Genomic DNA, 144,179 nt, shown 5'->3' with positions numbered 1-144,179 from the left:
AAAACTTATTCAATTACAATAATTCATAAACATTAGTCATTGTATTAGTCCACGTATACATTGGTGGCCACTCCCCGTGGTCACATTTCAGATACACGTTTAAGCAAAACCTAGTAATACAGTTTCTATGAAGCATTATTGCACACTATTTCATAAACATCTCATGTTAATATAGACTATATAAGCTACACTCTCTCAGTCCCTCCTCTGATGACGATCGTCATCACACAAACCTTTCCCTTTCAACCTTTCACTTTTAATTTTTCACCTTGCGCATAATGCGCATTTCAACATCTTGACCTTTGTGTGAACTCTCCCAAATTTCATTAAACATTTTCTCCCTTTCACTTTCTTCGTTTCTTCTGTTTCTCTTTGTCCAATTTCTTTTAATTTTGTCATTAGTTTTGCATGCTCCCCATAAATCTAATAAACAGACCAGGACAATTAATAGACCCCCTAATATTTTTGCAAGAACCCCATTCCAAATATTGCTAAACCAGCTCCCTACCCTGGCAATTCCTTTTCCGACTTTCTCCCACACTCCAGGTTCCTTCAGTTCCTTCAAATCTGCACTATCTCTAGTTAGGTTAGTAAGCATACCTCTAATCTTCTTACTATTATCTGGAATAAATGAGCAGCAACAACGCTCGTTGAGCATCTTACAGACTCCGCTGCTCTTTGCTAAAATAATGTCTAAAGCAAGCCGATTTGGAAGAGTCATAACTCTTTCCGCAGCAAGTTCAGTATCCATCAGGAGTATAGCCCCTGTAAAATTTGTCAGCATGTTATCCACAATAGTAGACAACTTTTGAATCTTTATGGAGTTTAAAATAACCCCTACTGAAGGAATTATGGCTCCAAATATGTCAAAACGACAGCAGCCGCTGTCTCTCGTTTTTCTCTAGCATGTTGGAATTCAGACATTTTAGGTATTTGCTTTAAGTCATTAATCTGGTAAATCTTTGGGAAAACTATCCCCAAATAACATGTCCCATACCATCCCTTAGGGAGACGGTAATAAGCATTTAGTCCAGAATTATATTAGATCCCAGGGATCGCTGGATCCTGTCCATTTAACATGAATGTCCATTTACTCTGAAACAAAAACACATGCCTGCATTCACTCGTCCCCACAAATAAAGTGTCATGATCAGATTTTGGCCTATATATACAAAGCCTTCCTACATGTAATGCATCTATAGCTAGTTTGCCTTGTGTCTTTATTGCAGTGTAAGCATAATCATTTGCATATGTGTGTTTCTCTAGTCATTTTTCTAATTTCTCTTTCAATGCTTTGCGTCTATCATCAGTGTGATCTAAAAAGCTTTTCTCTACAGGTGTTAATAAGCAGGTCAGATTGTTGCAGTGTGCATAAGCTGTCCCAAATGTCAGTGTTGGTTCAAAGAAACCTCTAACTAATTTTATACTATGCTCCTTAGCTAATTTGTTCAAAAACTCAATCACAGGCACAAAAGAAAACACCACATCTAAATTAGAATAAAAATATTGCACATGCTCCTGGTCATAGAATCTTGTTAGTAGCAAACTACAGCTTATCCCATATGTTAACGGCAAGCTATGATAGGTGACCCCTTCTTGTACTGATGAAGGAATCTTTGTGCACACATAACAATTTCTTGCAACCATTGTATCAACATACTCATTCAGTAAGCGATAGAAAACATTAGTGGAAAGTTCCCCCTTTGAATTAGTTCCCTCATGCAACTGTTTTGTATCTTGCTCGAACGTTTCCCATGGTGTTAGTGTTGCAGTCTCAGATTTTGAAGCATTGTTAGACGGCATTCCCACAATCACACCCACAATTATTATTGCACACACAATACCTAAGATAACGCTTAACCAACTACACACTTTACCCTTCTTACTACTACCTTTATTGTAAGCCATGGTCTGTAAAGAATGAGATAGCAGAATAAATCAAACAAACAATCAACTTGAGGACGATTTAAAAGCGCTTTTTTATATTTTTTTTATTTTCTTGATGCAAAAGTCTCTTTTTCTCTCTGCGGGTATTCACAGCGTTTCACTCACCCCAGGACCCTTTTGTCAAATCAGGTTTAGCAGCTTGTCATAATTGGGTTTCAAAGTCAAATCATGTTATCAGTGTCACATCCGGTAATTTATTAGTCTCTTTTCCCAGCTTTTCAGCTTTCAATAAAAATTTTTTTTAACACAGTCTCTTCCTCAAAGTGATTTCAGGTACCGTAGTATTGTCCTGGTACTTCTCGATCAAAACAGAACGCTAAGAATTCTTGTTGCCATTCAGATGTCGTTGCATATGCCCATTCAGGACCTGCGTACCTTCTATTTGGGACTCTGGCCAGTTATCACCCTTATGCGTCTTCTTCCTGCTTGGCTTTTCAGGACGCTGAACAGTACCCTCCTCTCGTGCTATGGTGTTTTCTCTTTACGGACCTGCAACTGGCTCGGGAGATACCGGTGTGCTTTGACCTCCCTCTACTATTTCCCCTTCTTCTTCTGGATCTGTAACGGGTTCAAGCTCTAACCCGTATCCGTCTACTTCTGGGAGAACCACTCCTTGGCTTAGTTCTCCTGCTGCCTCTACTGAGATAGGCTCACCATCAGCTCTCTCAAACTTGTTTACTGTTTGAGGGACTAGGCCGTCCTCAGTGGGCTCTCCTGCAGTCTCAGTTCCCCTTTGACTGTTCTCCGGCCCTGAGACTTCCTTTTCTGGAATTACTGACCCCCGCCCACGCTGCTGCTAGCGTGTTCGAGGCCCTCCTCCACCCGCAGGCATCCTCCTGCGCCTCATCCCTGGTGTCTAGTGGGCTTCTGGTAAGCGTCGCTAGGCCCGTGTGCACTGTGCCGTTTTCGCCGTATCTGTGAGTGTATTTCGTTTTTCTGCGCCTTGCCTCCTTGCGCTCTTGCCCCCATTCGTGCCTTTTCGGATTGCTGTATTCCGCTTGTGCATTGTGCCGTTTACCGTATTTGTGACTGTATTCCGTACTTTGTGATTTGCCTTTTATGCCTTGTGCTTTTCTTCATATTTGTGATTTTTTCTGCTTTTTTCGCCCCTTGGGTGCTCCCCCTTGCCGCTTTCCCCTTGCCGCTGCCTCCCTGCGGCCCGCCCACCTCGTGCCCCCATTTGCCGCTCCCTCCCGCCTCCCAGCTGCTCCTCCCTCCCCCCCCCCTTCTTAATGGCTGGCGCTGCGCGTCGAGGGTGAGCCACCTCTGACCTGTTTTCGGTCAAGAGCTTGCCCCCCCACGTCCGCAGCACCACCTTGCTGTCTCCGTGTCCCTGACCCCCGCCCACGCTGCTGCTAGCGTGTTCGAGGCCCTCCTCCACCCGCAGGCATCCTCCTGCGCCTCATCCCTGGTGTCTAATGGGCTTCTGGTAAGCGTCGCTAGACCCGTGTGCACTGTGCCGTTTTCGCCATATCTGTGAGTGTATTTGGTTTTTCTGCGCCTTGCCTCCTTGCGCTCTTGCCCCCATTTGTGTCTTTCCAGATTGCTGCATTCCGCTTGTGCATTGTGCCATTTACCGTATTTGTGACTGTATTCCGTATTTTGTGATTTGCCTTTTGTGCCTTGTGCTTTTCTTCATATTTGTGCCTTTTTCCGCTTTTTTCGCCCCTTGGGCGCTCCCCCTTGCCGCTGCCTCCCTGTGGCCCCGCCCCCCTCGCACCCCCATCCGCCGCTCCCTCCCGCCTCCCAGCTGCTCCTCCCTCCCCCCTCCCTTCTTAATGGCTGGCGCTGCGCGTACGCGCTGCGGCGCGCCAGAGGCAAGCCCGTCTGCGCCCGTCCGCGCCTGGACCGCGCCCAGCGCCAACCCCCCCTGGTCCGCACGGTCACTACTCGGCCAGCAAACTCTTCGCCCTCAACCCCGGTCCCTCCACAGCTTGCTTCCAGGCCACACCGAAGCACACCAAAGGTCCCTTCTCCTGCCGCGCCTGCAACTTCACCTGCAACAGAACCAGGAAGCCTGCAACAACCAACACCAACCACTTCCACTGCATACTCCTCAACACATGCTCCGCACGAAAGCACGCCATCGAGCTCTGGGACCTGCTCGACACCACCGACCCAGACGGTGCCTTCCTGACCGAAACCTGGTGGAACGACTCCTCAGCCCCTGACATCGCCATAGCCATCCCTGACGGCTACAAGATCACCAGAAGAGATCGCACCAACGGAATCGGAGGAGGAATAGCCATCGCCCACAAATCCACCCTCAAAATCCACACCCACACGGACGACACCCTCAAGACAGCTGAACACCTGCACTTCCAGATCCACACTGATCCCAACACCACCCTCAGGGGAACGCTCATCTACCGACCCCCAGGACCACGAGCCCCCTTCAGCGACACCATTGCTGACCTCACGAGCACCCACGCCCTCGCCTCTACGGACTACATCCTCCTCAGAGACCTCAATTTCCGTCTGCAGAACAACAACAACGCCAACACAGGATCGCTGACCGACAACCTCTCCAACCTCGGACTCAGACAACTGGTCAACACACCCACCCACATCGCCGGCCACACGCTCGATCCTATCTTCTCCGCAAGCAACCACGTCACCTTCAGCCACACCATCGAACTCCACTGGACCGACCACCACTGCGTCCACTTCACATTCAAGAAACACATTGAACACCACCGCACCCCACTACCTCCTCACCACCGCTGGAGCAAAGTCACCGAAGACCAACTGACCAGCACCCTCACCCAGAACCCGCCTACCGACCCCACCAACCCGGACACCGCCGCCATCAACCTACTAAGGTGGATCTATGACTGCGCCAACACCCTCGCACCACTCAAGAGGCCCACCGTCAACCAAGAAAAGAAAAAAGCCACCTGATTCACTGACGAACTCATCACCTCCAAACACACCTGCCAGAAACTAAAGAAAAAATGGCTCCACGAACGCACTCCTAACAGCCTGGCAACCCACAAGGAAGCCACCCGCAAGCACCACCAACTTGTCCGACTCGCCAAGCGTTCCCACTTCACAGAACGCCTAAACAACAACGCACACGACAGCAAAGAACTCTTCTGCATCGTGAAAGAGCTCTCCAACCCCAGCGCCAACGTCAACGACATCCCCCATCCCAAGAACTCTGCGACGCCCTGTCCACCTTCTTCCATCAGAAGATCGCCGACATCCACGACAGCCTCAACACCACGCCTCCGCCAGACCCCACCCCCGACAACTCCTCCTACGCCAACCTCCTTACTGCCTGGACCCACGTAGACGACGCCGAAACCTGCAAGAGCATGAACTCCATCCACTCAGGATCCCCTTCAGACCCATGCCCACACCACGTATACAACAAAGCCGACTCTACCATCGCCCCCCAACTTCGAAAGGTCATCAACTTATCCTTCTAAACCGCGACTTTCCCAGACAGCTGGAAGCACGCCGAAATTCACGCCCTCTTCAAGAAACCCAAGGCAGACCCCAACGACCACAAAAACTTCCGCCCGATCTCCTTCCTCCCCTTGCCGGTGAAGGTCATCGAGAAGATCGTCAATGCTCAGGTCACCCACCACCTCGAGGACAACTCCATCCTGGACCCCTCCCAGTCCGGCTTCAGACGCAACCACAGGACCGAGACTGCTCTCCTCGCCGCCACAGATGACATCAGACAACAAATGGACAACGGCGAAACATCTGCCCTCATCCTCATGGACCTTTCCGCAGCCTTCGACATGGTCTGCCACCGCACCCTACTAACACGCCTCTACGAAGCCGGAATACAAGAAAGAGCCCTCAACTGGATCTCCTTTTTTCTCTCCGGCAGAACCCAGAGAGTCCGACTCACACCCTTCCGCTTCGAAGCCACCAACATCATCTGCGGCGTACCCCAAGGCTCCTCTCTAAGCCCGACGCTGTTCAATGTCTACATGGCCCCCCTCGCACAACTGGCCCGTCAGCACAACCTCAGCATTCTTTCCTACGCCGATGACACCCAGCTCATCCTCTCCCTCACTAAAGACCCTCACACCGCCAAAGCCAACCTCCACAAGTGAATGAAGTCCATTGCCGAGTGGATGAGAAATAGCCGCCTGAAGTTGAACTCCGACAAGACGGAGGTCCTCATCCTAGGACGCATCCCCTCGGCCTGGGATGACTCCTGGTGGCCCACCGCGCTGGGACCCCCTCCAACGCCAGCCAACCACGCACGTAACCTTGGCTTCTTCCTCGACTCCGCCCTCACCATGTCCAAGCAGGTTAACGCAGTTTCCTCCTCCTGCTACAACACCCTCCGCATGCTCCGTAGAATCTACAAATGGATCCCAACGGAAAACAGAAAAACGGTGACCCAGGCCCTCATCAGCAGTAGACTAGACTACGGCAACGCACTCTACACAGGAATCCCAGAAAAGGACATCCGACGACTCCAACGCATCCAAAACGCCTCCGCCCGACTGGTCCTCGACGTACCCCGCCGATGCTACATCTCCCACCACCTGAAAGACCTCCACTGGCTCCCCGTGGACAAGAGGATCACCTTCAAGCTCCTCACCCACGCTCACAAGGCACTCTACAACGCCGGACCCACCTACCTGAACAACAGACTCAACTTCTACGTCCCCTCCCGCCAACTCCGCTCTGCCAACCTCTCCCTCGCCATCGTCCCCCACTTCCAACGCAAGACCTCCGGCGGCAGATCCTTCTCCTACCTCGCCGCCAAGACCTGGAACACCCTCCCGACCCCCCTGCAGCAGACCCAGGACCTTCTCACCTTCAGGAGACTCCTCAAGACCTGGCTCTTCGACCAATAGCAGCACCCCCCTCCCAGCCCTCAGCGCCTTGAAACCCTAACGGGTACGTAGCCCGCTTTACAAATATCTTGGCTGATTGATTGATTGATTACAGTGGGTAGTTTGCCCACTGTACCATCCTGGGGAGTACAAAGCCACAGTCTCACAAGTCTTTGCCGTGGGTGGTTTGCCCACTGTACCATCCTGTAGAGTGCAAAGCCACAGTCTCTCAAGTCTCTACAGTGGGTGGGTTGCCCACTGTACCATCCTGGGGAGTGCCAAGCCACAGTCTCTCAAGTGGATGCAGGTCTCCACTGGTTCTGGAGGGGGACTGGTGCCCAGAGTGCTTCATCCTGTGAAGGACAGACAGAGTGGATGCAGGTCTCCACTGGTTCTGGACGGGGACTGGTGCCCAGAGTGCATCACGCTCCCCGTGACCGTCCCAGTTCCGTCACTGTCCCAGCTGCACATGGGCTAATGATGCTTGATTTGGCGGTCTTTGCCCTGTTCAGCGGTCTTCACCATGGCGGTCTTTGCCCTGTTCCGCGGTGCTTGACTTTGTTGTCTCTGACCTGTTCAGCGGTGCTTTGCCATGGCGGTCTTTGGCCTGTTCAGCAGTGCTTTGCCCTGTTCAGCGGTCTTCACCATGGCGGTCTTTGCCCTGTTCAGCGGTGCTTGCCTCTGCTGTCTCTGACCTGTTCAGCAGTGCTTTGCCCTGTTCAGCGGTCTTCACCATGGCGGTCTTTGCCCTGTTCAGCGGTGCTTGCCTTTGCTGTCTCTGACCTGTTCAGCGGTGCTTTGCCCTGTTCAGCGGTCTTCACCATGGCGGTCTTTGCCCTGTTCAGCGGTGCTTGCCTTTGCTGTCTCTGACCTGTTCAGCGGTGCTTTGCCCTGTTCAGCGGTCTTCACCATGGCGGTCTTTGCCCTGTTCAGCGGTGCTTGCCTTTGCTGTGTCTGACATGTGCAGCGTTGTGTGGCATTACGGTCCCTTAGTGCCCAGCGGGGCTGTGGCTGCCGGGGCCCTCCAGGTCACTGACGCTGGCGGTGGTCTCCAGACCAGTGACGATACTGGTGCCCTCCAGGGCACTGACTCTGGCGGTGGTCTCCAGACCAGTGACGATACTGCTGCCCTCCAGGGCACTGACTCTGGCGGTGGTCTCCGGACCAGTGACGACAGTGCTGGCGGTGGCGTCCCGGCCAGCGGGGAGGATGGTGGCCTTTTCCGCTGTGCTGCTCTTCCCAGACTTTGGAGACTTCTTCTGTCCCTTCACCACCTTAGTAGGAGTCACAGCTGACTCTGCACTCCCCCCGGGACCCTTGTGAGCTGTTTTTCCGGCAGGAGTCTTCACCCTCTCCCGTCGGCCACTTTCCAACTGAAGGTGCTTTACAGGGGGTGGACTGGCAGTACTTTGCCTCCGTGTCACACTGGCTGCCCTGGTGGCCGGTGCACTCCACACACCTTTAACATGCACCGCTGGTACCGGACCTATTTTGGCTGAGGTGCTACCTATGAATTGGAGGGGTGGGGGTGGTGGTAAAGAGGTCAAGGTTGCTGAGGAAGAGTTTCTGACGAACACTGGGATGGGTAGCTGGAGGGGGTCTGCAAGTGGAGGAAGAGGAGGTGGTTGTAGGAGGTGTAACTTTAGGTGATTTGGGTGCAGGTGCAGGTACTGGAGGCTGTTGTGAGGTGGATGGATGTTGGTTGTGTGGGTGCCCCCGTTTGTGTACTTTGGGAGGGGGCGTCACAGACACACTGGGAGTGGACACAGGGGACGTGTAAATGGTAGTGGGGGTGGTGAGTGCAGGTGAGCGGGGTTGGGTGCTGGGTGTTCTGGTGCGAGTCCTAGTGCCTGTAGATGTAGTGCATGCAGGTGAGAGTGTAGACGACACTGGGAGGGAGGAGGAAGACGACGAGGAGGGGGACACAGTGGAGGCAGTGGATGTTGCAGTGTCTGTATGTGGGTGATCCTTGTGTGAGTGCCTGTGGGTTGTGTGGTGCTTATGTTTGCCTGAGCTACTTTTGTGTGTTGAGGTGTGTGCATGCTTGTCTGATGGTGTGCTTGGGATAGGCTGGGGTACAGGGGACTGGGTCTGGGTGGAGGAAGTTGGAGGGGGGAGGCTAGACACAGGGACAATGGCTGCCATCAGTGCTGAGGCCAGAGATTGCAGGGTTCAATGAAGGGCAGCCTGACCAGAATGAATGCCCTCCAGGAATGCATTACCGTGTTGCAACTCCCTTTCTACACCCTGGATGGCATTCACAATGGTAGACTGCCCAACAGTGAGTGGCCTGAGGAGGTCAATGGCCTCCTCACTGAGGGCAGCAGGGGTGACTGGGGCAGGGGCTGAGGTGCCTGGGGCGAAGGTGATGCCGACCCTCCTGGGTGAGCGGGCACGGAGCGAAAGCTGAGGGACGGGGACTGGGAGGGCGGTGCTGGTAGGGGGAGTGGCGGCTGTACCTGTAGAAGTGGGGGGCACAAATGGTGCCGCCACCACAAGGGAGCTCCCATCGGCGGACGAGTCTGTGTCGCTGTTTGGTGATCCGGTGATTGACATGAAGCTCCCTTCGCCCTCTGTCCCACTGGTGTATTCAGAGTCTGTGGTGTGGCCCTCCATGGCCATGTGGGATGCAGCTCCCTCGTGCTCCGGTGCCACTGTAACGCCGCCTGATGATGCTGATGCACAAAAGAACAGGGAGAGCACAAAAGGGGGGGGGGGGGGATGACAGAAGAAAGACAGGTTGAGTGCATGGCTTTCCGCTACAGTTGGCGGACAATACAGACACAGCAGCCCCCTGCACTACGCTGTGTTCTTGGCCTCTACAGATGCAATTCCTGGGATCTGGCCTACATGGCTATGGTGGACATCTGCACACATAGATGACACAGGGGCATGTATACCTGTACTTGGCACTCTACAGAGATGGGGTGGAGTGCCACATGGCCTGCATTACGGAGGTGCCTAGCCTACGGAACTCGCCCTGGCCTAGGGAAAACCACAGCCCTCCTCCCCCACCCAGACCCCTCCACTGCACGTAAAGTCCGCTGAATGATGTTGTACTCACCCCCTTGTGTCTGCTGTGATGCCCTCAAGCACCCATCCAACTCAGGGTATGCCACCGCCAGGATCCGGAACATCAGGGGGGTCATGGTGCAACGGGCACCCCTCCCACGTTGGGAGGCCATCCCCAGCCGAGCCTCCGCCGTCTTCTTGCTCCAGCGGCGAATGTCCTCCCATCTTTTACGGCAGTGGGTGCCCCGTCTCTGGTGGACCCCCAGGGTCCGGACGTCCTTGGCGATGGCACACCAAATGTCCTTCTTCTGGTGGGCGCTGACCTACATAACATGTACAGGGGAAGAAGAGAAGTCATTACCAACTGCACTGTCGAAGTGAGTGGCCCCCATCCCTACCCTTGGCATGTGGCACATGCATTCACAGTCCTTCATGGTCGCTGAACTCTGCCCCCTTCCTATTGACATCCAGCCCTCTCCACCCAGCATAGCCCATACAACGTGCTCCCTGTGTACTTACCTGTTGGTCTGGAGGACCTTAGACTAGCGTGTACTGGGGGAGCTTCTCCAACTCCTGAGCAGTGAAGGCAGGGGCCCTTTCCCCAGACGCAGCAGCCATTGTCTCTTCCAGACCGAGGTCACAGCAGCAGTTGCAGTGTAGGTCCTGTCGAAGATCAGGTATCGAGTGATTGAACAGATAGAAAATGGCAGTCACGTCCGTTGCGGTGACATCCGCGGCGGTGAGCATCATCACCGCCGGCGCACTTCATCATTGGCTCCTGGGACCCATAGGGTCCAATGTTAACCAATGCAGCATTGCGCCGCGGTCTACGACTGCCTACCGCGACGGTGTACAACGCCAGCGCAGATACCTCACATCCCATTGTCCCACTTTAGAGGTCAGGCAGCCGCCATTTCAGGGGCCCACATGGCTTCATTTACTACTGCGTCACACATACCTAGGCCTACACTCAACACACATACAGGAAGAGTTTTGTATTTGGTGTCGTGTTCTGTGTAGCTGTGGGTACATACCTGGGAATTTGTTGACTCTGTGGTCGCTGTTGTCCTTCTTAGGCACCGTCAGCTGGGACATTTGAGGAGATGGCGGAATCCTCCGGTGTACCGACCGCTGGTGGACCTGTTAACAATGGAGGAGCGACATTTGATCATCACCTACAGGTTTGACCGTGCCACAATCCAGGAACTGTGTACCCAGTTGGAGCCAGACCTGATCTCACCAATCCGCCATCCCACAGGAATACCCCCTGAAGTGCAGGTGCTATCAGTGCTCCATTTCCTTGCAAGTGGATCATTTCAAACAACAGTGGCCATGGCATCAGGGATGTCCCAGCCTATGTTTTCCAACGTGATGTCCAGAGTGTTGTCTGCCCTGCTTAAACACGTAAGGAACTACATCGTTTTCCCTCAGGTGGAGGATTTGGCTACAGTGAAAGGTGACTTCTATGCCCTGGTACATATCCCCAACATCATAGGTGCTATTGATGGCACCCATGTAGCTCTGGTTCCCCCCCCTAAAGGAGTGAACAGGTGTTCAGGGTCCGGAAGAGTTATCATTCGATGAATGTACATATGGTATGTTTGGCAGACCAGTACATCTCCCAGGTAAATGCTATGCTCCCTGGCTCAGTGCATAACGCCTACATCCTGCGGAATAGCAGCATCCCGTATGTGATGGGTCAACTCCAGAGGCACCGGGTGTGGCTATTAGGGGACTCTGATTACCCCAACCTGTCCTGGCTATTGACCCCAGTGAGGAATCCCAGGACCAGGGCAGAGGAATGCTACAATGAGGCCCATGGGAGGACTAGGAGGGTGATCGAACGCACCTTCGGCCTCCTGAAGGCCAGGTTCAGGTGCCTCCATATGACAGGTGGTTCACTATTCTACTCACCAAGGAAGGTGTGCCAGATCATCATCGCCTGCTCGATGCTTCACAATCTTGCTTTGCGAAGCCAGGTGCCTTTTCTGCAGGAGGATGGTCCAGATGACGGTGTTGTGGCAGCTGTGGAGCCTGTGGACCGTGATGAGGAGGAAGCTGAGGAAGAAGACATAGACAACAGGGAGTCAGTCATACAGCAATATTTCCAGTGACACACAGGTGAGAACAATTTTTTTACTATTACATTCACTTTCACACTTCTACCTCTATCCTGTCTGTCAATTAGTAGCAGTATTTGGTAACTGAGTTGTACATTTCCATTACGGTTTCACAGGTGGGGTTACCAACGTGTATCATCTTCTTGCATTCTTCATGGACTTGTGATGTGTGACATAGGTATGTTGGCATTACAATTGAAAATCATTTTGTCACTGTCATTGCTAATAACCTTTTCACAATCACAGACTGACTCCGGATTGTTTTGTGGTTCAAGGGTGTTTATTGAAGTGCTAATTATTGGAGGGGGTGGCAAAATGATGATGGGTGATGGTGGAGGAATGTCCATGGCAGAGTCCAGTCTATTAGTCTCACAGGAGCACTGCCCATATGGGCATAGAAAGTGGAGCTGGGGCAGTTCCAATCTGGACAGGATAACAAAGTGAGACAGTGGGAGGACAATCAGGGTGGTCTCATTTCCTGGCGGGGGTCTTGCCATCTTGCTCTGTCCCATTCCTGGATCTCAGGGACCGCTTGCGGGGTGGTTGTCCGTCTGCAGGGGGTGGGGTGCTGGTGTGGTGCTCCTGTGGCAGGGCTCCCTGTCCACTAGCGCCGGCGGAGTTGGTGGGCAGTTTATCGTCCATGCTAGTGTCAGGGGCCCCTTGGAGTGCCACGGTGTCCCTCATGGTCTTTTGTATGTCCTTCAGCACCCCTACGATGGTGCCCAGGGCGGAGCTGATGGTTCTGAGCTCCTCCCTGAACCCTAAATACTGTTCGTCCTGCAGGCGCTGGGTCTCCTGAAACTTGGCCAGGACCGTAGCCATCGTCTCCTGGGAGTGGTGGTATGCTCCCATGATGGAGGAGAGGGCCTCGTGGAGAGTGGGTTCCCTTGGCCTGTCCGCCCCCTGCAGCACAGCAGCCCTCCCAGTTCCCCTGTGTTCCTGTGCCTCCATCCCCTGGACCGTGTGCCCACTACCACTGCCCCCAGGTCCCTATTGTTGTTGGGGAGCTGGGTTACCCTGTGTTCCCTGTAGTGGTGGACACACCGCTGATTGACGTGTCCTGGGTACGGAGGTATGGGCCCGCTGGGCGGGTGCTGTGCTGGTGTTACCAGAGGGTGGAAGGTCAGTGTTGGGCTGTGCCTGTGCAAGGGGAACCGTCTGTCCTGAGGCCCACAATGGCCCGGACTGGTCATCTGGATCCAGTTGGCCAGAGCTGCTGTTGTCACTGTGGGCCTCTTCTGTGGTTGGAGTGGAGATGTCTGGACCCTCCTGTGTGGTGACGTTATGTAGTGGTCCTGCAGGGGTATAAGAGCATGATTATTGCATGTGTGTGTGTCATGGTATGCAATGGGTGGGTGTGCGTGTACCCCAGTGCAAGCATTCCTGTTTGGGGGCTTGTATGATGATGGTTGGGGGGTTGTTATGGGTATGTGCAGTGAGCATGCTTTAGTGCTGGGTGTCCATGCTTAGTTGTGTCATGCAGGGCTTGGTGTTGGGATGTGTGGTTTGTGTTATTAGTACATTAATGAGGAGATGGAGGGATAGGGGAGGGGTGAGGGTGGGGGTGTGTGATAGCATGCAGGTAGGGTGGGGGATATAATAGTTAAGATTTGACTTACCAGTGTCCATTCCTCCACCGACTCCTCCGAGGCCCTCTGGATGCATGTTGGTCAAGACCTGCTCCTCCCATGTTGTTAATTGTGGGGGAGAAGGTGGGTGTCCGCCGCCAGTACGCTGAATCGCGATGTTGTGCCTGGAGACCACTGAATGCACCTTCCCCCGTAGGTCGTTCCACCTCTTCCGGATGTCCTCCCAATTTCTTGGATGCTGTCCACAGCGTTGACCCTGTCGACGATTCTTCGCCATAGCTCCATCTACCTGGTTATGGAGGTGTGCTGCACCTGTGCTCCAAATAGCTGTGGCTCTACCAGTAGGATTTCCTCCACCATGACCCTGAGCTCCTCCTCGGAAAACCTGGGATGTCTTTGGCGTGACATGGGGTGGTGTAGGTGATGTATGGGGTGGTGTATGTGTTGATGAGTGTGGTGATGTATGGTGGTGTGGGGTGTTTTCAGCGTGGATGTTGTATGGGTGATGGTGTTGTGTGCCTCTGTGTGGTGGGGTTGTCTATTGCTGTAGTCTCTCTCTGGCCTTCGTCTCTAATTTTTGGTCGTAGGGGTTTGTGGGTGATGTGGGTGTGTGTTTTATATTGTGTTGGTTGTGTGGTAGTGGTGTTTGTATGCGTTTCAGGTGTGTGTATTTGATTTGTCCAATGTGGCGGTGTTTTGGAGATGTGTGTGTATTTTGAGCACGGCGGTGTGTACCACCAATGGAATACCGCGGTTGAAAGACCGCTGCGTGGATTCGTGGGTCATGATAGCATGGGCGTGTTTCTGTTGGCGTGACGGTGGAGGTTTTGTTTTCGCCAGTTTATCACTGACCTTTGGTGTGGCAGACTTGTGTGGGTGTCTGACTTTCGGTGGATTCCGAGATGTGGGTCTTAATAGCTGTGGCGGAATTCCGCGGCCGAGGCGGTGTATTGGCGGTCTTCTGCACAGCGGTAAGCGCCTTTTACCACCAATGTTGTAATGACCCGCAAAGTCTTGTGACTTAACGTGAGCATTGTATTTTACCACGGCAATTTCAAGAGGTAACTGAATCGCATGCAACAAATCCTTAATCTGTTCACCATTTTTAACTGGAGAACCAGAAGAGGTCATGAAACCCCTCTGTGACCACAATTGGCCAAAATCATGTACAATTCCAAATCTGTATCTGCTGTCCGTATGGATTGTGACTTTTAAATTTTCAGCTGCGTTGCATGCTTTAGTAAGGGCAATTAATTCAGCCACTTGTGCGGAATACACTCTTTCGAGCCAGGAAGCCTCTGTAATACCAGTGATTGTACATACAGCATAACCGGCTCTCAGTATTCCGACTGAGTCTCTCAAGCAGGATCCATCGACAAACATTATGCAGTCATTTTCTTTTAACTGCGTATCTTGAATGTCAGGTCTGGGTTTGGTACATAGTTCTGTTACCTCAAGACAGTCATGCTCCACTTCCTCTGCATTATTAATCTCAGTGTTTTCAACAGGAAGTAGAGTTGCCGGGTTCAACACAGTACATCTCTTTAAGGAGACATTAGGTGACCCCAAAATAATTGGTTCATATTGGGTAAGTCGGGCATTTATCATGTGCTGGGTTTTAGTTCGAGTCAACAGAATTTCAATTGAATGTGGACCCATTACTGTTAAGGGATGTCCCATCACTATGCCTTCACACTGTATAAGGCTCTGACCAACTGCTGCAACTGCGCACAAACAACCCGGTAAGGCTGCTGCGACTGGGTCCAAGGTAGCTGAAAAATATGCTACAGGGCGGTTTGCACCTCCATGGACCTGTGTCAAGACAGACAAAGAACAAGCATCATGTTCATGACAAAACAGTAGAAAAGGCTTAGTGTAATCAGACATACCTAAGGCTGGTGCTCTGCACATGCACTCTCTCAATTCCATGAATGATTCAATACAGAGTTATAGTATACGGGTCATCCTTCGTTTCCTTGCCTGTCAGCTTTATCAATGGCTTAGAGATAATCGAAAAGTTGGGTATCCACTGGCGACAGTAGCCCACCATTCCCAAAAACATCCTGACATCTCTCTTTGTAGTCGGGGGGTTCATCTGCAGTATGGCTGTCACCCTTACTTTTGATATTCTCCTGGATCTCTTCTCAATCAAGTGTCATAAGTATTTCACCTCTTTCTGACAGTACTGTAACTTCTTTGGGGACACTTTATGTCCATTCTTTCCCAAGTGATTCAATAAGGCAATTGTGTCATACCTGCTGTCGTCTTTTGTCCTGCACGCAATCAACAAGTCGTCAATGTACTGCACCAAAGTTGAACTAAAAGGCAGTTCTAATGACCCCAAAATCCTTCTTCTATATCTGATTGAAGATGGAAGGTGACTCAGAAAACCCTTGAGGAATTCTGCACCAACTGTACACCTTGTCCAGGAATTTGAAACTGAATAATAATTGGCTATCCTCATGAAGAGGCACTGAAAAGAATGCTTGTGAACCATTCTGCATCACACGGAACCTGGAACATGATTACTGCTGGATTCGCCACTATAGGGCAACATTTTACCACAATCTCGTTTATTTTCCTCAAATCCTGCACAATTCAAACCTTCCCATAAGGCTTTTTCAGACCCATTATTGGTGAATTACATAGGCTGCTCAATACCTCCTTCAAAACCCCCTGCTTTACAAAATCTGCAATTATTTGTGACACCTGAATAAGGATATCTTGTGCCATGTGGTAGTGCGGCACCTGAGAAAACACTGCATTCAGCTTAACTTGTACTTTAACCGGTTCAACTCCTTTTATCAGTCCCACTTCCTTTCCTGTTAGGTCCCACACTTTCTCTTTCACTGTTCCCTGTAATTCAGCTGGTAAGTCAGTCACTGTAAGCATCGGGAATAAAGTTATCAAAGGTCAATCTTCATTCGCGGTCTCCGTCTCTAACTCTGAGAATTGACCATCATCCCCTTCATCATCACTGTTCGTCTGCACCTCAATTCCCTCATTAGAACAGGTAATCGAACATTTAGTTTTAGTTTTACACAGTAAGTCTCTTCCCAGTAGGGACACGGGACTCGAATCACAGACTACAAACTTATGCAGCCCCTGGAAGTTTCCAATCTCGACTTGAACTGGGTCGGTAATCGGATTTGTCAAGTACTGGTTTGCCACTCCTACCACTCTTATGGAACCTCTGCACTTCTGACTGTAGAGCGTGTAGCTCCTGTATCAACTAAGAACGAAACCTTGTGACCCATCACCTTTCCCGCTACATAAGGTCCCCTCTGATCTACTTCTCGGGACGCTGCAAGCCTGCACTCCTCACTGTCTGAACTATCATCCGACCATTCATTCCATCTTCACCATGCAATGGGAATTGCTGCACTGTGTTATTTTGACTCATCACTTGGCCTGTGACCTGCTGAAGAAGCATCACCTGTTGCTGTCCCATTGGAGCTAATGGTAATTGCATTTGCTGTCTAGGTACCATGGGAACCTGCTGTTGTACCTGCTGCATTTGTGCTGGTTGAACACGAGGCATTTGTATTTGCTGCATGGGCTGTAACCCCTGCATCTGAACCATGTTATTTTGGAAGTTCTGATATTGGCCTCTCATTTTTGGACTTCTCACATTTTGAAATGTACCGACATCAGTGCTTTGAGGAACGACACCATCATGCACTGCATTCGGACATTCCTGCTTCCAATTCCCCACGCCCCCGCACGCGTGACATGGTGACATCTTTTTCATCCCTTGAACGTCATTTTGAACCACAACAGTATTCAAATCTGGACCGCGATTCACAAAACCTCGACCTCAGCCTCTCGGTTGGGTCTGAAACACACCATTCTCTTGCGGTTGCTGTTGTATCGTCTGCTGAATCCCATTTCCTTGCATACCTGCATGTGCTGCTTTAATCTGCATCACCATCACTTTCTCCTTCAACTTTCTCTGCTTCAGCTCAATCTCATCGCTACAGTATTTTGCATACTGCAACACCTCATCAATCGGCTTCGCTTGCCAACAGATTAAATTATTCTTAATCATCTGGCTAACCTCTGGTCTCAGCCCTTCAACGAATCTAAACACAAGATGGTTCATGTCTTTTGGCTGAATAGTCTCAGTGCCAATGTAATGTTTGAATGCTTTCAACAATCTTTCATAGTAAGCATGAATAGACTCTTTAACCTCCTGTGAGGTTCGATTGATTTTCTGCCAATCAGTCACTTACGGCGACACCTTTTGCTTAAAAAACTCAATCACTTTATAATAGTTCTTCATCACCTCCTCAGATGGTGCTCCAGTCACCTTATCCCTTGTTGGCTCCTGTGTTGGCCAGTCCACACCTCTCTTGCACTCAAGCCATAAGTCAGGTGGAACAATGATCTCAAACAAGGTATTTAAGTCTTCCCAGAGACATTTAGCAAGCTTTACAAACCTGTCCGTCTGCTGGTACCATTCTATTGGTTTCTCCCTCAACCTAGGGTAATCATTGGTGAATGACAAAATGTCTCCCCTAGTCCACGGTACATGGACTAGAACTCCTCACGCTGTTTCCCTCATTGGTAATATCTTTACTGTCCCGGTATCTGGCGAGGCCTTAGACGGACTTGATCCCGGACTGTCGCTTTTCTCCTTATTTATTTTTTTTGCCCATCTGCCTTCCCACTTTTCTAAGGCTCCCCAGATCTGTGCACTTTGCAGTATTTCTTTAAGATGCGCTTTTATTCCAGCTGACCTCATGTGGTCGAAATCTTTAGAGTCAAAGTCTAATCTGTAGCTTCTCTTCAAATGTTTAGTATTCTCAATGTCAATATTGTATTTGTCTGCCAGGTTCACCAACCTCTGATGCACCTTGCCCACTTCTTTGGTAATCTTAGGACACAGATACCTTAACTCTGCTTCTGTGTACGATTCTAATCTGTTTACCCCTATTGTTCCTTCCACTAGTTCAGCAGCTTCCACACCCAGTCTCACAAAGTTTAAGTAATCATCTCTATCTGATCTTTCTGCAGTCACTGTAACAGGCTGTGAAGTTTTGCTATTTCCTAACCACTCATTTAGTTGTTGCACGGAAAAGCCTTGCAACGAGATACTTCCTGACTGCATCAATGGTGCTTGCAATGCATCCGCAATCATTGTCTGTGGGGCTAACACACTTGACCCTACTTGTCTCATTGCCTCCAAAGGAGCCCAAATTGGACTATGGTCTAACAGAGACCTGAGGTGTTTGGCTGTTTGCGATCTTGGTGATATTGATCGGGGGGTCCCTGTGAACCCATCCCTCATTATTTCCCGGGTCCCTACCCCTTGATCACATGTAACGGGTTTAACCTGCGCATATAGTGGTACAGGTGGACCACCAGTAATTGACTCACTGTAGCTGGTGCAGGTACTAACGGAGATCCTGCTGCTGGACTATAACTCGGAACCAGCTGTTGCTGCAGCTGGGGCAGCAATTGCGGAGTTGGCTCATGCTGCACTAACCTCGATTTAGTATATATCGGATCAGGTGGCACTATCAGACTCGTAGTCATCTCTAGTACTGGGACGTCTGGATAGATTCTCTCTATCTGCGGTGGAGATTGCAACTGTATCTGCATGTCTGGCGCAGTGGGTACACTTACACCGTTTTGTGTCAACGTCGTATCACTAGTCTGCACTGTATCTGCAACTCCCTTATCCTGCGTCTGGTTCCCAGGACCCGCACTAGTGCTTGGGGCGTTGGCGTCTATTGCATAAGGTGGCGGGCGATCATGCAATAACTGATTAAGAAACTCTTCATCATCTGAGGATTCTTCATCTATCCAAGACTTCTTAGTCTCTTTAGGCTTATTAGAGTCCTTATCTGTCTTACAGGTGGCTTTCTTTCCCTGTGTCTCGTCTCCCTGTGTTAATGCTGGGAACAATTTGAGTCCGTCAACTATTCCTCTTCTCCATATTTTGCTCTCATTGTCCCATCTAGCCTCCGCTAGAGTCTTCTCTGCCCTTTTCATTCTCCTTTCGAATTTCTGCTGTCTTTGTCGTATGGCCATTAAATCCCAGACTGCTAATGCCTCATACTGGGCTGGCCTCAGAGGTGGCTTTTGTACACTTAACATCCACCTCAAATTCTCTAAAATTCTCGTATTGAACGTTCTGTGTTCCGGAAACACTAAACATCCCTCCTTCTCTGTTAATTTGCACCACTGTTTCATCCATAAGCAAGGCGCAACACCCTTTTCCTCCATTATTATATAAGTTGGAGTACCCTCAGGCGGTGTAGGCTCCCCTTCACTCACCATAATGAATGTGTCTCCTTTCAGAACGCTCCTAAAAGCTTTGATAAAATTCATCTTTGCGTCCTTTTTTTTTATTTGTATTTAATCAAGAAGTGACTTTAATTCCCAGGACACTCTTCACCCACCTTTTCTCAACCTATTGCCTCTCACGGATGGCAGCCAATCTGTGCGAGACCCCTCTCGACAACTGACCTATCCCAGCGCGGCACCACCGACGTCACACTCGCACACACTGCAGCTGACAAAGTCTTGCGGCTTCTTCCTCACACTGGATCCACACCAAACTAATGCAATATACTGCGAGCACTCTTAACAACAACAACTCAAATTTGCCGGTTTACTACAGGAAGGGTAACACATTCGCTTCAGAACTTTACAGAGATTTCACTTGAAGCCTCAGCCGCTACTCTCCCCTTCTCAGTTCCCGCACCTGCAAGCAGAATTTGACCCACAAATCCTACTCTCGACTTGTCAATGGTTTGTCCTAGTGCACTTTAGAACTTGCCAAATCTCCATCGAAGGTTTCATACACACAATTGACTCAAACTCGACTTGTCAACCACGCCTGATTGACCTATTAAACCGCACAAATTACAACATAACACTTGTCAATATACTTCTGAGTCTTAGACCACGACTGGTCCATACATTAACAACCAACCACATGGATAATTTTTAAGCACTAAGCACCACACTCATATGAAGTACACCGACTTCCCTACTCTCATACTGCGGAGTACGCCTACTCCTCCTAAAACAACATTACCTGGCCTAAATATACACAAACTTCACAAATCACATGCAAAATGCATAGGCTGAGCAAGCGCAAATTCTACACCACACATGCTAAGACGCTGAGAACATTCCCAACTCACTTAGGCAGGCTCCGAGATCCCGGGAAAGTCATGGAAATTTAGAAACACATCATACCTCCAATTTGCATTATCTCAGAAAAACAATTTAAACGTTAATTCTCCGTCCTAGGGCCCCAAAGGGCCAAACCATCGCTCTGCTACCAGAACTGCTAACGCGTCCCTTTATGATAATTTATTACACATTAGGACTCGTTTTAGATCAATGAATCTTTTGACCCAGTTGAGAGACACCTTAGGATGAGATAGCTAATCAATATATCAATCAATACATCAATAATGTCATCAATATTTATTACCACAATGCATTTCACTTTAGTCGAAGACATTAATCGACTTAAGACGCTACCATGACCTTGCAGTCATGAATAACCACACCAGTTTAGTAGAATTTTAAGAAGTTTATTCCCTATTGTTTACAATTCTAAGAGTAGATGTGTTAATCCCAATACTAAAACACTCAATAACATTGTCATAATTTGGCAACTTGAATAAGACTTAAACAACGCAAAGAACGCAATTATTAGAATATAGCACAGCATCAACATAGGTCAACTTTAGCAGAGTGTCATGAAACGCGTCAGTTTAACAAAGTATAGATTCAGTCATTTGACTATTTGCGTCAGTGTAGTGAACCCCTGTCCTAACCATCGATTAGCATTAGCATGTTGGGCTTCATGCAAAACAATTTAGAACACCAATTTGGAAAACATCTAACTGTGGTCTCTGTCAAAAGTAAGCAGTTGGTACCTAGAAAGGAAAAGCAAAGAGACAAATCACAATTTCATTGTCATAGTTACCCTCCAAGGTTTGGGTCAGCAATCAGATTCAGTCTTCGTCTTCAGGAAATCAGTTGATTCGCCATCAGTCAAATCTCAGCTCTCAGGAGGAAAAGGGACACTTCCCTCATAAGGAGGTAAAGTGTAAATTGGGCAATCTAAGGAAGAGGATGGTTCTAAGTAAAATCAGCAAAGTCACTAGGCAAAGTGACAAAGTCTCTGGATCAAATCGACAGCATTTCCCTAACCAATCTAAATGGCTCCCCGTGTCATGGGTTTTTATCCCTTTTTCGTTGTACATTCCCCTAAAATCAAATTGGCTAAGGGGTTGCACATAGCTCATCAAATTTGTCACCCCACAACATTTCACAGACATTTTATTGGTCCATATGATTGACGTCTTCAGAGGTAGCACGTCCGGTATGATTTCATCCTTCTGTAATTTTTTGCACATCTTTTGGTCAGTAGCTCCATCGTCTGTACTGGTTTGAATGACCTTGTACATTATACTAATCTACACTGTTGCATTTTAGCTAACACTTTCCTACAAGCAATATGAATTTCATGAGAACGGATCTACTATGGTTACATTCAGCTTCTAGTTTGAAGAAAACAAGAGGTCATGTCCTTTTGCGAGTCAGCACACTGCACATTCAGAAAAAACACCCTTAATATGAGAGCCAGGCAGCTAGGCTTCGGCTCATGCTAACTTAAGGCCTACAAAGTGAATTAGCACAATTTCAATAACGTAATCATTAATAATTAGTATAAAACTTATTTAATTACAATAATTCATAAACATTAGTCATTGTATTAGTCCACGTATACATTGGCGGCCACTCCCCGTGGTCACATTTCAGATTCACATTTAAGCAAAACCTAGTAATACAGTTTCTATGCAGCATTATTGCACACTATTTCATAAACATATCATGTTAATATAGATTATATAAGCTACGCTCTCTCAAAGTGATGCAAATACAGTTTTGGTGGCTCAGTTTGGATGATTAAGTTACTTCATGGGTCCGGAATTGTGACTCTGTAAAGAAAGGGAAAAATGACATAAAGTGGGTGTATGGACATCTGTTGATCAAATCTTTAACCCAAGTAAACCATGGCATAGTGTGTGGTCCTATGAATGAATTGAGAAGTGAATTTAAGTATGCCCTAGTAGTGGTGGATGTGTTTACAAAGTGGTTACGTGTAAACTTTTTGAGGGAAATCACTACTGTGATTACTATTCAAAGTTCTAAATATACCTTTTTGGAAGAGGGGGCTCCTTCCTATTGACAACAGACAATGGTATGCAACTGACTTCAAGCGAGATACAGAAATAATGATCCTTTCTTGGGATCACACATCATCACACAGCATTGTATAACCCGCAGGCCAATGGTATAGCTGAGCCAGCCAATCAGTTGGTAAAGGGGACTATTCAATTGTCGTGCTGGTGTGTGTAATATTGATGACATGACATATGACATGGTGTGGGCCTACAGGACAACTGTACATGAAGTGACTCAGAGGCCCCTTTTTGAGTTAATGCATTGTAGGTGTTCAGGTTCCAAATTGGTTCCATCATGGTTGAAAGAATGGGTAAAGAATGGTGGAAATGTAGATAAGCCTGGCAAGCACGACTATGGGACTGTGAATGCCACAATAAGGACAGGCGATTGGGTGAAAAATAGATCTGAACGAGGGAAGAAAGGTTTGTCATAATTTGTAGGTCCCTTTAAAGTGAAACAGGTCCGTCATGTGGTACTAGACAGTGAGGAATGGTGGAATTGCAGGAGGCTGGCCTTATATCAACAAGGTGGGGAATGCAAGAAGGAAAAGGAAGAAGGGTGCAGTGCGTACATAATGATTAAGGATGAGGATTTGTATTCAGGTTGTATTCTTATGAATGCCCTCCGTGAGGCCTGGGGTGATTCTATAGTAAGGAAGAGGAGGAAAATCATCCGGGATGTTTTTCATAGAAACCACAGACCACCAACGTATTTACAAGACTATGTGAGTTGAATTCTTGTTTCCTTGTAATGCTTTTCTTATTTCTCATGTTTTGTATTATTAGCATGTTGCTGTGCCTCTTCTTTATGTTTTAGAGTTGTATTCTATGATGTATATTTTGTTTTTGTTACTAGATATGTATTTTTATAGAAATTCAAAAGATGTGTTATAAAGCACTGTAGTTGCTTTAGAAACATTAGAATCTGTGTACAATCCTAAATAGAGTGTTGGGGTGGTAACGTTCCAGCTGGTGACATCTGTTGCCTGGCGAGCTGGGAGGGAACCACACTTGTGTTGTGATACTGAATAAATTCTACTGTCTCTGCGATTCGAGTACCCGTGATTACTTTAAAACAAGTGCGTACGGCCAAGTCTAAGTCCCTGGTTCAAAGAACATGACATGTCCTGAAGAGATCCCCCAGGATGAGTGGGTGCATATTGGAATTGCTATTGCAGTATGAGTACTTAAAACTACATTTTTCCTCCACAGGGCACTTGAAAGCCTTAGTTAATAAGAGCAGGACACAACTGCACATATGATGTGTCAGCAACAAAGGAAGTGCTCCATGTTTTAGTGTAAAACTGTGTTTGCAGACCAGAAAGGAAACCGCAGCTGATTGTGCCTTAGAGTTATTTCCCCCAGAGCTGGCTGAGCTCGGACAAAGAACCCCCGACAATAGTCGCGGTACAAACAGGGCTATTTAGTGACGATAACTAGGCACAGTTTTACGATTACATTGCAACATCTGAGCTTCCTAATGTATGGTTTAGTGATGATTTGTCCAATTTACCTAAAACATTTGTTTCTAGTAAACACTGTTTTTGGTGATACTGATTGATGCAAAGAAGAATATGCGGAGGTAATGTTTTGATTACTTACACGTAATTCCATTACTCCAAGTCCGCTCCTCCTGGATACAGTCAGAACATTCTTCCCTCTCTCCCGGACTGCTGCTGGGTCAAACCTTGCATGTTTGCCTGGTAACAATATGGGATCCCTCTGTGTAGGTGCCTGGTTCTTATTATGTACTACTCGGGCCAGTGTTTTTGGTGAATCACCTCATCTAGTAATGACTGTAACAAGAAAGAATGGATGTAAAGTTATGGATTTATTGGTGAACTACTGAAACATATGGGCGGCAGATGATTACATCCAGTGGTACTACCGCACCTTCTGATTGTGGTGACATTAATACTACCTCAGGTTATTATTCTATCAGTTGGCAATCATTTCTGTTCTTTTGATCATGTGCACAAAAGAGGCAAAGATAGCAACATGTTTGACTCATAACCACACATCCCTCTGAATCTGATTAGGTTGGATCCCATAAAAACTATTTAAAACACATTCATGAGAAACAAACCGTTAATCAGAATAGTTTTTTATTTGTATTTAGTGCTTTTTCCATTACATACCTGTGTCACATACAGTATGAGTGTCTGGCGCCAATATCAAGTTAAAGGAAAATTAAAAAATATGTCAACATCAGGTTTGTGCTCTACTGTGCATTGCTGGACATATCCACGTGACACTGAAGCAGCAACCTAACTGTACCTTTTGGAATCTATCTTTGATTATCAGCAATGTACTTCATCTAATTTACTAGTTATAGATCTAAAGGCTAAAAACATATTGCTTTACTATTGATTGTGTGGAAAATGCAGTGTTAACAAGGATTCATCATGTTCGATTCACCTAATTAAAGCAAACACATGGCAAAATAAGGCACGGAAAACAATGTGCACACCTAAAGTATGTTTTTGTGAAGACCTACAAACCACACCGAGATAGAGTTTTCAGGCCCATATACATTTTTCATAGTCTGCCATATGAGTGCAATGGTGGTCTCTGTTATGTTCTGCTTCTACAAGTTACCAATATAATTTGTAAATAGTATTTTTCATCAGGGCCTAAAAGAAATTAGTAGGTTACAGACCTTTTGACAAGACCGCAAACATTGCATACTCATGACGATAAATTGATATGTGCTGCAAAAGACTGATAAAGTAATTTTGACAAACAAAAATATTTGTGTTCAAAATGTTTAAATCAGAAGGGCAAGGCTAGATTTGACATTCCTGCAAACCTAAGCCCACCTCAATACATCACATACCCAACCATGCTTCTAATACTCACTTATTTACCCTTAGAGCTCTCACACTGGGGCTGTTACTCACCCCGAGCCACACATCAATGCATAGACCCTGTATGTGACTGAGGGGTATGAGGCAGAGAGAACTCTGAATGCAGGCACCTGTACCTGGCAGAAATTTCAGTTGACTAGCTATTAGTGTATTCTACTTGATATAGCTGCTCATATGGGGTTGTGGAAAACTACTCAACCGATCCCAGAAAATTTCCATTAGTTTCAGCTTGCATCATTGTATGTAGTATTGGTGTCTAAAGGTGTCTTTAGGTTTCAATTATTTGTGTTTGGTCGAATTTCTTTTGTTTTTACTAGCAGTTGTGATGTTGTCTAGTGTCATTTATAAATGTCATAGCTGGGTTTAATACAAATTAAATGGAGAGAGTTAAATTGACTTTCCACAAAGAACAGCAGGTGACTATGGTGTGTATAGACAGATCTCGCCTTCAGACAGAAAAGGCATGTCGTGGGTACTAATACATATAGATAAGGCTATGGTGCAATATTAAATGAATGCAGAAGCTGATATCCAATATAGTAATACCAGTTCTGCAAATAATGTGTAGTTATGGTGTTGATGTACAGACCATGCACACTGCTTTATGTAGTCATGTCGGGAGAAGCTCCAGGCACATACTCCATAAGTCTTGCGTGAAGCGAGAGGCCAATTGACACTTCACAGATGCGAGCAGCATCCTGTGATGCTCAGACCACAAGGAGTGATAAATAAATGAATATCTATGAACCAGTGCCGTTGTCCACTATGAATGTCCACCCTAAATGAGATCCTTTGGTTCTTGCTTCACATCCAGCAGGGTGGACTGGTTTGCTGTAGAGCACATCAATGTTGTCAGATACATCTTGATCTCTATTTGACGGGGTCAGAACTGGGCCTATGTTTGAGACCAGAGGGACATGCAATTGCAAGAAGTCTCATGCATCAATACGACTGTTCATTCTTTGAAGCCACTTTCAGGATCGAATGAAAATAAGAATCGCCCAAAAAACATGAAGAAATCTGTGTTTTTCAAGTACCTTTTCTTGATGAATAGCATGTAAGTCACATTCATCTAAAAAATGCGCACATCACTCAACAACCAATCTGCTGTTCCCTTCCATTTAGCGGCTCTGATCTGCAGTATGATCCAGAGACCAGTGCAGTTGTGGTGAGGTTAAGATTCTTGTCACCAGAGTGCACTGATGGCAACTCCTACTTAGTCCTAAGATACTTATTGTTTTCCTGTCAGGGTGCAAAATAGCCCACAAAAGTGTGCATATTTCCTAATATGAGGCTGGTTGAAGCTGAATGCTGGTACTGCTCCTAGAATGCCCGGGATCTGGATTCGACATATCTCAGGTTGCAACAACAAAACTGCTCTCCAGAAATTACTACCCAATCTGTAATAAAGCAGTACAGCTCTTTGAACCATTCAATATTCACTAGCCTTCACCTAGGACTCAGGCCCTCATTATAAACATGGCAGTCCAGACCGCCATATAATATACGTGGCAGAACCGCCACTTTTGTAACTGTGCCACTGCCAGGCTTCCGCCACCAGGCAGCCTGGCGGTGGTGGAGTTGCATATCCGACAGGGCAGCGCTGCTTGATGGATAATATGTCAGGTTCCACCAGCCTTTCCCTGGTAGTTCACCCTGCCAGGGAAAGGCTGGCGGAATGGGTGTCTCGGGCCCCTGGCATGGCCATTACAGGGGCCCCCATGCACAGGCCCATCGCGCCTTGTTTACAGGCAGTGAAATGCGCAACGGGTGCTGTTACACCCGCCGCACTGCTACATTGCCGCCAGCTCCATTTGGAGCCGGTGTCAATGTTCACGCCCTGCATTCAACTGGGCTGGCTGGCAGAAACACTGTTTCCGCCCGCCGGCCCATCTAAATGATCTTTTTGTGGCCGGCGTGGGGTTCTGTGTGCTGGCGGTCTTTTGTTGACCTCCAGCGCCAAACTCAGATCATAATGAGGGCCTCAGTGTCATCTTGGGGATTCCAGGGGCCCCGGGCAAGACATATTTTGGGGCCCCTGAATGGAATAATTGTGATTGTATTACCTATTTCCTGCTACTCCAAGCCTACACAATGCCAAACAATCCTAAATTATTTATTAAACTGACAGCTCCTGACTCGTCACAGAATAGGATGGGGTCAGTGAGACTTGCTGACCCCACCCCAATCTGTGATGAAGTGTCAACTATAGAAACTCATCCCTGGCCACTTCAGGGCTTAAAACAAAATTGTTGAGGCTATCGGAGGCATTCCCCCTCATCATGACTGGAAGGTCCTCCAGGTGCTTGGCTGAGCTGCGGAGGTCACGACCACAGGGCTATGAAATCTTCATTCCAGCAAAGATCAGTTCAGGTACTCAGGCACCAGTGCATTAAGGCACACATATAGTGCTTGACTACCTCACCTGAAGAAGAAGAGTGTTTGCTCAGCCTGACAGATGCTATTCATGTCGGGAAAAAGGTGAGGGTGGAGGTCCCCTCTGCCTTTAAGGATGGCCACTGCTGGTGTATGTGCATTTTATCTAATTAATTTGTTAGTTTCACAGATTCTATTTGGAGGTGGTGCTTTATTTTGTCAGAAGGGTCCCTACTTGTTACTGGTTACACTACATGAACAAGGGCAAAGTAAGAACTATGAGCTGTCCATCATGTGCCATCACAAGCACAGGTAGAGAAGGATAGCTAAGGAATTCCTTGCTACAGGAAGGAGCAAGGACACATTCTGTGAGCCAGAATTGGTGCAAGGGAGTACAGAGCTGGGGGGAAAAATGGAAATTTGCTTGCTGGAGAGGTCCTCATATACATAAAAATACAGGTTTGTGGCCTTTTTGAAAATTGGTGGCACCCTACAGTTGCTGCCTCACCTTACATTATGGAAGCCCTGTCACTGCAGTAAACCCCAGTGTTTTTTAAAGTCTGCCAAGTCCTCTCAGTCAAGCAACAATCATTTTTCTAAGTACGTGGAATGTGCCACAGAGAGAAAATGCTTACCTGTCTATCGCAAATTGTATAGGGTAGATCTACCAACTACATTGTGAAGATAATATTAGAAACACCACCTTGTATACTGTCAAACCATTGCCAGAATTTCTTCACATGCAGATTGTACATAAATAAACACTGTTAAAGACAGGTTCTGGGCTTTGGGGTACATTTGAGTAAACGTGGTGTAACACATCCCCAACCAATTCCCATCAAATTTCCTTCACCAACACTGATTAGTAAAATTTAGACAACTATCATATTCGAGAAGAATCAGCCACTCTATCATAATGCATAAATCTATTATTAGCTCTCATAGAGACTGGCAAACAACCGTATAATCGCCATTTTTGTCTCTTTGCCTATGGGACTGTCTACCTATCTACCTCTGTCCGCGTAGGTACCAAACTATATATCTTCCTGTCTGCCTGTTTGGGAGCACTGCAGGTACATAAGATTTAAAGTGAGAACTGAATAAACACAAGCCACGAAATTCAAATGTTCAAGTTCAAAACAGAACTGTCTTGGCAATCGTTTTGGCTGACAGACATGAACACAAGAGAGGTATCCTTTATGTATTGTTTGTTTACCTGAACGTATATGCAGGACAATGTGCACCTGCAATGCCACTAGCTATATAGAAACGGGCACTCAAGTTAAGTAGCTTCAAGGACCAAATGATGCTGCTTCTCCCGGAGCTCAGTCTAGGCGTTAATCCCTGTTCACAATGTAGTGCTCCTAAAAGCACCCCTCATCAACAAGAAGCAGGGGTTAACAGTGTCAAATAGTTGGGATAATTCTAGATGTTGATAGTGGTCTTGAAAATATTAGCTGCTTCGAGAACATTGCAATGTAAGTGTGAATTGGCATCAACAGTGAAACAAAGCAGTTCACGTGATGTAGAATGAATTTCATGTCGAGAGCGGAGAATCCTAACATGTATTTCTTCCTTGCTTCAGTCTCATAGCAGCCACAAACAGCTGAATTAGAAATATAGAAATTTGGAAAACCCTCAACTCCCAGCAGACTCTGGGACACAACTACTACGGATCATTACTCAGGTGTCTCATTAACGCTGTTTATTACGTCAGGCAGTGTAGAGTCCGTCCTCGTTCTTGATTCTCCTAGCAGTCGGGTACGCGCTCTTTCCTCAGGTCTATTAAGCTTCTTTAACGGATACTTTTACTGTATGTTGCTTGGTAATTACTTCATCACTCCTTACTAGTTTTTTGGCATAATAAAACTGTTACTCACATTTGGGCTCACAATCTCCCGCACTGGGGTAGTTGTCCTCTTTGACGAGGTCAGCTTTCTCGTTACGCTGCCTCTGCGTTTCAAGAGCGCAATGACGAAAAAAAACTATTTCAAACTGACAAATCTGTGTAATCCGTCATTTTGACAGGTGTTTGGTCCCAATTTCCCTCAGAATGAGTGCGCCATTGTATTCAATGGAACAGGAAGATTTGGATAATGACATGGAAGTGTCTGTGGAGCTATTTAAAGGAAATTTAGGAAGCTTTATAAATGTCTCGTACAATCTGAAGGAAATTTATCCGTGGGAGTAATTGTGCAAAATACTGTGAAAAATGTCAAAGAAACTGTGCAGTCACAGACCGTGCCTGCCAGCGGTAGGAGGTCATTATTACGCTATCCTGAAATTTCAAAATAACATGAAGGTAGGTTTGTGGTAGTTTCCGAGCCCATCCAAAAACACCCTTTTAAGAGGGCTTATAGGGTAAAACATATGTTATGTTACAGGTATTTGTAGAGCATATTATCACCCTAGAGGGCATCGTGGCACTTGCAGGTGTGTAAGATTAGCTTTAACTAGAATAGGGGGTTATTCAAAGTGTCAGGTATTCAGCTTCTTGCGGAACTCAAGAAGAGAGGAGGAAACTCAGATGTGTAGAAGGAGGTCGTTCCATGCTTTAGGAGCTAAATCGGAGAAAACTTGTTTCTGTGTATGGGTGGGATGTGTGTAAGTAGGTTTCCATCACAGATCAAGTTTCTAAGTAGCTGGTGGAAGGAGACTCAACTGTTAAGGTACGTGGGGTTGTATTGTATAGTGCCTTGCATGTGCGAATAGGGAGTTTAAGTTTAGCATGTTTGTGTATCAGGAGTCAGTGGAGCTCCCTAAGGTGTGGTGTGTGTACTTCTTGGGAGGCTGAGGGTGATTTTGGCTGCTGACTTCTGGAAGGCTTGTAGTCGTTGGGTTAGTTGCTTGGTGAATCTGGCACAGAGGGTGTTTCGGTAGTCCAGTTTGCAAGTGATGAGGGCATGAAAGATTTTTTTTTGGTGTGACTTTGAATTATTTGAAGATATTTCTCAGCATTGTTAGGGTGTGGACGCATCATTGACTTGTGCAGTCATGTCCAGTTTGCTGTCAATGATGATTCCAAGATTCCTGGCAGTGATGCTGGGCGTGGGTCTGAAATCGACTGGTCACCAGGTGGACTCCCATGGTGAGGTGTTCTTGCCAACAATCACTACTTCTGCTCTTATGAGTTTCTTGTTGTTGGCATATGAGAGGATGTTGATGTTATGTGCAAGGACAATATTGGCGAGAGTGGTCATGCATGTGTTGAAGAGGGTAAGGCTGAGGGATAAATCTTGAGGCAGTCCACAGGTGAGTTTGCGGGCCCCCGACGAGTAAAATATCAGGCTGACAGCTTATGTTCTGTCCACTAAGAAGGAGCGGATGCAGCAGAGACCGTGTCCTTGGATGTCAATCTCATGGAGTCGACTGATGTGAATGGGGTATGAGACTGTGTCAAATGCTGCACAGAGGACCAGGAGGATGAGGGCGGCAGTGTCTCCTCTATCCACAATTATGTAGCTGTTGTCTAAAGCGGCAATGAGTGCTCTTTCTAAACTGTGATTAGACCTGAATCCGGACTTTGGGGGTCATTCCAACCTTGGCGGGTGGCTTCCGCCAGGCGGCCACCAATGCAGCCACACTCCAGCTGTGGCCATCATGAGATCCCCGCTGGGCCGGCGGGCGGAAACTTGGTTTCTGCCCGCCGACCCAGCAGGGATCTCGGCCGCAACACAAGAGCCGGCTCCAAATGGAGCCGGCGGTGTTGCGGCTGTGCGAAGGGTGCAGTTGCACCCGTCGTGCTTTTCACTGTCTGCGACTACCCTTTCCGCCAGCCTTTTCATGGCGGTTCAAACCGCGGGAGGGGGACTCGTAATCCCCTGGGCAGTGCTGCAAGCAGCGCTGTCCTGGAGGATGACTCCCGCTCGGACTAAAGTGGCGGGAAAACGCCGGTCCTGGCGGTGCGACCGCGGCGCTTCCGCCACGGTCGTAATACCCCGGATTTCACCGCCAGCCTGTTGGTGGGGAAATCCGACGAAACAAACCTGGTGGTCAAAGACCGCCAGGGTTGTAATGACCCCATTTGTGTTTTCAAGGAGCTGGTGGTCAGTGAGGTGATCTTCTCTAGAACCTTGACTGGGTAATATAGGACGGAGATCAGTTTGTAGTTGGCCAGAGTGTCTGGGTCCACAGAGGATATGTTGAGCAGAGGTGTGATTGTGCCTTGTTTCCAGGTGTCCAGGGCTGTGGCTGTGTTGATGGAGATGTTGCGGATGGGTGTAAGAAATTTACTGACAAGTAGGAGTCCCTTGGCAAAGTCGTGTTGGCGGCAGGGTTCTGGGGTGTCATAAGGCCAGGGGCCATTCTTCAAGAGCGATGGGAAGTTGACTTACAAGGGAGACCAGGTCCAGATGTGTGTTGAAGTTGCAGTATATGGAGGTTATTTTGTTGCTGAAGAATTCAGCAAGTTTTTTGCAGAGGTCTTGTGAGGGGGTAATGGTGCTGGAGGTGGCTGCAGGCGAAGTGAAATTTTTAACAATGGTGAATTTCCTTGCTACTCTTAATGCTGGTGCCTATGCAGTCTACTAAAGCTGTGTGCTTGGTGTTCATACCCTGGTGGTGTTCGCGTCCTACTGCGGACTTGAAGATCTCTTTGTCTAGGAAGTCTTGGCTCACTTTCACCATGGCTTGCAGTACTGTTTTGACAGTCTAAGTTCCTCTGCGTACCAGCTGTCTTGAGGTTGGGCTCTTTCCAGTGATTGTGCATGAGGGGAGCCAGAGTGTTGGGGCATCTGGTGATCCAGCTGTTGAAGTTCCAGATGGTTTTCAGCGGGATGAATGTGTGCTCAGGCTGGTGCACAGACAGCATGGAAATCCAATCCACCCGCCAGCAGCGGGTAGATCTGGTGGTGGTACCTCTGTTGGGTTGCAGGATGGGTATGCTCAAAGTGATGAGAGTGTTGTCTGACAAGTGGATGGGTGACGGTTTGTCAACTCTGATATCACTGAAATATGTGAAAATTGGATACAAGAGAGGTCCGGTGATGTCCAGCGTGAGGCTGAGGTTTACAAGTTTTTCTCGAAAGGCAATCAAGTTAAGTGTCAGCGAGCTCTTCCACGTGAAAGTTTAAGTTTCCAAGGACGATGAAGGTGTTGAAGTTGAAGATGATGGGTGTGTTGAAATCTATGATGTTGCTGATGAAGTTGGTGTGTGGTCCTGGTGGTCAGTAAACCAGGGTTCCATGCAGGCTGTAGTTTTCTGTGATGTGTAGTTTCAATGTGAGGTGTTCTATGTAGCTGTGAGGTTGATGGTGTCCTTGAATATGATTGTAAATCTGCCTCCAGGCATGTGCTGCCGGTCTTACCTTGTGATCTTGTACCCAGCAGGGATGGCTGTGGCGATGTCTGGTGCAGAGGCTGGGTACAACAATTTTTCTGTGAGGAACAGGCGGTCCAGAATGTGGTTGTGCAACAGGTTCCAAATTTAGTTTATTGAGTGAGTGGGACTCATGGACCATACATAAGAGTGCTGAGAGCTTTTGAGATTTGGCTGGTGAGTATTGAGTGCTGTCAGTGTAAGAGTGGGGTGCTGGAGGTGTGGGAGAAACCATGACAACTTGCATGATGCACAGGAGAAAGCTCCCACTGTGCTGTATGGGGTGCAGCGAGCAGCATCCGGGGTTGAGGGCTAGGAAGGTTGTGGTGGCCTAGCAGAAGGTAAGAGCAAGCCTAGGGTTCCCTGTCCTGGGTACAGTCTAAGTGCAGATGGGTGCTAACTGGCTTGCCTTTGGCGTGTCATCAGTGTGCCAGTGGTACACCCGCTTTTCATTTCCACACTGGGGCTGCCATTAGTTAGGTCCTGAGAGAGGGAAAGAGCACAGGGAGAGGTGGGCAGGGCATTGCAGTAGTGTGAACCGGGAAAGGGGGAGTGCAGGACAATGAAATTAGTGCTGGGGAGGAGAAAGTGGGAAAAACTAATGGCAGAGAGGAAACAAAGGGCACACAGAGCTGATCAAGGAGACACAATACAAGATGGCATACAATGGGCAAAAAAGCACTACCAAGAGGCACAGAAATGGGAGAAAAGAGGCACAAAGATGGCACAAAGAGGCACAAGGGAGGCAAATAACAACAGGCAAGAAACACAGGCAAGGGCACAAAAAGCATACAACTGGAACAAAAGCAGGGGAAAGAGGCACAAATGAAGTCCACAAGAGGGCATAAAAAATGGGAAACTGGCAATAAAACGAGAGCAGGGAGGCACAAAGGAGGCATATAACAAAAACACACAGAAAAGGCCAAAAAGGCAGTAACAAGAGGCACAAGAACAGAAGAAAAGAGGCACTGCACCAAACAAAGGCACAAACCAAGGCTGGGACAGACTGGAGGAGAAGTGAGAAAGATAGAGACAAACAGAGAGAGAGAAAGAGACCGAGACATAGAGAGAGTGACCTGGGTAGGAGCCAGGGAGGAGCCTCAGGCCCATGGATGGAGCTGGGACATCTGTCCAGACACAGTCCTGAAGGCTACTTCTGCATCTTTGACTTTTAATGATGTTGTTGTTATAGATAATGAAAGTGTTCCACTTTCACAAGAGGTGGGTTGTCAGAGTTTAGGCCCTCTGATTTATTCACAAGACTTGGATTCTGTTGGTCAAGATGGAATAGACCTGAATTGTTCTGACCAAAAGAGCGTAAATTTAGGCATTCCTATATAGTTACTAACAAAAAAGTATCTCAGCTTGATATCCTAGATTTCAGGAGAGCACGTTTGATTCAACCTTGCTTTTTGAGCTCCTTTCAACAGAATGAGCCAAATTACACATCTGTCAGAACACAAAATAGATCTCTGCTTGCCAAAGCTTGTCAGAAATAAATTAAAGTGACAACCATACCTGACTAAGTGTTGAGCACATCCATTATTGATCCTAAGCTTTTGCCATTTTTCACCAAGTATGGTAATGATTCAGAATAAGACGAATGATTTTGTGTGGCCCTCCTGAAAAGTTAAACTGCTAGATACAATGGGCCCAATAAAAAGAATTCTTGCAATGGCTGAACAAGCCAAGGATGGCAAAGGGACTCTTGTCCTTTACAAATGATCACATTGGACCCAAAGACTGATTTGTTTTATTGGAAACAATCATCCTGAAATTCCCCTCAAAAGGCACAAACGTTTATTGCTCAAAATAGACCCAAATTTGACCTAACTGGGATCCTCTGAAGTTGGCCCTGCACATAGGCTTCTATTTGGTGATCACTTGTATATTAAAAGCCTTTCGCACAATTGACAAGTTTCAATCCTCTCTCTCGGCAAGGTCTTCAGCTACTGGGTTTTTATCCAAAGAAAAGGGGACTTTTTTGTTGGTTGATACAACATCGACAAAGTTTCCAGTTTGACTCCAGTGGAGGAAACTTTGACCTCAATTACACTAGGCTCACTTTCTCCTGTAAAATGTGTGGAGGCTTTCTCAACGTTAAAAGAGAGGCCAAGCCAGAGACAGAAACAATAATAGTAAGTATTTAACACATTTTGTATGTATTGGCAGCAACATTTTGTTTCTTTTTCTGTAGTCAGATCACTTTGAAATGTGAACTTACATAATATGAGCCTCCGATGTTGACATAAAATGTGTATTTTCCAAGATTGGTGCAGGAAAATCCTCATGTTTTTAAAGATACAAATATGAGTATCATCTTACCCCTGAGATTATTACTGTTATTATTATTAGCAGTCGCAACTTGCGGGGGTAAGAAGGGGCGGCCGGCGCGTGGAGGAGTAATAATAATAAAATGAATATAGAAAACAATTTAAATAGTTACCTGCGCACTGTGCCGCTCCTCAGTCCCCTCCGCAGGCACAGGCTCCGAGCCTGCCACGTGGCCAATCCTGACGCTGCTCATAGCAGCGTTAGGATTGACCGGAGCACCCAGGCAGACTGGGAGCCTGTGCCTGCTCTATCCAGCCCGGCAACACAGTTCCGGGCTGGAGATAGCACAGTGCTCATGTGTGTTTGCCTGGCCCATGGCAGCCGGCCAAACACGCATGTGCACTGAGGGGAGTGAACAGTGCACTCGTCCACGTCACCCCCATGGCCCCGCCACTTTAACAATGAAACAAGAATAAACATAGGTTATTATTGTTTCTTTGTTAAAGGTTTACAGAGGCTGCTGCTGGTGGGGGGCGGGCAGGGGCTACGCTCCTCCACCATAGCAGAGGAGCCACTGCTGATTATTAGTTCTGGCTTACTACACTATACTTTTTCTGTTACATGTTTGGTATTAATTATTTTCTTTTCTGGTTCTTTACTTACCCAGTCTACAGCTCCTCAATCTACCTAATTACTCCATTGGATTGTAGTCTTGTTACTATTTGCCACTGTTATGTTCACGTCTTAAAAGTATTTCTCCTAGCCTATCAGAAGGAAGCGTTCTTTAGGGACAGTAACACAATTTAGGAGAAATAATCCCTGTTTTATTACCAAGTGCAGCAGAGAAGTGGTGAAACCTGACCACTTTACTGCTGAAAAGTGTAACGCGGTGCAGTATATTTTGTGTACTTTGTGTATTGATCTGCTCCCAGTGTTTTGTGCTCTGAGCAGGGCCAGGTGAATGGGGTACACTAGAAGTGTAGATCTTCTGAACTTTAGAGGTTGCAAGGGCTGTGTGTTACAGCCCTCTGCAGGTACAGTACAGACAGTGTGGGATAAATGCTCTTGTTTCCTGGATTTTAATCCAGGGTGAGTCTGACATTTTACCTTTACGTCAGCCATAATTCTGTGCAGTGCTGCAAAAACAGCATTAGTTTGTGTCCAGTTCTAAGGCAGACTTCTGTTGATTATGTTTGTTTTTTAAAAGGGCATGTGTTGGTGTACTGACCATGCTGGTGACGGTAAACATCAAAAGTGCATTTAAAATGGCCATAAAGTAGACCATGTACTTAAACGTCCCATGCTCGTGCAGTGGTGCATTCTGAACAGGATAATAATCCTCTATGACTATTTCCCTCCATGTACCTGAAAAGATGCCAACCAGCAGGAGAGAGGAGGTTTCCTGAAAAGCATCTCTCTGGTATGCTTAGAGTAAAAGGCTAGGCAAAGCACAAAAGGTAATTAGCAAGAAGCCGGTGAAGGAGAATACTGTAGATGCTAGCTCCCTGAATGCTAACTTTTTGGCAAAATGACATATCCTTCGACACAAATGAATATATGAATTCGTTCAGCTTTCCAAATGGCCTCCTAATAGTCCACAGAGGTTGCAAACGACCTCGGCTCTTCGAATGTTGCTCGCTTGATCTCCTTTGGGGGTATAACAGAAATAATGTCATCTGGGTCAGGGGATGCGTGATTTCTATCGATGAGGTTTGAAATTTGCTCCTCGTGATCCTCGTAGAGAGTACTAATATGGAGTATAGGATGTGTCTGGTTGCGGTTAAAATTCGACACTGTGTCTGGTTTGGACTGATTCAGAATTGTGTTGGCAGCTGCTGAATTTTTTGCTATAAGACTATGGTTACAAGTCAGGAACGTGACTGGAGAGGGGATTGTCCGGCAGGTCTCTGACAAAGAGCGACTGTCTTCACCAAGGTTCTTCACAGGGAGAGAGGTATCTGGAAAAAACACAATATTAGTTAATGTGTTTTTAATAGCACTGTATATTTCCTGTCATAAATTCAATTTAATCAGTAAAGCCTTCAAATCCAAGGTCTAAAAAATGAATCTTAAACAACGACCAAAAGTCAAACATAGAGAGAGAGGTTGAAGAACAATTCACAGCTCAACAAAACATACATTACTTGGATAACAATACTGTAAACCATCTGTATGTTCCTACCTGAATCACCATCTGCTAGCGCTGAACTTTAGCAAAGGTTCTAAGGAAAAAAAAAAAAACTAAATGGCATGGAAGGACTTTCACAACCCATACCCGTTTTATGGTATTTTTTACTTTTAAATGTATGTCTTTATTTATTCACCTGTCGTCTTTTCATTGTATCTGTTTCTTTTATGCTCCATATAAAAATGAAATTGCAAATAGTACTTGGCCAGATGTATTTATGCAAAAAGTGTACACTTGCTCATAGATACTTGTTGAGTTTTCATGCTGTATTAGGTAGCCACATACAATAAATCATTGCTATGTGAAGTTTATTTTGACCATTGCCTTTATGAGTAAAAATAAATAAAAAATGGAAGCCTAAATCATCTGTTTGAATGGATATGAATGCTTGGTTTTCTTTAAGAGCAAAAGGCACATACAAATATTATTCGTTGCTACACAGGCCTCTGTGTCCAAACAGTTAATTACCCGGACACCCAGGCCCATATTTATACTTTTTTAGTGCCGCATTTGTGTCCTTTTTTGATGCAAAAACGGAGCAAACTTGCAAAATACAATTGTATTTTTCAAGTTTGCGCCGTTTTTGCGTCAAAAAGTGGCACATATGCGGCGCTAAAAAAGTATAAATATGGCCCCCAGTTGGATGTTAACAAATCACCACTCTAACAATAGGCATAGGGGCCTCATATACACATTACACTGAGCAGAAGCACACATGTACAACACTAAGGGGCATATATACAAGAAAGTAGCGTATCATGGATGATGTACCACTTTCCTTGAGCCCCCTACCGGCACCTAACAACACTATGGTTGCACTGTATTTACAATATGCTGCACAATGGCCGTGGTTAGTACAACAGTGTCAAAATTGTTGACACTATCGTGGTGCTTTGCTACAATGTGCAGCAAAGCACAAGGAGGCCCACTGAACATAGTCAATAAGTCATTTTAACACCTGCTCAAAGCAGGCATTAAAAATGATGTAAAAAATCTTGTAATTTTCAATGCGACATTTTTTTGGGCCTCCCAGTGCCAGATTGCCCCCTTTGCATACATTACGCCTGGTGCAGTCACAATATGGTGCAAGGGGTCACAAAGTGATGCAATGCAAGCATTGCTCCACTTTGTAAATATGGCACGTTGGAAATGCCTACCTAACGCTTAAAAAAAAGTGATGCTAATGTGATGCAAGGAGGCGCAAGGGGCTTGTAAATATGCCCCTAAGTGTGTGCTCACTGGGGTCTTGCCTATGCACCTTGACAGAACAGCATTCTTATCATCTGATTTATCACAGAGTGCAGGGTGTCACATCCTTTTGGAGGGGTGGAAGGATGAAGGACTTGTAGACACAGACCCTTAACTCACCTACTCTGGTGGGAGGGAGTGTTCTGCAACGAGCAGATGCCAGGGTCTCTAGTGCAGGAGCAGATGGCGCTGAGTTGCATAGCTCCTTGTGTGACAACCCTTAGTTTGAGGAGTGGGCCAACATGTGAGACCCTCCAGGTTCTAATGCATAGAGGGCATTCTGCTCCTCTGTCTGTGATGCATGCACACCAACACATGCTCTGTAATGAAAAGGTGTGTCGGTGTGACATGCCTTTCCTAAATTGCTTGGAATATAGCCATGCAAATCACAGAATGCTAAAGTTTGAATGTGCAGCTAAATTGAACAGCCTCAACAATGAACCAAGTGGCCTGTGGCAAAACACCACTGAAACTAAATGCACAACAATGAAATATCACTAGGAAAAGTCTGTGAACTCTCAACAGAGAACATTTGTCAGTAATAACAAAGCTGCTAACAGGAAATCCTCCTTAACTCCAGTTTCCCTCAACACTCACCTTCACTCCAACCCTAACCTAACACCTTACCACTACTCACCTGACCAGTACACTTATCCCTTTTCATTTATGTGACATTTCTTTTCAGTATTATGAACAATCTTGATCACATCCTTTTAACATTCAATGGTGCATACAAAAGAACATGATGAAGGTAGGACACTGGAAGAAAAGAACCCATAACTAGTTGTTTACTAGAATACACCAGGGTTTCCTTTGTCACCACTCTTAGAGCAGCAATAGTGTTTTTAAAATAAAGTGCAAACAATACAGAAAGTCCCAAAAAGTTCATGCAGAAACTCTCAGCCCTGTAAAGGTATGTGGCCTCCTGCTGAAAAGTGGAGCAATTGGATATTCTAATACGCTCCAAGTTCTATTGTGCACTAGCAGACCTTTCCAAGCGAATGAGCAGGAGTGTAGTCAGTCAATCAATCTTTTTGCCGCACATTCGTTACAGCGCAGTTCTGTGTTTGGTGGCGGTGAGGTCCAGTGTAATCAGAAAGCGTGGATCGTTAGCATATAGGACAATCAAGTAAAAGGTAACAATGAATGGGATTGTTTGTAGGCTGGACTGTAAAATAGCAATTCACGAGGAAACACATCTGGCTAGCTTAGAATGCCAGGCATTATGCCATGGCTGGGACAGGTATAGATCCTGCTGACACGGAAGAAGTTGGAATTAACCACGTTTGAGCTTCATCCTATTTCAACAGGTACTAGCGAAAAAAAGGGGATGATCATTACGAAAATGGCTGCCTTCACAACCCAAGCAAAAAAAAAAACACCTTAAGAACCAGATGGTGGATTAGTTATATTTCATAGGCAGGGTGTTCTTAAGACACTGGTGCTTATGATTCGTTTCACCATTCTAATAGTTAAAACTCACGCTTCTATGAAAGTGGCTCCGTTGGACTTTAAAACCCCTAGATCTGATCTATTTGAAATATTGAAATGAAAATGAATGCAATGTGATTAGATATTTTTCATTGATATATATTTACACAACGTGCGAAATTTGACTTTAGATCAAACAGAGGTTATGAAGCAAGCAGCTGGGTGGTGGGAAAAAGGTGGGGATCCATTTAAGGCACAGCGATCACGAGGTAGCTGAAGAGATTGCTTTGAAGAAGACTACTTGGTGTGTTCTGTCCTGTAGGAAGGAGGAAGGGGAGTAGCAGTAAGCTTCCGCGTACACTTTTGAACTAAACGTTTGTTCAAGCATTCGAAAAATAATGATATAGGAGACGAGCATGAGCCCGCCCCTTCTTCCACCAATGACACCATGCTTAGACAAGATGTTTAAGGTGTTGGTGCAGGTAATTGGTTAGACATGTGGGCTACTTGCTGGAGGGGATGCTGAACCATCGACTTCCGACTTCGAGCCTGAAGGCACTAGAGGGTGCACAGGGAGGCATTATTTAGCTTGGCATATTGGCATATTAATTCATAACTGTCGAAAACTTACTCAACCAACTGCCAGAAAAATATCAGAACATTAAACCTCAAACTCCCACCCTAGAAACGTTGCATAATCCAACAAGACAGAGGGCTTCAAAGCAGTGATAGAGGAGGAAACCCCGGAAGAGACAGATAAATGGACCCCCGGGGGGAGGATGGGGGTGGAGCGGGGGGGGGGTAAATCATGTCAGCAAAGGTCTGGGGTCCTAGAAAGAGTTGGCCCAGGGACTCTACCAACAGGGACAGGTCCACTGTGATGCTGAAATCAAGAACTGAAAGTCTGAGTAGGCAATGCAGGGACTGAAACTCATGACATGAAGATGACTGAATATGTGAGAGGCGAGCTATTAACCGACTGAGCCTTTTTTTCTGGTACACATCACATGCCTATGCAGAAAGCAGGATATCTGGTACTTCAGAGGACATCGTACCTTACACGCTGACTAGACCTCAACACGGAACACCCTGAGGCAACATGAAGGATGAGGAGGGGACAGCAAGCACCAGGCCTGGGTCTCTGTTGGGGTGATCTTTTGTAGTCGCAGGGCATTCTGCATGACAGCACAAACACAAATCCGCTTGTGCAAGACTTCCCCAGAAGTGGGGGCCCATCATGCCAAGATCAGACAACCTTCCTGCGTAAAGCAAACACAACTCTGAGGCATTCCAACCACATATAAATACCAAACATCGCTGCCTCAAAAAGAATACCAGTTCTCAAAAAATACTTACTTCTGTCATGTAAGGGGGTGTATTTACAGTTCACCATCCTGAGTGCTAATCTGCATACATGTGCCACTGATGCCCTTATAAACAGTCTGATATATAATATTTATAAAAACGGTCATACCAGTATTGATTTTCCCTGAGCTTTGCTTGTGCAGCGCTTTTTATGTTTTAGCAACACCCAGTTGTATAGCTGCTCTTTACTTAAATAATCCGCAGGGATTAAAAAAAATTCCTGGATTATTCTCTCATTCTCTTTATTCTGTTTGTGGAGTCAGGTAGAGCCAGGAACCTGAGGACACTCACTGGGCGAGGTCGGAAACAGAAATGGCTTTGCGGGTGAAGGGACAGAATACAGAGACCGAAGGGAGAGAGAGAGAACTGGCTGTACACAATCTGAAACAGAAATACAGAGAGATTGCCCCTACTTCATGCAACACCGACGTTTCATTTTTGGTGCCCAACTGACTTGATGCGACTGTCCCAACAGTAAAATTATAAAATTTCATTAGATAAATACATCCTGCTTTACAGAATGGTAATTTTGTTTCATTGGGTGGTAGTAGCCAGCGGGTAATTATAAAAAGTAACCCCCTTTATATAAAGGTAACGTCGAACGGACCAGTTTCCAGTCTTGCTGGCCATTTATGCAGGCACTCCACAATAGTGATGGGAAGAAAGGTATCTACTGGCTTGGGGGACTGTGTGGTTTCACCCAAAATAAAGGGGGCTCGGGGTCACCGTTCTTAGTGGATGGGGGCCACTGTAACTCCTTAAACCATGGCTCTACTCGGAGAGGCCTTCTGCCACTGACTACATACACCACTCACAACTATACCACCAGTGAAGGGGGTGGGACTTTGTTTACATAAAGAAGCACACAAAAAGGAGGCAGGCAGACCCACTCATCCACTGGCAATGGCTCACAGCAGGTACTACCTCATTCGCTTCATCCACGCTCACTACTACTCCAAGTTGCACAATAGTGCACTAATTCCAGCAGAAGCCTTGTTACCCGTGATCAGCAGCTACTGTCCATTTACATAAAGAGGGCGAAATGTATATATTAATTAGGGTAAACTCTGTGGTTCATATATAGAAAATCACTATTTGTTATAAAGTTCAAACTAAAATAATAGGACTGCATGTTAGGACGACAGAACTTCAGAATGCGAGAGACTACGTCTGTCCACACCATCAGAACCCGCCGGCCCAACTCCTGGTCAGCTCACAGTGCCCCACCTACAACCCCAACCCTGCTGGGGTGAAAGGTGATTGTGGAAACCTGAACATGACGCTCTGACTCCCAAGAAAGTTGTGAAAACAGATCTCACCCTTTTGTTGAATTACTCATGCATGCCCAGGTGAAACACAAGAGGGATATGAGCTAAGTTTTCATTACATTTATTGAAACAATTGTCATCTTGCATAGAGAGAATGAGCTGCAATAATTAGGTAGATCAAGCAAAGCAGAGTAATCAACTTTACGTACAGGGTAAAGTGGATTAATAAACGCTCCATGATAAATGATTTCCAGATGTTCCTACATAACCCTACAACTATGCTGAGAGCATAGGTGGTATACTCTGCCTTTGCTCGATCTAAGGGATTAGCCTTAGCCCCATACCTGTAGAACTGCATCAGGAGTCAGCCTGTAGTGTGGATGGCAATCCTCTCAGGAAGCTGGCAGATTAGCACCTGCAGAGCTGCCTGTCGAATACAGCATTTGTCCCAGGACGGTGGAAGCCTGAGTGCTCCTCTGCCCCTTCCAGATCAGTGCACCACTTATGTAATTAAAAGTCACTGTGTGCGAAGCATAGTTTTGAGGTAATGCAATGTTGAGATGTTAGATACTGTCTCCTGAACAGGCAAAGCAAGCAGTAGGATATCGTGTACTGTGTTCCTAGCCTTGAAGAGAGTATACTGATTATATGTCAAGAAAATGCTAACTAAAACAAGCAACTCATACAATATATTCCTAGAATAATATCATGCAAATATTCCTTGAATAATAACATAATAATAATGATACAAAATAACATAATGCAAGCTAAGTGAGTAAAATGTCACAGCTTGTGTCATTTTCTCACTGGTTTCTCTCTCGATTCCACCACAGAGGTGCCATTTTTTGGTGAGTTCGCGCTCCAGTGGTAGGAAGGCGGGCTCTTTGATGGGATATAATCGGGAGATGCCGCAGATGTGCAGTGCCCAGATGCGCCCGTCCATGCCTGGATTGTGTCCAACGCCAGCCATGCTGTCGATGAGACTAGGCTTGTGTCTTCTAAGTTAGCCTATACAAAGGAAGAGCTATTTGCACAACATTTTCAGTCTCCCTCCTCTGCTCACTGTGAGAAATATTAGCCTGAGCCTGTTTTAAATTTGGGAGCCAAAAAAACTTGTCTAACTTGTGGCTTTGTTTTTAACTCACTCAAGGACCATCTCATGCCTCTTTCCATCCCTGCTTTTAGTCAGCCCTCTTCCCTGTGTAATCCCTTGGAAGGACAGTCGCTCTTTTTAAAAAAGTGAGTTGTTGTCAGGTAACAATTAGGATCTGCTTTTCTGGACAGAGATATGTCTCTCGGCCTCCTCTGGGCTGGATGTTGCACTTTCAATCCCTACTGGCTTTCAAATTCAGCATATAGACAGATAAGAGAGACATGGCGGGGGGGTTGGCTATAGTGACCAGGGACATCTATCAATGTGTGGTTACTAAACCCCCTAACACAGGGGACATTAAGGGCCTGTTTTTCACAATCACCCGCAATCACTATTTATCAATTACTGGACTAATTAATTAATTAATGTATAGACCCCCCCAACTGCACGTCTGATTCTCTTAACTTCTTAACTGATTTGGTCAGTTGTCTATCCTGCATTCTAATTTGTTGCGATTGAGTGACTTTAGCCTGCATATGGATGACACTAAGGGGCATATTTATACTCTGTTTGCGCCGAATGTGCGTCAAAATTATTGACGCACAATCGGCGCAAACCCTGCCCCATATTTATACTTTGACGTCCGACCTCCCGGGTGTCAAAATTCCACCATGTGCGTCATTTTTTGGAAGGGGGAACCAGCCTTACGTTAATTATATGCAAGGTGGGCGTTCCCTTCCAAAAAATGACTTTAAGGCCTGTGCCCCTTATTTATACTCTGGCGTCATGTTGACGCACAGGAGGGGGTGGGCCTTAAAAAACAGTGCACAGCCTGATGGCCCTGTTTTTTAATGCCTGGGTCAGGGCAGGCGTTAAGGGACCTGTCGGCTCGGAAGGAGCCCAGAGGTGCCCTCCCCTGCCCCCAGGGACACCCCCTGCCACCCTTGCCCACCCCAGGAGGACACCCAAGGATGGAGGGACCCATCCCAGGGAAGGAAAGGTAAGTTCGGGTAAGTATATTTTTCCGTTTTTTTTTGTGGCATAGGGGGGCCTGATTTGGGCCCCCCTACATGCCACTATGCCCAATGACCATGCCCAGGGGACATAAGTCCCCTGGACATGGCCATTGGGCAAGGGGGCATGACTCCTGTCTTTGCTAAGACAGGAGTCATGTCAATGGAGGCTGGGCGTCAAAAACAATGGCGCAAATCCGGTTTGAGGCCTGAATTTTGCCTCAGACCTGACTTGCACCGTTTTTTGACGCACAACCCCCATTTTCCCATACGCCGGCTAACGTCATTCCATTAATAAGGCGCCCGCTTGGTGTGTTGGAATGGCGTTAGCCAGCGGTAAAATTTTTGACGCACAACTGCGTTGGCGCAGTTGTGCGTCAAAAAGTATAAATATGGGCCTAAAGGTGCTGGGGGTAAGCTTTCTTTTGGACACCTTGTAAATTTTCAATCTTACCCAACATGTGACTAGGCCAGCTCATGATGCAGGGCACACTCTTTACCTGTTTTTTGTCATTTTTTACGTATACAGTTGGTCTCAATTCTTGACGTTATGTGGTCTGATCAGTCTCTTGTGTCATTCTCAGAGCCTGCGACCCTCTTTTCAGAAATTCTCCTTGCTTTTTCTGAGATACTTCTAGAAATGCCACCTGAACTCACTGGGGCAGTCTGTGCAGATTTAGCCGTGGTGATAACTGGCTGACTTCTGCGCTTGACCACATTGAGCCTTGGAAACCAGTTTCTTCTACGGAGAGCCAGGCAAGCAGCTCTGTGGTTTGAAGATGCACTGAAAGCAGAAGGATCTTACTGAACAAAATGTGAGCGTAGGTGGAGGAAGGCTTGTCACCCTGTTGCAATGGCTGCATAAAAAATGCCTGAAGTAAGCGGAGCAGGGCAGTGGGTAAAGCACGTAAAGAGTTTATTTCATCTTCCATTGTTTCTATGGCTAATAAGCCTCATGAATTGTTCAGGGCAGTGAACTCATTTATGCATCCGGTCACTTCGCAAAATGCCTTGATTACCTCTTACACATTATGCAAAGAAATATCTGATTTTTTTCACAAGAAAATTCAAGGCATTTATGAGCAATTTCTACTGCAAAGAGCTCCAGCAGAACGCATGGGACAGGTCTCATTCAGGTCTTTGCTAACCAGTTTTGACCTTTTCACTCTTGAGGATGTATCCTCTGCGCTGGTCAGCTGTAAATTGAGATATCCTTTATATCCATGTCCCCCAGATATTCTGAGTTGGGTTGCTTCAATAATCACTCTCTTCCTGCTTAGGTCGATGAATGAGTCACTTGAGGCAGCTACAGCACCTCAGAGTTGGAAGCAGGCTATGCTGCTTGCTTTACTGAAGACTAATGCAGACCCTAAGGTGCTTAGCAACTTCTGTCCCATGCTGGAGAAATGGGTGAACCGCCAAATTTCTGGATTCCTGGAATTCAACATTCTCCTCCATGATACCCAGTGGGGTTTTGCTTGGGGTACAGCACAGAAATTGCTCTTTTTGAAGTTGCTGACTTCATAAAGGATTATTTGGATCACAGCTAAGTAGCCATTTTGGTCCTGCTTGATTTATCAGCGGCCTTTGACGTGGTCTTGCACTCTGTTCTTTTAGATAGATTATGGAAGATAGGCATCCAGGATCTGGCCTGAGCTTGGTTGAAGTTGTATCTGGAGGGGCGTACTCAAAGGATTTTTCTTCCACCCTTCACAGCTAAACCATTGGAGTGTGGGGTTCCTCAAGTTATTGGAATTATCTCTTACACCAATGACAGGCAGTTGTTTCTCTCATTTCAGGAAAAGGAGTTAGGGGCATTGTCTGCATTCATGGATTGTCTTGGGCCTTGGATAAGTGTGAACTGCCTCAAATTAAACTAGGAATAAAACAGAGATTGTTTTTTTATGGGCACAAACCCTTGCCCAGAAGCTCCCATTTGGTGGCTTCCCAAGTTAGTTGTTCCGTGCTCTCGAGCCTCAGTGGTACTTAACTTGGGTGTAAAATTTGATGCAAAACTATCTTTCGAACACCAAGTCAGAGCTGTCTCAGCCAGGTGTTTTCCGATGCTGAAATCCAGCAGGAAGATTATTCATCTGATCCCTGAGGATTGCTGCAAATCTGTGATCCATGCCTTGATAACTTCAAAATTGGACTATGCTAATAGTCTGTATCTGGGTCTTCCAAATTATTTGCTTGCCAGGCTACAGATTATCCAGAATGCAGCAGCCTGAATGATTCTGAAGCTTCCAGCTCGTGCTTCACCCACCTCCTCTCTGCACAGTTGCACTGGCTGCCCATCAATAGCTGCATTAAATGCAAAGCCCTCACCTTTCCATATAGAGCGTATGCTCTGAAAGCTGAGGAAAAGACTATTGCCCTATTGGCAGGAAAGAACGCTTAGGTCCAGTGGACAAAACCTGCTTCTGGTGCCGAGGATTAATAGGACAAGGAGAGGCGGTTGATTGTTTTCTTATTTGACCACTTAACTATGGAATTCCCTGCCTGTGTACCTTTGCTTTGCACCATCCAAATTTGTTTCCCAGAAACTTTTTAAAACCAAGTAGTTAGTTTGAGTAGTAGTCTGGAAAAGTGCCTTTTTGACATGGTCACCCCCACTTTTTGTCTGGTTTCTGGTGCAATTTTGACTGAAATTGGACTGGTTCCCTGCTAAAAAGGTCCCCAGTGCCAGATCTCTTTCCCTAAAACAGCACAGTTGTTTTTCCCAATTGGCAAACCTTTAGCTACCGCTATAAATCCCTAGTAAATTGTACCCCTGTTACTTAGGGCATGGGGTACTAAAGGAAGGCCCCTCAGGGCTGCAGCACCAAATTATGCCACCCTGAGGAACCCCCTCACTAAGTGCACACATTGCTACTTTCACAGGCTGCGTGTCTTGGTGCAGAACTAAAATGAAAACACAACATGGCACACAGCCTGTGTGCCCTGTCCCCTTTACACTGCATGCAATATATCTAAGTCACTCCTCTAGCAGGCCTTCCACCCCTGAAAACAGGCTGCATTATATTGCATATGAGGGCATACCTGCATGAGCATATATGCCCCTGCTAGGTCTCTATCGATTCTCAGACATAGTAAGTGAACAGTGAAGCCATTTTAAGTACATATGCTGGACACTGGTCATTATGAGTTCCCCAGCTACATGATGGCTTCACTGACAATAGGGTTGTTTGGTATCAAACATTTCGTTTCAATAAACCCTTACTGAATCCAGTGATGGATTTATTAATACATGCACTCAGAAGGCACCTTAGAGGTGCCCTCTGAAAACCTACCACCTCCTAGTGTGGGCACTGACTGGTCAAAGCCAGTTCAGCCACCTTAGAGAGAGTTCTGGCCCCCTGAGGGGAGAGTCAATGCTCTTGAGGGCTCAGAACAAAAGCCTGCTTTGGGCAGAGGTGTGACCACCCTTCCCAGGAAGGATGGACATTCTAGGGCAGGGAGCTTCAAAGGCATTGATGCCTTTGAAATGCAACCTAGGCTTCTTCAAATACTGGAGAGGCCGACCCCCAGTGCCTGACCCCACTTTTGTCAGCAGGACTGGCAGGAAAATTAGGTAAATTAGAAGGAGTGTCCACTTCGTGCCAGTCCTACCTTTGGGGTGGACAAGCTGAAGTGGATACTACTTTTTAAATTCCTCCATCTTGTAAGGAAGGTATTATGCCAATAGGGTCAGGGCTATGCCACTTCTCAAAGGAAGTGGTCATAGGAAGGGTGTAGTCACCCTAAAGGTCAGTAACCCATTGGCTACCACTTGGCACTCCCTGTGATGCCCCTAATCTCAGTATTTAGGTGGCACCCCAGAACCCTAGAATCAGATTTCTGTCAGACTAAGAAAAGCCAAACAACACATTAGTTGCCTCAGCAGAGAAGACTGAAGAGACCAACTGACTTGGCCCCAGCCCTACTGGCCTACCTGCAGCCTTCAAAGGACCGGCACCCAGAAGACGGCTGTTCTGCAGCCCAGTGACCTCCAAAGCCTTGGGAAGACTGCTTGCCTTCAGTAAAGACCAAGAACTCATGTGGACAGCGGACATATTCAAAGGAATCAATCTCTAAAGAAGAAGAAGTCTGCCTGAGGAACAGCAAAACCACTGCCTGGAACCAGCCTCTGCACCCGGCACCCCCGGCCCAAGTCCAAGTGGCCCACCAGTCCTGGGAAACTTCTCCAGAGTCCACCATGGGCTGCCTGCCGGATTCCACAGCAACACCTGCAGCCTAAATCCAAGGACTCACTCTGACTGCTACCTGCCCAGTAAGCTGTTTCCAACTCCAAAAGCTGCCCAAGTTGCAGGCAAGAGCCTATAACGAGGGTGACAGCCTTTTACAAGGGTGAGAGCTATAACGACAGATATAGCCCGAGGCAAAAGGGCAATACGGCCATTAGAACATCCCACCCACTGAGGGTAGAATGTTCTAAATTAAAAAGGGAGAAACAGAAAGACAAACACTGCAATGTTGAAGCAGAAGGCTTACACCAGCTATTATCATCCCAAAGCCACTCCATTGTCTTCAATCGATCTGTGAACATTCTAATGTTCGAATATTTTTTTAGGCACTGAGAGATTGTGACTTGCCCAGATCACAGGATATTGAGCCGTTACTGGCACTCAAACTTGGTTCCCCAGTTCCAAAGTAGGCAGTTCTGTTTGTTAGGCCACATCTCCAACCTTCTCCATCAGCTTATACTCAACTCTTTTCCATTTTTTTGCCCTCTCTTTCATTTTCTGGATTTTGAACACTTTCCCCTCTTTTGGGAGCTCATAAAATTAATCATTGTTTGGAAGAAGGATCAGTAATTTTGAGACAGGAGACACTATCTAGTTAATGATGCAGTGTTAAGGCTGTGCTTTAAGTAATAACATACCTGACAAGATGGACATGCTCCTCCAGGACTAAAATCATTTCACCCCTGTGGCAACTCCCAAGGCTGAATTCTCTCACCATTAACGTCTGAATCCACATAGAGATGCCAGGATGCATGCTGGCCCAACAAGAATATCTCAAGACAAAGAGGGAGAGAGGGCCCCACTCAATCTATCACCCCAAAGGGACAGGGCACCGTAACAGTAATAACAAAATAAAAAACCCTGGGGGAACACAAACTATCCATCACTCAGTCAACTACTGTAGGCGGCTGGACTGGCTTATAGTGAGTACCAAGGGGTACTTACACCTTGCACCAGGCCCAGTTATCCCTTATTAGTGTATATGGTGTCTAGCAGCTTAGGCTGATAGATAATGGTAGCTTAGCAGAGCAGCTTAGGCTGAACTAGGAGACGAGTGAAGCTCCTACAGTACCACTAGTGTCATATGCACAATATCATAAGAAAACACAATACACAGATATACTAAAAATAAATGTACTTTATTTTTATGACAATATGCCAAAAGTATCTCAGTGAGTACCCTCAGTATGAGGATAGCAAATATACACAAGATATATGTACACAATACCAAAATATGCAGTAATAGTCTTAGAAAACAGTGCAAACAATGTATAGTTACAATAGGATGCAATGGGGACACATGGGGATAGGGGCAACACAAACCATATACTCCAAAAGTGGAATGCGAACCACGAATGGACCCCAAACCTATGTGACCTTGTAGAGGGTCGCTGGGACTATTAGAAAATAGTAAGGGTTAGAAAAATAGCCCACCCCTAGACACTGAAAAATGAGTGCAAAGTGCACTAAAGTTCCCCAAAGGACATAGAAGTCGTGATAGGGGAATTCTGCAGGAAAGACACAAACCAGCAATGCAACAACGATGGATTTCCAGTCGAGGGTACCTGTGGAACAAGGGGACCAAGTACAAAAGTCACAAGCAAGTCGGAGATGGGCAGATGCCCAGGAAATGCCAGCTGTGGGTGCAAAGAAGCTACTACTGGACAGTAGAAGCTGAGGTTTCTGCAGGAACGACAAGGGCTAGGAACTTCCCCTTTAGAGGACGGATCACTCACGCTGTGGAGAGTCGTGCAGAAGTGTTTTCCTGAAGAAAGACGACCAACAAGCCTTGCTAACTGCATATCGTGCGGTTAGGGTTTTTGGATGCTGCTGTGGCCCAGGAGGGACCAGGATGTCGCCAATTGCGTCTGGGGACAGAGGAGGCGTCGAGCAAGACAAGGAGCCCTATCAGAAGCAGGCAGCGCCTGCAGAAGTGCCAGAACAGGCACTATGAAGTGGAGTGAAACGGTGCTCACCCGAAGTTGCACAAAGGAGTCCCACGTCGCCGGAGGACAACTTAGGAGGTCGTGCAATGCAGGTTAGAGTGCCGTGGACCCAGGCTGGACTGTGCACAAAGGATTTCCGCCGGAAGTGCACGGAGGCCGGAGTAGCTGCAAAAGTCGCGGTTCCCAGCAATGTAGTCTGGCGTGGGGAGGCAAGGACTTACCTCCACCAAACTTGGACTGAAGAGTCACTGGACTGTGGGAGTCACTTGGACAGAGTTGCTGGATTCAAGGGACCTCGCTCGTCGTGCTGATAGGAGACCCATGGTACCGGTGATGCAGTTATTTGGTGCCTGCGGTTGCAGGGGGACGATTCCGTCGACCCACGGGAGATTTCTTCAGAGCTTCTAGTGCAGAGAGGAGGCAGACTACCCCCACAGCATGCACCACCAGGAAAGCAGTCGAGAAGGCGGCAGGATCAGCGTTACAGAGTTGCAGTAGTCGTCTTCGCTACTTTGTTACAGTTTTGCAGGCTTCCAGCACGGTCAGCAGTCGATTCCTTGGCAGAAGGTGAAGAGAGAGATGCAGAGGAACTCGGATGAGCTCTTGCATTCGTTATCTAAGGAATCCCCAGAGACAGAGACCCTAAATAGCCAGAAAAGAGGGTTTGGCTACCTAGGAGAGAGGATAGGCTAGCAACACCTGAAGGAGCCTATCAGAAGGAGTCTCTGACGTCACCTGCTGGCACTGGCCACTCAGAGCAGTCCACTGTGCCAGCAGCACCTCTGTTTCCAAGATGGCAGAGGTCTGGAGCACACTGGAGGAGCTCTGGGCACCTCCCAGGGGAGGTACAGGTCAGGGGAGTGGTCACTCCCCTTTCCTTTGTCCAGTTTCGCGCCAGAGCAGGGCTAAGGGGTCTCTAAACCGGTGTAGACTGGCTTATGCAGAAATGGGCACCATGTGTGCCCATGAAAGCATTTCCAGAGGCTGGGGGAGGTTACTCCTCCCCTGCCTTCACACCATTTTCCAAAGGGAGAGGGTGTAACACCCTCTCTCAGAGGAAGTCCTTTGTTCTGCCATCCTGGGCCAGGCCTGGCTGGACCCCAGGAGGGCAGAAGCCTGTCTGAGGGGTTGGCAGCAGCAGCAGCTGCCGTGAAACCCCGGGAAAGGCAGTTTGGCAGTACCAGGGTCTGTGCTACAGACCACTGGGATCATGGGATTGTGCCAACTATGCCAGGATGGCATAGAGGGGGCAATTCCATGATCATAGACATGTTACATGGCCATATTCGGAGTTACCATTGTGAAGCTACATATAGGTAGTGACCTATATGTAGTGCACGCGTGTAATGGTGTCCCCGCACTCACAAAGTCCGGGGAATTGGCCCTGAACAATGTGGGGGCACCTTGGCTAGTGCCAGGGTGCCCTCAAACTAAGTAACTTTGCACCTAACCTTTACCAGGTAAAGGTTAGACATCTAGGTGACTTATAAGTTACTTAAGTGCAGTGTAAAATGGCTGTGAAATAACGTGGACGTTATTTCACTCAGGCTGCAGTGGCAGGCCTGTGTAAGAATTGTCAGAGCTCCCTATGGGTGGCAAAAGAAATGGTGCAGCCCATAGGGATCTCCTGGAACCCCAATACCCTGGGTACCTCAGTACCATATACTAGGGAATTATAAGGGTGTTCCAGTAAGCCAATGTAAATTGGTAAAATTGGTCACTAGCCTGTTAGTGACAATTTGAAAGAAATGAGAGAGCATAACCACTGAGGTTCTGATTAGCAGAGCCTCAGTGAGACAGTTAGTCATAACACAGGTAACACATTCAGGCACACTTATGAGCACTGGGGCCCTGGCTGGCAGGGTCCCAGTGACACATACAACTAAAACAACATATATACAGTGAAAAATGGGGGTAACATGCCAGGCAAGATAGTACTTTCCTACACAACCCCCCCCCCAAACGAAGGACAATAAGACTAGCCATGACCTGATGAGTCTTTATTGTCTAAGTGGAAATATCTGGAGAGTCCATCTGCATTGGAGTGGCTACTCCCAGGTCTATGTTCCACTGTATAGTCCATTCCCTGTAGGGATATGGACCACCTCAACAATTTAGGATTTTCACCTTTCATTTGTTTTAGCCAAAGTAGAGGTTTGTGGTCTGTCTGAACAATGAAGTGAGTGCCAAACAGGTATGGCCTCAACTTCTTCAGTGCCCAGACCACAGCAAAGGCCTCCCTCTCTATGGCAGACCAACGCTTTTCTCTAGGGGTCAACCTCCTACTAATAAAAGCAACAGGTTGATCCTGGCCCTCAGAATTAAGTTGTGATAGGACTGCCCCTACTCCTAATTCAGATGCATCAGTTTGGACATAGAATTTTTTAGAGTAACAAGGGCTTTTCAGGACAGGTGCAGAGCACATGGCCTGCTTCAGCTCCTCAAAAGCTTTCTGACAGTTTGCTGTCCATAATACCTTTTTGGGCATTTTCTTGGATGTGAGGTCATTAAGAGGGGCTGCAATGGAGCCATAGTTCTTAATGAACCTCCTGTAATACCCAGTGAGGCCTAGGAAGGCTCTCACCTGAGTCTGAGTAGTAGGGGGAACCCAATCTATAATAGTTTGGATTTTCCCCTGAAGTGGTGCAATCTGTTCCCCACCAACAAGGTGTCCCAGATAAACCACCTTCCCCTGCCCTATCTGGCACTTTGAAGCCTTGATAGTGAGGCCTGCCTTTTGCAGGGCCTCCAAAACTTTCCATAGGTGGACCAGGTGATCATCCCAACTGGAGCTAAAGACAGCTATATCGTCCAGATATGCTGCACTAAAAGCTTCCAGCCCTTGCAGGACTGTATTCACCAACCTCTGAAAAGTGGCAGGTGCATTTTTCAATCCAAAAGGCATTACTGTGAATTGGTAATGGCCTCCAATGGTTGAAAATGCAGTTTTTGCTTTTGCATCTTCTGGTAATTTGATCTGCCAATACCCTGCAGTCAAGTCAAAAGTGCTTAGATACTTGGCAGATGCCAGTGTATCTATGAGCTCATCTGCCCTGGGTATAGGGAGAGCATCAGTTTTGGTTACCTGGCTGAGACCTCTGTAGTCTACACAAAACCGCATTTCCTTCTTTCCATCCTTGGAATGAGGTTTTGGTACAAGTACCACAGGAGAAGCCCATGGACTTTCAGAGTGCTCAACCACTCCCAGTTCTAACATTTTCTTCACCTCTTGCTTTATGCAGTCTCTGAAATGGTCAGGCTGCCTATAGATCTTTCTTTTGACAGGCAAGCTGACTCCAGTATCTATAGTGTGCTCACACCAAGAAGTGGTACCTGGCACAGTAGAGAAGAGTTCAGAAAACTGACCCAGGAGATTTATGCAATGGTCTTTCTGCTCAGCAGTAAGACAATCAGCCAAAACTACACCTTCCACTAGAGCATCTTGTTCTGTGGAAGAGAAGAGATCAGGTAGAGGATCACTGTCTTCTTCCTGTCCTTCATCAGTTGCCATGAGCAGGGTGAGATCAGCCCTGTCATAGTAGGGTTTCAGGCGATTGACATGGAGCACCCTAAGGGGACTCCTGGCAGTGCCTAAGTCAACTAAGTAGGTGACTTCACCCTTTTTCTCAACAATTGTGTGGGGTCCACTCCATTTATCTTGGAGTGCTCTTGGGGCCACAGGCTCTAAGACCCACACTTTCTGCCCTGGTTGGTACTGAACCAAAACAGCCTTCTGGTCATGCCATTGCTTCTGGAGCTCTTGGCTGGCCTGAAGGTTTTTACTGGCCTTTTTCATGTACTCAGCCATCCTTGATCTGAGGCCAAGTACATAATCCACAATATCTTGCTTTGGAGCTTTTAAAGGTTGTTCCCAACCCTCCTTGACAAGTGTTAGTGGACCCCTTACAGGGTGTCCAAAGAGGAGTTCAAAGGGGCTGAAGCCCACTCCTTTCTGGGGTACCTCCCTGTAGGCAAAAAGGAGGCATGGTAACAGGATATCCCATCTCCTGCTGAGTTTTTCAGGGAGTCCCATAATCATGCCTTTGAGAGTTTTGTTAAATCTCTCCACCAGTCCATTTGTTTGTGGATGATAGGGTGTAGTGAACTTGTAAGTCACACCACACTCCTTCCACATGGCCTTTAAGTAAGCAGACATGAAATTGCTTCCCCTGTCTGATACCACCTCTTTTGGGAAGCCCACCCTGGAAAATATTCCCAGGAGGGCCTTTGCCACTGCAGGTGCTGTAGTGGTCCTTAGAGGAATAGCTTCAGGATATCTTGTCGCATGGTCCACTACCACCAAGATAAACCTATTGCCTGAAGCAGTAGGAGGGTCAAGGGGGCCAACTATGTCAACCCCTACCCTTTCAAAGGGAACCCCAACCACAGGCAGTGGAATAAGGGGTGCCTTTGGAGTGCCACCTGTCTTGCCACTGGCTTGACAGGTTTCACAGGACTTACAAAATTCTTTTGTGTCTTCTGACATTCTAGGCCAATGAAACAAGGGAACAAGTCGGTCCCAAGTTTTCATTTGTCCTAAATGTCCAGCTAGGGGAATGTCGTGGGCTAGAGTTAGGAGGAACTTTCTGAACTCCTGAGGAATCACTAACCTCCTGGCAGTTCCAGGTTTAGGATCCCTTGCTTCAGTGTACAAGAGGTTGTCCTCCCAGTAAACTCTGTGAGAGTCACTGACATCCCCATTAGCTTGTTTGACAGCTTGCTGTCTTAGACCCTCTAGTGTGGGACAGGTTTGCTGTGCCACACTCAGCTCCTCCCTGGCAGGCCCCCCTTCACCCAAAAGCTCAGCAGTGTCTGCTTCCAGCTCCTCTGGTGTAGGTTCTGCACAGGGTGGAAATTCTTCTTCCTCAGAAGTAGAATCCACTGTAGAGGGAGGGATAGTAGGTAGTGCTTTACTTCTACTAGCCCTAGCTTTAGGGAGCACTTGGTCCATTGTTCCAGGATCCAAGTCACCCTGTCCTTTTTGCTTTTTGGCCTGAGCCCTGGTTAAAGCAAAAATATGCCCTGGGATGCCCAGCATTGCTGCATGGGCCTCCAACTCCACATCTGACCAAGCTGATGTCTCCAAATCATTTCCTAGTAGACAGTCTACATGTAAATCTGAGGCTACCACAACTTTCTTTGGACCAGTAACTCCCCCCCCAGTTGAGATTTACAACAGCCATGGGGTGGCTAAGTGTGTTGTTGTGAGCATCGGTTACTTGGTACTGGTGACCAAGTAGGTGTTGTTCAGGGTGGACCAGTTTCTCTATTACCATTGTAACACTGGCACCAGTGTCCCTGTAGGCCTGAACCTCAACACCATTTATTAGGGGTAGCTGCTTGTACTTATCCATGTTAAGGGGACAAGCAACTAAGGTGGCTAAATCAATAGCCCCCTCAGAGACTAACACAGCCTCCGTGGTCTCCCTAACAAGACCAACCCCAACTAAGTTACCAAAAGTGAGCCCAGCTACTCCCTTGGATTGGCTATTAGTAGGTTTGCTCCCACCACCACTGCTATTAGTAGGGACACTAGGTGTAGCAGTAGGGGTTGTAGTGATAGGAGGCTTGGTGCCTTTCTTTGGACAACTGGGATCTGTTGTCCAATGGCCTTTTATTTTACATAAATAACACCATGGTTTCTTTTCTTTGTTTTGATTAGAAGAGGATTTGGGCCCACCACCCCCACCAGAGTGTTTTTGTGGGCCTGATGAAGACTCATTTTTAGATTTGTCCCCACCCTTGTCAGAAGACTTACCATCCTTCTTCTTGTTGCCATCTTTGTCACCCCCTGTATGAACTTTTCTGTTCACCCTTGTTCTGACCCATTTGTCTGCCTTCTTTCCCAATTCTTGGGGAGAGGTCAGATCAGAGTCCACCAAGTACTGGTGCAACAAATCAGACACACAATTATTAAGAATATGCTCTCTCAGGATCAAGTTATACAGGCTGTCATAATCAGTAACTTTACTGCCATGTAACCACCCCTCCAAGGCCTTCACTGAATGGTAAATGAAATTAACCCAGTCTTGTGAAGACTCTTTTTTGGTCTCTCTGAACTTTATCCTGTATTGTTCAGTGGTTAAGCCATAACCATCCAGGAGTGCATTCTTAAGAACTGTAAAATTATTGGCATCACTTTCTTTCACAGTAAGGAGCCTATCCCAACCCTTTCCACTAAATGATAGCCATAGGATAGCAGCCCACTGCCTATGAGGGACATCCTGTACAACACAGGCCCTCTCAAGTGCAGCAAACCACTTGTTAATGTCATCCCCCTCCTTATAAGGGGGAACTATCTTGTGCAGATTCCTAGAATCATGCTCTTTTGCAGGATGACTATTGGGAATACTGCTGCTGCCACCATGGGTTTCAAAACCCAACTTCTGTCTTTCCTTCTGTAGTTCTAAGGACTGTCTATCCAAATCCAGCTGTTGCTTCTTAAGCTTCAGTCTGGTTTGTTCCACTCTCAATTTATTGAGCTTCCTTTCTAACAATCTGTCATCAGGGTGGGTGGGAGGGACATGTCTAGAAACAGAAGTATGATGAGAATTGACAGAAGGAGACCTATCCCTTACAGAAGGCACCCTAACAGCTTGGTTAACAGAAACATCACTTCTACTGTGGTGAGAAGGAATACTCTTGCTAGGATGTGAGACAACACTATCTGTATGGTGTGACTCTACATCAGTACCAACTATGCTAGGCTGTCTAGTAATGGGCAGGCTAGGAAGTTTCTTTCCTGAATCTTTTCCTAGGGGAGTCCCTGGATCAGATTGGGAACCATTAGCTACTTTTTCAACAGATGGGGCCCTTCTGGCCTTATCTTGTTCTTTAAGCATGTTAAGCAATAATTCCAATGAAGGATTCTTCCCTACACTCAAACGTCTCTCTATGCAGAGACTCCTTGCTCCTTTCCAGCTAAGGTGATCATATGCAAGTTTGGACAGATCAACAGTTTGGCCTGTGCCAGACATTTTTAGAAAGAGTTTAAGTGACAGAAAAAGAGAAAAAAGTTTTCAGAACTTTTAGAAAGACAGAAAAAAACTTTTAAAACTTTTAGAAAGTTTAGAGGTACTTTTCAGCACTTTAGAAAAGAGGTGAGAAAAGCAATGCAAAACTTTTTGGTTAGGTGTACATACACTGAACTTGTTTTGTATATTTTTCTCTTATGAAAAGTACAATGACAAAAGTGGTAAGTAGTCTCAAAGCACTTATCCCACCGCTGCCCAACCAATGTAGGAGGCTGGACTGGCTTGTAGTGAGTACCAAGGGGTACTTACACCTTGCACCAGGCCCAGTTATCCCTTATTAGTGTATAGGGTGTCTAGCAGCTTAGGCTGATAGATAATGGTAGCTTAGCAGAGCAGCTTAGGCTGAGCTAGGAGACGAGTGAAGCTCCTACAGTACCACTAGTGTCATATGCACAATATCATAAGAAAACACAATACACAGATATACTAAAAATAAAGGTACTTTATTTTTATGACAATATGCCAAAAGTATCTCAGTGAGTACCCTCAGTATGAGGATAGCAAATATACACAAGATATATGTACACAATACCAAAATATGCAGTAATAGTCTTAGAAAACAGTTCAAACAATGTATAGTTACAATAGGATGCAATGGGGACACATAGGGATAGGGGCAACACAAACCATATCCTCCAAAAGTGGAATGCGAACCACGAATGGACCCCAAACCTATGTGACCTTGTAGAGGGTCGCTGGGACTATTAGAAAATAGTAAGGGTTAGAAAAATAGCCCACCCCAAGACCCTGAAAAGTGAGTGCAAAGTGCACTAAAGTTCCCCAAAGGACATAGAAGTCGTGATAGGGGAATTCTGCAGGAAAGACACAAACCAGCAATGCAACAACGATGGATTTCCAGTCGAGGGTACCTGTGGAACAAGGGGACCAAGTCCAAAAGTCACAAGCAAGTCGGAGACGGGCAGATGCCCAGGAAATGCCAGCTGTGGGTGCAAAGAAGCTACTACTGGACAGTAGAAGCTGAGGTTTCTGCAGGAACGACAAGGGCTAGGAACTTCCCCTTTGGAGGACGGATCAATCACTCCGTTGAGAGTCGTGCAGAAGTGTTTTCCTGAAGAAAGACTGCCAACAAGCCTTGCTAGCTGCAAATCGTGCGGTTAGGGTTTTTGGATGCTGCTGTGGCCCAGGAGGGACCAGGATGTCGCCAATTGCGTCTGGGGACAGAGGGGGCGTTGAGCAAGACAAGTAGCCCTCTCAGAAGCAGGCAGCACCCGCAGAAGTGCCAGAACAGGCACTACGAAGTGGAGTAAAACGGTGCTCACCTGAAGTTGCACAAAGGAGTCACACGTCACCGGAGGACAACTTAGGAGGTCGTGCAATGCAGGTTAGAGTGCCGTGGACCCAGGCTGGACTGTGCACAAAGGATTTCCGCCAGAAGTGCACGGAGGCCGGAGTAGCTGCAAAAGTCACGGTTCCTAGCAATGCAGTCTGGCATGGGGAGGCAAGGACTAACCTCCACCAAACTTGGACTGAAGAGTCACTGGACTGTGGGAGTCACTTGGACAGAGTTGCTGGATTCAAGGGACCTCGCTCGTCGTGCTGATAGGAGACCCAGGGTACCGGTGATGCAGTTATTTGGTGCCTGCGGTTGCAGGGGGACGATTCCGTCGACCCACGGGACATTTCTTCGGAGCTTCTAGTGCAGAGAGGAGGCAGACTACCCCCACAGCATGCACCACCAGGAAAGCAGTCGAGAAGGCGGCAGGATCAGCGTTACAGAGTTGCAGTAGTCGTCTTTGCTACTTTGTTGCAGTTTTGCAGGCTTCCAGCGCGGTCAGCAGTCGATTCCTTGGCAGAAGGTGAAGAGAGAGATGCAGAGGAACTCGGATGAGCTCTTGCATTCGTTATCTAAGGAATCCCCAGAGACAGAGACCCTAAATAGCCAGAAAAGATGGTTTGGCTACCTAGGAGAGAGGATAGGCTAGCAACACCTGAAGGAGCCTATCAGAAGGAGTCTCTGACGTCACCTGCTGGCACTGGCCACTCAGAGCAGTCCAGTGTGCCAGCAGCACCTCTGTTTCCAAGATGGCAGAGGTCTGGAGCACACTGGAGGAGCTCTGGGCACCTCCCAGGGGAGGTACAGGTCAGGGGAGTGGTCACTCCCCTTTCCTTTGTCCAGTTTCGCGCCAGAGCAGGGCTAAGGGGTATCTGAACCGGTGTAGACTGGCTTATGCAGAAATGGGCACCATGTGTGCCCATGAAAGCATTTCCAGAGGCTGGGGGAGGCTACTCCTCCCCTGCCTTCACACCATTTTCCAAAGGGAGAGGGTGTAACACCCTCTCTCAGAGGAAGTCCTTTGTTCTGCCATCCTGGGCCAGGCCTGGCTGGACCACAGGAGGGCTTAAGCCTGTCTGAGGGGTTGGCAGCAGCAGCAGCTGCAGTGAAACCCCGGGAAAGGCAGTTTGGCAGTACCAGGGTCTGTGCTACAGACCACTGGGATTGTGGGATTGTGCCAACTATGCCAGGATGGCATAGAGGGGGCAATTCCATGATCATAGACATGTTACATGGCCATATTCGGAGTTACCATTGTGAAGCTACATATAGGTAGTGACCTATATGTAGTGCACGCGTGTAATGGTGTCCCCGCACTCACAAAGTCCGGGGAATTGGCCCTGAACAATGTGGGGGCACCTTGGCTAGTGCCAGGGTGCCCTCACACTAAGTAACTTTGCACCTAACCTTTACCAGGTAAAGGTTAGACATATAGGTGACTTATAAGTTACTTAAGTGCAGTGTAAAATGGCTGTGAAATAACGTGGATGTTATTTCACTCAGGCTGCAGTGGCAGGCCTGTGTAAGAATTTTCAGAGCTCTCTATGGGTGGCAAAAGAAATGCTGCAGCCCATAGGGATCTCCTGGAACCCCAATACCCTGGGTACCTCAGTACCATATACTAGGGAATTATAAGGGTGTTCCAGTAAGCCAATATAAATTGGTAAAATTGGTCACTAGCCTGTTAGTGACAATTTGAAAGAAATAAGAGAGCATAACCACTGAGGTTCTGATTAGCAGAGCCTCAGTGAGACAGTTAGTCATAACACAGGTAACACATTCAGGCACACTTATGAGCACTGGGGCCCTGGCTGGCAGGGTCCCAGTGACACATACAACTAAAACAACATACATACAGTGAAAAATGGGGGTAACATGCCAGGCAAGATGGTACTTTCCTACAACTACACAATCAATACAACTACCAATGATCAGTCAAGATAAAGGAAATATCTCAAAAAATATAATTTAATAATTAATCTCATAAACAACACATAAACAAAATGCCTCATAAGAAGACAAATACTCAGAATAGTACTTCAACCAGTCAATAGCAACACATAAAAATGGGAGACAAGACACAAGACAGATTCCCTAGTCTATCATTTTGTACTGCCCAATGTTTGGTATCTATCAACAAGAATATCGACAACCATCAATATACAGGTGACATTCGACTGCAACTGCGAATCTCTTCTGCTCAGGAGTGTCCTGCCACCACTGAAGCATGGACATCCACCGAATCTTTCCTCAAATAGAATCCCGCCAAGACCTAATGTATACTTCTTACTGGCAGTGGCAGGCAACAGTGCAAGAATGGCTCTCAAAGGTGATTCTTACCTATTTCTCTCCCTGACTCATGAACTCTGTAGAAGTGACTGGGCTACAGGGAAAACAGCTGACAGGCAGCTCAATCAAATAAATAAATAAAATAACTTAAGTTCTGCTTATGGGAGAAGTTATGCTGTAGTGAACAGGGATAACTGAAATAAGAAACTGGTCATTAAAGCTAAAACCTGTTCCTCAAGGACACCTGAGCAAACTAAGTGGCTCTCTCTGTAACTTGCTACAATGCAATGTGCATTGGTAGCTAGCCACAGGACCACACACGATGGGGCCTATTTACAAGAAAGTCATCTTGCTGCGCTGCGTTACAGGGAATGGGCAGGAATGCGCCACATGTAAGACAAAGCACCTCATTTCTGCCTTTTTCCCTGCGCTGGCATCCTTTTGGTAGCATAGTGCCAATGCAGCCACTTAGCACCATGGTGCAAGGCTGCCTGCATTGTACTGAGGATTGTTTTTGTGCAGGAAAGGACACCTTCATGCACAAAAACGAACCTGAGGCATATTCCTCTTTCTATGTGAGTTGCAGAATGCAGCACACAGAAAGAGAAAGTACAGAAAGAGAAAGTAATGAGGAGAAATGAATATATTTGTCCTTGTTATGCCTCTCTTGAGAAGTCGTATCTTTTTGACATATTCCCAGGTCTACCAATTCTGGTAAATCAGGGAATGTGTAAAAAACCGTGTAGTTGTGTGGCCGCAAACCACCTCATAAATGGGCCCCTTTCTGCGCAAGTGAAGCAGCTGATGTTAGAACTCGCATCTCCCGGTTCTAAAATCAATAAACTGGCATATTTCTCACATTACAAAACCTTAATGATATGCTAGTTATTGAATTAACCCCTCCCATGCCGGGAACAAGCTGGTCTCGTCCAGGCACACGGTTGCCGTGTGTCTGGGACGAGACCAGCTCGTCCTGCACCAGGCCCACAGGGAAAGCGATAGTGCTCCCCAATGGGCCCCCCACCCACACCCCTCCATCAGGGATGAAAGGGGAATCACTTCCCCTTTCACCCCCGACCACCCCCCCACCTCTCCAGTGACATCTGATGAGGTCAGTGCGCAAATCGTGCACTGACCTCATCAGAGGTCACCTCGGATCGTTCTCCCGGTCTGACCGGGAGGTGGGGCAGGAGAGACAAGAAAGGAAAGGAAAGACCTTTCCTTTCCTTTCTTATCTCTCACAGCATTTCTGCTGCCCGATCGCGATGCCCACTAGACACCAGGGATTTTGTTGTTGTTGCATATTTCAATAAGGGGAGTGGCCCCTTGGGCAAGGGCCGCTTCCCAGGATGGCAAACTATTTCTAGGCCATTGGTTGGCCTTGCGATCTGCCCCCGGGGGGGCAGAAACCACTAGACACCAGGGATTATTTACTTTATTCATACTTGTAAATAAGGGGAGCGGCCCCTTGGACAAGGTCCACTCCCCAGGGGGGCAAATTATTTTTAGGCCATTTCTGCCCCCCTGGGGGCAGAAAACCACTAGACACCAGGGATATTTTTTTTTTTTTTTTTTTTATGTTTGAGGAGCGACCTCTTATGCAAGGGTCGCTCCTGGGGTGGGGGGAATTATTTTTAGGCCATTTCTGCCCCCCTGGGGTAGATTGGCCTAATATAATTAGGCTGATCTGCCCCCAGTGGGGGTAGAAACCACTAGACACCAGGGATTATTTATTTTATTCATACTTGCGCATAAGGGGAGCGGCCCCTTGGGCAAGGGCCGCTCCCCTGGGGCAAAATTATTTTTAGGCCCATTCTGTCCCCCCTGGGGGCAGATCGGCCTAATATAATTAGGCCGATCTGCACCCGGGGGGGGCAGAAAACCACTAGACACCAGGGATAATTTTATTTTTGTTTATTTTTATTATTTTGTGTGTAGGGCGCAACCCCTTAGGCAAGGGTGGCTCCCGGGGGGCAACATTATTTTTAGGCCGATTCTGCCTCCCCTGGGGGCAGATCGGCCTAGTATAATTAGACCGATCTGCCCCCAGGGGGGCAGAAACCACAAGATACCAGGGATTTTTTATTATTTTTATACTAACACATAAGGGGAGCGGCCCCTTTGGCAAGGGCCACTCCCCAGGGGTGGAAATATTTTTAGGCCTTTTCTGCCACCCCCCCCTGGAGGCAGATCGGCCTAATATGATTAGGCGGATATGCCCCCGGGGGGGTAGAAACCTCTAGACACCAGGGATATATATATTTTTGTATTTACTTTATGGTTTTATGTATTGGGAGCGACCCCTAAGACAAGGGTTGCTCCCCTGGGGGGCAAATTGTATTTAGGCCATTTCTGCCCCCCTTGGGGGCATATCAGCCTATTTTTGTTAGGCCAATCTGCCCCCAAACGGGGCAGAAACCACTAGACTTCATGGATTGGTGTGTGTGTATGTGTGTGTTTTGTTTGGGGGCAGCCCCTTGGGCAAGGGTCGCTCCCCATCTGGGCACATTACTGTTGGCCATAACTGCCCCACTATTTTTGGAAGACCTAAATGCCCCTAAGGGGGGCAGAAAGACCACCAGAGACCAGGGAAGATTTTTTTTTCAAAATAAGAGGTTGGGGGTATGGCCATGCCCCCACCCGAAATAAATGGGGCCAAAGTTGTTCTGCACACCAGTGGGCAGATTGGGCAATTACTCCAGATCCACACCCTGGGAGGGACAGAAAGTCTACTATATGCCAGGGAATAAAAAAAAGAAAAGCAAATAGTGGGGTGGTGGCTACCAACCAATATGGGCCTAGTTATGCCCCCACCTGAACTGAAGGGGCTAACAGTCTGTCAGCTCTCCCCAGCACACTAAAACATCTTATCCCATGGCAAGCAAGAGGACATTTGATTATTTTTGCTTTTTGTTTTACATTTGGGCCATGAGAGCTTGGTAACTCTCAAAATCGTCCCACTTGGAATGGTGAGGGCTGCACTTTTTTTAACTTTGGGACGCAGCCATGTACACAAATCCACAAGACCTAGACACATCTGAAAACTAAACATCTAGTTGATTCCAGGGTGGTGTGCTTCACATGCACCCCACACCATTTCCTTACCCACAATGCCCTACAAACCTGCAACTTTGCTGGAAAGCACACATTTTTCCCCCCTTTGTTGAGACGGAACCTTCCAGAATCTGCAGGAATCCACTAAATTCCTACCACCCAGCATTGTCTCATTTATACCGATAAAAGTGTGCTGCACTTGTCAGGCTAAAATTACTTTTTTTTTCAAACTGTCCTTTTGGAACCACTTTGGTTCTCCCTCCATTTCGACATGTTTTTGGCTCTTCCCTGTCACAAGCACTTGGCCCGCCTACACAAGTGAGGTATCATTTTTACCAGGAGACTGAGGGGAACGTTGGGTGGTAGGAAATGGGTCCCGGTGCAGTGATACCACACAGAAATGTGGGAAAAATGTGATTTTTAGCTAAATTTCAGGTTTGCTGAGGATTTTGCGTAAGAAAACATTGGGGGATTCACGCAAGTCACACCTCCTTGGACTCCCTCGGGTGTCTAGTTTTCAGAAATGTCTGGGTTTGGTAGGTTTCCCTAGATGGCTGCTGAGCCCAGGACCAAAAACGCAGGTGTTGCGAGCACAAGGCCTACCCACACAAGTGAGGTACCATTTTTATCGGGAGACTTGAGAGAATGCTGTGTGGAAGGAAATTTGTGGCTCCTCTCAGATTCCAGAACTTTCTGTCACCGAAATGTGAGGAAAACCTTTTTTTTTAGCCAAATTTTGAGGTTTGCAAAGGATTCTGGGTAACAGAACCTGGTGAGAGCCCCACAAGTCACCCCATCTTGGATTCCCCTAAGTCTCTAGTTTTCACAAAAGCACAGGTTTGGTAGGTTTCCCTAGGTGCCGGCTGAGCTAGAGGCCAAAATCCACAGGAAGCACTTTGCAAAAAACACCTCTGTTTTCTGTGGAAAAATGTGATGTGTCCACGTTGTGTTTTGGGGCATTTCCTGTCATGGACACTAGGCTTACCCACACGAGTGAGGTGTCATTTTTATTGGGAGATTTGGGGGAATGCTGGGTGGAAGGAAATTTGTGTCTCCTCTCAGATTCCAGAACTTTCTGTCACCAAAATGTGAGGAAAAAGTGTTTTGTTTGCTAAATTCTGAGGTTTGCAAAGGATTATGGGTAACAGAACCTGGTGAGAGCCCCACAAGTCACCCCATCTTGGATTCCCCTAGGTCTCTAGTTTTAAAAAATGCACAGGTTTGGTTGGTTTCCCTAGGTGCCGGCTGAGCTAGAGGCCAAAATCCACAGGTAGGCACTTTGCAAAAAACACCTCTGTTTTCTTTGGAAAAATGTGATGTGTCCACGTTGTGTTTTGGGGCATTTCCTGTCACGGGCACTAGGCCTACCCACACAAGTGAGGTATAATTTTTATCGGAAGACTTGGGGGAACGCAGGGTGGAAGGAAATTTGTGGCTCCTCTCAGATTCCAGAACTTTTTGTCACCGAAATGTAAGGAAAAGGTGTTTTTTTTTGCCAAATTGTGAGGTTTGAAAAGGATTCTGGGTAACAGAACCTGGTGAGAACCCCACAAGTCACCCCACCTTGGATTCCCCTAGGTCTCTAGTTTTCAAAATGCACAGGTTTGGTAGGTTTCCCTAGGTGCTGGCTGAGCTAGAAACCAAAATCCACAGGTAGGCACTTTTCAAAAAACATCTCTGTTTTCTTTGGGAAAATGTGAAGTGTCCACATTGTTTTTTGAGGCATTTCCTGTTGCAGGCGCTAGGTCTACCCACACATGGGAGTACCATTGTTATCGGGAGACTTGGGGGAACATAGAATAGCAAAACAAGTGTTATTACCCCTTGTCTTTCTCTACATTTTGTCCTTCCAAATATAAGAAAGTGTGTAAAAAAGACGTCTATTTGAGAAATGCCCTGTAATTCACATGCTATTATGGGCATCCCAAAATTCTGAGATGTGAAAATAAACACTGCTCCTCAACACCTTATATTGTGCCCATTCTGGAAACATAAAGGTTTTCTGGATACCTATTTTTCACTCTTTATATTTCAGCAAATGAATTGCTGTATAGAAGATAGAATGAAAACCTACTGCAAGGTGCAGCTCATTTATTGGCTCTGGGTACCTAGGGTTCTTGATGAACCTACAAGCCCTATATAGCCCGCAACCAGAAGAATCCAGCAGACATAACAGTATATTGCTTTCAAAAATCTGACATTGCAGGAAAAAGTTACAGAGTAAAATGTAGAGAAAAATTGCTGTTTTATTCTTCTCAATTTCAATATTTTTTTATTTCAGTTGTTATTTTCTGTAAGAAACCCTTGTAGGATCTACACAAATTACCCATTGCTGAATTCAGAAGTTTGTCTACTTTTCAGAAATGTTTAGGTTTCTGGGATCCAGCATTGGTTTCACACCAATTCCTGTCACTGACTGGAAGGAGGACGAAAGCACAAAAAATTGTAAAAATGGGGTATAACCCAGAAAAATGCCAAAATTGTCTTGAAAATTTGGGTTTTCTGATTCAAGTCTGCCTGTTCCTGAAAGCTGGGAAGCTGATAATTTTAGCATCGCAAACCCTTTGTTGATGCCATTTTCAGGGAAAAAACCACAAGCCTTCTTCTGCAGCCCTTTTTCCCATTTAAAAAAGAAAAAAAACGAAATGTTCACTGTATTTTGGCTAATTTCTTGGTCTCCTACAGGGGAACCCACAAATTCTGGGTACCTCTACAATCCCTAGGATGTTGGGAAAAAAAGGACGCAAATTTGAAGTGGGTAGCTTACGTGGACAAAAAGTTATGAGGGCCTAAGCGTGCCCTGCCCCAAACAGCCCCAAAAAAAGGCCTGGCACAGGAGGGGGAAAAGGCCTGGCAGCGAAGGGGTTAAAGATACTTGCTGCTGCTCTTTGTTGTCAGTCCCCAGCTAGTGCCCGAAATGCACGTTCCATTTTCCTTGCATTCCCAGTAGTGAAACGTCTAAAATATTGTTTCCGCAATCTCGGAGCCCCTCTAGTGTTCAATCTAAAATACGATCACATTATATTAGGCATGGAACGGAAAGCAAGAAGATAAGCAACATAGGGTGTATTCAAGCATCTTTCAGCTGCCAATCGAAATTACTACGGAAATTATTTTTAAAAAAGGCACAGAATAAATTGTCTCAGTTAACGTAAATGAATGTGACACTTTAACGAGTGCCACATTGTTTCAACAGGGAGCTTCCTAGAGAGATTTGGTCTACAGACAGGTTATGGAAAATACGGTAGGACAGTCACTATGAGAAAAATTAAAACTTGACAATAGCTTTATGAAATAGAAGTGTTTTAATATTAAAAAGGTAAGACAGAAAGTTGAGCATTCTCATCCTAGAAAGACATGTCTTTAAAACCGATCTTGTAGGGGAATGAGCTTTGTAATGAGGAGAATATCATGGTTCTTTTAATCAACCTGGAAAGCAACAATGACTATTTTAATATCACTGTATATTGGGAAAATCGTGAGCTCTTTCTCAGGTTTAGTTGATAAAATTATGCTATGCTATTTCCGAATCTCTACTAGATTAGGCATCAGTAAAACTGTTACTTATCAGTTATTATTTGGACTACTATCATATTTTGGCAACTCTCTACATTCAGAATATGTGTAGAGTGAGATATGCTATTTTTTTATTATTGTTGAGTATCGGGATGGGCCAAAAGCCAAGATAGTCACATTAAATAGGCATGAAAGTTTTAATAGTACTATTTTCCTCTGTAATTTGAGACAGTAAATAATGTTTTCTCAAGTTAGTTATGCTGTGCTGTGGCACTAACAATAAATTTGACCTTTGCAATGTTGCAGTAAGTGGGTGTATGTACAGTTATTAACACATTTGTTCTGAAGAACATGTTGGAATTTGTGCACTATTTTGTTCTAGGACCTGGGCCGTAGAGGTGCCAGAGACGCTTTAAGACATAGGCAATGTTGGCAGTTGCCTACGGCCCTACATTCCAAGGGAACCCCTGAGAAATTGAACTTTTTCTTCAACTCATTTCTGTGTATTTTTGTATCTTAATCTTTAATGTATAATTCAATATTGGTAGGCAATAGAAGGCTTGAAGTAGGAAAAATGGGTAATAATATTCAAAGTTGTTCCTGACAGGAACCCCAAAATATTTCTTGCCCAAGGCACCCAAAATCCTGTGGGGTACACTGAGAGGTGTATGTCTGGTAACATGGAGGATAAGATTTATTAACGTGTTGCACAGGGTTTGCATTACGTTTGTAACAAAAACCCTCTGAAAAGCACTGGGGTAGTATTTATGTTCTAATGTAAAACAGGATTTGAGTTGAAAAATGAGCCAAGGTATCACAAAGTAGTGCTATGCTCTACTTTATGTTACTTTGTGTCAAGGAGACGCTCCATGGGTGGTACATGGAAGTTCCCATGCGACCTCCCATGGGTTTGTTGCAAAGTTCTATCTACTAACAAATGTAGAGAGGGATTTTGTCCAAACCTTTACGCCTTCTAAAGCAGGCTTAGTGGGGGAGAAACATTTTAATTTTTGCCATACTTTTCAATCTTTGCACTTGTGCTGTACTGTACAATGGGGAAAGTATTGAAGCATAGGTTTTGTACAGGAAGGCTCTCTGCCCAACACCAAACCTATGCTTCATAGAATGAACACACCTATGCACTATTCAATAAGATTGTGTGCATTGGCACATGAGAGCTTAACGTGCGCCAGTGCTGGCGGAAATAAAAACAGCACCATTACTTTGTTGGCTATGGCGCTGTTTTTCAACTTCCCTTTGATGCTAAGTTGCACAGCTGCTTTGGTTGCGGTGCTGCATTGTGTCATATTTAGTAAATTTATGCCAAATAGTGCTGAACCTTCTCCCTGCTCCAAGCCACACTTTCCAAGCAGGTGATGCCGCTGATCCAACTCGTACACATGGGGATTAATCCGGAAGGAAGGAGCTAATCTAATCTAGAGATATCCCGGTGATCACTATCCATTTCCGGAGCCCTGTCAATCATGCGTAAACTACAGAGCGTCTGAGTGGTCTTTTCATCCTTTGAAGTAAGGATTGCCTTTCTGATGTCAAATGTGATTTAGATGCTTCTTCCTGGTATGGACCAATCTGGTGATCATGTACACAGTGGTTTTGTTCCACATAATTATGTAATTGTTACGTAAAAACATTTTCCTAGGATTTTTCTGAGAGAAGACAGAGTGGCAATCAGGCAGTAATCTGCACAGATCTTTGAGTCTGCCATTGGTGTTCCTAGCAGAGGTGTGAAATAGCGTGCTAGAGCAGTGAAGTCACAGAACTCTGTAGGAGCGATGCCTTAATCACACATTTGGTAGCCTGGATGAGAGATGTGAGGACATTTTCATGCAAGCCACAATGTAAGGTTAGATATGTTTGAAGCTTTATGTAAGGTAATAAAATAAAAAAATGTCCCATTTTTAAAATAGAGATTATAGCTTGTAAGGTAGCCATTTATAGCCTCACCTTGGCTCATAAAAGTAATCTATAAATTTCTCACCATGGGATGTACTTTTCAAACCGCCATAAAGTTGGTTTAATTAGAGCATCTTCAGGTTCTTGTTTCCAGCTGGAAATTGTGAAGATAAGTAATTCACATGCCGTGACAGTGAAGTACTTCTAGGTTTCCTCTTTGTGAAGTGCACATTTGAGGGATTTTCAGTGATTTATGTCTAGGAACTATGTATTCTTGCTGAGATGAAATACTAGGCAGCAGGACAAGCTGAAATCAAAGCTTGGACTGCAGTGGTTTTACTGTCTTACTTGTTCCATCAACTTGCAGAAAATACTACTAGTACATCTTTTGAAAGGATTTCAGCAAAAAAACGTCTATGTCTGGTCTAAACTCTAGCATGAATAAGCCCCATACTTGGATGTCCAACAATTCCTTTTACATAGACTGCACGTTTTCCAGACTTCAAGGGCCATATTTATACTTTTTGACGCAAAACTGCGCTAACGCAGTTTTGCGTCAAAAAAAATTAGCGCCGGCTAACGCCATTCTGAAGCGCCATGAGGGCGCCGTATTTAATCAATGACGTTAGCCGGCGGCGCTGCCTGGTGTGCGTGGAAAAAAACGACGTACACCAGGCAGCGCCGGCGTAGGGGGATATGGAGCTTGGGCGTCAAAAAATGGGGCAAGTCAGGCTGACGCAAATTTTTCGCCTCAACCCGATTTGCGCCATTTTTTTCGACTCCCAACCCCCATAAAAATGACTCCTGTCTTAGCAAAGACAGGAGTCATGCCCCCTTGCCCAATGGCCATGCCCAGGGGACTTATGTCCCCTGGGCATGGTCATTGGGCATAGTGGCATGTGGGGGGGCACAAATCAGGCCCCCCTATGCCACCCAAAAATTTTTTACAAAATACTTACCTGAACTTACCTTAATGTCCCTGGGATGGGTCCCTCCAGCCTTGGGTGTCCTCCTGGGGTGGGCAAGGGTGACAGGGGGTGTCTCTGGGGGCATGGGAGGGCACCTCTGGGCTCCTTCCGAGCCCACAGTTCCCTTAACGCCTGCCTTGTCCAGGCGCTAAAAAACGGCGCAAAAGCGGCCGTACGTCATTTTTTTTGACCCGCGCACATGCCTGGGAGTCAATTTTTTAGACGGGAACGCCTACCTTGCATCTCATTAACGCAAAGTAGGTGTCCACGCTAAAAAATGACGCAAACTCCATTGACTTTGGCGCTAGACGCGTCTAACGCCAAAGTATAAATATGGAGTTAGTTTTGCGTCGGAATTGTGTAAAAAAAAACAACGCAATTCCGCCGCAAACAGAGTATAAATATGCCCCCAAGAGCCAGGCTACATTTCAATGGCTAAAGATTCCACTGAAATTGTCCCCTATTGTAGTCCCTGCAATTCAGAATAGGGTTTAATTTGATGTATTGCGTCTCATGGGTTGTAGCATCTGTACACAAATACCAACTCTTTTTGTAAACAAGCATCCATTATATGTATGCGCCTTGCTGCTCTCCACAATTATCCAATTAGATAGTATTTAAGATGCCCTATTTTATAACACAACATATGGGATGGGAATCTTTGTAGCTGCCCTGGAGGCTTGCCAAACCTTTAGACTGAACACTGACAGAGCAGTAACCACCCAAGCTTCAACAAGTCTCTTTAAACATGGGTCTTAGCCCATTATTATTCAGATGCGACATTATTTAGACACAGTACCAGCTATGGATATGTAGCTCATCCTGGTTGAAAGAACGCTTTACAACAGTGGAAAATGGAGGAGAAGTAAATGTGGGATAAAAGGATAGTGAATCATTTATTTATAAACAACTTAATTTAGAGTTTTGTTTTCCAGGCAATACACAATACAGTAAACCATGACAAAAATGTGTGGGGGCGGAAGCCACTTATGATTTAATATGTTCATGTTCAAATTCAGTGGTATCATTTTGGTGATGTAATACCTTGTTTAGAGAGTAAAGTTATATGGAGCAAAAGTTTCAGAATCCCAGCTTTAATCAGTAGAGGCAGATAACTAAAGTATTTCTGGTGATGGGACCAGCTCTGCAAAGTGGATCAGGTCTATAACTGATTTAAATTTTTAAAGCTTTTGCAACTTAAATATTCTTGTGTAGATAACATACTTTCAGTTGTATCACCTGTAATGTGTATGTATGTTTTTAAAAATATAGATTTTAATTTTCAATGGTTTGTTAAAACCATAAAAACCTTCAGGAAACGAACAAGCATTGGCAAAGCCAATATGGCTGGCCTTGGCAAGTTGGTACCATAGTTTAATGTTGCCTACGCCACAAAAAATATAAAAAGGAAAACAATAAGTAAAAAAAGAAATGCAATTTAAAATGTGACTTCTCCATAAGTTAAGATTTTAAATTGTGATTCCAGAGACATCAAACATGAATGGGTTAACTATTCCCATTTGGAAATTACATTTATAAAATGTGATAAGAGAACTCCAGTGTTATCCTATAGAAGAGGTAGGCCTTGCAGTAGTGAAAAAACTAACTTAAGAGTTTTTCACTACCAGGGCATGTAAAACTTAAATGTACATGTCCTACTTTTGAAATACATTGCAGCCTGCCCTCTGGGTTGTTCTGGACCTACCTTAGGGGTAACCTGGTTACCGAATCGCAAAACGGGATTGCGAGTCGCAATTAGGAAGGGGTATTCCCTTCCTAATTGCGAACCGCAGCGCGGTGTTGTATTGTTTTGTGACCGCGAACACGGTCGCAAAACAATCACAGTTAGCACCCATTTCAAATGTGAATGGCATTAAAAATATTTTAATATTTTAAAATAGTAAAATATATTAAAATATTAAAATATTTTTCCAGAGCAGGCAGTGGTCCTATGGATAACAGTCTGTGAATGCAAGCAGCCATTCACATTGCGTGCTCAGTAACACTGATGAGTCCTAGGTGGAGAACAGTGCAATCAGTTTCTTCACACTCCTGACCTACACCAGGCTGGGAGAGCACAGATGGCAGTCCAACCCCTTCAAGCTCACGAGCACTGAGCAATGCACTCAGTGGGCTTGTTCACAGCTTTGGCCTTTGGGGCAACAAAGGCAGGGGCTTGCCTTTGGCAGTTGCACCTCTTGTAGCCAGTGTAGTTGCTCTCCTCGAGTGGGCACCATGGGTGGCAGCAGCAATTGGCCCTTGGGGTTGACTGTGGGACATCCAGGTTTACATGCAGTTAGGCACTCAAGCCATTCAAGGCATGTTTACACACACTCCATTTCCATGCAGGGGACATTTCCTTCCTGAAAGGAATAAATTAGATATAGTGTGCCTACACGAAAACTACTATGTGCATATATAGCCATCATAGTTTTACTCCATGAATTTCAAAACAGGTGTTATGGTGATCACTGTCTATGGAGACGGCCACTGTGATTTAGCAGAATCAAAGGACACCCTGGAATACAGGTTTATTCTGATTAACAGGATGGTTAACAGATTACTGATGTCTCTTTGTATGATCCTTATGCTGGTCAGGCAAAATACCTTGCAGAGTCTGCAAAGTTGCTTACAAAGGGTGAAGTGATGTGATTTGTGATTTTATCCTAGCCTGGAATTCTTGGCCTGAAGGTTACCCTAGCAGAAGATTTAAACGTGGGGTATGTCTAAGAAGCTTTCTGTCAGGATGTGGAGTTGTTTCTGAGGCAGGCATAGAGGAACATAGACAGGGACTATACCTTTCTTCATATTTCCATAGTATGTGCTAGTGGATAGACTTTGCTTTGGACCGTGGCTGCCTAATCAGGGGCAAAATTACACTGAAGACTGGTCCTGTAGCTTTACTAACCATGTTCCAATGATTTGGAGCCAGAGGTGGGCCATCGCACCATGCCGGGGGATCACTGAAGACATAAGAAGCAATCTTCTAAAAAATAAGCATGATTGGTCTAAGATGGGGAGGAGAATAAGGAATATTGTTATCTACGATAAAGGAACATTGGCAGTTGGTGAGATTCTAGGGGCCGTATTTATACTCCGTTTGCGCCGAATTTGCGTCGTTTTTTTCGACGCAAATTCGACGCTAAACTAACGCCAACTAACGCCATATTTATACTATGGCGTTAGAGGCGTATAGCGCCAAAGTTCCCGGAATGTGCGTCATTTTTTAGCGTGAACCCCTTCCTTGCGTTAATGATATGCAAGGGAGGCGTTCCCGTCTAAAAAATGACTCCCAGGCCTTTACGTGGTATTTATACTCCCGGGCAAAAGAGACGCCCGGGAGTGGGCGTGGCTAAAAACGGCGCATTTGCGCCGCTTTTTAACGCCTGGGTCAGGCATGGCGTTAAGGGACAAGTGGGCTCAAAATGAGCCCAGAGTGCCCTCCCCTGCCCCCAGGGACCCCCCCTGCCACCCTTGCCCACCCCAGGAGGACACCCAAGGCTGGAGGGACCCACCCCAGGGACATTCAGGTAAGTTCAGGTAAGTATTTTTTTTTTTTTTTTAATAATTTTTTTTGGCATAGGGGGGTCTGATTTGTGCCCCCCTACATGCCACTATGCCCAATGACCATGCCCAGGGGACAGAAGTCCCCTGGGCATGGCCATTGGGCAAGGGGGCATGACTCCTATCTTTACAATGATAGGAGTCATGTTGATGGGGGATGGGCGTCGTTAAAAAATGGCGCAAGTCGGGTTAAGACGATTTTTTTGCCTCAACCTGACTTGCGCCATTTTAAGACGCCCTAACGTCATTTTTGCCCAACGCCGGCGCTGCCTGGTCTACGTGGTTTTTTTCCACGCACACCAGGCAGCGCCGGTCTGCTTGCGCCGGCCAACGCCATTCCATAAATACGGCGCCCGCATGGCGCTTCAGAATGGCGTTAGACGGCGCAAAATTTTTTGACGCTAAACTGCGTTAGCGCAGTTTAGCGTCAAAAAGTATAAATATGGGCCTAGGTGCCTTCATGCATTGCTCTGGGGTAAATGTACAGCCCTGCAGGCAAATGAAATGAAGCCAACTCAGTTGAGACTGTAGAAGGAACTCTCAGTGACCACTAACAACCTAGAAGGATGGGTTCTCTGAATGTATTGAGGAAGGTTACCATGCTATGGGAGTGAATGAACTCTTTGATGATGGAACATTCTGATAGTGTGCAGAACAGAAAGCAGAACTTTTATGAGAAATCTAAGGCCTAGGTAGACAGTCTGAATTTCCAAATTTTATAGTCCAAATGTTGAGACTATTGAGGGCTCGACAGTTTAGGCAAAAACAAACAAAAAGAAAGACTTACTAGACAGCATAGATTGTTTTCCTAGATGAGGTGGCTCTGCCAATAGTCCCTGAGGCACAAAGGTTGAAATTAAAGGGACCAATTTCTATTGCAAACGCAACATCAACCACTGTATGGGTCATGATTCATAAATCAGCTTATCCATGTGGTCCTTCCTGGAGCCCTAAATAGCACTCTTTTACAACCCATTCCTTATTTTGAGGATAGCTGCACATGCTATGGATACTTTTATCCCCAAGGAAAGCAAATCCCTAAATCAGTGTTCACCCCTGCCTGGCAGTACAATTTAACGACAACTTGAACATCTTCACAAAGATTTTCCCACCAGATTGTGAATACTTTTTATAATCTATGGGGGGCATATATTCATCCGATACAAGTAAACCTTTGAAACTATCTGGAGAGTGTCCAATCTGATAGAGAAGGTTCAGAGCAACAAGCTCTCAGTGACACTGTCCATGGTGGAGGCTCAGAAGACTTTCAACAGTGTTGAAACGTTCTCAGATGACATTAGACCAGAACCAGCTTTGAAAATAGTATTCTGAGATACATATAGGATAACTATGCATAAACCACAATTTGACAAATTGATGTAGGGTATGGGTACACATTAAAACAAGTCTTTTCCCCCTGCTTTTTAGCTTCTTTGCAATAGAAACACTTTACCGTGGCTCATTTGAGGAGTATGGTCTAATATGGTAATCTCTGTTTGATTCATAGATACAGTAATTGACTAGGATGGATCAGGATTGTGCGCCTTCTTGCCCAGTGACCTCACACTTTGGCACAACTATGAGCAGGAGGGTATCTCCCAGCCTCTGTGAAAAGTTAGAGGGTTTTAGTACAGTTTTAAAGCAAAGAAAGGCTTCCACAAAAATATATCAAAACATGTAAATAATACATTCCCTGTAACCCTGCTTGACTGTGAACTGGCCTTGGGGATAATGATAGGGGCCTTTAGGATAGATACACATTGAACTATTGAAGGACCAGAATAGGAACAGATAGGGGAAAGGAATAAAAGGATCGTAAAACGAACCTCTGGTCTGGATGACTGATTTTCCAGCTCATTCTCATAACACAGAGATACAGTTCAAGTGCATTCCCACTGTCAGACAAGGTGCTAAAGGTCACAGAGCACAGCCATCAAATGAGGCTGGACATATAACACCCTGCAGAGCTGATCACGTGGCACAACCTCTTGGTGACAATGTATTTGTTTGGTGTTAAGTGGAATTCATACATTAGCCAACATCCTACAGAATACAGTTTGCCTTATGAAGCAAAACAGAAATCAGACACCAATAAATTTGTAGGAGTCTCCACCCATCGGACACAGCCCTGAATATAATAAAGCTTATGGCATCAACAACATCTACTTCTAAGCACTTCTTAAACACTCTGCAAGAATGTATTCACTGTGCTACACTGCCCTGCACTGCATCAGAGCTAATTGCAGAGGGAGAGCTGGGTATTATTCACAAATTATGATGCCACAGGACCATATGGGTTGATAAATCTCATACAATACTTTGTGTGTCTGCGTGTGTCAATGGCAAGAACGGAACACACATTAAATATTTCAAGTTTATATGAGCAGTAAACTTGTAGTGAGCTGGTTGTCATCGAAATTAAGATACGAGCAAAATACTGTTAAGTTAAACTGTTATATTTTAAATGTAAAATGTGCAAAAGTAAAATTGTCAGGAAACTTTAACTCAACACTGTTTGAGGGCTATGTGTGGAAAAAAAATAAAACTGACTTCAAGAGGAAGCACAATATTAACAGAGATAACGGGGAACCGTGTTGGTTTTACTAGAAGAAACGTACCTACAAAGTAACAGACCAACTAACCACCCACATGAATAAGGAGAGTCAGAGGGTCTTCTTGTCTGCCATGAATCTGGCTCAAAGGCTGGATACAGTATTGAAACTGACACACTGAATGCACTGGATAGTGTGGACCGCATCCTCAAAAAGGATGACACATGCCCAGGGTTTCCTGTTTCCAGTTTCTATTTGTTATGAGTTGTGGTTGAGTTTTTTCAGTGTTTTCAAAACTAGAAAAAAACTGTGATTGTCAGTGCTTATACTTTTTTGTGCCATAAAAATTACATGAACTGTGTTTCTTCAGTGCTTACTAAAGGTTTTACTTTTGTTATTGGCCACATTGATTAACTTTCTCCTACAGCCTTTTTTACAAAGCCAGCACAATGCATCAAATGCATTAGTTTTGAATTATGTACGCCTATAACATACATGTATATTGCTCCGAACATTTTACCCCCTTACTATCCAAGGCTCTTCAACTGAGTTGAAGTATATATGTAACCCTGTATCATAGCAAATAAAAATGGCTGAGCTGAAATTTAACTCACCATAAATGCTTTCTGTCTGTTGATTTGCAACAAGATCCGTGATTATGATATTGTGAAACGCTTGGCCTGGAGCGCAGATCGTCAGTTTCCAAATTGTTATGGTTTCAAAAACATGAATTGTAAATCCCTGGTCCGAATGTGTTGCTAGCTTAGTTATGTTACGTGGGGCACTGCGGCCTCAGCAGTGAAGACTTCAATGCAGAGACATCAGGAGTTGTTGAAGTGTGTCTGGGCTGCACTAAACTGTGGTAACTCCTTTGCTGGTTCAGAGCATCCTCTCTAAAGATATTCACATTCCTCTTTTAGCAATTCAGAACGTGAAAATATGTTTCTAAAGCTGATGTTTTCAGTACACCCTCTGTATTTAAGTACCCCTCCTCTCCCCCCACTTACTAGGCTAAACAAACGCTGACCCCTCTCATGTGCCCCTGCAGAGTTCAAGTGCACATTGCAGGCCACAGATATCTCCCAGGCTGCATGAGGCTCTCCAGTCAGTCCCTCTTTGTTTCTATTTGTAGGTGACAGTCGTCCACCACAATGGTGACAAAACTACAGTTCAATGTGCCATGTGATAGCATTGCCTGGTAACAGTCAAGGGAAGCAATGATATGTACAGCTTATTGCTTGCTTTAGCTGGTTATACATTTTCTCACAATTTTGTTATAGAAAAGTTGTGTCTAGTTATGATAATCTGCTACATCCTTTTAGACCACTGTACTCACCAATGATTAACGGCACACTTCATAAATCTGTCTGTGCACAGGATAACTTTGTAACAGTAATTTCCCCTTTTACCTGCCTCGAGGGGTCCAAGTCCGAGTCTTGATTTCTATTTGCCTTTTTGTAACTTGATAACACGGGCTGAGCACTGCGTGCTTTATTCTGACATCATAGATGTAGATACTCTCCATTTTCTGCTTTTTACGACAGCTGCCTGGCATGCACAGATAGGTTACCTGGTTAGGGTATGTGCCTCACAGCATTCTGACCAGCATCAAATTCCAATGACGTAAGACAGCACGAGCTGCTTAGAGGTGATCTGCATTCCTACAGTAGAAATATTGGTGTCTGCTGTCTGTGGCTGCCAGCCCTTTGCCCTGCTGAGTGAAGCGCCCTTGAGCTCTAACACTCATCATCCCTCCTCCATTGGTGTATCGGCTAATCCTCATTCTCCCATCATTACAGAGGTGGCTTGCATCACAAATGACCAGCATACAATGCTCTACAATAGCAATGTTCCTTCACAGGAGCACACTGTACACGGGCCTTATCTGATAGCCAGAAAGAAATCATAAGTGTTACCTGAATTTTACAGCCTTGTTTTTTTTTTTGGCTAGGTCACTTCGTGAATAAAAAATATAACTACTGAACAACGGTCTCCTTTTACGGTGGTTTGGCGCCCTCATGTGTCTAATCATACAGCTGCAGGCATCTGAAAAGTTAAAGACTTTTGGTTAAAACGGGGTTATCTGATTAGACGTTCAGTAGAATTTTCGCAGTGATTTTCCGTTTAAACTGATTCCGGAAAATCTACACGTGCCGATGGTACTCATTTAGCTAACTGTGGCATTTGGCACGACAGCCATAGCAGTTCCAACTACAAAGGGCTTTGAAATGGACAACCCCTAACTAGTTCTCATCCTACACTAAAAACAGGAAATTCCTGGTAAAAACATTTGGAACCACGCACATCTAAGCCAGATCTGGTCTTCCATGTGGGATTTCTCAAAAATCAATCTTCGCCCCCAAATCAGTTTGGAACCACTCGATTAGTCTGAAGGATACTTATTCGCATACATTAGTAGATTGACGACACTCAACTATACTTAAAATTATCCAACTTAAAGACATCAAAACCCTTGGAATCGTTCCTCGGTCCAGACTCAGAAGAACGAAAATCTTCTCCTTCTCAGCCCTGACAAAACTGTAGTTCCTATTACTTTCAACATCAGCTAACAAGCAGGATGCATGACTACTAAACTCACTAAACTTGAATGGCTTTTCCACCTCTCCCGTCTCTTCAGCCAAATCTCTAGGGTTCATTACTGACAACAATCTATCCCTCATCCCACACATAAACAGAGTACTAAGGGCCTCATTTACTATGAAGTGGCACAGTGCTGCAGCAAATTTTGCAGTGCCGTGCTGTGTCATTTCAGACACCCCTGTGTTTTCCCTAGATCTGGCGTTAGATTTAGCTGCCTAGCCCCAATGCACTCATCCTTGCACTATGGAGCAAGGGTGCCTGCGCTTCAGGGAGTGATTGTTTATGTGCAGGAAGGGACACCTTCCTGAACACAAACAACTATTAATGGCATTTTGCTCTTTCTATGTATGCTGCAGAATGTAAATGTATTCTTCCTCACAGCGCTATTCTAAAGCCACCCCTGGGGTGGCATTAGTTTTTGGTGCTGCCTCAGGTTTACAAGGGACCTTTGTGCACTTCAGAGAACTCGTACTAGATCCTAAACCCCATCAAATCAATTCACTCTGGAGTCCTGAGGAAACTCTACAACTAAGAGTAGCTGCGTTGCCAGGACAGACTGCCACTTTGCCACTGCGTTGCTGTGTTGCCCTGCTTGCTGATTGCTGATTGCTGTACTGCCAGGAGGGACTGCCACATTGCACTGTGCTCTGCTGTGTTGGCCTCCTGCCTGCTACCTCTGCAGTGAGGGAGGACTGAATCCACCCTCTGCAATCTCTGCATCACACCAGAACTCCAAAGGCTTGTTGGTTTGCCCCCTGTTCTCTTCGAGGTCTCAGGGACATCAAAGACCTCGTTATCTCTCTTGTATTTGCTTCCTTCCTGCAGAACCTTTTCTGACAAAGACCTGCACTCCACTCTTAGGAGAGCCAAATCTTTGTGTCGTAAGCGATTGCCCTTCTGTCCCATTGTGTGTGCAGTGCTCCTTTGTCACTGTGAAATCAGTGCTCCTTCGCCTGTGCTGCACTAGTGTGTGCAGCACTTCATCGCTTTTCTGTAGCAGCGCATGTAGCGCACTTTATCACCTTTCTGCACCAGTGCGTGTGGAGCGCTTCATCACCTTTACAGCAAAAGGCACTCGCCCTGCCAAGACAGTCAGCTGGTGACAGAAACTGGCTCCACCCCTCAAATGCAGGGAAAAGCTGCCAAGATATTCACACTGCCATTCCAGTCACTAGAGCAGTGTCTATACAGGCGATTCCTCAAGAGATTGAGAGGGAGTAATAACCCCAAGCATGGGGACAGACTAAATAACTGATTTTCCATTAATGCAAAAATGAACCTCTCTCTCAGGCCTAGTCAAGTTAAAAAGTCTTAATACATATTAATACATTCAATACATTAATAAACGTATTGTGCACCTTAAAATTAATATTTGCAAAGCACATTATTTTATTTGCAAACATTCTCATAACATGTTAGAACTAATTTAAACGTACATTTATTTTTCTGCACAAGTGATTTCGCAATGATAAAATTAATTTGAATTAATATAAGTTTGACTAATTCATATAATACTTCAATGGCACCTTTAATATTAATACACCTTAATACTTTGTTTAATATGAATTCAAAAACTCCCATGTTAAAACATGGTGTACAATACAAATGGTGGCCACATGGTTCACCATAATTCAAACGTGCACATTTTACAACTCAGGTTATTTTCTCTGTTAGGCCTTTATATGTAGGTTAATTTGTCACCATGTGCTAACTTCTATGCTACTAATATATTAATAACATTTGATCTGACGGGGAGGAGCCAAAATGGCAGCCGGGATGGACGTCTGAGCGAGCGCTCCGTCCAGGGCTTGCCTGATAATATCCTTTAGGGCGCCCCCCGGGCTCCCACACCCGGGCTGAGTGGGGCGGACCGCTCCCGGAACACCGAGGCGTCCTGCAGGGACATCGCGCTTGCCGCATGTAGGCGGCAGAGCCAGCACCCGACCGTGAGTGGGGAGGCCGCGGGGCGGAATCCATTGCCCGGCCGGAGCTGCGAGGCAGCAGAGAGGCGGTGTCGCGCCGGCTGCATCGGACGCGCGAAGTTGGGAGGCGCGCCCCGTACCTGTTGCTTTGCCCCTTCGCCTGGTTGCCTGTGCGCGCCGGGGGCTGGGGGCGTGGGCTTCCGCCCGAGGATCGTCGGCCGAGGAGACCTGGGAGCAGCGCTAGGTGCTCCCGATTCAAACTGAGGTGCCGGCACGACAGGATTTCGGGGGCCCAGTCGGGGCCCGAGGAGCGTGGACGCTCTGAACAGAACCAAAGGAGCAACATATGTGCCAGCAGCCAGACAGGGCTGCCTCTGGGTGGATGTCCCACGCTGAGGAGTTTGTCCAAAGGGGAGGCCCAGGCAAGGGGCTCAGACTGCCACGCTGCATTAAAGAGGTGAGGGGGAGAGCTATCGGGCGAGACATTGCTTAAGCGGGGGGGAGCCACTGTTAACTCCCCCGCCCCACACCCTTATTCATACTCCTTCGGCTGCCGATGTGCGGCCTCAAAATGGCGCTGGAAGCCACCTGGAACAAGGGGTTACCCTGGGACAGACGACCATAGCATAGGCACAACTGCCAACCCCCTACAAGGCTGACTTACCCCGGAGGAGGGAACGCGCTAAGGGCAGTGGACACCCACCTGGGCCCACAAGTCATAACACTACAAAGTGTGTACAGCGGGCTATTAGAGCATCCTAGTGACTATATAGGGGCACCCGGAACCCGCCCAGAAGCCAAACATTTGCTTTTTACTTGGTGGTTCACCCGGCCCTGCATCCCGTTTCCCCCTCCACACAATAATATCCCACTAGCCTACCCCTAATCAGTCACAATGGTTGGCAGGGCTAAGTCATCCAGGAACTTGGACCGAAGCACTCTCGGAACAACACCCAATGACCAGCAGACAAATTTGTCCCTTCAGTCCTTGGAGAATACCCTCACATCACACTCAGTACAGCTTGAGAAAGTCTTACAGGCGATCATGGATACTAAGGGGGTCATTCCGAGCTTGGCGGGCGGCGGGAGCCGCCCGCCAAGCGGGAACCGCCAGAAAACCGTCCCGCGGTCAAAAGACCGCAGCGGTCATTCTGGGTTTCCCACTGGGCTGGCGGGCGACCGCCAAAAGGCCACCCGCCAGCCCAGTGGGAAACACCCTTCTACGAGGAAGCCGGCTCCGAATGGAGCCGGCGGAGTGGAAGGTGTGCGACGGGTACAGTAGCACCCGTCGCGAATTTCAGTGTTTGCTAAGCAGACACTGAAATTCAAAGTGGGGCCCTCTTACGGGGGCCCCTGCAGTGCCCTGGCATGGGCACTGCAGGGGCCCCCAGGGGCCCCACAACACCCCTCACCGCCATCCTGTTCCTGGCAGTCGAAACCGCCAGGAACAGGATGGCGGTGAGGGGGTCAGAATCCCCCATGGCGGCGCATTCGTCAGGGCCGCGGAAAACCGGCGGGACACCGCCGGTTTTCCGGTTCTGACCGCGGCCATACCGCCGCGGTCAGAATGCCCTCAGGAGCACCGCCAGCCTGTTGGCGGTGCTCCCGCCGACCCCGGGTCGGAATGACCCCCTAAGTCTTCATTGGAAAATAGGATAGATGCAGTCTCACAAGACTTGAATCTTCTACGAATGGACCATCGCAGCCTAGTGGATAGAGTGAAAACCACTGAGGAAGGGCTGTCCGATTTAACCCCCATGGCTCAAGAGAACCGAAAGCAAATTCAGCGTATGGACGCAGAATTGAGTGTGCTCTGGAGGAGATCGGAGGAGATGAAGGGCAGAGCGTGTCACAACAACGTGCGTTTTCTAGGGTTCCCGGAAACCATGCGACAACCTGACGCGGAAATTGCTCTGGAACAATGGCTCATTAAAGAAGTATTGAATGGAACCCCAACCAAGTTTTTCTCTGTAGAGCGGGCGTATAGGGTTCCGGGCAGACCCCCGGCCCCAGGCCAGTCACCTAGACCTTTAATTGCCAGATTTCTTAATTTCAGGGATCGAGACGCAATATTACAACAGTTCCGCAACAAAGGCCCTTACAAATAAGAGGATTCGACTATTAATGCCTACCCTGACTTCATACAGGAGGTGCAGAACCAACGGAACTCATTTGTCAAAATTTAAGTACGCCTGCGGGAACACAATATAAAGTATACCTTGCTATTCCCTGCGAAACTAAGGGTGATATCAGAGGACCGCACGCATATTTTCACCACACCTGAGGACGCTTGGACCTGGCTGCATGCCAAGGGCCTTGCCCGCCCAAGTGAAGACGCGGAAGGGGATGCGGATTGGAAAACATCTACCTTTAGAAAGCGGACCAAGATGTGCGCAAGAGGTCAACCTAACGTCCATCAAGTAGCAGAAGAAAGAACAAGAGTACTGAAAGAGACTCCCTTACTCATGCAGAGCAATTTCACGCTGGTTAGGAAGATACCCGAGATGGATGCGGAATCGGACACGGCCAGCTCCGTATCCACAATAACGGGCGAGCTAGGGGGGCCGAAGATCACCTCCAGAGCTGCGGACGAACTTTAACCGAACTCTCCCGCTCCCATGGACCGATCCCACTAATATTAGCAGTTAAATGGAGATACAGGGGACTCTGAGGAGATGACAGGGGTGCAGGCGAATGCACCACCAGCAGAGAGTATCCTTGGCGCAAATGTACAATTAATCATGGCTGGGTGGCATAGTGGGTGACAGGTGGGGGGAGGGGCGGTGCTTGCAGCGCACAGAACACTGGGGGGCACCCAAACAGCATTGGCAGACTCAGTCTGCGGAAAGATGTGAGCCCTGCAAAAGAGCCACATCTGGTAGTTATGATCACTCCACCATTGAAGTCCAACCGGATACGGGCTTGTTTGCACTTTTATAGTTTTAGTAGTTGCGCACTAGTTGTTAGGGGGTTTGGGGATCCAATTGGGGGGGTTGGGGTTAGTAGTTTAGAAAATTCACACGCCGGAATCACTCAAAGCACAGTGGAAATTACTGCACATGCCCCATCTAACAAATAGCTATACCAAAGGGGCAATGACCAAGCGAGCCAAAATCAGGGACCGGGACCCAAGCGAAGTAGGACTCCCCAAATACTCTAATGGCGACTCGCGGGAGGAATAATGTAGATCAGTTTACCATAGTGACATGGAATGTGAGGGGACTAGGTACACCGAGTAAACGGACCAGAGTACAGGCACGCCTCAGGCGTATGGGAGCACACATTGCCATCCTGCAAGAAACACACATAGTAGAGGCGGACCTAAGGGAGCTGCGCGCGAGATGGGGCGGCCAGATTATAGGCACTACATACTCGGCCTTCGCGAGGGGGGTGCTGATCTGCATCGCAGCTGGGGTCCCATTTTCCCTGTCAGCTCACAAGATAGACCAAGGAGGAAGATACGTGATAGTGGAAGGCCGACTGGATGGCAGACAGCTGGCTGTAGTCGGAGTATACGCTCCAAACACTGGGATCGCAGGATTTCTGGGCTCTCTCACACCTACACTATTAACAAACCCTATGGCTCCGGCCCTCTGGGGTGGAGACTTTAATAGCACCCCAATTGCAACGCAAGATAGATCTCACGCTCCAACGGGTGTGGGGGCAAATAGGAAAACCCCAGGCCCACTGCAGGAATGGGCAGGCGCCATGAGACTATACGATCTATGGCGCCTTGGGCACCTGCATCAGAGGGAATACTCATTCTACTCAGTCCCACACAAAATTCACACTAGAATAGACATAATATGGGGCACCCAGGATATGGGAGCATTGGTCGGCGAGTCAGAATACTTAGCGAAAACACTGTCCGATCATGGACCACTGAAAGTAACATTGAACTGGGGCTAGTCGCGAAAGGCGGTCCCTACTTGGCGCTTGCAGGTGGAAGCCTTGCGAAACCAAGCATTTGCAGATACACTGAAATCCACACTAAGTCAGTATTGGGAGTCAAATGCCATGACAGCAACGACGCGAGCTATTGAGTGGAATGCACACAAGGTAGTGATTCGGGGTTTATGCATATCCTCCACGTGGGGAGTAAGACGCACTCTACAGACGGAAATTAGCAAACTAGAAAAGGAGCTCAGGGCGGAGGAGACTGCAGTAGCGCGAGGAGAAATCCCCCACGCAGTCCTAAAAGAAAGGTGCACAACCTACTACGACGCGGACAGCAGACTCCGCTGCCATGATTATAATTACCATTTGATGCGCCTGCAGACAGAAGGAGACAGGTCGAGTAAAATGCTGGCGTGGTTGTTGTGCGAGGATAGACAGCAGTCCCCAATTGGGGCCATCCGAACTGACGCACAAGGCATGGTCACCACACAGGCAGAGATAAACGGAACGTTTAAAGACTATTACTCAAATCTATACACCAAACGCACCTCATGCACACCCACGCGCCGATTCCCTCCTACCACAGCTCGCACAGACCAATAGGAAAACAATAGAAGCCCCCCTGACAATGGGGAAAATAGAATTAGCCCTAGCACAGATGCCCAGGAATAAAGCACCTGGATCAGATGGCCTTCCAGTAGAGTATTACATTGCATACTTGGCCTGCCTAGGACCTCATCTCCTGAAGGTGTTCAAAGAAGCGTGGGCTAACGTATGCCTACCCACATCACAGAGAGAAGCAATGATAGTGGTGCTCCCTAAACAGGGCTGCGATCCCACAGATGTTAAATCCTATAGACCACTGTCACTCCTAAACTTAGATTGCAAAATACTGGGCAAAATTCTGGCAAATAGACTAGCCCCTGTCATGCACACCATAATACATGATGATCAAAACGGCTTTATACCAAGGCGCAACACCTTTTTAAATATACGCAGATTACTGTGTATAATGGGAGACACCCCCCCAGACGCATATGAAGAAATGGTACTCTCGCTGGATATTGAAAAGGCGTTTGATACGCTAGAATGGGACCATCTGTTCTCTACAATGAACCGATTAGGGTTAGGCCCCAACTACATACGCTGGGTCCGGACATTGTATTCTGGCCCACAAGCCCGGGTGAAGACGGGGGGGTGATCTCCGACAGTTTTTCGATCTCTAGGGGCACGAGACAGGGATGCCCGCTTTCCCCGCTATTGTTTGCAATAGCAATGGAGCCATTAGCGGCAAGAGTGCGCTCCATGGAACAAAGCTGGGGTATAGTCAGGGGAGGGGCCCATCATACAATCTCACTTTATGCAGACGATGCATTAATATATATCCGGAAAGGCCACGTGCTTGTCCCATCAGTAATATCCCTTTTTGCTGAATTTGGTGCCCTTTCGGGCTTGGTGGTGAATTGGGAAAAGTCATGTGCGTTCCCGCTTGTAAAGCGGCCACTTGAAAGACAAGGGGCTCTTTCGTTGGGGCGCCTGAAATGGTGCTTTGAAACTTTTAAGTACCTCGGGATAAACATATACCACAACACAGAGGATCTCAGAGATGGGAACCTGGGCAGAGCGCTGGCCGCTATAAAAGGCTTGCTGCAATTCTGGAATAAGCTGCCGCTCTCTCCGCCGGGGAAGGTGGCAATCGCGAACATGCTGATTTTGCCCAGGCTGTTATACTACTTTGCAGCTTTGCCGATCACTCTCCCCAAAAGCTTCTTCGGCAACTTGAACACAGAGCTCCTGCACCTAATCTGGGGTGGGGGCAGAGCTCGGGTGGCACTGGCCGGTAGACATGGGCGGTCTGGGGGCTCCTAACTTTGAATGCTATTATGCAGCTGCACAGTTACAGTGGGTTCAGAATTGGATCCACAGACCGGCCCTGCCCGAAGCCATGCAGCTGAGGACCTGGTTAAAAGGAACCCCCCTGTTAATTTGGCTGTCATCTAGGCACTCTAAGGCAGATATGGCAGTCCCGCTGCTGGCAGTGGCGCATGCCTGCTGGGTTAAATATGTGCAGGGCGGGAGCTTTAAGCTCCTCTACACCCCATACATACCACTGGAGCACCTACTGGGCTGGACTGGGGCGCGCACGCAGGTATTGGCGGTGTGGACGGAAGCAGGGATGCAGACAGTGGGCAGTTGTTTTGAGGACGGTAAGCTAATGTCATTCAAGGCCTTACAGGCCCTATCCGACATAAATCCTCGTCAATTCTTGACATATCACGCCATATGCCACGCAATTAAAGCATGGGAGACAGGCACCACAGAACCAGAATCTTCCCCTGTAATTCACCACATATTACAATATGATGCCCAATCAAAAGTAATATCAAACCTATACAAAATCCTAAATAAACCCCCCGAGCCGCATGCGGAGAAAGCCAGGGAGAGATGGAACGCCGTTCTCCCTGTCCCGATCGCACTAACCGAGTGGCCGAGTGCCCTGCAACATGTCCGTGGAGTGTCAAGGAATCCCAGATTCAGGTACACCCAGTTTAACTACACGCATCAAACATACTTGTCACCTGCTAGGATAAAACGCATGTTCCCAGACCCCGACCCGGTTTGCCCTAGATGTAAAGCGCCGCTAGCACACTTTTATCACATGGTCTGGGAGTGCCCTAACATACAAAAAGCTTGGATGGAGGTGGTACAGGAGATCTCTGAACTAACGGAGCTGGCACTGGCAGCAGAATCCAAATCCTGTTTGCTGGGGCTCAGGTCAAGATCCAAAAAACAAAGACACTTGCACAAATTTGCAGATCTAGCCTGCTTAATGTACAAAAGATTAATAGCTATGCACTGGAAGGCACCCACAGCACCCGTCCGGAAATCTTGGAGCACCCTAACATTACGATGGGCCCGTACTGAATACCAGGTATTAAAGAAGCTGGTGCAGGAGGGACAACAGCACACAGGGTGTACTGCTTGGGAAACACTGATAGCCAAACTCGATGCAAAAAATTATGATAAACCCCCTTGAACCGGGGAAGGCACGGTCCAAATAACCAGCTTACATTCCTTAGTGCACCCAGCACAGGAGCACAACATAATGAACAGTACATCAGCATTGATCAGGCTTGCATACTCCCTCACAGGCATACTGTCAGTACACTAACCCACTGGTATATGCACAATTATAATACATACGGCCAACACCTAATCTCCGTTAGCATTTATACTTGCAGGGCTTACAGAGAGCTCATAACAGGTGATGGGCAATACAGCTCTAGCAGCAAGAGGGCCCACACCAATCATACGCGCGATCCCTAAGCAGCTACTGAGTAGGCACTAAAGTACTCAGCTAATGCAGCATATAAAGATACTGAAAGATAAATAGTGATCCGAGACGTGTTTGATGTGTGAGGTTTGGGGTTATTAGATGTTTTCTTTTAAGTAGTTAAGTGGAATCCTGTGGACGTTAATTGTACTACATGTAATGTGTTCCGGATATATAAAAACAATAAAATAAAATAAAAAATAAAAAATAACATTTGATCTATCTGAGCCTCTTCATTAAGTTGGGATAGTACTGCTCCTATTCCTACCTTTGAAGCATCTGTCTGAACAATGAATTGTTTTAAGTAGTCAGAGTTTTTAAGAACTGGAGAAAAGCACATGCTCTTTTCCAGGGCATCAAAGGCCTCTTTAAAGCTTAGTGGCCAATTTACCTTTTAAGGCATTTTCTTAGAGGTGGGATCATTTGGGGGTGTCACAATGGGCCCATATCCCTTTACAAATCTCCTGTAACACCCAGTCAGGCCCAGAAATTCTCTGACCTGAGTCTGGGTAGTGGGAGCAACCAATCGACAATGGTTTGCCAGAACTTGATTCATAAACATCTGAAATGTGGCAGGTGCATTTTCAATCCAAAGGGCATGACAGTAAACTGGTAGTGTCCACCAGGAGTTGAAAATGCAGTGTTGGGTTTAGCAGCATCGGTTAATCTGATCTGCCGACAGGCTGCAGTCAAATCAAATGTGCTGAGATACTTGGCTGCAGCCAGAGTATAAACATGTTCATCTGCCCTGGGGATAGGATGGGCATCAGTCTTAGTGACTGCATTGAGACCTCTGTGGTCTGCACAAGCCTCATCTCTTTCTTTCTGCCCTTGGAATGAGGTTTGGGTACAAGGACTACAGGACTAGGCCAAGGGCAGTCTGAAGACTCAATAACACGGACCTCTGCCCTGATGCAGTCTCTGCCATTGTCAGGCTGCCTGTAGATTTTACTCTTACGACTATCACATATATCCACATCATAGGTACACCAGGTAGTTTGACCGGGTGTCAGGGAAAAGAATTCTGGGAATTAACTGAGCACCTGTCTGCAATCAGCTTGTAGCTGGTCAGTGAAGGAGTCAGCAAAGACTACCCCCCCACTGAATCATCAACAGGGTTGTGGGAGAGGAGATCAGGGAGAGGGTCCATCTCTTCTTCCTGTCACTCATCTGTGACCACGAGCAAGCTCATATCAGCTCTGTCAAAAAACGGTTTCAGGCGATTCACATGAAGCACCCTGTGGGGGCTTCTTGAAGTGCCCAGGCCCACTAAGTAGATGACCTCACCCATCTTTTCAAAAATTGTGTAGGGGTCACTCCACTTATCTTGGAGTGTTCTTGGGACCACAGGCTCCAGAACCCACACTTTCTGTCCTGGCTGGTAAACAGTCAGCACAGCCTTTTGGTCATGCTACAACTTTTAAAGTTCTTGACTGGTCTGAAGGTTTTTAGTGGCCTTCTTCATGTACTCAGCAATATGTGACCTGAGGCCTGGTACATAGTCCACAAAGCTTGTTTGAGAGGTTTGAGAGGTTGCTCCTATCCTTCCTTCACAAGGCAAAGAGGACTGTAGCCTACTCCCTTCTGTGGAACCTCCCTGTAGGCAAATAGAATGCAGAGTAGTAGGGCCTTCCATCTCCTCTAGTGTTTTTCAGAGAGTCCCATGATCATACCTGTGAGGGTTTTGTTGAATTTTCTTGTGGATGATAGGGGGTGGTGAATTTCTAAGTTACATCACTCTTCTTCCACATTGGTTTCAGGTAGCCAGATATGAAATTTGCACCTCTGTCTGACGCCACTTGACCCACCCTGGAAAAGATTCCCAGGAGGGTCTTGGCCACTGCAGGAGCTGTAGTGGTCCTAAAAGGGATGGCTTCTGGGTACCTGATTGCATGGTTCACCACGACCAGAATACATCTGTTCCCAGAGGCTGTAGGAGGATCTAAGAGCCCAAAAATGTCAATCCTTACCCCCTCAAAGGGAGCCCAAACCACTGGTAATAGAATTAGGGGGGGGCTTTGTAGTGCCACTTGATTTGCCACTGGCTTGGCAGGTGACAAAGGAGCAACAAAACTCCTTGGTGTCTTCAGACATGTGGGGCCAGTGAATGTGTGATGTGCTAGAGTCTAGAGGAATGCCTTACATTTCTGGGGAACCACCGATCTCCTGGTAACACCAGGTTTGGGGTCCCTAGCCTCAGAATAAAGGGGATCATATTAGGAGGCCATGCAGCTAAACTGTCAATGTATAAGCCACCCTCTGATACCAGGACAGCTTCAGTGGTTTCTCTGACTAGGCCAGAGTCCATTTTAGTACCTACATTTGTTTCCATGGACTTCAAGACCCATAATGCACTGCCTAGTAGTCAAAAAAGTCCTGGAATCTGCTGTCCATTGCATGCTATGGGAATAGTCCTGCTGTTCCTCCATACTGGATTTTCTCCTCCAGGACTTGTGAGAGAATGGAATCGCACATACCTGTGATCAATCTTGTGCAGCCTAGTCAAGTGACCCCGGCCGGAGCTTGCTGCTGCCTGAAACTACTTATAAGCTGCCATTTGCTGAAACTCCCTGTTCGTGCATGTTGGTTTGTTTTCCAGTGCTGCCCCTGCTTGCTTCAGCCCTGTTTGCTGTGCTGTGTTCCTGTGCAGCCTGCTACAGATTTTTCGCAGCCCTGTTGGCTGTGCCCTGTTCCTGTGCAGCCTTCTATAGATTTCCCCAGCCCTGCTTGCTTTTGCCTTTCCTTTTGTCTGGCTTTTTGTACTGTTGCTGTAGCTCTTGAGCTGCTCCCTTTCTAATTGTTCCTAGTTTGCTCCTTCTGTTCCTGCTATTATTTTCCATTTACTTATTACTTTTACTTCTATCATAACTCATGCGTTTTCTTCTTTGTATCTTAGGTTTTCCCCTTGTTTATGTTCCGTTTCTCTATGATTCTTTTGCAGTCTTTAGTTCTCCTGAATTTCAAGTCTCTTGCTTGTTACAGTTTCCTAGAATCCTTGTGTATGACTTACCTGTTCACCATTTTTTTTCTTGCTTTAATTCTCTTGAAGTTTAAGTCTCTTGCTTGTTACGGTTTCCTAGAATCCTTGCTTATGACTTACCCGTTCTCCAATGTTTTCCTTGCTTTAATTCTCTTGAAGGTCAAGTCTCATGCTTGTTACAGTTTCCTAGAATCCTTGTATAGCTTGCCTGTTCTCCAGTTTTGTTTTCCTTGCATAGCCTGCTTCTGAAATATTAGCTACAGTTCTTAGGATCCTTTCTAGCACCTGCTCTATATATGGGCTATTGTGTCTTTTAGGTATACTATTAGTCCTCAGCTGTGTTTAAGTGTTTATATTTGTACAGGGGCTGGGTCCTGGTTTCCAGGTGGCAGTTCCTGCCCCATCCTTTGTCTTGTGTTGTATGTAGTCTTAAGTGCTTTATCTATGACAGTGTGCCATTTCTATTTTCTATGAATTGCCACTGTGTCTCCAGCTGGACCTATCAGGGCTTGTCTTGTGTATGTAGGTACAAGTCATGTTTGTGCCCTAAGATTTCAGAGACAGAATCACGTCTGCTGCCTCCTTTATATAGGGTGTGCGGGGTGATTATCTGTAAGACCAATCTGCACAGAGGCATTGACATTCCCTGTTAATGTGTGAAATTCTGAGCCTTAACTGTGAACAACCTTAGCAGTAACTGTGCTCAATAAATTGCTGTTCTTTCCTGGTGTATGCCTTTATCTGCTCTTCTCCTTCACTACACTACATCAATAGAGAGATATTCTGTGACCCCGTAGGGTGCTCTGCCCGGAGTTCCTACAAACTCTGGCTGGAGTCCTGACAACTTCTAGGGGCACTAGGGGGAGTAGAAGTAGTACTAGTGCTTTTCTTATGACAACTGAGATCAGATTTGTGGATGTCATCCTCAGATTTGTAAGGGGGAACTATCCTGCTAAGATTCCTAGAGTCAAAGTGTTCCTCCCTGACCCTGAAGTCTCTTGTGTTGACATCATGGGGTTCTAACGCCAAATTATTCCTTTCTCTTCCCACTTCTAGAGCTTCCATTTCAAGGGCCAGCTGCTATATTTTCAACTTGAGCTTTGCCTTCTCAATTTTGAGCAAGTGGTGTAGGAAGCTGGCCTGGTGTGTGATGGACACCTATGTGGACACCTATGGTGTTGGCACCTTATACCAGATTCTGCCAACTCCTATTAGTGAAGTGTAGGCAGTGTCTAGAAAGCCAGGGCTGTCTAGGGGTAGCTATAGACGAGGAGCCAAGACTTATCTAGGAGACATGCAAAGCTTATGCAATACCACAATAGTTCCACAGTAACCTATCACACATGAAAGAACCACATTGTGTTACACAAATATAGGTAATATAGGTACTTTACTGTAATAACACAACACTAGATTTCTTGTAGGTAGTCCCCCTGTCTGGAGGTAATTGCACACTATATCTATATATGTATGTATGTATGTATATATATATATATAAATATATATATATATATATATATATATATATATATATATATATATATATACACATACATATATATATATATTTATTTTATATATATATATATACGTATACAATAGCAATCAGATATTAGCATAGAAACCAATATCAATCAGATATTAGCATAGAACCCAACAAGCATTGGCAAAACTTGGAAAATAGTTAGGGCCCTAGGGGAGGACAAAGCCATATACTAAGAAAGTGGAATGCAAAGTGAAGTACCCCATCCAAGTTTATGGAGTCATTACACATGAGCTGGAAGAACTAGGGACCCCAAAGAGGTGAGTACCTGAGTGACCCACCACCAACCAGGAGAGCAGAGGTACGTACTTGGCCTTCTCATGGACTAGCAAGAGGACTTAAAAAAGGATAGTGCAATGACAGAACCATTCTAGAAGAAACCAAAGGTGGATTCTGGTTGAAGAGGATCTGCAAAAGAAGGTGACAGAGTCCAGTCCACAATGCAGTGTCCAGTGGGCACAGGAACTAATACCCACCCTTCTGTGGATGAAGAACCAGGTTGATGGGGGAAGAAGGAGACCAGCTGTGGAGCACAGAACAGCAGAGAAATTCTTGGAGTGCTGCAGATGGTGTCCCACATCGGCGTCGCATCGCAGATGGTGAGTGGTGTAGAAGAACCACCAACAAGCCTTGGCAAATGCAATAGGAGCAAAAGAAGAATTGCAAGGCTGAAGAGGACCAGCAAGGTCCAGGGGGCTCGACCCTTAGAGGGGAGTCTGGGCTGACCCTCAGCAGTCAGAAGAGCCGACAGAGGCAGTCACAGCCCCCACAGCCAACCCACTGGCAGCAGGTACAGTAAGTCGCAGTGAGGCCCAATCAGCACACCTGGAGAGGAGTCCCACATCGCTGGAGCAGCAGAAAGGTGACCGTGCACAGCAGAATGAAGTGCTGGGGACCGGGGCTACTGGGAGCCTAAAGATCATTTGGAGCAGGAGACAACAAGCCTTGGTAGCTGCAACAGTCATGGTACATAGGGGCATTGTCCTGCGAGGGAAGGCAAGGGCTCACCATCTCTCAAGTTGGACAGTTGCCAGAAAGGACCAAGGAGACCACTCCTGGCTACCAACTGTGATGCAGGATCCATGCAGTTCCAGAGGTGTGCAAATCCATGCAGCTGGGCATCAATGCTGTAGGTGTCTGCAGATGCATGAGAGTGACTCCTTCTTGCTTCTTGGTGCAGGCTGAAGTTTCACCGACCTCAGAGGATGAACCGAAGAGGAAATGTTGCCGTTGCTGGAAGGGGCTGAAGAAACAATGTTGCAAAGTGGAGTTGTCACCGGAGTTGAATTCTTGTTGGTTCCTGAAGAGTCCAGTTGTGGTTCCAGTGGCCAGAAGTAGAAGTAAATGATGCAGAGGAGTCCTGGAGGAGTCTTGCATGTCGAATCTGGGGAACCCTCAAAGGAGTCCCTAAATAGTCCTAAAAGGGGGTGTGGTCACGTTGGAAGGTGAGCACCTATCAGGAGTGGCCTCTGATGTCACCTACCTGACCTGGCCACTCAGATGCTCCCAGGGGCCTCTGCACATTTTGTTTTCAAGATGGCAGAATTGAGTGGCCACCTGGAGGAGCTCTGGGCACCACCCCTGGTGGTCACTTCCCTTTCTTTGTCCAGTTTTGCACCAGAGCAGGGACTGGGGGTCCCTGGACTGGTGTAATCCAGTTTATGCAAAGAGAGCGGCAAAATGGTGGCTTGGGAAGGCTAGCCCTCTCAAGCCTTGTAGCACCTATTTCCAAGGGAGAGGGTGTTGCTTCCCTCTCCCAAAGGAAATCATTTGTCCTGCCTGACTGGTCCCTTGCTCCCCACGCCACTGGAATTAAGCTAGCCTGGCTGATGAAGGGTGATACCCTGAAACCGGTCCTAGGATGCTTGTTTCCAGTCCAGGGAGGACATGGCTTGGCAGTTCGGGCTGGAATGTTCCCATGGGGAACAGGGTCAAGACTGATTTGCATATGACTGGGTCCAAACTGAAAAGGCATGGGTGGCAAAAAAACGATGGATTTAGGCCCAGATCTCTGTACTGGGGGTGAATGTTTGACATTGTTCAGCATTCCGTTCATCACTTGTTCTTTTTCCCTTTGGCAGTAGGCACAGGGAGTCGCAGGGAGGCCTCAGCAGCACAGTAAAGAGGGATGTCTACGTTGCAGGGGTTGCAGGGAGGACCTAATTCTTGGAGCTGTGTAATGCTGGAGGCTGGGGCTTTTTGGAGCTAGGAGATCTTTGGACTGAAGAGCTAACAAGCCTTGGAAGTGACAAACAGAACTGGTGCACAAGGGTTCCAGCCAAGTAGCTCCAGCGAGGGGCCACAGACTTCTCCGTTGCAAAGAAGGCAGGTCAGACCTCTGGAGAGCCACAGAACCACCACTTGTACTGTAGAGCCTTGAACAGTCCCTGGGACAGCAGGATCCACAACCTCGTCATTGACACTGATGTGCCTGCGGATGCAGGGGAGTTACTCCTTCACTCCAAGTGAGATGCTTTCTTGCTTTCCTAAGTACAGGCAGAGTCCTTGTGACTCTGGAGAATGGCCCTGAAGGGGTCCCTTCAGACTTATTTAACCTCAACATCAATTTGTGGGCTCCTCTGCTTACTATGTTTTTGAATGCTGTGGTTAAAACTGATATCCCTTCCTCATGATCACATTCAGTGATTATTCCTATCTTCAAAAAGAGTGTCAAGTCAGATCCTAGGTAGTATAGGCCAATATTGTTACTTCATTCAACTGTTAATATTGTTGGGAAGGTGATCTTGGGTCGTATTTAAGAGTGGGCTAAGAAGAACCAGACACTTTCTGACATCCAGTATGGCTTTAGACAATGGAAAACACGTTCAATCATGCCTTGAACTCATATTTAATTATAAATAAATTCACTGCGGCTAGACCTGGTAGTATCACATGGCCTTCATGGATCTTACATCCACATTTGGTAGTGTGAGCATGAATAAATTATGGCCTTTGATGATCTCCTTAAAAACTGATGTTAAAATTGTATATTTCCTGGCACCAGAACATGACTGCTTATGTCAGGTAAAGTGGAAATGTGGAATGTACAGATTATTTTACTATTGATTGAGGAGTTAGGTAGGGTTGTATTTTGGCCAAGTTTTATTTACAATGTATGTCAGTCACCTCAAGGGCCATTTGTTACAGGAAAGTTTTGATTTACCGCGAATGGCCAAGAGATCTATTTCAGCCCTCTTTCATGCAGATGATGCGGTGCCTCTAGCACTGACAGCCCTGGGCCCTTCACGATTTTGGTGAGTTTTATAACCTTTCTTGTCCAAAACATGGCTCAACCCAGCCTCCAACCGAGACATCTCCACAGCTAGCTCACACGCCTACAAAATCAAACACAAGGGCTGAACCCACAAACCAGGCAGAGGACGTGATAATCTACAAAATCACGATTGACTGCATGTCCTCCATGGACTTAGACTACAACACCACCCTGAAGGGAACCTTCACCTACTGTGCCCACGGCCCTGAGCGAAATTCTGCAACCACATCACAGACTTCCTTGTTCTTCTCTCCATAAGTTCATCCAACTGCACCCTCCTGAGGGACTCAATTTTCACTTGGAAGACACCACAGACTCCAGCTCCACAGCCCTCCTTGACATCCTCAGCACCTCCAAACTCACCCAGCTCGTCCAAGAACCAAACCACACAACAGCCACACCATTGACCCTATTTCTCCTTCAACAACAGGATTGCCCCCACCCACATGATCTGACCAGTACATTATACATTTCAAGATACCCACCCACCAAGCCACCCCACCAGGAAAACCCAAAGCACTACAAGATATTGGGGGAAAATATCCAAAGAATCTGGAACAAGACTCTACAGGAACACCCACCCAACCACACCGGGAACCTCAATGTCGACACAAAGCTCTTCAAGAAAGGGCTCACCAACTGAGACAACCGCACCACTCCCATCAGAAGAAACAAGACCTCCAAAAACAACAAATGACCAAGTTGATACATGAATGACCTATTGCACCACTGAAAGTAACTTGAAAGAAAATGGACACTTGACAAAAACACCACTGCAAGATCCACATGCAAACATATCCTCAACCTCTACCACCAACTGTGAGATTCAAAGAAAAAGACTCTAGCTGTCAGACTGAAAGCCAGCCCCAACAATACCAAAGATCTATTTCCCATGTGAAGGAGTTCTCCAATCCCGCAGCTGCCAACAACAACTTCATCCCATCCCAAGCACTCTGCAACGACCTCAAACTGTGTCGAACCGAAGATTGGCAAAATCTACAACACATTCAAACCACAGCATACCAATATGAATGGCTAGCATCACACCTCCCTCATCGCTAAATAGCAGCTAAGCAACTAAAAGCCCATTTTGAATGAAGACACCACCGCCCTGATAAATACCTTCCACTCATGAGCCCCCTCAGATCCATGCCCCCATTTCATATAGATCCTTAAAAGAACCATCATCTCCTCCACGCTCACCGCTATCATCAACCCCTCCATAACCACTGCCACCTTCATTTTTTACTGGGAAAATGCAGAAGTCAACACTCTATTGAAGAAATCAACAGTGGACTCCAACACCCTTAGTAGCTACAGAACCATCTTGCTCCTGTCTGTTCCAGCTAAAGTCATGGAGAAAACCACCAATACCCACCTTGTAGATCACCTGGAACTCCTTCAACTCCTAGACAACTCTCAATCTGGCTTTCACACCAACCACAGCACAGAAGCAGCACTCATTGCAGCCACTGTTGGCATTAGAAGAATTCTCGACCAAGTGGAAATGGCTCCACTCATCCTCCTCAACCACTCCACAGCGTTCAATACAGTCTCCCACAACTCACTTATCAGAAAGCTTCAGCAGTTGGGTATCTGTGGACCAGCCCTCAAGTGGATATCTTCTTCCTCATGGACAGAACTCAATGAGTTAGACTTCCCCGTACATCTCAGAGCCTAAGAAACTCATATGCGGAGTCCCTCAAGGATCGTCACTGAACCCAACACTCTTCAATGTCTACATGATGCCCCTCTTGGACATCGTCACCGCCCATGGCATCAACATATTATCCTATGCCCATGACACACAGCTCATCCTCTCCCCTACCAACTCGACCAGCACCGCCAAAGCAAACTTTGCCAACTGCATGAGCAATGTTGCTGCTCAGAGGAAAAACAACTGCCTCCAGCTCAACACAGACAAAACCAAAGTCTTTATCTTCAGAAACAACCACTCCCTAAGGGATGCCTCTTGCTGGCCCTCCTAGCCTGTCCCCCCAAACGACCCCTACGCATCATGGTAATAACCTCTGGTTCATCCTAGACATCAACCTCTCCATGAGAAGACAGATCAATGCCGTTTCCTCATCATGCTTCCACATCCTTTGGATGCTACACAAGATTTCAAAGTGATTCCACTTAACAGCAGACGAATAGTCACCCAGTCTCTTATCACAAGTAGACTTGACAATGGAAATGCCCTCTACTTCGGAATCCCAGCCCGTTTTCTATGCCCCCTACAAACCACCCAGAAAGCTGCCACCAGATTCATCCTGAACAGCCCACGAAACAACCACATCTCTCAACACCTCAACAATCACCCCTGGCTCCCTGTCCAGGAGAGATGTAAGTTCAAGCTACTCATCCATGCCTGAAAAGCTCTCTACAACACCGGATCAGCGTACCTCAACCACCTCCTCCACTTCTATCAATACACTAGACACCTTTGATCTATGTTCCAGGCAACAGCACATATTCCTCCCATCAAAATGCGCCTTCCCATACCTCCGAACCAAGACCTGGAACAACCTCCTGCAACACCTCAGAAGCCCCACCTCCCTCATGGCCTTCCGAAGGAACCTCAAGACACAGTTCTTCCAAATGAAACAGACTTGATCTTCTCCTCCCCCCTCAGGCTTGCCATACTCAGACCCTGGGTTCTCTCACGGGGTGATTAGCTTCATTCTGCAAACCCAGATAACATAACATAACTTAATACTCTAGTCTACAGAAGGAGGTATGTCCGAGGAGGGTACCCTGACACCCAGCCCCAGATTCTGAGGCAAAGGGAGGAGTGCTCACCTGAGAGATGGCTAGTGAATGGACTGGAGAAGACCCTCGAGTCACTATACCAGCACACTAGAGGCAACAGTGGAGAGCCTGCAGACTGTAACCTACCAATCTCCTGTCTGGGCCTTAGACATACCAGGGGTGACACATTGCTTCATCAGCCTGTGCTCCCAAATCGACTAGAGCAGACCCCTAAGACTTACCCGAGAACAATGGTGGATTTGAAGACTCTGCAAGGCACTGCCGACACATGGTGAACACACTGGAGACATGACACTTGGCAAGTGCTACCAGAGAGACCGGAGCGAGTGGGATTGGATGTCTGGCTTGTCTCACTAGCGCATCTCACTGGCACAGTGACTACACTAGCTGGAGTACTTACTGTGACATGGTTGCCCAATCGCATTGGCTAGATTAGCTCGGTGGCCCCTAAACTGACACTAGAGAATTGCCATGAGTAAACACATGAGAAAGAGGGGCATAGCCACCATCACTTCAAGATCTGAGCCCCCTGGCACTTGCGGAACCTACTTCAAACAAGGGGCAGTCCCCTCAGGCCACATTGGCCACCATCCTGCAGGCCATCACTGCCTTGCGGGAGGCCCTTGAGCTCAAAATTGACACTGTGGTTGCAGATATTGGGCTCCTGTGAGATGACCATCGATGCCTGGCTGAGAAGGTCGCAGCTGCAGAACAGACCCTGGAGGAAGCCTCACCCAACATAATATCCATGAAAGAACAACTAACTCATGTGGAACAAAATGTCAAAGTACATGAAACTAGAGGGGAGGATACGGAAAATAGAGCCCAAAAAACAACATCTGTATAAAACAGTGGTCTTGAAATTGGGGGGCAGGCCCCCCTAGGGGGGCCTGAAGTGATCCCAGGGGGGGTGCCAGGCTCTGCCCAAAATAAGCATTACACAGATAGCAGTGTTTTGTTTTAAGAAGAAACATGTTATTGCACTTTTAAAAAGGTAACAATACTTAACTGCAATGTTTAAATTCGTCTAGACATATTTAAACATTGCCATCTTTATAAAATAATTGTGAAACATTCTGAGGGGGGCCCCAATAATATTTATTTTTCAACTGGAGGGACGCGGCATAAAAAAGTTTGAAGACCCCCTGGTATAAAAGGCCTGCCGGAACGTATTGAAGGACCACTGCGGAACATGATTAACTTCTTAGAAACATGGATTCATGACACTGTGATCCCCGAAGGATTGCCCCAGTTCTATGCCTTTGAACATGCCTATCGGATTCTGGATCGACTGCCACCTCTGGGGGTCCCTCCCAGACTGATTGTGGCCAAACTGCTGCATTTTAGAGTTTGTGACCACATACTAGGCAAATGCAAAAAGAAAAGATGATGGACGGAATGCTGAACAATGCAGACATTCACCCTCAGTCACAAAGATCTGGGTTTAATCCATCGTTTTTTTGTTCACCACACCACCCCGGTTTGGACCCAGCCATATGCAAATCAGTCTTGACCCTGTTCCCCATGGGAACAGTCCAGCCCAAACTGCCAAGCCAGGTCCTCTCTGGACAGAAAACAAGCACCGTAGGACTGGTTTCAGGGTATCACCCTTCATCAACCAGGCTAGCTTGAATCTAGTGCTGCAGTGAGCACTGGACCCATGTCTGGGCATACCCATCCCACTTGGGGCGACAGATGCAAAAAGAACAGATGATGGGCGGAATGCTGAACAATGCAGACATTCACCCTCAGTCGCAAAGATTTGGCTTTAATCCATCTTTTTTTGCTCACCACGCCACCCCAGTTTCGACCCAAGCATATGCTAATCAGTCTTGACCCTGTTCCCCATGGGAACAGTCCAGCCCGAACTGCCAAGCCAGGTTCTCCCTGGACAGCAAACAAGCACCGTAAGACTGGTTTCAGGGTATCACCCTTCATCAACCAGACTAGCTTGAATCTAGTGCTGCAGTGAGCACTGGACCTATGTCTGGGCATACCCATCCCACTTGGGGTGACAGATGCAAAAAGAACAGATGATGGGCGGAATGCTGAACAATGCAGACATTCACCCTCAGTCACAAAGATCTGGCTTTAATCCATCTTTTTTTGCTCACCACGCCACCCCAGTTTCGACCCAACCATATACTAATCAGTCTTGACCCTGTTCCCCATGGCAACAGTCCAGCCTGAACTGCCAAGCCAGGCCTTTTCTGGACCGGAAACAAGCATTCTAGGACCGGTTTCAGGGTATCACCCTTTATCAGCCAGGCTAGCTTGAATCCAGTGGCGCGGTGAGCACTGGTCCCACGTCTGGGCATACCATTCCCTCTTGGGGCAACAAATGCAAAAAGAACAGATGATGGACGGAATGCTGAACAATGTAGACATTCACCACCACATTACTACAAATCCTGATAACTACTCATTACACACTGGAGACAGGGCCCTACTGGTTGTCCGACACTGTTGGAATCGCTCGCCTCAATGTACTTGGCCTACGAAACCATATCTCCCAGACATCCCCTTGCGGGGACTGGTGCATTTGGCTCCAAGTATAGACCTGTGGGGACTGTCAGAGTGGTCTCAATACAAGATCACTTGTTTGGGTGCGCTTTATCGAGATGGGGAGCTCATGGCATTTCCAGATCTCTCCTCTATGTTTGAGGTACCAGCAGGCCAATTCCTCCTTCACCAAGCTGTAATGGTGATCATACGCGCCCACTGGCGCGCTGGACTGACAGAGCCCCTGACACACCGGGGATGCCAAATCCTATGTACCACTGGGTGATGGATCAAAGCAATGACCAGCTTTTATCAAGCATTAGGGCACGATATTTTACCCCTGTTAAGTTACCTTTGGGCCTCATGGCAAGAGGATTTGGAGCTGCTGTTTCAGATGAGGACTGGACCAAAATACTTTCTAATACCTACACGATTTCAAGGAACGCTCGTTTCAAGCTGATTCATTTTCACTTCTTACATAGGGTGTATCTCACTCCCAGTAAAATCTCTTCCCTCTTCCAGGCCTCCATGGCAGCCTGCCCCAGATGTGGAACACGAATGCCGAAATGATCCATATGGTGTTGTGGACTTGCCCTGACATAACAAACTATTGATAATAAGTGATTAGTTTCGATAATGACGTCACCCAGAGGACCATATCACGCATGGCATGTTTACTAGTGGTGTTCCCTCACTCACATAACCACAAAACGACGACTAGATTTGTGAACCTAGCACTGATATAGGTGAAACATGAGATCACCATGCACTGGAAGGCCCTGTGGGGTCCAAGTGGAAGCAGATGGAAAGAGATCCTATTTAAATGGGCTGAGTACGAGAGTATAGTACTCTTCAGGGAAGCAAAAAAAGGAGGTGAACATTAGATGGGGCCCAAGCGTGTGGCCATCTAGTAGATTGTCTCAAAAATCCAGACCTTAAATAGATAGTTACAATACATTGGAGGGACACTGAAACACATCATACCAAGCATCACAGCTCACTATTCAAGGAAGGGACACCACACCACATAAAATCCACTACATAGGCAGGGGCGTGGGTCGGGCGGTGGAAGGTCAGGTATACTGTCGGGTAACGCAGAAGTAGAATATCTGAATTGGTCTGAAGTGGAATTGTATATACTTCACTATTATGCTGTTTACTGCTGAATAGCATCGATGGCAAGTTGAAATGTAATGATTATGAAATTCTTTACTGCTGTTCTTCTCGCCTGAGTGAGAGGCGTACTGTTTGTTAGAACGAAAAACAATACAATTATGTTTATAAAAAAATCAAGGTTCCTGGTCTCCCCTGATCTCACCCAAACAGTCACTTTTTAGGCTTGTGGGAGCACTTTTTGATTTTGCTGTTAGGCTTGCAAAATAACGGAGTCATACCTTACTGAAGATTCATGATGCTAAGTTGGGTCTGTAGCCCTGTATGGCAGCGAACTCTGGGGATAGGTGGACTGTTAGCCTCTTCAAGTGATATAAAATCTCTTTCTCATACATTTTCTGCCCCTGCCAAGTGTTAACGTCTTCCTTTATTGTTCATGAGGTGCTAAGGAACACTTACATAGCTGATACAATTGCCCTTCGACCGCTTAAAACTCCTTTCGATCTGGGTCAGTGCTTAATTTGTGCTTGTTGTTTCCGGAGCCGAGCACCAGCACTTATTTTTGAGGGCCGGGGCTTATTATTCTGCCTCAAGCATTTGCTGCAAGAAAAAGACACATATGGGAAAGACGGAGGAAGGGAAAAACGAAAAAGCATCACAAAGGGAGAAAGTAGAAGGCTGCAAGAGTGAGCTGAAGGGGCAGGGAGTGGCTTTACATGGATTGAAAAGGTCCAAGATGGCTTCAGGTTTACGCTACCTCAGTATTCTGTGTTACCACATTTAATCGCAGCAGCCGTGTGTTTAAGAGGAGGGCTTTGGGCCCCAGCACATTTTTATTTACAAATTAAGCACTGATCTAGGTTAATCCAGAACTGGAACTCAATAGGCTATTTCTGAGTGATTGGTCTCTTTGGATCAGTGTTTTAAATGGGCTGGCACTGTCCGGTACCTAGTACCAGCACTTTTTTATTTTGAGAGGGAGAGTACCGGCACATCTCAAGAAAAACATAATACTTTTAATTGGAGAGTGCCGGCAGTTCTCGGAAACAAGCAGGTACTCTGGCAAAGAGTATCTGCACTTTAATTTTTCCATTTCAGTCACTGCTTTGTATCATGTGAAAAAAACTGTCTGGCTTAATTATGTTTGAGTAGGTTTTCAGGTCCTGAGGCAACCTGAGTTGTAACACTCCTGATTCTATCACAATACCAGATTTAGAGTAGACTGAGGTTAACTTCCTCGCTCATAGAAAATCTAAAAGGAAGACCCATGAATTGCAAAAAGGGCCTGTTCACGTGCTTGTTAATCTTAAAACAACCTTGTATATTGAGCCCTATTTGGTTTTTATTACCTTGTTATGATTGTTATCTTTTTACTGGATTTAGCCTGGGGCAGATACATCAATTGGTTGTGTTTTCCAAAATCTGGTCTTTCGTGGAGAATCTTCCTCCCTGTCGTTGTGATAACTTTTTGAAACAAGATACCCTATATTTTATCTTGTTTTGCAATGTTTATTGGAACTTACATCACAAATTTATAATTCCTCTTCTTAAGAGCGTGAACTTTACACAGGTAAGGCCCGCAATTATGTTTTTACAATTGTTAACATCAGAATGCATCTGTTTTTATATAGTTGAGCTTTTTAAGTCTGCTGTAAAGAAAAGACAGAGCCTGGATAATTGCTGTTTCTTTGTTAGGGCTAATTGATATACATATTAGGGTTTCTTTTTTTTTTTCAACCGTCTAGATGTTTTTAGTATGCTGTGTATTTATTTTTTGATGGTGTTTCATGGAATAAACATTTATGATAATGATGACTCTCAGGGTGTCAGGCAGAGGGCAACAGCAAAGTCTAGTCCATGCCCAGATGTCACTGGTCAGCTGGGATTCTCACATGAATGTTCTCTTCAGCTTTTTGTGTGCCCGGAGCAACACAAGGAATTATTTACCCACTTTGCAATGGTTCCTGTTTAACTCAAAATGTCATGTGCCACAATTGCACAAGTCCTCAGCCACACTAAACCTGGACTCTGAGAGCTGGGTGTTTGTGTGTGGGTGGGGGGAGGGGATAGAGTGTCATAGAGAAATCACCACTGTCCTCCCACATCTAATACTAAAATCCAGTTTGAAGAAAGCATTGAACTCACAACAAATACAAAGACAGAAGCCTGGTAGGGCAAAAGCAGAGTCCCTAAAAAACAGGCAAGAAATACACAAGGACTTTCTTGGCATCCTTTTCTCTCCCTTTCAAGTGTATCCCAAAGGTTACATGTGGCCCATCAGACCTGTTAAGCAGGATTTGACAGCCTGGTGCCACAGAATACCTACAGCCCTGAATCTAAATATCCTGTGGAGTTCAGAGGAGTCATCTCTGCCCATTCAGGTCAGCCTTTCAGGGTCAAACAAAGTCCTACGTTACAAAGTTGTTGTTGTCATGGCAGGTGATTAAATGCCTAAGCCTGAACACCCAAAACATACTTTCCATGCATTTGGCTAAATAGATTTTGGTGTCAGAATATTCCATGCTTAATGTCCAACTGTCTAAAATTCAGGAAGACAGTGAAGATTAATCTCTTCCAGTAATCTTTCAGTGTACAACCCAGCTGACATTACAAACACAACACATATACAGTTTCCCATAATACCTTTTGTCTGAAGATTATCATTTTACTTAGTCTGTGAATATCTGTTGAAAGTGCACTGGAGCATCCTCCAAGCAGTACTAGTCTTATATAAAAACAATAAATACATAGAATCCCTTTGGTATCAGAATCCCTCCTTTTAAAATCCTTTGTTTACCACTGGAATTCTGAGGTAGTTGGTCTAGGAAAGTGAAAACAGGGTTCCCTATTTTTACTGGCCTAGTGAGGAAAGCAAAGGGGGTTATTCCAACTTTGGAGGAGGTGGTAATCCGTCCCAAATGTGACGGATTTACCACCAGCCGTATTACGAGTTCCATAGGATATAATGGACTCGTAATACGGCCGGTGGTATATCCTTCACTTTACCGTCACTTTTGGGACGGATTACCACTTCCTCCAAAGTTGGAATAACCCCCAAAGTCTTTTGATGAGAAAACATTTTCCATGAAAAGGAAATTTCAACAAAACAGATAGTTTTAATATTGTTCTCATTTTCAAACTGCAAGCAGTGAAGTGCAGTAACGGTGAGAAACTGCATGAATATTCCCCATTTTCAAAGCAAATGTGGAGGGCAAGAAAGCCCTTTTATAGGAGCGCATGTTCCTTTCCATGCATAGAAAAAAGGAGCTAAATGATATTTTTGAAATGGTAATATTTTTCCACCTCGGAGAATGTAAATTTGCTATCTTTGGAATCTCACGCTGTGGGATTCTATTCTAGTGTATTATAGTGATGCAGCTGCAGGACATTCTGGAGACAGTTTGTCCTGCTTTTGGCGTGGCTGAGATGCTTCTTAGCATAGCTCTACCTTGTTCCCCAACAAGCTGTGATCTACTTCATTACACTGGTCACAAGGATGTGGAAATGTCAAAGTGCCCAAAAGCATATCGTGCATAGTGTAGCCATTTCCTGTTACGCGTCAACAGCAATGCATTTTGGAAATTATGTTTTCATGGATGAGGCAAAAATCTTCAACAAGTTAGGTTGCCCTTTTGTATCATTAGATTTGGCTACTTGAAGTCACATGATTTTTCACCCATTGTAGATTATAAATTAGTAAGACTATCACTATGCTGGGGATTTAGAAAGTGTTAGGATTTTCCACAGTGATGTACTAGTTTATGAGAGGTCTTGGTAACAGCACAGTGAAAGAGTTAGAAAGGTGCTGGAGAGATTCAGGAAACATGGCATGCCTGTGAAAGTAGATATAGCTTTGGAAAGGAAAAAATGTGCTATTTGGGACATTGCACTTCTTCCTCAGGGAAAAACCCAAAAGGGCGTAGTAGGAATCATCATTGATTTACAGACACTGAGAAATAATGAAGAACTAGTCTTCCTCCTAGGTGTGGTTAAATTCTGTAAAAATAATCTATTGAGAATTTATCAAAGAAAACTATTACCATGAAGGAGCTGGTCAATAGGAATGCGGGGGTCAGATGGAATCACTAATGACTTAGAAAAAGCACCTGGCTTACAGGTGTTTGTACCCTGAAGAGAGACCATTGTTCTTACCGATGCCAGTTCAAAAAGACTAGGAACAGACTGAACACAAAGGGCCAATGAGGATCAAAGACCCATAGATTTTATATCTGGGTCCCTGAAAGGGTCAGAACTCAAAAGGAAGAATTGGCGACTAACTGGGCCAATTACAAACATGGGTAGTAAGCCTACAAGAATACACATTCAACACTGAATACATTCTGGGAGCAACACCAACAATGCCTGTCAAGGATGGTCACAGTGAAGAGGGTGATGTAGGAGTGAGGATGATGTTTGGCTAATGGATAATGTTTGTTCCATATACAATGGTGGTGTGTCTGAAGAGGGATGAGGAACAGAATTCCCAAAGGACTGTGCATCAGTAGACATTTTGTGTCATTTAAAAATTACTTACAGCAATAGGAAAGAGAATTTAGACCTTGGACAGCATAAGCTAATCAGGGAGGAGTTATTGGAGAAGGAGGGTTTGTTGTTTAGGGAGACAAGATTGGGAGCTCCTGTTTCCTTGAGTGGAAGGATATTGGTTCAGTCTATGAAGGGCATTTGAAGACCAAAGAGAGGGTATGATTTAATTTTTTTGTAGCTAGAACCCGACTTAGAACTAGAGGGAGCTGTTAGAGATTGTAGGTAGTGCTGCAACAGCAATATAATTCTTAAAGGCTATACTGTTGTGGTGCTTTGTTGTACCTTGGATGACATCATAGCAGGATATGAAGTTGGATATTGTGGGACCTTTAAGGAGGTGACAGACCACTCCCTATTTGTGATAACAGACTTATTATTAAGGGGATCGAAGGATCTGTGGGTGAGTGACATTTCTTCTTGAAGTTTAAGTATGTTTTTGCAGGGGTCTTCTGCAAATCAAGTTTTTCAGAGGCAATTTGGACTGATAATGAAGCAGGGTTCTGTTCTAAGAAGATAAAGGTTCTTAATAAAGAATATGGGACTGTACGTAAGAAATGTTCTCTGTACTAGAAACCAAAAAGTAATTAGAGAGATTTATTAAGACAATGAAAGAGAGAATACAATTAGCCAGAATGAATGGTTTGTGTAGGTGAGTGTACCAGCAAAACAAACTGCTGGCTCACATGTCAACAGATAGATCACCAACTAAGAACAGTGCAACAGAAGATGTTATTGTGCATCTGGGTGACCAAGTGAGAATTCAAACTCCCACTGAAAATATGAATTGGCCCAAATGGCATACCAAACCACTATGAGTTACCAAGTTGTTTAGAAATGCGGTGAAATCGAGGATGGAACTATATGGACCTTTAATAATGTTTGTGTGAATTAGTTGATTGAGTACAGGTGGTAAACGAAGTGGCATTAATGGTCTTGGGCTGAATCAGGCTTTTCAGCATATGCTTGGAAATTGGTACTTAGGATGGTGGAAAAGAGTGTTTTGGAGATGGCATATCTGCGAGACCATGTTTCACTTTGAGAGATGCCCACCTTTATCACTAGTTACCCAGCAGCTTTAATTTTTCTAGAGTTGATTCTTTTTATGTATGTTACAGGTGCGAACTACAATTCATTATAATTTCATCTGTAATACTACCCTGGTGTACTCAAGTATAATCAGCAATTTTTACGTGTCTATTCCTGTTCGAAGTTTGTACTTGTACTATTTCTGCTTGCATTACTTATTTTGTTCTTCTTGATTTGTTATTTAAAGCGGAACTGTGGTGTCTCTAGAATCGCGCACTGTCAGATGGCATCCAAGAGTAAAGGACGTTGTGGAGAAAGTTAGTCCTGCAGCTTGCTGCAAGAGAGTTTTTTTAGTAAATCTCTTTATTGTTCCCCAGGACTATATGAGCTACTTCTATACAGAAAGCATAAATATACTAAGCGCGAGAACGTATGATTCCTCATTTTTACAGGATATGAGAGAGAGGGAATATGTGTTCAACACATTTCCCAGAAAAAAAGGAACAAGAAGAAAAGTTTAAAATTAACATGCTTTCCCTACCAGCCAATGTTTTTATGGTTAAGTAAAGATTTTTTTTGTAACACCAATGTAAATAGGTGTTGGAAATGGCCTTTCTGCAGGGTCACCTGAAACTTTTTTCCTTCCTCCTCTTCTTTTTCTGACCTCATTTTTGCTGGCTTTAGGACTCTGGACACTTTACCACTGCCAACCAGTGCTAAAGTGCGCGTGTTCTCTCCCTAAAAACATGGTAACATTGGCTCATACCCAATTGGCATATTTAATTTACTTGTAAGTCCCTAGTAAAGTGCACTACATGTGCACAGGGCCTGTAAATTGAAAGCTACTAATACTAAGGGGCCTGAAGCACTGGTTGTGCCACCCACTTAAGTAGCCCCTTAACCATGTCTCAGGCCTGCCATTGCAAGGCCTGTGTGTGCAGTTTCACTGCCACTTCGACTTGGCAGTTAAAAGTACTTGCCAAGCCTTAAACTCCCCTTTTTCTACATATAAGTCACCCCTAAGGTAGCCCCCAGGCAACCCATAGGGCACGGTGCTACGTAGTTAAAAGGCAGGACATGTACGTGTGTTTTATATGTCCTGGTAGTGGAAAACTCCTAAGTTTGTTTTCCACTGCTGTGTGGCTTTCTCCTTTCATAGGCTAGTATTAGGGCTACCCTCATACACTGTTTGAGTGGGAGATCCTGATCAGAAAGGGGTAACCAGGTCATATTTAGTATGGCCAGAATGGTTATAGAAAATCCTGCTTATTGGTGAGGTTGGATTTTATAGTACTATTTTAGAAATGCCACTTTTAAAAAGTGAGCATTCCTCTGCACTCAAATCCACTTGTGCCTTACAGCCTGTCTCCAATCAACGTCTGGGCTGGGCTGGTTGACATCTTCCTTGTGCATTACACCCAGACAACCACAAACACAGGACAGTCAGTCACACCTGCACTCATCTGCATAATGAATGGCTCTTCCTGGGCTAGAAGGGTGGAGGGCCTGACACTTAGATTTCAAAATCTAGTGGCTTGCCCTCACACAATGGACTGCCAAACCCCCTACTGGGACCCGGGCAGACAGACCTGTACTGAAAGGGGACCTTGTGCACTTCAAAACCACTCTTTGAAGTCTCCCCCACTTCAAAGGCATTTTGGGGTATATAAACTGGGCCCCTGACCCCACCAACTCAGACACTTCTGGGCCTGAACCTGCAACCTGTCAAGAGGAACTGTCTGGCTGCCCAAAGGACTCATCTGGACTGCTTTGCTGTGAAGGACTGCCTCCCTGCTGTTGCCCCGCTGCCCTGCTGCCCTCTGACTTTGCTGAGAAGTGTCTTCTGAAGTCACAGGGCCAAAAAGACTTCATCTCTTCAAGGAACTCCATGTCTGCCGAAAATTGATGCACAGCCTGCCGGAAACGATGCACAGCCTGCCCTGCAATGAGAAAATCGCCACACAGCCGAACCGGAATGACGCAGACCGACTTCCCGAGCGAAGATCGATGCAGCGCCTTCTTTGCGACTGGAAATTCAATGCACAGCCCTAAAGGATCGATGCACAGCCGAGCTGGTACGACGCAGCCTGACTTCCTGAGAGAGGAATCGATGCAGCGCCTGCCGTGCAACAGAAAATTCTATGCATCGCTATACCGGATCGATGCAATGCCTGTGATTTCAACCCGCACAGCCAGAATTTCCACGCATTGTCCCTGGGTGTTAAAGAGAAACCTGCATCGCAGTGAGGAACCAAGACTGCATGCCGGAAATCGATACAAAGCCCCTTGCAGCGTGGAAAGAAACAATGCATCGTCTGTGCCACAATGGAAATCCCAACGCACACCCTATTTTTCCACGCATCTCCTCCTCTGCGGTCTCCATGCGTGTAATTTGTGACACAAACCAGGTACTTTGTGAAACCAAGAGACAACTGATGATTTCTAAGATTTGACTCTTTTTAATATTGCAAAAGTGATATTTCAACTTGTGTTTATTGAATCTTTATCATTTTGGCCTTTATTTAACCAGATAAATATCATATATTTTTCTAAACCTGTGTGGTATATTTTCATGGTGTTTTCACTGTTACTGTATGATTTATTGCACAAATACAATACATTGCCTTCTAAATTAAGCTATCAGAGGGTGGGCACAGGATAATCTGGATTGTGTGCGATTTACCCTGACTAGGATTGTGGTTCTTACTTGGACAAGAGTGTATACCTCTGCCAACTAGAGACCCCATTTCTAACAATAGGGAAAAAAGAAAACACGCAAAAAAGAAGAAATTCAGAAGTCTACAACTATAACCGTTGTTGAATTATAACACCACGTCACCGATTAGGCGTGGCGATGCAGTGTGGCTGCAAATAATGTTTCTGGCCAGTAACATAGCAAGGATCTCATGTTGTTGGGGTAGTAAAAGAAACAATTTATCATATATATTGAATGGGCCATCCAGGGCTCTGGGCTCCAGTGCCACCGTACTTGCTGCACAAATAGTAGATGCGCCCCTGTTTCTGGCTGGTATCCCCACAAATAAACTCGGCTATTACATGTTTGCTATAGAGAATGAAGATGTTGTTTGTAGGGGTTCATAATTGAAAAACAGAAATAAGCAAATATTTCTCGTGTTTTTATATGTATATTATTTGAGAAGCACATCCTTCACATCTCATATATCAAAGAACAAACAAATCATCTGGCTTGGCTGCATCAAACTACATCCATTATTTTAATTGTTCGAATCGTGACTGGAGGAGAGACATGCAGCAGATGTGGGACAGAAGACCTTTTTAACTGCATTTTCCTCGATCAGAAGTTTAAAACATCAGAGATTACAGGATTGACCCAGAGGACCTTGACGCAACTTCCTGTCTTACTTTATCGACAAATGAGGTATGCAATTAAATTAGTAAACACAGAGACGCAGGACACATTGGAAAATAAATGCATACAGTACAAAACAATTCAGTGCTATATTACATATGTAATTAATTGAACATCGAAGCTGACAAGATGCTACAAATGGTTTACTATCTGCATAAAAGCTATGTTCGTGTCACGTCTGCTTCCTTCAGTCGCTTCTGTTTTTAAGTACTAACAAGTTACATTCTGGGACCTGTAGTTTCTCTCACGTGATAGAAGTATGTGCTTGAAACTGACGGCATGTAGCATGATGTTGGCTAAAAGTCACCATCACTGCGGGTGTCACAAAATCTTGAGTAGCCTTCCAGCCTTTTAAAGTAGTACTTGGAGTTCTGATTTTCACTTTACACATTAAGGACTACAAATCCCAATTGAAAAGGAGAAACAAAGGACTAGAATCGCTTACTCAGGTTTAACATGGGACAACTAGCGAGAAAAGTAAACTACACCACAGATACAGTGCCACAGAAAATTAATGTAAACAATTTTAATCTAGCACTTGCAGTACAGAAAACAAAACACAAGTACATATTGCCTTTAACAAAAGTCTAAAATCCAAAAATGTTCAAATTATTGCACCCTGCCCCAGAGTTACAATCTGCATTACAGTATCAGTCAGTCTCAAATGTAACTTTGTCTTTTTTTCTATCAAAAGTGGCCTCAAAAACTTGCCAGTGTGAGCGTTTGCAGAGCCTCCATGATTAAATATCTAACAAGGTTTTTGTACAGTCATTCAATCCTGAACTCACAGGTTTTAAACAGGAAACCTTCATAGCTCCAAGCCAGCAGAGAAAATGACAGAAGGTTACAGCATGACGAGTAATTAATTGAATTTAGGACAGGTAAAAAGTTCCTTGAAACTTGATTCACAAAAAGAAATGTGTGACTTGAGTTTGTGGAGATTCAATTAACTAAGGATTGCCACACTGAGCCTGAATCAAGACCATAAGGAACACACTCAGCATTATCACTGTGATATTACTTATGATATTTCCTTCATAGAGTTTGCCATACATCATCAAGAACTAAAATAAAGAAATAGAAAAACTCATACTTAATTAAACAAAAAAACAGTTTGAGTTAAGGAAAAAAAACAGGCAAACAACAGACAGTACACATCTGGTGGGTGCTGGAGAGGCACCTGAATCTGAAATACCATACCTTTGATAGAAGCTGAAACACGGACGACAATGTTCTCATCTTGCTCTCGGAACCTACTTTCCTGGTTTTCCAAAGTAGGGATTGGAGCGCTCTTGTGGATCTCTGCCTTAGGCTTCTTATTGCTGAGTATATAAGGGTGCACATCTAAAGAAAAATGTCGGCTGTGCTTCTTGTCCAGGCACCCAGAGGAGGTGACGTTTGGCTCACTCTTATGAGGCAATGTTGGTGGAGAAGACTTAGAGCTGGATTCTAGCAAGGGGGCTACAAGACTGTCTGTTGCAGTTTTCCGCCGCACAGGCTTCGGCTTGTCAGGTTTGCTGTTTTCAGTTTTCGTTATGGCCATCTGCTCCTTGAACGGCTGGGGTAGGGTGTTAGTGCTTGGCATCCATTTCATCTTCTTTCGAGGTCTTTTTATGATGAGCTGCTCGTTGACATCAATGTCGGCTGGATCAACGCTAGGATCCACAGTCTGCGTGCCCGAGTCTCTCAGGGTTGGCGTGGCATCATAGTTCGACTGGGCCAGGGCTGCAAGCAGCTGGCGTACTACATTATCGTACATCAAGTCACTTTCATTGGTGATGAAATCCAAACGGTTCAGTGATTTGATGTGATCCCTATTTTCATTGCAAAACATCGCAAGAATGTTAATGTCACAAAACTGGGACTTTTGCCATTGTTTCTTAGTCTTTATCCCCACTTTGTTGAGTTTGTCAAATATAAAGTTAGACTTACGAAATATGAACAGTTGGATTAAGTTCACAAGAATGATTAGGTTCATGACGCAGAGAAGGCCAATATCTACACAACTAATTATCCGCTGCAGCTGGACAGAAGGCAATTTGCAGTTTACCCTGATGTGCAGCTTCGAGCTGCTTGTTTTGTCTGGAGGCTCTCCCAATGCACACGTAAATTCATTCTGCTTCTGGGTTGCATAATAGGTGCTCAAATAGGATATTGGAATGATGCTTAAAAAGACAATGAAAAGGTGACGCGCAAGATAGAGTTTGGCCAAGAAGTTACTGCTTCCTCTTCTTTCCAGGTACTTCTCAAACAGGTTTTGCTCTGGGCTTTTCTCTTTTTCTGCATTCTCGATTATCTCACGCTTCTCTCTTTCTGTGATTCCAGGACCCTTGGACTGAATCTGTTTCTCTATCTTTGGCGCGCGGCCCTCTGCTGCACGGTGGTAGCAGTTGTCAATCTCGTGAAGTAAAAAATTGAGCTCGGATGTCAAGCGGGTAGAGGCCAGGAACTCCCAGCCCAGAGCAGGAATGTACATGATGCCAGTGAAAGCAAGCAGTGCATAGGGAAGGAATTTGTGCTCAAATAATGAAGGCCAGCTGCTGATATCTACTCCGGGCAATGCATCTTTGAGTTCTGTCCAACAGTATCCTCTTGCATATAAGGCTTGGTCGCGGGTGAAATTGTGTGGCGTGTAGCAGTATATCGGCTCCTCTGAATAACAGAGAAAACAAATCACTGTTGTAGAGTTAGCCTTCTGAGAGTCTACCTTCAATACACAGTTTTTATTACTGACATGTGTCATTAAGTAGGCCATTACCATGTGATCACAACGACTAACATTTTGATATCTAACAATCAGTTGGTCAATTAGCAAGCACAAAGAAATCGATGTATGTATACTGCTAAGTTCACAGACAATTATACCAAGTGGAAGGCCCAGGTACTTTTTTACAAATGGTTTCTAACTAATGTAACTGCACAATGGTTAAGTGAAAGAACGACCTGAAACTAATAGCTACAAATACGGAAAGATAGCAACAGCAAAAAACTATTCCAATATAGTGACTGGATCAACTAGGAGTTTTCCTAATTGAAATGCAAATCAAATTGAATTTTCTATCTAGCAGTTCCACAAAACACTATTGGGGTAATTTACTTCCGGGTGCACACCTTTCTGCGTCTGTTCTTGCAGTACTGCTGATTAAAAGCTGAACATAAATTACACTGGTGTGCGTTTTGCACGGGCTTTAGCAACAGCTGATGTTTGTGGGTACAACAACTGATTGGTTCCTTCAGTTCATTGTTTTTAACTAACTTGTAAAACAGAGACTAAAGCACACCTGATACACAGTTCAAATATTATTTACTCCACTGTGTTTTTATTCATGCAGTTCACATTTGGGGCTAAATGACCCTATAAGCAAGCAACTGGATCTAGTAAATACCATTTGTAATTGATCAACTCGACCTTCCACCACGAGTAACTTACAAACCCACCCAACAGATACATGAGTTTAGCCATGTACATCTAAGTGATATACAACACGTTTAAACAGGAATTGCATAACTGTTTTCATTGAAGACTCCTCACTGAAACACCTTTCTGTGTGATTGGTGAACTTTTGAAGCCACACTTCAGAGCAACATGAGATAGCTCATCAGTTGTGGTGTGTCGTGTTTAGTTTTTCAGCACAGGCCTCTAACAGATCTTGTTTCTGTACCTGCTTTGATAGAGTTGTAACAAGTAGTTTACGTTACATGTTGATCAACGTTCATCCTGTAGTAGGTTTCAACAAATCGGGCAAATGCTTTAAGATAGATCCTTGTGAACATCAAAGTGCTAGCAGAGTTATTTTGAGACTACAACTCTACAATACTTTAACCATGGGAAAACAAAACCCTCCCATTATATTCGTGGATCTAACTTCCCAAAACATTTACTTATTTGCCATTAGCTCTGGGCCTTGCCAACAATAGGCATAAAGGTGCCTGAAAAAAATATTGAGTCCAAAATATTGTAAGGACAAAATATTGTGTTAAGAATATCAAAGACAAGAATATTGTGAAGGTAACGTTCTATGAGAAAGCAACGTTTTACTGTACTTAACTCCACATATATGTACCTTGCCAACACATATGTATATATCTTCAGACTCCGTAGATGTGAAGGTAAAAATAGTAAATCTGAACTTACCTATTTGCACTTACCTCCTCAATGCTTTGATTCCTTACACTATATTCTATCAACACAATATTTTTGGTCTTGATATTCTGTCAGTGATCCCCAAAAAATGAGTTGTCCTCAAGCCACAAGTTAAAAAAAAAATCTTTGTATTGAGAATTTTAGGATAACATCAACACTAGTTAACAATAGCACTGTCTTGCATTTGAGGATACATTCATGAATTGTCTACAGCCCCCATACCCACTCCTTGTGTCTCCCCTTGTTTCACTAGTAAGTTGCAGCTCTCTGATGACCTATCGCATTCCCACTACTAAATTTAGAGTCTCTCTGGATCATTCCCCTATAAGGAGTTCAACCACTCCATATTTTGTCCTATTTTTGCGGGCATCCCCTACCCTCAAACACCACATTTTTAGCTAACATACACCAATCCATGTCCCTTCCATGCCTCGAGATCCAAGGCTGTCTGGCAACCCATGCTTTCGTTACATTCCTCTTCACCACCATCAAGTCCAATGTCATCCATGTCCGCTGTGTCTTGCCGATCCTTGCTTCACCCCATATAGTAAGAACACATTGTTTGACAGAGACCGTTAGGACCCATCCCATCTCCCCCCACCCTCACCAGACATTTCACAATACTTGACAAGAAGTCCCTTATCATAGGGCATTCCCAAAGGATATGGAAGAAGTATCCAGTTTGCCCACAGTCTCACGAGCACCAATCATTTGTAGCCCTCCCCATCTTAACCAGGGTTGTCTTGGAACAGTGTGAGGGGTATAGGATCCTCATCTACACCAGTCCGAAACCTGATCATATGTCTGCTTCTCTAGGGGAATCAAGGTCCTCCTCCCATTCCTGTTATCAAGGCAGTCCAGCTCCGGGTCTCATTGTCCGTGCAGGTGTTGTAGAACTTCAGGGGTATGGTTTACAATCTTTTATATGTCAGTGATGTGGTTTTACGGGGCATTGAATCCTCCAACAGCCTGTTGTCCAATGGGGAGAATTCTGTACGCTCCATACCCCTCTTCAAAACGGCTCTAAGCGCACATGCTAGGGTTGCAGGTATCTGGAAGCAAAATAACAATGAGGTCCCACTTGGCAAACCCTGGTTGCTTCCGTAGGGTACCTAGTATCTCCACATCCCAAAGTAGAGTTGATTGTGTAACAGTAATCTTCCACCCCAGGTATGGTATAACGTCTGTCCAGAGATTCATCAGCACTCTGGTAGGATCAGGCAAGTCGGTCACTTTCCTTATACCATATAGGGCCTCTGGGTATTCCCGGCCACCCATTACATATCTGTCCATTTGTATCGCTGGTAGCGTCTGTGGCAGGAGTGCACAGTCGTTAACTATGCTCAACTTTGCCGCCCAGTATTATTTCTTAATATCTGGAAGAACAATGTCTCCATCGTACCAACCTCCTGTAAGTTTGGGCAGCCCAATTCTTGCTGGGCCTCCATCCCACTGTAGCAATTGAACCTCCATCTTAACTGCCTTAAAGAAAGTCTTGGGCACCTCATAGAAGGTGTTCTGCAAAGCATACAAGAAATGTGGCAGTGACATCACTTTAAATAGTGCTGCTCTACCCAATAGGGAAAGCAGCAAGGTTTCTCAGTGCCTCACATCCCTTCGTAATTTGTCAAGTGCGGGACCCAAGTTGCAATCGAAGAAGAGCTCCGCATAAGATGTTATGTATATCCCCAAGTAGCGGAACCTAGTCTGTAACCGCACAGTCCGGTGTCCACCCCGGAACATCACCTCAGAGTGGGTAAATGAAAGACGTTTGCCAGTTGATGATATATCTGGAATATCTGCCAAAATTGGTGATGATCTGCATCAATCTAGCCATCATTAATTCTGGGTCAGCGACGTAAAGAAACATGTCATCTGCATACAGTGGTGTTCTATTTTCAGACTGACCCCACCCCCTTTAAAAACCCCTGACCAATGGATCCTGGTGTATCCATGCTGCCAAGGGCTCCAATGCCAGAGCGAAAATCATTGGTGACAGGGGTCAACCATGCCTGGCACCCCACTGGATTTTAAACACCAGGGAATATACCCCATTTACTTGGACCCTGGCCAGCGGGACACTGTAGAGTAGGAAGACCCAGTGCATAAATTGGGAGGGCAAAACCCAGTTTAACCAACACTGCAAAGATGTAGCCCCACTCAACCATTCTGAATGCCATTTTGGCATCCAGTGACAGCACCAGAACCTTTTCCCTTAAGTTGGTCCGCGGACCCAGTACTCAATAAAGGCGACAGTGATTAAGTCTGATGCTCTACGCAGTAGGGAAAGCAGCAAAGTCCACCAGTACCTCACATTCCTAGGATCATACATCCTGACTTATCCGGGTGGATCAGCGAGTGGATTACTTTATTGAGCCATGTCGCCATACGTTGGCCAATATTATGACCTCAGCAAAATATGTCCATAAAAATGCAGCCCTAGGGCGGCTTCCCCTCCTTATATATGACCAATATAGTGGCAAGTCTTTTGTTTTTATGTCAACATCAATCCGTCTTAGTTGGTAATTAATAGTTGTGTGACTGGTTACAACACTTGGCAGAAGAACCTGCACACATACTTTTTATGTACTCGACCTTTATTTCAGCAGCTGAAATGTAATAAGTGAAGCCTTCATCCTCTATAGCGCTAAACACCAACCACAACCATCTTCCAGATCATCCAGGAAAAAAGCTGTCCCCAGTCCTTTTTAGGTGGCAGTCTTTTTGTGAAGCAAGGCATTATAGTGTGATTGTTTCAGTTAATAAGTGTCCCATCCGATGCTTTCCCCATTACCATTAAACTCAGTGCTCTGTCATTTAAAGCTCCCAGCCACCCACCCCCGATCAAACTACTTATAATCCGCAGTCCATTTAGGTGTCCTTTTTTCCCTTCATTGGAAGTAAGCACCTCGGTAACAGTTTTTGTCAATTAATCCAATAAGTTTAGTGCAAAGTCATCAATAGGCAAGCAGGAAGCTATTTCTTACCAAATTGTGCAAACCATATTGAAATTCATTTGCGAAACTAGATTAGTAAAATTCACTAAACAGCAATATGGCCAGCTGGGATCAAAGCTGCAATTTTAGAACTGCATGCCCTATTCGCACTGGAAAGCCATGCTTTGAGGGTAATGTTCAGCCCATAATCTCTCAATAAATGACAACGTCTTTTAACGTAAGTGATCACCCTGCACAATAGTAGTAAAGATTTTCAACGACACTTGCGGTGCAACCATTTCCAATCCTTACATTTTGATTAATTAACATCATAGGCAATACTTTTTTTTTTCACTGAAGGCCTCACCAGGAACGTACGTTAGAGGTGCAAACAAGTTGCACCATAGGCAATAGTGTTTTTTAAATATTTGTATCTAGATATTTTCGACATAATATAATAGATAACAGTCAGCATTTTAAACCAACATCCCAGCTTCCGTCGTTTACCCACAGAGATTAGGCAGGTCTCTATCATTACATTCTCATATTGTCTAAGCTGCAATATATAACATGTGCAATATTCATTATCTGAAAGACAGCACATAATAGGACGGCCTGCCCTGAGAATAATATATCCGCATGTTTCTGAGGTATGTCTCCAGCACTCACAGTGAGAAACTAGCCTTCCTACTGTCTGGAGAAATATATACGGTTAATTACTATATCGTCATTAAATAGGCCAAGAGAGAATTATTCAAGCTTAGCTGCACGTCCATCAGCCTTTTTCATTTAAATATGTCATATTTAAACTGACATATAAGACAGTAAGGATCACCCCCGCCCCAATCCCTTTCAAGCGGCCATGAGCAGATGCCACCACAGGAATACAAATGACTTAAAACTTTTTGGGGTTATTTACTAAATTTCTCGTGGGTGCTTGAGTTACACAAAGGGACGAAAAGCATTGTGTCCCTTTCCTTACCATTCTAAAAACCTGTGGGTGGAGAACAAAATTGCACAGCCCCACAGAACCCTCAGTAAATTTGGGCCTTTGTGTATAAATTTAGTAGTCAATCCTGTTGTAGTTATTGTTCACATAGAGTCTGATATTTGTCTGTTAGACATGGCGTCCTTGGCATGGTCTCCCCTACCTTTTTGCCTCTGTTCCCCAGGTTGTTGATGTGTGCTGGACTGTTTTTGCTGTTTTTGTTACTCTGGGCACTTTACCACTGCTATCCAGTGCTAAAGTGCAAGTGTTCCTATGTAACATTCTGCCAAATTTGTTTTTCACTGCTGCAAGGCCTATCTCTCTCATAGGTTAACATGGGAGCTACCTTCAAATATGATTAAAGTTTTGATTCCCTTTGGGAGCAGATGGACATGTGGAATTTGGGGTCTCTGAACCCACAATTTAAAAATGTATCTTTTAGTAAAGTTGGTTTTGAGATTGTGTGTTTGAAAATGCCACTTTTAGAAAGTAGGCATTTTCTTGCTTAAACCATTCTGTGATTCTGCCTGTTTGTGGATTCCCTGTATGGGTCAGTTTGACAGTTGGGCTGTTTGCACCTCTTTCTAGACAGTGACACCAAGGGAGCTGGGGTGTAGCCTGCATATCCTGATGAGCCATCTGTGCTAGGAGGGAGGGGAGGAGTGGTCACTTACACCTGAAAGGGCTGTGCCTGCCTCACACAATGCAGTCACCAACCCCCTGGTGTGTGTCTGGGGCTGAGTGTGGGCAAGGCAGGATTTCACAACCACAACAGATTTTCCTTTGAAGTAGGCCCACTTCAAAGGCAGAAAGGAATATAAGTATTGGGCCCTACGGACTTCAAGGATTCAAGAGGAACCTCTGCTTGGAGAAGAGCTGAAGAGCTGCCCTGTCTGTGACTGTGCTTTGTGGAGCTATCCTGCAGTTGCTGCTTTCGCTTGTGAAAGGGGACAGAGACTGGACTTTGTTGCATTCCTGATTGAGAAGTGACTCCAAGGGCTTGGAGTAGAGCGTGCCCCCTGTTTTGAAGCCTCAGGGACAACAAAGTCTTCATCAACCAGACCTGAGTCTACTTGCTGTGGACTCTAACTTGTCAGAGGGTGCCATTCCAGTTCCTGGATCCCTGAAAGAGAAGCCTGGTTTAAAACCAGTTTACCGACACCGGATGACGTTGTGCAACTTCGCAAAGGATGCCGCTGCCCGGAAGCACAACACTGCTTGCCCCGAGGCCATGGACCTTGCTGAAGTGCGAATCCGACGACCCTGTGAGCTTACCCCGCTACCCCGGAGCCGTGACGCCACCTGTCCCGAGGCCATGGACTTTGTGGAAGCCCGACGGCCCTGTAGAACTCGCATCACCTCCTCCTACCCTGTGGCATCGTAACCAATGCTGCATCGAATCCAGCGAAGCCGCTCTCCCCAACTCTCTGCACCGGCTTGTTTTCTACTTGTTCTAAAGGTACTGTACTTGGAGTCGCCTCACTCCGTCAACAACTTTGTTACAACACCGTGGTTTACCAAATTGCAGTGTTTTCACCTCAGACCACTGTTTTCTTGCTTTTAAGTGCTACATTCATATTTTTAACTGTATAGTGTGGATTTTTATCGTACTAGGTCTAGTTTATTTAGTTAAAATATTGAATATTTTTCTAAACCTGTGTTGTGTCTTTTTGTAGTGGTTCACTGTATTACTATGTGTGTTGGTACAAATACTTTACACCTAGACCCTGAAGTTAAGCCTGCCTGCTCAGGCCAAGCTACCAAGGGGGTGAGTGGGCGTTAACTGAGTGTGATTCTCCTTTAGCCTGACTAAAGTGAGTGTCCTTGCTTGGATAGGGGGTAACCTGACTGCCAACCAAAGAATCCATTTCTAACAATGTCAATATTGAACAGATACCACTTAAGGAACACGGTATTCCAGCTGAGATCAGCCAGGATTGAGTTGCCAGAAAAGGGTTCAATTCAGAGTTTTTTTATCAAGGTTCTCAGACAGCCAAGGCCATCATTAGGGTTTTCCTTGGGAGAAGCCTGAAAAGTGTTCTTATCCTCTGAATCTTTTCTGAACCTTCTAGGTTACTGCCACAATAGTACTCAAGAGCTTTTCCTTCTTTTATTAACTAGACGGATGTAGAGGAAAAATAAAAGTGCAGGTTTTTCCCTGGTGCAGGACATAATCCCAAGAATCAGTTGACCATAACATTCAACTGTTGGTTTGGAGGCAAGCCTCTGTGCTATTTTCAACTTTTTCAAATAGAGGTTTGCAGGATCTGGTATAAGACCATAAACTAAAATGTCTTTCCATTTGACACAGGTCAACTTTGTCCATCGTTGGTCCAGCATGGTTGGATTTAAGTCAGATTTTCATGATATAAACATAGTCCACAAATGCGCTGAAATTCTGGTCATCCGCAATCTATGCTGGACATTTCTGACAAAGATAGTAATAAGAATCTTATAGACATGACTGTATAATCCACAAGAGTGGAGTATAGAGAATGTGGACAGAGCTTCCCGCCTTCACAGCACATACATTCTAATGCCCAAGTCTGATAAAGGTGCCGTAGTTTTTAGAAAACAGCATCCATCTAGCTATAGAAGTGACGGAACTCAAGTCTGCACAGCAAGGCAGAATGTGCCACAGGGCAGCCTACTATAGCCATTCCGCTGAAGTAAGGAAGACGTCCTTCTCCAGTCATGAGTTGTCAAACTGGTGTTAGCATTCCAGTGCGGGTTACGGGAACTCAGTGGCTTGATCGCCACAATTATTTTATACCGTCCGCTTAAGACTTCAGTCCTGCTTACCGTGAATACATTCCATGTTTACATGTGTGCACTCTTTGTATTTGTGATAATTTTACTATCACAGAGTAAGAGTCTGGTTATGTGTTGGAGATGTTCCTTTTATTCTCTCTGCAGGCACTGTCAAACGCTCATTTAAAGGCCCATCTGTTTTGGTGTTTTTTTAAAAAAATATACAATTAATTTCAATATTTCTTGCAATAGTAAAACAGGCCCTCTTTTTCCTCTTTTTAAAGAGCAAGTAAGCCTGTAAATTAGAATGATCATAATTGTGATTACAATTATGATTATTAGTATTATGATTGTTTAACAACGTCTGAAAAACAGTACTAAAATGGTATACTGCGATTTGTTTATATGGGAGTGCTTTAACTCAGTTCATATCAGGATACAAGCTCTCATGGGTCTAGCATGGACTTCCAAATAGCCAGCTGCCAGCCAGCACAGAGAGGATGGGGGCGCACTCACGTTTCCCTGAGTGACACAAGAGGCAGACCCCGGCATGTTGATCCAGGTACTTCAAAATAAGCCTAAGTACTTTACTGAGGCTATAGTGAACAGAAACTGAAATGCAGCTCTGAAACATACACGAGCTAGTCAAATCAAGTAAAAGAGCAACTTTCTCAGACCTGAGCACTAGCTGCCTGGGCAGCATTCACTGATGTTGAGGTTCTAGGGAGGCTGAGCACGTGTCTAAATGGCATATGTGACCCTGGAGTGGACGGGGGTTATTGTAAAGAGGAAGAAATCTTGTATGCCGTACTTTCACGTTTGTGGCCATGTTTGACGACTGTACTGTACCAGTGGCTGTGATTATGTGGCATGCCCAGTGCTTAATTTGTGCTTGTTGTTTGCGGCGCTGAGCACCGGCACTTATATGTGAGGGCCAGGGCTTATTCTTATACCTCAAGCATTTGCTGTGAGCAAAAGACACATGTGGGAAAGACGGAAGAAGGAAAAACGAAAAAGCGTCATAAAGGGGGAAAGTAGAAAGTTGCAGGAAGAGCTGAAGGGGCAGGGGTGGCCGTAAATGGATTGAAGAGGCCCGAGATGGCTTCAGGATTACGCTGCCTCAATATTCAGTGCTGGTAGATTTAATTACAGCAGCGTCGTGTTTAAGAGAAGGGCTTTGAGCACCGGCACCTCTTTATTTACAAATTAAGCACTGGGCATGCCAGACTAGCTCTCTTCATGAAGTAACCTGTTTGGCAGATGTTGGAGGGGAATGAAAATATGAATGAGGAAATAGGTTGCTTCCGGTGGGACTGGTTGGTGCTGTCTGAGACTAAGAAGTGGGATCTGTTCGGGCACAGAGTGTTTCTATGTGGTATTTTTATTGTACAAACCTAGCCAAAATGGCAACAGTGCACTTAACAGGCTTGAATGGAAGCATATAATCAACAAGTAATAGGAATGTTCGCTGGTTGTTTGACAGGTACTACACTGTGACGTAGTGTTCCTTAAAGAAGTGTATAGTTAATTCTTTCCTAAATTGAAGCAGAGTTGGGGCAGTCCTTATGGATACAGGAGTAAAGTCCTAGAACCTAGATGCATACATTTAAATGTACTGCTGCCTTGTGTTTTTTCTTATTTACATTTCCGATTGATGGTGGTCTAGCTATGGGTGTGGCATGAGTCACCAGAAATGGTGATCTTGTCTGCAAGCTAAGCAGGGGTGCTGGTCTAGATGGCTTAGTAAACGATGCAGCTGGTTTTGAAGATGATGCGGGCCATTAAGGGGTGGCAATAGGAATATATCAGTAACGGGGTTCTATGATCATATTATTTCCAGCCGTGACTAAGACGAGTATGTAAGATGTCCCCTAGGGGTGCCTGTGTGGAATCTGGAAGACCAAGCTGCAGGATGTTACCATCACCCTGTTTTCATGTTGTTTAGGGCTCGAGCCTTTAGTATTTGTAAAACATGGTGTACATCTTGTCTGATGGAAGATCAAGCCAGTAATACTCATTTAGGGCCTGATTTAGATATTGGCGGATGGGTTATTCCGTCACAATGGTGATGGATATCCTGTCAGCCAAAATTGAAATCCCATTATTTCCTATAGGATTTAGATTTTGGCAGATGGGCTATCCGTCACCCTGTGACGGAGTAACCCATCCACCAATGTCTATATCAGGCTCTTAATCTGCGGGAAGTGGCACCTCCCTGAGGACTTGCACTATATGATTGTTTAACGTATTGGACAGCTCTGCTGTCTGAGTCCTTGGCTTGTACCATCAGTGTAAATTAAAAGACAGATCTGCTGTATAATGGCTGAACCTGTATGATCTACTTTATAATACAATAATATTAAATATCGCCCCCATGCAGTCTGAGATTTTGACCTCTCTGTGGACAACCCAATCTCCCTACAAAACGTTTAAAATATTCAATATGTCTCTGAAATATATAAAATAACATAACTACCCTATAGTTTGTTACTATGGAAAATAAATATACAAAACTCCGATCTAAGGGCCAGATGTAGCAAAGGTTTTTACCCATTCTGTGTCTATGAGAAAAACTGTTCGTACATATGGCCCTAAATGCTCTTCTGGGTAAAGATTTCATAAGCCACTCAAGGTGGTGCTATTTTGAGGTCTGCATTATTTTGAACAAGAGGCTATTTATCACTATATAACATATTTCTGTAACTTAAATGTTTGCCCCATTTCTTTTTGCACCAGTGTTTCTATATATTACTCAAGAAACTGCAGTGTGTCTACTTTCGGCCAATGCTCAAAATAAACTCCAATATTGTGAAACAAAAGCTGGACCTAACCCCTTGTGTATGACATCAGTACAGGCCAAGGCCTCGCACAATATCCAAACTTGAATAAATAGGCGACGCGCCATTGTATTAATATTCAAATGATAAAAAGAGCTCTATTCAGCTTTCACAAGCCCTCAACAAGGATTGCTAATTCAAAAACAAAAGGCCATGCATTGCGTCCAGCCCTTCAGGAGGTATTCCGTTCTGAGCTGCGTACTAGGAGCCAATCAATATATGTGAAGCGTCTGTTAAATAATTCATTGTTTTATCTAAAACATTTATTGAGTGCCACTTCTGTATCGTACAAAACAGACAAGGACGGAACATGATGTACTTGTAAAGAGCAGCTACAAGTGAGACACTATCCGGCCGCTCCCTCCTTCTCTTCCCAAACACAACATGGCACACGCGCCATCTTGTTACCTCAAGAACCCGACTGAACCCATTTCTTGACTATCACATATATACCATCAAAACAAAGGTGCATCCTTCCCACGTCCGCGCCCCAAAGCAGTAATATACTAATCATCCCAGTAACATAGGAATCAGCGTCATATACAGGCCATAAAGTCTCCATGACCTCCATTCCATTCAAGGACGTCTAGTAATCGGTGGAGCAGTCAATGTAGCTAGCACTTCCGCCCATTCAGCAAGATACTTTGAGAACTTATCATCCCTCCCTGCTGTCTTTCTTCCAGTCTGGAAGCATGGGGCACCTAATGAATAGCAAGTACGGTCCCCGATGCCAACATCCTATTTTTACCTATTTTTTTATTAGTTTTTCCGTCTAGCACATTTTGATAGATTCCGCCACAGTCAACCCATATATATATCTCATAGCTTGTATCCTTTCCCCCAGAAACCTTTCACCATTGGACATTTTTACGTCATATGCGGGAAATCAGCCTCTGACGCACCACACCTACCATATCTGAATGACATATCCGGGTAGATCTGTGCAGTGTGCATGGTTTGAGGTATGTTCTGTGTCAATAATGAAACTGTATGAGATTAAAACGAGTATTCAGCATATGGTTTTAATTTGCTCTAAAACCATCAGCAACCAATTGCCCAGCGTTCCCAAGCATCTATCTAATACCAATGTAGCATAAATTATAGCTATCAGGTTCCTACACTCGCCCAGCTCTAAGATCCATTGCATGACTGAATGTTCAATGGGAGCCTCAGGGAAGTAATTCCAAATACCTCGCACAGTGGACATTATTTATACTGCAGAAACTGCCTTGGTCCTACCCCAAACTGACCTGTCTCTGCACAAAAGATATGAATCTGTTATTGAGAAACAAGTCTCCCATTGTTGCACAGCAGGCCCCCAACAACTTCAGTACAAAAGTGACCCAATCAGGATACCCTATGCAGATGAGGAGTGCTTCAATACTTTTTATGCCACTCCAAGCCACAACTCATCCATCTGTCGAATTCAATAAGCTGGGTCTCCTGAAACCACCCCTCCCGTCCCATCATGAGTAACTCAGGTAAAGTGTAAGGTGTGCATGAGCCCGCCAAAAGCGATTTCTCCCAACTGGGGCCCTCTTCAACAAAGAAACTACCTGTTCCAATTGTTCTGCTTTATTTTATAAGAATAAATCTGGGAGTCTTAAGTCTCAGCGTCCCAGTCAAACCAGAAATGAGGCCACACATCTAGCTATCTAATCAAGTTAACATGCTTGCCGGCATAGGGCACATGGGGTTTCGTAGCACACATAACAAAGGGGAAAAACTAAATTTTCAGCAAAAAGATACACCCGATTATGGAAAGGGGTACCTTTTCCAGAAATTCACTGAACCGATCAGACCATCCACCACACAGGCAACATTAGGAGAGTACTGGGAGGCTGGACAACATGTCACCAACATCCCAAATATCTGAAGCTCTATTTTTCACACTATAGTCCCATATACACACAGAGGTTTTTCCAAGTGCACCCCAACTGTTCTAGGGGAACAGCTTAGACTTTCAGCTTGTGTGCAAACCTGAAATCACACTTAACTTCTCCAGTTCTTCAAGCAGGTGGGGAAATGACCCGACAGGGTCTCTCAAATACACTAATGCATCATCAGCATAGTGAAATGATGTGGGTCACAGTACCAATATGAATACCTAAACTTGAATATTTATATCACTCCTCAGTTGGCCTTATTGCCCAAAGGGCAGTGTAAATGGTGTTTAAGAGTAGGACATGTAAAAGTTTAATGTTGAATGGATTTGTACAATGAAAATCCCCTCAAAGCTATTTTCACTGTGCCAAGGTTGATTGTTCCTCAGGAAAGCATTGGTATAATACAGTGGTTCCCAACCTTTTGACTTCTGTGGACCCCCACATTATCATTACTGGAATCAAGGGACCCCCCACTGAGTCATTACTGAAAGCTGGTAACCTAATCTGATAATATTATTTAATTTTCTGAGCAGTCACGGACCCCCTGAGGTGGCTTCACGGACTCCCAGGGGTCCCCGGACCACAGGTTGGGAACCTCTGGTATATTATATTTAGCTTAATACCCTAGGAAACTTCTACAAATGTAATTTTTGTACTTTTTGAAATATCTATTACAAGCCCTATTCCCTGGTGAAGTTGGATTTGTAATAAATATTTTGGAAAGATGACATTTAAAAAGTAAATTTGGCCCTACCAGAAGTCCCTGGAAGCTAAGTCTGCATTTTGCTCTTTGCCTTCTGCCAGCCAGTAAGTAGCATTTCAATGGACATGAATGAGGTCTGAACTTGCTCCGAGTACAAAGGCAAAAGTCCTTGGGTCTGGGAGTTGTGGATGTGCCCTTGACAAGATGGCCTGTGGGATAGGCCCAAGGACTTGATTGGGTTTAAAGAGGCCTAACCTTTCACAGGGAGATGCAGCTAACACCCAGGCCTGCACCCATCTTTTGTTCCTTTAGCTTACCGGCCTCCATTACAGTGTTGGATCCTGCTGGATTTTCAAGACCTGCTTGTCAGGTCTGTTAAGGTTTTTCATATGACATTGGGGGCACACTTTCAAGGAGGGCAACAGAATAGCAAAACAATTTGTGCGTGTACACTGTCTGCGTGTTAAAAGGTCACCTTTGTCCCACCATTCTTCTGTTTCTGAGTCTGTTAGGGATGCAGGGGTTGCCTAAAAGTGGATTTTAGAATTAGATGTGGGAGGACACCAGGAGCACCATAATACAATCCCCACACACATACCAGCCCCCAGAGCCTGAATTTGATGTGGTCGAAGACTTTGGCCATCTTAAAAATGCCCTAAGTGGGTAGGGTTAGCCCATGAAACCTTTATCAGATTGGGTAGGGAGTCTGCAAAAGTCATTTCCATCCACTAGTCAGTGGCAGGCATAAATGTGGCATCTCCATTCACCCTTTTTAAAACACTCCTGGAAATGTGGAAGATCAGAAGAGGTATGAACCTGCTGTCTGAGACCTGAGAAGAGCCCAGAAGGCTACAGTCCCCCTCTTGTGCCAAGGACAAAGAAGTGGACTCCAAGGGTCATACACTTAGGGCCTGATTCTAACTTTGGAGGACGGTGTTAAACCGTCCCAAAAGTGGCGGATATACCACCTACCGTATTACGAGTCCATTATATCCTATGGAACTCGTAATACGGTAGGTGGTATATCCGCCACTTTTGGGACGGTTTAACACCGTCCTCCAAAGTTAGAATCAGGCCCTTAGTATTCTGCTAATCCTACAGGGACACAACAAGCTATGAGAGGCCTTTTCCTGCAACTACCCAGCGGACCAGTTGCAACTGGCCCTGGACTACAACCTCATGTTAGCCTCTCTCTGCCACCATGTGAGACTCAACGTGCTTCCCCTGGGGTCCTTGCGGGCTTTAAAAGTGTACTCCTGTGGTGGACTGGGACTTAAAGGACTAAAGTCAGAAGATAAAATTCTTGATCAGGACAAACCTGGTTAGTGTATCCGACTGCCGCGCCATGGTGTTCGGGGTCAAATTATGCCTAGGTCATGTACCTCTGTGACCACTGACTAGCATTGGCACTCTGTGCTTCTTGGCATTATTTCTACTTAAAATTTAAAAACTTTTTAGCTCCAGTTTTTCTTAGTGGATTGTTGTCATTGTGGCATCATTTTTGTTTATTGAGTTTCACTCTATCTTTCTAAATCATTTTGGGATGATTATTGTTTTGCATTTCAACTTTATTATTGTTTTAGTACTGCATAATTACTTTACACATTGCCTCCAAGTTAAGCCTGTCTTCTCTGTGTCACAGCTACCAGCCGGTTGAGCTTAGGTTCATTTAGTGACTTTAATGGATCACCCTCACAAAGACTTGTGATGGGTGCATGCAACTATTAACCCAATTTCTTACACAGCTCAAACGGATAAAACATTTTTATAAACACTGCACACGGGGCCAGGGTCATGCCAGATATACTGCAAATGCAATCTGGTCACCTTGCAGTTGCTGATTGGAGTTTTCAAATATTTAAAAGAGGAGATTATTTTTTCCTGTTAATATAAATATGGAACTTTGTGGACTGGAGGAAGTAAACATTTTTGAACCAGGATACAAAAACTACAAATAAGTAAATGTAATAGTAACAGAGTTTGAATAAATATTATTAGTTTGTCATGTAATCATTTTAAGCCACCAGTATGGCTCAGTGTGGTGAACACTTAACACTGACAGCTGTGGAGTTATTGTAGGAAAGTACCATCTTGCATGGCATGTTACCCCCATATTTCACTGTATATATGTTGTTTTAGTGTATGTGTCACTGGGACCCTGCCAGCCAGGGCCCCAGTGCTCATAAGTGTGCCCTGTATGTGTTCCCTGTGTGATGACTAACTGTCTCACTGAGGCTCTGCTAACCAGAACCTCAGTGGTTATGCTCTCCAAATTGTCACTAACAGGCTAGTGACCAATTTCACCAATTCACATTGGCATACTGGAACACCCTTATAATTCCCTAGTATATGGTACTGAGGTACCCAGGGTATTGGGGTTCCAGGAGATCCCTATGGGCTGCAGCATTTCTTCTGCCACCCATAGGGAGCTCTGACAATTCTTACACAGGCCTGCCACTGCAGCCTGAGTGAAATAACGTCCATGTTATTTCACAGCCATTTACCACTGCACTTAAGTAACTTATAAATCACCTATATGTCTAACCTTCACCTGGTGAAGGTTGGGTGCTAAGTTACTTAGTGTGTGGGCACCCTGGCACTAGCCAAGGTGCCCCCACATCGTTCAGTGCAAATTCCCCGGACTTTGTGGGTGCGGGGACACCATTTCACGTGTGCACTATACATAGGTCACTACCTATGTATAGCGTCACAATGGTAACTCAGAACATGGCCATGTAACATGTCTAAGATTATGGAATTGTCACCCCAATGCCATTCTGGCATTGGGGAGACAATCCCATGATCCCCCGAGTCTCTAGCACAAACCTGGGTACTGCCAAACTACCTTTCCCGGGGTTTCACTGCAGCTGCTGCTGCTGCCAACCCCTCAGACAGGTTTCTGCCCTCCTGGGGTCCAGCCAGGCTTGGCCCAGGAAGGCAGAACAAAGGACTTCCTCAGAGAGAGGGTGTTACACCCTCTCCCTTTGGAAAAAGGTGTCAGGGCTGGGGAGGAGTAGCCTCCCCCAGCCTCTGGAAATGCTTTGATGGGCACAGATGGTGCCCATCTCTGCATAAGTAAGTCTACACCGGTTCAGGGATCCCCCAGCCCTGCTCTGGCGTGAAACTGGTCAAAGGAAAGGGGAGTGACCACTCCCCTGACCTGCACCTCCCAGGGGAGGTGCCCAGAGCTCCTCCAGTGTGCGTCAGACCTCTGCCATCTTGGAAACAGAGGTGCTGCTGGCACACTGGACTGCTCTGAGTGGCCAGTGCCAGTAGGTGACGTCAGAGACTCCTTCTGATAGGCTCTTACCTGTGTTGCTAGCCTATCTTCCTTCCTAGGTAGCCAAACCTCCTTTTCTGGCTATTTAGGGTCTCTGCTTTGGGGAATTCTTTAGATAATGAATGCAAGAGCTCATCAGAGTTCCTCTGCATCTCTCTCTTCACCTTCTGCCAAAGTATCGACCGCTGACTGCTCAGGACGCCTGCAAAACCACAACAAAGTAGCAAAGACGACTACTGCAACCTTGTATCGCTGATCCTGCCGCTTTCTCACCTGTTTCCTGGTGCTGCATGCTCTGGGGGTAGCCTGCCTCCTTTCTGCACCAGGAGCTCTGAAGAAATCTCCCGTGGGATGACGGAATCCTCCCCCTGCAACCGCAGGCAACAAAAGACTGCATCACCGGTCCTCTGGGTCCCCTCTCAGCACGACGAGCGTGGTCCCTGGAACTCAGCAACTCTGTCCAAGTGACTCCCACAGTCCAGTGACTCTTCAGTCCAAGTTTGGTGGAGGTAAGTCCTTGCCTCCCCACGCTAGACTGCATTGCTGGGTACCGCGTGATTTGCAGCTGCTCCGGCTCCTGTGCACTCTTCCAGGATTTCCTTCGTGCACAGCCAAGCCTGGGTCCCCGACACTCTAACCTGCAGTGCACAACCTTCTGAGTTGTCCTCCGGCGTCGTGGGACTCCCTTTTGTGTCTTCGGGTGAGCTCCGGTTCACTCCTCTTCCAAGTGCCTGTTCTGGTACTTCGGCGGGTGCTGCCTGCTTCTGTGAGGGCTCCCTGACTTGCTGGGTGCCCCCTCTGTCTCCTGATCCAAGTGGCGACATCCTGGTCCCTCCTGGGCCACAGCAGCATCCAAAAACCCTAACCGCGACCCTTGCAGCTAGCAAAGGCTTGTTTGCGGTCTTTCTGCGTGGGACCACCTCTGCAAGCTTCTTCACGACGTGGGATATCCATCCTCCAAAGGGGAAGTTCCTAGTCCTCTTCGTTCTTGCAGAATCCACAGCTTCTACCATCCGGTGGCATCTCCTTTGCACCCTCAGCTGGCATTTCCTGGGCATCTGCCCACTCTCGACTTTGTCGCGACTCTTGGACTTGGCCCCCTTGTTCCACAGGTACCCTTGTCCGGAAATCCACTTTGGTTGCTTTGCTGGTGTTGGTCTTCCTTGCAGAATTCCCCTATCGCGACTTCTGTGCTCTCTGGGGAATATAGGTGCACTTTACACCTACTTTTCAGGGTCTTAGGGTGGGCTATTTTTCTAACCCTCACTGTTTTCCTACAGCCCCAGCAACCCTCTACAAGCTCACATAGGTTTGGGGTCCATTCGTGGTTCGCATTCCACTTTTGAAGTATATGGTTTGTGTTGCCCCTATACCTATGTGCTCCTATTGCAATTCACTGTAACTTTACATTGCTTGCATTACTTCCTTTTGCTATTACTGCATATTTTTGGTATTGTGTACATATATCTTGTGTATATTTGGCATGCTCATACTGAGGGTACTCACTGAGATACTTTTGGCATTTTGTCATAAAAATAAAGTACCTTTATTTTTAGTATATCTGTGTATTGTGTTTTCTTATGATATTGTGCATATGACACCAGTGGTATAGTAGGAGCTTTGCATGTCTTCTAGTTCAGCCTAAGCTGCTCTGCTATAGCTACCTTCTATCAGCCTAAGCTGCTAGAAACACCTCTTCTACACTAATAAGGGATAACCGGACCTGGTACAGAGTGTAAGTACCCATTGGTACCCACTACAAGCCAGGCCAGCCTCCTACAGTTATGGAGGACATGAGTTTGATTATCATAATTTTAATTATAGTAGCACTTATTATTTATTGTGCTTAGTAATGAAGACCTGTGGTTTGAAGTGATGTATTAAAAACAAATTACTATTATAAATATGTTTTACTTCACTCTTCACACATAAACTCACAAATTTTCCACCTAGAGTGACATATATATACTATATAAATATGTAAAATACATTTCGATCTGTAAGGCTGGTTTGTGAGAGACACCTGTGCTTATCGAGGCCCTACAATTACACATAGTTTTGCCCCCGAATTGAGAACACGAACTAGAAAACATAACTCGGATGGGCAAAATAAATGAGGCACACCTTTTATAATAAGATATTTTATATATCGGTTTATTTTCTGCACAGGGAATCACAATGGGCCTATTCACAAACTGCATTTTGTTGTACGTTTAGCAGTACAGCATTAGTACTACTAACATACTACAAAATGCTACTCACTTACCTACATGCAGAGGTCAATGCCTTCACCCCTCCTCCCGTTTTTATGTGCAGAGAGGTCTGCCACAGCTGTAGATATCTCTACACTTGTATGTATACGTTTTAGTAGCAAATGTAGAAGGAACCGGGTACAGGAGGTGGAGAGGGAAGGGACACTCACCACTAAAGGTGATATGTTTTGGAGGAGAATAGACGGGTTGGGGAGGGCTATGGAGGGAAATGCACCCATCCTGAAAAGAGTAAGACCATGGCTATTCTCAAACTGTACCAGCCAATAAGCATTGGCAAAGCCAGTAAGATTCACCTATGCAAGATCTATTGGCTTTGTCAATTTGTTTTGACAAATTGCACAGCAGAGCGGGATACTGTGCAACATGGTTTAAAAAAAGTGCTCTGACATGATCAGCATTGACTGCATCATAGCGATATTATGGCCCTCATTCTGACCCTGGCGGTCTTTGACCGCCAGGGCGGAGGACCGCGGGAGCACCGCCGACAGGCCGGCGGTGCTCCAATGGGGATTCCGACCGCGGCGGTAAAGCCGCGGTCGGACCGGCACCACTGGCGGGCTCCCGCCAGTGTACCGCCGCCCCATTGAATCCTCCACGGCGGCGCAGCTTGCTGCACCGCCGCGGGGATTCCGACCCCCCCTACCGCCATCCAGATCCCGGCGGTCCGACCGCTGGGATCCGGATGGCGGTAGGGGGGGTCGCGGGGCCCCTGGGGGCCCCTGCAGTGCCCATGCCACCGGCATGGGCATTGCAGGGGCCCCCGTAAGAGGGCCCCTACATGTATTTCACTGTCTGCTGCGCAGACAGTGAAATACGCGACGGGTGCAACTGCACCCGTCGCACAGCTTCCACTCCGCCGGCTCGATTCCGAGCCGGCTTCATCGTGGAAGCCTCTTTCCCGCTGGGCTGGCGGGCGGTCTGAAGGCGACCGCCCGCCAGCCCAGCGGGAAAGTCAGAATTACCGCCGCGGTCTTTCGACCGCGGAACGGTAATCTGACGGCGGGACTTTGGCGGGCGGCCTCCGCCGCCCGCCAAGGTCAGAATGAGGGCCTATGTTCTTTACTTTCAGCCATGTTCCATAGCAATCTGCAACACGTCAACATGTCTAAAAAAAATTGACAAAGCTAATAGATTTTACATAGGCAAAACCTATTTTTTTTGCCAGTTCTTGTTATTAATGAGGCAGCACTTATTTCCAATCTGCCAGCAGGACACTATCATTTAGCGGTCAGTTGCTTTTTGTCCACACCCTTTGAGGTGTTTTTATAAGCATTTCATGATACACAGCTCCAACGGCACCCGTACTTTCTCCACTCTGTCCTTATTTACTGTTTTATTAAAATAGCTGCCAATAAAACCTGCCACCTCCAATTTATTTTGCACAGGTTAATTGATGTTGAAATCTGGAGTCATTAGGAAAACATTTAATGAGTTATGTTTGCAAATGTAAATCTGATGAAGCACAGAGGTGGCTTAACATACTACAAACCCTTTTCCTAGGAAGAAAGGATACCAGTGGGTTAACTTCTTACATGTCCAAGCTGTGGACCGCTTTCATTCCTTCTGGCCTAAAGTTAAAAAAAAGAAAAGCGGTAAGACCAAGCCAGCATTGACCGCATCATAGTGCTTTTTTCCCTTAAGCCATGATACACAGTGTAGGGAAAGCAACACGAGGGAGGAAGAATCAGGAGTGTCAGACAAAAGACAGTGGAGGGAAGGTATAGGCTGGGGGACAATGGACAGCTTGTTTACAAAGAAAAAAAGTAGCTCCAGCAATGAAAGCAGCGGATGGAAAAAAAAAGTAGCTCCAGGAATGAAAGCAGCGGATGAACACTCCAAAAGGAAGAGGTACTTGGTCCATGCTCCAGAGAAAACACTAACACATGAAAGGAGATGAAGACAGACAAGAAGCCAACAGGAAATCACCTGCATTAATCAATGGAAAGCTAGGAAATGAGAGTGACAAGAAAACCAACAAGCAAGAGCTGTGCAGGCGAAAGCTAAAGAGGACCCAAAACAGTAGTCAATGTACTTAGAGATAGAAGACATCCAGCACCACACATGGGCACCTAATGGTACTACAACACACTGTCAGTATCATTATTCAAATTAGCATAATCAGGGAACATATGAGACCAAATTCTAGTATTAAAACCATCAGAATTACTTTAAGATTATTTTTGGATTACTCCTAATTGACCATAAAATAACAGTAGAATACATGGGGCCAGATCAACCTACACCTATAGTAGGCACCCTTGCACAAACCAGAACAAAAGTTCACTGAAGCTTGTACTTCAAATATCCATCCAACCCTTGAGGGGTTATCTCTCATGTGTCCCACCCTACCTAGGGTGGGGACACCAACAGATGTTGGGGGGAGGCTGCGCTGCTCCTGCAGCTCCCCCTGTCTCCTAGTACTCCTTTGGTGGTGGCCCCATCTCCCTGGTACCACCACAGGCCTTTTGGGGGCTCAAACAGCAGCCCCCTGCCCCGCAAAGCATGCTGGGGCGGCCGCATAATTGATGAGCGGCTCTCCCGCTGCGCTGGGGAGAGCCGCTGTGCCCTTCTCTTCTTGCCTTTCCTCCTGGGGGTGCCGGTCCCACCCAGACACCCCCGCACCACAGAGAGGATCCCTCGTTGGAGGGCGGCCCAGGGAGCCAACCCCTGGCCGCCCCCGCCGGCTCCCCGCACGGCCAGCACCTCCGGGTGCTGCCGCGGGAGCCGGCCTGCTGCATTGGAGTCTGCCCGCTCCAGCGGGCAGACACATGGATGCTTGCGGCCGGACGGGCCACGCAGGGGGAGTGCAGCAGCACTCCCCCTTCTTCCTTGCGTCTTCGGGCCCTGGGATAAGGGCCGGGGCCCCTCCTCCTCGTACGGGGAGCGCGACGGCACTCCCCGAAGTCATCCTCTTCTCGGGCCCCGGGATGGGGTCGGGGCCCCTCTTCTCTTCGGTGGGGAGCGCGAAGGCGCTCCCCCAGGCCCTCTTCTGCTCGGGCCCCGGGATGGGGTCCGGAGCCCCTGCTGGCCACTTTCACGGGGAGCGCGACGGCACTCCCCGACTTCCGCTGTGGCTGGGGGTGCGTGACGGCGCACCCCCACTCCTGCCTCTTCACGGGGCCCCGGGATGGGGTCCGGGGCCCCATTTGGCCCTCTTCACGGGGAGCGCTGTTGCGCTCCCCGACTTTCCTTCTGCTGGGGGGGGCGCGACGGCGCCCCCCCCATTCCTCATTCCTTCACGGGGAGCGCGACAGCGCTCCCCGGCTTGTCTTCGCCGCCGGGGGCCCCGGGATGGGGTCCGGGGTCCCTTCCCACAGCGGCAGGTGGGTGCGCGACGGCGCCCCCCCCATTTGATAAGAAAAAAATGAACCAGGCTTCATGGGGCCCCGGGATGGGGTCCGGGGCCCCTTCCTCTTCTGCGAGGGGGTTGCGATGGCACCTCCCTTGCTCCACTTCCTCCTGAGCAGCCCCCAGGCCCTGGCCCACCCTGGGGGCACAGTCTCAAGCAGCTGCGGAGCTCCACGCGCTTCGTAGCTGCTTTCCCAAAGGTCAAAGGTTGCCATCCTTTGTCCTGTGATATCTCGGGCCCCCAAGGGCCGATTTTCATTATTCTTGTGTCGTTCCGCTCCTGGTGACAAGCCCTTGCCACCAGGAGCACTCTCCTTAGGCCTCCTGGCCTGGAAGGATCCCAGATCATCAGGAAGCCAGCCCCACTGACTCCCTGCGCCAATCTTTCCTCTGGGTTCCCTCTTTTCCTTCTGGGCAGCATGCTCTCCTTGCGCTAGCCCAGTCCTTCCCCCAACTAGTCCTCTGGGGGCTAAGGGGGCCAGCTTGCCTGGCCCTGGCATTCGCCTCGCTGGCCTGGAATCCTTCAGGGGCAGAGTCCCTGCCCCAAGGGCAGTCAGGAGGTTCTTCCTTCCAGTTGTCCATGACGCCCGTCTGCAGTCCCAGTGTCCAGCAGTGAAGCACAGCCAAGAGAGAGAGCTCTCCCCTTTGCAGGACCTTTTAAGTGGGGGCAGAAGTGTCCAGCAGGTCTGCACCTCTGGCCTATCCAGATGTGCCACATCACTTCCTTGCCCCCGTCCCCTCCTTCTTGCACAGTCTTCTGGGATGGCTCAAGATGGCATCCTCCAGGAGTTAGTTGCCACATGTGCTCTGAAAGTCTCCACCCCTCCTCCCTGACATTCCTCGCAGGGCTTCTCCAGCCTGCTCCTGGCACGGAATGACAGCTGGCTGATTGATGCAAGGCCCTGCTCCAACAACTGGACAGAGCAGTAATTGGCCCTAATCCTGAGCTGAGGCAGAGAAAGATGACATCCCTGGATGACCCACAAGTTGTACAACTATGCTCCTGTAACCTACTGCATCATTCTTTTCTTACAGGTTACAGGGTACTTTGGTGTGACTCTGGTCTCGGTGGACCCCAGAGAACTGGAGTTGCACCCTAGGCCCTCCTTTCCCATTGACATTCAATGGAGTATCCCCCCAATGCAAATATCTTAAGCACCCTGACATTGGCATTGAACTGGGTGTCCCTACAGTGAAAACACAGTAAGCACACTGACTCTCCCTCACATGTATACACCCCTCTCATGAGACCTACTCCAGGTCACCACCCACTCTGCATAGTTCCTCCTGCACCAGGACTACCTAAGCGCAGTTCTTGGGCTGCGTACACTAGGAATCCTCCTCCCACAGCCCTCACATGGGTGCACATCCATGCGCACACATCATCACATGTAACCTGCCCGGGGCCTCCTGCCCTTGCTGCGCCACAGCAGCCTTTCCTTAGCACGGCGACACCAGCGGTAAACACGCGCAGTCCATTTTACCATGTGTTTATTGTGCGGGAGTCACCTCATAGGAGGCTTCCTCACAGTAAACAGTCAAAAACCAGGTGGTCAAAATCGAAAAATCAGGGCAGACCTGATGGTCAGAAACGTCCTCTAACACTGTGGGATAGTTTTACAGAGTTTTGTTTACTCCATTAATGGTGGTGGACCAGCAAATGTGAATCAGATAGCTGCAATGCCACCACATATGGTGGAGTTAACTCTGAACTTCCTGCAGTTAGCTAACTCCAAGGTCCCATCCAAGTTGCTCACAGAGACTTTGCAATTTCCTGGGGATACTTCATAACCATACTCCTTTACATTAGGTTGCAAATGATGTCAATGTTCCGAAAGGTATGAACATACATAAATATATAAGCACATTTCTGTAGGAAGTGGTCTTCAAACTTTTTGATGCCGGGACCCCCTCTTAAAAAAAATGTGGGTGTAAGGACCCCCTCCTGATAAAAATGTCTAGAACCTGGTACTCCTCATCATCAACAATAATAAACATCCCCATTTCGCACAGCAAATCATTTTTACTGTGAGAAAATAATACTGAACAGTGTTTAGCAAACCAAAGATCAGTGAGTGTGGGGCGTGGTCAAGGGTTTGGCTAAAAACAAAGGTCATAATTTATGAGGAATTGACGTGGGGCAGCACCGCAACTCTTCTTGCTACACTGCCCCACGCCAATACAAAAGGGCAGGAATGGACCGTATTTATGAAATACTGTGCATTTCTGTCCTTTCCCCTTGTGCTGGCGCACAATTGTTGCCTAGTACCAACATAGGCAGGATTGTATTTGTGCAGGAAGGGGCAGCTTCCTGCGCAAAAACAATCCAGAAAGGCATTGTACCTCTTTCTACATGTGCGGCAGAATGCAACACATACGGAACGAGAAAAAAACAAGGAGAAATTTAAACATTTCTCCTCATTACGCCTGCTCTGGTGAAGCATAAGGTTTTGGCACTGCTCCAGTTTACGTGATTTTGTAAATCTGGGGCAGCGTCAAAATCCATCTGGGTTGCATGGGAACACCTACCACTACACCCGTGGAACGCCTTCTTGACGCAAAGAAAGGCAATGCAGCGGCTTGCGCTGCTTTGCCTTACTCCATATCTACAAGGCCATTCAATGCCACTCAGGGTGGCTTTGCGTCACCTCATAGGTATGATTGAGAGGCTTGTGTCGCTGGAGAATCAAAAAAGTGATGCTCCAGCAGCACAAGCCTCTCATAAATAAACCCAAAATATTCTCTAAATTTTTTTAAGTCTTTCACCGCCAGGTAGCTACATATAAAATAATAGACAGCTGAAATGAAAAATAAATAAAATAAAGTTCTTACTCATTGGGAAATGCACTGTAGTGCATTATGAAACCTCTATTAGTTTATGCACTGCAGAGGTCTGTGTTTAACCGGAGAGCAACAGAACTAAATCTTTGTTAGTACAGTTGAGAATAGTGACTTGTGTATTTTTTGTGCCATGATGTCACAGTCTGTGACAAAAAGCACTGTGAATATATAAAAAGGCATTATTTTATACTTGCATTGCACACAGTATAATATAGGCCACTACAAAAAGGTTTATTATAAAACTGTGCTTCCAAAATGTGGATTTAAGTAATATCAGAGCATATGCAATACCTTTTTTTTAATAGCTGTCCCTTCAACACCTCCAGATAAGTGAGCTGTGTAAATACAATTACAATTACACGCATGCACTTCACAGCTCAGTTGTTAACTCTTCGCACTACCCCTAAAAAAAAAAAAAATGTTTGTCCTCACAATGCTTTGATCATTTAAAGCTGCTCCCAAGCACCCTTTACATTTGCAAATCAGCTCGCAGAGCACATTTGCTTTTCATTCAGGAAGCAGAAGCCCTGGGCTGAAAGTCTCCTTAGCTGTCTGTACAGCTTTCACAGCACAGGAGACTCAAATTAAAGTTCAGCTAAGGCATTTTAAGGATCAGCTGGGGGAATGTGCGACCCCCTTTCCAGGTCTCCACGGCCCCCCTGGGGGTCCCGACCCCCAGATTGAAGACCTCTGCTGTAGAGCAAACCTAGCTTTGGTGCAATGGAACACTCTTGTCGTTGTGCACGGAATCACTCAACACCACAATGAAATGCTCAATTAAATCATTAGTGACATTGTCAATGACATCACTAACATCAGAATTACATAATGCATTACATCATGCGCAGGATCACTAAAGATATCATTCATATGTAGTACTTGATCAAACAACAAATACTTAGTAGGGAATTTCCTAAACCAACCCATCAAAGGCCATTCTTATTTTCATAGGATAAAAAGACAAATTAACATGTGATTCAGAATTTAATGTACCTTCACATAGGAAAAATTACATTTCATAGCAAAGTGTCTATAGTGTGCAGGATACCACAATACTTTATTTGCTTAGTGCTCCAAGGAAAAGGAGTATTTTTTAAAAGAAAAATACACTTCAAACAGTGGCGATTAAAAAGCAAAATTTCTCCTTTATCTTAATAAAATGTGTAACCCAAAATCTTAAAACAAGAACATGTTTCAGATAAAAATTATTTGAATTATAATTTGGGTTCAGACAATCATGTATTAAAGTGCCTTCAGCACACCACATTGTTTTGGATGCTATTCTAAAATTATTCTAAACAAATAATGAAGGACAGAACTGGCAACCTTGTTAAGTACATTTGAAAACGGGAAGACAATATGCCATTTCTAAAGATACACAAGTTTGAGACTTCCTGACTGACTTTCTAGGGAAGTGTTGAGGGTCATACGTTAAGTGGGGGGAAGGAATAAGCTGAAAAGAACAGGGGGGGCTTTGTGAGTAATGTGACTGCCTCCACATAGGAGGCTTTCCATTTTAATGAGTATCCATTGAGACAAAGTTAAGGGGATAGTCAGCTGGGTCAACCACATTTCCTACATGAAGACATGGTTGAAATTGGTACCTAACTGTTAGGAAAGTGGATAATTGCTGGACCAGTGTGGGTGAATCCATGTTTTAGGGCATTTTTAGGGTATTTGTTGGTTTACGTGGATAGCTGCTAATAATTGTGGAGAGTGAGGAAGACGTCTCTGGGATTTGGTAATGTAACCAGTCATCGATCTCTAGCAGGAGGGCAGAGTATGAACACAATGCAAGGCAGCCCCCGTGGAGCCAGTACCCTTCAGGGAGGGCCCTGGAGTACTAATGCCAGTATTTCTGTGTGTCGGGGCCAACCTTAGTGAAACTATACGCCCGTCACGAGATTTTGCAGTGGGAGGTTGTCCCACCACCTTGCATTAGGTGGAGAGCTGGAGTTTGTGGTGGGTGGTGGAGTGTAGAGCAAAGGTATAACTATTTCTCTTAAGTGGGCTTGGGAAGACTGGAGAAGGTGTTAGGGGGTAAGAGAAGACAACAGGGTGGTTAAGATTGGGGGTAACTGTGCAGCAGTCAGAGGAGTGCTTACAACAGACCAGAGGAGGGGGTCAGTAGCAGTGCGGAATAAGGCACTGGTGTTACACTGACCAAGTCTACATGACACTGCACCCTCCCACTTTGTCTGCCAAGTGTATGTAAAAGCCTCATACAGGACTAAAATGAAGGATGTCTAGGATTATTTTTCGGGCTGAAGGGATTCAGACACTCACACATAATTATTAATTAATGACGAAGCTATAGATCATAAAAGTGATAGCGTGAGAGTTCTTCTAGTTCCATCAAGCAATAATAACTGGGAGAGGTACAGCGAAGAAAGCTGAGCAGAGTCTTTTCTTACAGCCGAGGGTATTTACAGCCCTGACATACATGCACCCTGCAAGAAGTAAGCGCATCGGTGATATTCCACGGGGCTACAAGTTCAGTGCACTACTGTGCTCAGACGGATTACCTGTGCCCATGTTGAATATTACAGTCATTAACATTATCTTACCGGCAAAGTTTTTGGTGAAGACCAGTGTGACTAGCAGTATGGGGATGATAACCGTGCCAATGGTGACCACACGGTCGAAGGGCAGCTCGAGCTTTATCTGCACCATTAGGGCTGCCAGGGAGCCTGCCCTGTCGTCCTGCTGCCCGGGCATGATCAGCTCCTTCAACTTCTCGCCGGCTAGCAGAGCAGTAGCCATGTCTGTGTGGTTGTCAATGATATGTTGCATAAGCGATTACAGCGCCTCGTTTCTTTCAGGAATGTATATAGCGCAGCTTGAGCCGAGGAAGGGCGAACTCCAGCCTGCTGAAATAAACAGTACAAGCAACATTTAGACAACAGAAACACAGCTCTTCGTGCTGGCTCTACCGCAATAGCTAGCGCCAACGGCAAGCTGGCAGCTTTGCAGAATGGATGGGGTTCACTTATTAGACAGTAATAATCTAACAGTGCTTGGAAATTTCCTCCGGCACATTTCACAGCACTGCAAATTATAGGCAATAGACGGTTGCAGGTAACTTCCGCAGAGCGAGGTTACCTGGTTTCCTTTCCCACGATTTTAAGAGGCTGGTAGACAATTTTTTTTTTTTAGAGTCAAAAAACAATAACTGCAATGTCTGCTTCCAGCCATGGAAGCACCACACCTTAACCCCTTTATGATGTTTTCATTTTTGCTCAAAACCCTGCTTCTATGTCTGAATGGTTATGGGCGGGATTTTCCAATTACTAAATCTTCAAGGTCGAAGGCAATAGCAACACTTCAAAAAGACAGCAAAAATCATTGAGGCTTGGCGGGGGGGTGAGCGCGGGAGTCGGACCTTCTGATATATGGTCCGAAGGGAGGCAAACGAGGTCCCACCTGGATCTGGTTGCGCGGCAAGGGCAGTGAGCTCTTGAGCGGTGCCCCGTCGCACTGCACGCTGCGCCAGCGGAGAGTGCCTGCCTGCATCTCCTTGCCTCCCAGACGCAGAACGAGATGGACCGGCCCATCCAAGGCAGCCTCCGCCGGCTCCAGCTCTTTGTCACAGTCCAACTGATTGGACACCGCTGAATCCCCTTGTTTCCATGTGCTACCACCGTGGTTAATGAGCGGCAAAACCTCTCAAGTGACACACTGGCAGAACCCGAAGCCTTTCCTCAAAGAAGGATTTATAGCTACCGGCTTTCCCTTTTCAGTACCCTTTCAGTAAATGGTCGTTCCCTGCACACCTACTTT

The 144,179-nt window shown here is 46.0% G+C and overlaps 1 protein-coding gene across 1 annotated transcript; it reads right to left on the bottom strand.

Moving 5' to 3' along the window:
• Positions 1-37,006: 37,006 nt before the first annotated feature.
• Positions 37,007-143,937, bottom strand: PANX2 (pannexin 2). The gene is made up of 4 exons (XM_069229631.1): positions 143,823-143,937; positions 142,967-143,269; positions 113,613-115,064; positions 37,007-37,486 (listed from the first exon to the last, which is right to left on the bottom strand). The coding sequence occupies exons 2-4, from the start codon at positions 143,190-143,192 to the stop codon at positions 37,116-37,118; spliced, it is 2,049 nt and encodes a 682-aa protein (XP_069085732.1). The 5' UTR covers positions 143,193-143,269; positions 143,823-143,937; the 3' UTR covers positions 37,007-37,115.
• Between the last annotated feature and the right edge of the window lie 242 nt (positions 143,938-144,179).

This window comes from Pleurodeles waltl, chromosome 4_1 (genome assembly GCF_031143425.1).
Source record: "Pleurodeles waltl isolate 20211129_DDA chromosome 4_1, aPleWal1.hap1.20221129, whole genome shotgun sequence".
NCBI classification, from domain to species: Eukaryota; Metazoa; Chordata; class Amphibia; order Caudata; family Salamandridae; genus Pleurodeles; species Pleurodeles waltl.
The sequence above is the reverse complement of the archived record's forward strand: the minus strand, read 5'-3'. Positions and strand labels throughout refer to the sequence as shown.

Excerpts from the sequence above, each read along its gene's own strand:
- PANX2 (XM_069229631.1), bottom strand. The coding sequence starts at position 143,192 with ATGCAACATATCATTGACAACCACACAGACATGGCTACTGCTCTGCTA. Across the intron at positions 115,065-142,966 it reads CTTCACCAAAAACTTTGCCG|AGGAGCCGATATACTGCTAC; the intron begins GTAAGATAATGT and ends TCTGTTATTCAG. Across the intron at positions 37,487-113,612 it reads TGTTTCAGCTTCTATCAAAG|ATACCTCTCTCCCTGTGAAG; the intron begins GTATGGTATTTC and ends TGTTTTTTCCAG.